This window comes from Ranitomeya imitator, chromosome 4 (genome assembly GCF_032444005.1).
Source record: "Ranitomeya imitator isolate aRanImi1 chromosome 4, aRanImi1.pri, whole genome shotgun sequence".
NCBI classification, from domain to species: Eukaryota; Metazoa; Chordata; class Amphibia; order Anura; family Dendrobatidae; genus Ranitomeya; species Ranitomeya imitator.
The window spans coordinates 721,171,007-721,312,939 of record NC_091285.1 but is presented as its reverse complement, the minus strand read 5'-3'; the positions used below and the strand labels follow the sequence as shown (position 1 = coordinate 721,312,939).

At 49.7% G+C, this 141,933-nt stretch overlaps 1 protein-coding gene across 3 annotated transcripts; it reads right to left on the bottom strand.

Annotated features, from left to right (window-relative positions):
• Positions 1-37,082: 37,082 nt before the first annotated feature.
• On the bottom strand, positions 37,083-138,427 carry CHRNB1 (cholinergic receptor nicotinic beta 1 subunit). Of its 3 annotated transcripts, XM_069767591.1 has the most exons (11): positions 138,348-138,427; positions 102,469-102,608; positions 60,923-60,967; positions 60,578-60,687; positions 60,381-60,489; positions 60,135-60,282; positions 59,868-60,059; positions 56,428-56,651; positions 56,169-56,332; positions 44,420-44,567; positions 37,083-37,434 (listed from the first exon to the last, which is right to left on the bottom strand). In XM_069767591.1, the coding sequence occupies exons 1-11, from the start codon at positions 138,403-138,405 to the stop codon at positions 37,294-37,296; spliced, it is 1,479 nt and encodes a 492-aa protein (XP_069623692.1). In that variant the 5' UTR covers positions 138,406-138,427; the 3' UTR covers positions 37,083-37,293. The 3 variants fall into 3 exon arrangements, with proteins under 3 accessions (XP_069623692.1, XP_069623693.1, XP_069623694.1); XM_069767592.1 differs by lacking the exon at positions 102,469-102,608 and having other exon boundaries at positions 138,348-138,423; XM_069767593.1 differs by lacking the exons at positions 102,469-102,608; positions 138,348-138,427 and adding an exon at positions 99,628-99,723.
• Positions 138,428-141,933: the final 3,506 nt, after the last annotated feature.

The window sequence follows — 141,933 nt, the reverse complement described above, 5'->3', positions numbered from 1 at the left end:
CGGGATCTCATGGGCAATCCGTAACAACTCACCCCGGAATTGCTGCGGGACGACCAGCTGTCTTTCCCTCAACCACTCCTTTTGTGATTCTCCGAGTACTGTCTCCCGGTATAACCTTCCTCGTTCCCAGAACACCCTCTCCTTATCAGTCTCGGAGGTGGGCGTCTCGGCGAGTTGTCTCAAACTCTCTAGGCTCGCATCTGTGCGCAGAGCGGCCTGAAACTCCTGGCCAGGGGAAGCCAGAAGCGATGTCAGGGTCCCTTCCCCACGGGAACCCTCTTGGACCTGCTCTGGGTCCACCTCTGGTTCAGTCACACTGATGACTGAGGAGGGTCCGGAAGGCCGACAGTTATCTGCGTTCAGGGCACTCTGACTGCGGGTGACAGCAGCTACGTAGGCTGTCTCCCCGGGGGTTTCTACAGGCCCATCAGCCGGCGCTGCTATGGGCTCTACCTCCCCATCCACCCCCAACACTCCAGGGGCAGTGCTACTTATGGGCCAGTTACCTTCCTCGGTGGCACTGGTCACTTTCATGGCGTCACCTTCCTCACGGTTCCCATGCATCTCCCCATTTCCTGTAGCACCGACACTTGCCCCTGTTAGGGGTTCCTCAGCCGTCTCACTCCGCAGAGCGACGTGGCTGGGCACGCCTGTACCTATGGACACATTAACCTTCACAGAAAAATCATTATCAGGTTCAGTTGGCACAGGTACAACATTTTCACCATCAATCCTAGGGAAAAAATGGTTATTAGATGCATCATTACAAGATAAAGCATGGTCAGGTAACACATGCGATTTCCCATCATTATCCTCATCATCAGCATCAGGGTTAACGTTACCCTCATTAGTAGATTGGGGAGGGGTGTCAGGGACATAGTATGCAACCATCCTCCCCAAATCAGTCCCCAACAAAACATCCGTGGGCAAATTATCAGACAGCCCCACTTCCTTCACCCCGCTCCCGGCACCCCAATCAATATAAACCCGGGCCATCGGTAAGGGACAGCTGATGCCCCCAATCCCAGTGACAGTTAGGGTTTTCCCCGGAATGATTTCTTCAGGGGCCGCCAGTTCGGGTCGGATGAGGGTTCGTTCAGCCCCGGTGTCCTTGAGACCTGTAGCAACATGGCCTCCCACCGTGACGTGCTGTACGTTGTCACACACCCAACCACACCACCCACCAAAAGAACCGCTGCATTAGGCCCTGGGGCCTTGGCTGGGAGGTTCTTCTGCTTGTCTGGACAGTGGATACTGATATGATCAGGCCGCCTGCAGTGGAAACACAGGCGAGGGTCGGTGGTAGGTCTGGTGTTGTTGGCCACAGGGCGAGGACCTCTAGTGTGTTGGCTGGCAGGGGTACTGGCGTTGGTTGCAGGCTTACCCCCTCTCCAGCTGGTGGTGACTGGCTTCCGCACTTCCGATCTACGGTTGGCCTCATAGGCATCGGCAATCTGCGCTGCTTTCGTGACGTCTTTGGGTTCTCTGTCCATCACGAAGTGTCGCACCTCAGCTGGGCAAAGATGTAAGAACTGGTCTTTGATCATCAGGTCTCGCAGCTGTGCAAAGGTGGTCACTGACAGTCCTTGGGTCCACTGGTCAAAGTGGGTCCCCAGTCCATGCACCACATCACTGTAACTGTCATGTGGGCCACGTTGGAGGGTCCGGAACTTTCTATGGTACGCCTCGGGTGTAAGCTGGTACTTTGCTATCAGGGCCTGCTTGATGGCCTCATAGTCTCCATCTTGTTCTTGAGGGAGGACAGCAAACGCCTCCAGAGCTTTGCCTCTCAGCCCTGGTGTCAGGTATAGTGCCCATTGGTCTGTAGGCAGCCGGTACTGCCTGCAGGCTTTCTCAAAGGCCCGCAGGAACGTGTCCAATCTCCATCCTTTTCCATCACAGGAAAGTGCTTGGGCCAGGGCTTCGGTGTCTGAGCGCTGCTGGACTGGGACAACCCCTGCATTTGCAGTTGGGCTAACTGCAGCTGGTACTCCCGCTCCGCTTGCCGCTCGGCTCGCTGGGCCTGGGCCTCTCGCTCGGCTCGCTCATGGTATTGCTGAATCAGCTGCCGACGTCCCTCATGGTTGTCAGTGGGGAATTCTTTCACGGCCGCCTGCAGGTGGGGGTCCAATTCGCCCTGGTTGCTAGTCGGGCCCGTATTCAATGGTTGGACCTTTGCTGCAGCACCATGTTCGCTTGTGCTGGTTTCTGCGGCCACTGGGCTCTTGAGAGTTGTCTAGAGCAGCTTCCCATTGCACCAGGTCTGCGACCAGTTGGGCTTTGTTTTTGCCTGCAAAGTCCATGTGCTGTGACTTGCATAAGGCAATAAGGGTGTCTCTGGTCTGCGGCTCATAATAGGTTTCTCCCAGCCCAACCATGGTTGCCAAATAAAAGATAGGACAGAAAAACAAAGAGAAGGGTAGGGGATAATTACCAGTACACACAATTGTCTCAGAACTAATAAACACTGAGTTTGTTCTCCAAACTTATTTGCGCAGAGTCCTCGCAAGAACTTTGCAAGTTTTTAGTGAGAGGAATGATTGCTCAAACCAAATCACTAATGATCTAATATATCCCACCACCTTGCCACCAATTTGTCACGATTCACACCGTGACCGTCACCCCTGTGTCACGGGTCGGGGTGACTTTAGGCCAACAGACGGCTATCACATGTGCAGGGGGCTATCTTAGTTATCCCTCCACTCCACAATGTGATGAAAAAAACACACACAAGGCTATTGACCTCTTAGTTTACAGCAGGGGCTTATTTTAGGTATCCCACTGCTCTTCAATATACCACGAACTGCAGGGATTTATGTATATCCCGCTTACAGTTCCACTTAAGACTTGCAGCTCTCTGGCGCCCCCCCTTACTCTCAGGTCAGATGAGGTACTGCACCTGGGGTAATTAGTCGCCAGAAAGGCTGCCTGCTATGTTCTGGCTATCAGGCACGCTGCAGCAACGCGATAAACTACTCCCACTCAGGCAGGAACAATAATTATCCACGCCGCAGTCGCTACAACGACACCCAACTACCCAGTACAAATCGTATGTTGCCACCAGCTTCGATTAAACGGGTCCGAAGCTAACCCAAAAACAGTAGCGTAATTCCCTTCAGGAGACTTAGGGTACGTTTTAGAGCAGGAAGAACGAAAACTTGTAATTTTATATATTTTACTCCGAAATTAAGGCAGTGTTATAAAAAGATGTTACAATATGAGACAATTGAAATATGTACAAGATAATTATAAAATAAACAGGGATTAAATAAGAAAAGGGTACAACTCACATGTTCTCAGTTCCCAAAAGTCCGAATGCATGAGGTCTGGCAGTGAGGGCTCCTCTGGTAAGGTTCAGACTCAGACTCCAGGCTGGGTTAAGTGTGTGGCTTATATACTTCAACCTAGTGACCTCATAAAAGGGGTTGAGTTACTATCGCCCTCCCTTTTCCTCAGCTGTGAGTTTTCTCCAACCATTCTTATGATTGTCATATTTTCGCTGGAGAGTCTGGCAGAGTCATAACACACCCCTCATCCATCTTGTCTTAAGATTTGCTCTCTATAGATACTAAATTCGGGCTAGTAGTTACACTCCGCTCCAGAGAAATCTGTATTTTGTTACTTGGTGGAATTAGAGGCTAGTGCTTATAGGGGCCGATACATCCGTCGATGGAGATTCAAAATATATCCTTATAATTTTTCTAGCCCCACTCAGTGGCCCAATATCTTACTATAACAGAACAAAGAGCCGCATGTCTTATCAGACCAGTTACAACTGGAGGGTGCTTTGGACTGCCACAGCGTGATAGACCTTCCTGGCTCGGGGGGGAGGGTAGAGCATTGAAAGAAAGCTCCATTCACACATTCCAGCAACACATAAAGGAGAGAAGGGAGAAGAGAGGAGGGATTTTACGCTACCATGTGTTTTTCTGCACCATGGTTAGAAGTGCAAAACTCCCTCAGCTAACAGGCAGAGAAACTACTACTGATATTATACATTTTCCTCACAACAGAAGAGGATTCTTTATATACACTGCCATTCTAAAGTTTAGGGTCACCCAGACAATTTTGTGTTTTCCATGATAACTCATACTTTTATTAATCTAATAAGTTGCCAAATGAATGTCAAATCTAGTCCAGACATTGACAAGGTTCAAAAAAAAAGATTTTTCTTTGAAATAATAATTTTCTCCTTCAAGCTTTGCTTTCATCAAAGAATGCTCCTTTGCAGAAATTCCAGCATAGTAGACCTTTGGCATTCTAGCAGTTAATTTGCTGAGGTCATCTGGAGAAATGCTTCCAGAAGCCCCTTCCACAAGTTGTTTTACCTTGATGGGCACTTTTTGCACCATACGGTCAAGCTGCTCCCACAACAGCTCAATGGTGCTGAGATCTGGTGACTGCGCTGGCCGCTCCATTACAGATGGATACCAGCTGCCGGCTTCTTCCCTAAATAGTTCTGGCATAATTTGGAGGTGACTTTGGGTCATTGTCCTGTTGTAGGATGAAATTGGCTCCAACCAAGCGCTGTCCACAGGGTATGGCATGGCGCTGCACAATGTAGTGATAGCCTTCCTTATTCAAAATCCCTTTTACCTTGTACAAATCTCCCACTTTACCAGCACAGAAGCAACCCCAGACCATCCCATTACCTCCACCATGCTAGACAGATGGCGTCGGGCACTCTTCGGGCATCTTTTCAGTTCTGCATCTCACAAATGTTCTTCTGTGTGATCCAAACACCTCCCACTTGTATTCGTCTGGCCATAACACTTTCTTCCAATCTTCCTCTGCCCAATGTCTGTGTTCTTTTGCCCATATTCATCTTTTCCTTTTATTAGCCAGTCTCAAATATGGCTTTTTCTTGGCCACTCTGCCCTGAAGGCCAGCATCCCGGAGTCGCCTCTTCCGTGTAGACGTTGACACTGGTGTTTTGCGTGTACTATTTAATGAAGCTGCCAGTTGAGGACCTGTGAGGCGTCGATATGTCAAACTACAGACTAATGTACTTGTTTGGTTGTGCAGCGCGGCCTCCCACTTCTCTTTCTACTCTGGTTAGAGCCTGTTTGTGCTCTCCTCTGAAGGGAGTAGTACACACCGTTGTAGGAAATCTTCAGTTTCTTGCCAATTTCTCGCATGGAATAGCCTTCATTTCTAAGAACAAGAATAGACTGTCGACTTTCACATGAAAGTTCTTTTCTTCTGGCCATTTTGATAATTTAATGGAACCAACAAATGTAACGCTCCAGATTCTCAACTAGCTCAAAGGAAGGTCAGGTTTATAGGTTCTCTAATCAGCCAAACTGTTTTCAGATGTGTTGACATACTTGCACAAGGGTTTTCAAGGGTATTCTAACCATCCATTAGCCTTCTTACACAGTAAGAAAATACAAATTACCATAAGAACACTGGAGTGATGGTTGTTAGAAATGGGCCTTGTGGTGAAATATGTGTATATATATCTATATGTGTGTAGGGACATATGTCTAGGGTTATATGTGTGACTAGTGATAATGTAACCTGTGATAACTGTGATAATGTAATCTGTCCTGAAGGCAAGTCGCACCTAGGTGTTAATAGGTACTTCCTTGGGACTAGTAGAAATTGTGTCTCCATATCTCACCAGGAGGTCTAGCTAGGGCCAAGAAGAAAAGTAACATTTGTCACCTCCTAGGTCATAGAGGGGAGATGCTAATTGCGGCCTGAGGGTATCTATTCCTGAGAACCTTTTCACAAGAGAGAATAATATATTCATTGCGGGCGCGGCCGTGGCCCAATCAGGCAGCAGTTATGATATTGACCTGAGGGGCCGGTCTAGAAACCTGACCTCCAGACCAAAGTTATAAATTTAGGCTGCAGACAGAGAATTGTGTTCACATGATGGGGGCAGCCTGAGAAGCTGGTGTGATCCAATCTACAAATCTACATCGTCCTACCCTCGGAGCAGAAAGCAACTGCCAGTTAGATAATTTCTGTAAGTTCTCCTGTTTATTTTGATACTGTTTGCATAAGTTGTATGTCTTTTTATTATCATATTTTATACCTTTTTTCTTATTGTAAGCATTGAGTTTTTTGTTATTAAAGTATAAAACTTTAACAAGTTGAATCTTGAATGTTCTAAAAGAATCCATAGCCTAAGTTGTGTGAGCCTTATGAGTGATAGGCATATTTTTATTAGTATTATTATTATTTTCCGGGACTCATCGCCCATGTATTCGATGAGTGGTGGCAGCGTGTATGAGCGGGTGTGTGGCCTGGGTCGGTGTGTGATTTATGCTCCCATTACAGCATAGGACAGAGGTTGAATGCTGGACTGAGAGTGGGGAGATAGATTAACCCTTGCAGGCACAAGCCCAAGTCACGTGTGAGAGCAGGCACGTGACGAATAAGTGACACCACGGAGTAGGGAGCCGTAACAGGCCTCTATACACCTATGAAAATAGTGTATTACAAACCAGACGTTTGCAGCTAGAATAGTCATTTACCACATTAACAATGTAGAGAGTGTATTTCTGAATCATTTGTTTGCTTCATTGGAAAAAAACTGCTTTTCTTTCAAAAATAAGACAATTTCCAAGTGACCCTAAACTTTGGAACGTAGTGTATACACCCCGGTATAGTCACTGCCAGCTCTGCATTAACAATAGGAAAGTGCTGACACCACCAAGAGTTTTATCACCGATTGGACCCCTGTTACAGGCAGCTTATGGCTTCAAGGGTGCGGTTTACAGAGCAAGAGCAACAGAGTGATTACATTTATATAATAATAATCTTTATTTTTATATAGCGCTAACATATTCCGCAGCGCTTTACAGGTTGCACACATCATATTTTATTCAGAAAGATAGGCAGTGTTAATAAAGATATACAAGATGATACACAGTGGAAACAAACTGCGATATGTATATGCATAAAGAAAAGAAAGTCAGAGGAACAGCGCAGATCTGGAGGAGGGGGGCGCTCCGATTAGGAAATGGTGCAGTCCTTACTGCGCGCTGTATCTCCCAGCACTGATCATGGGATCTAGGCCAGAACCCACTTTTACCTGGTACCAGCCGCTCCCACCGACCTCCTCTGGTGACCTCGATGCGGACCGGTCAATGACATGCGGCTCAAGTACCAAAATGATGAGATCCCCGATCTTAAGGATATCTGTCTCCCTCGAGATCCCAGACGGGAAACATTAACACCATATTTCCTGTCGTCATTTTAGCTTTCTATTCAGACCACACATGAATATGATAGATCCATCATTCGGGGAGATATCGCCTCCTTTGTGCTGCGAGCTAACAAAACTTTTCTGATTTTACCCACATATGAGTATCTGCTCTCAGATCAAGGTTAAATCCGTGAGTTGGGTCAAACTCAGATTTTATAGCTACGGCATGGAAAATAGTGTACTTTCATTGTCATGTGACATTTCAGATATGCAGCTGTGTCGTCTGCCTTCAGACCGGGATTCACACTTCTATAGTAATGAGAATGTAGTCACAGTTCCTTTCCAACAATTGTCAGATACATGTTAATTTCTCTCTGTGTGCACTCCATGTCTGCTGTCCATCAGATAACCTGCTTCACTTACCTGTTGGCAGCGATGAGTGCAGGCAGTGATCTACAGTTAGGGCCAGAAATATTTGGACAGTGACACAATTTTCGCGAGTTGGGCTCTGCATGCCACCACATTGGATTTGAAATGAAACCTCTACAACAGAATTCAAGTGCAGATTGTAACGTTTAATTTGAAGGGTTGAACAAAAATATCTGATAGAAAATGTAGGAATTGTACACATTTCTTTATAAACACTCCACATTTTAGGAGGTCAAAAGTAATTGGACAAATAAACATAACCCAAACAAAATATATTTTCAATATTTTGTTGCAAATCCTTTGGAGGCAATCACTGCCTTAAGTCTGGAACCCATGGACATCACCAAACGCTGGGTTTCCTCCTTCTTAATGCTTTGCCAGGCCTTTACAGCCGCAGCCTTCAGGTCTTGCTTGTTTGTGGGTCTTTCCGTCTTAAGTCTGGATTTGAGCAAGTGAAATGCATGCTCAATTGGGTTTAGATCTGGAGATTGACTTGGCCATTGCAGAATGTGCCACTTTTTGGCACTCATGAACTCCTGGGTAGCTTTGGCTGTATGCTTGGGGTCATTGTCCATCTGTACTATGAAGCGCCGTCCAATCAACTTTGCAGCATTTGGCTGAATCTGGGCTGAAAGTATATCCCGGTCCACTTCAGAATTCATCCGGCTACTCTTGTCTGCTCTTATGTCATCAATAAACACAAGTGACCCAGTGCCATTGAAAGCCATGCATGCCCATGCCATCACGTTGCCTCCACCATGTTTTACAGAGGATGTGGTGTGCCTTGGATCATGTGCCGTTCCCTTTCTTCTCCCCATCATTCTGGTACAGGTTGATCTTTGTCTCATCTGTCCATAGAATACTTTTCCAGAACTGAGCTGGCTTCTTGAGGTGTTTTTCTGTCTATTTTTGGTATTGATGAATGGTTTGCATCTAGATGTGAACCCTTTGTATTTACTGTCATGGAGTCTTCTCTTTACTGTTGACTTAGAGACAGATACACCTACTTCACTGAGAGTGTTCTGGACTTCAGTTGATGTTGTGAACGGGTTCTTCTTCACCAAATTAAGTATGCGGCGATCATCCACCACTGTTGTCATCCGTGGACGCCCAGGCCTTTTTGAGTTCCCAAGCTCACCAGTCAATTCCTTTTTTCTCAGAATGTACCCAACTGTTGATTTTGCTACTCCAAGCATGTCTGCTATCTCTCTGATGGATTTTTTTCTTTTTTTTCAGCCTCAGGATGTTCTGCTTCACCTCAATTGAGAGTTCCTTTGACCGCATGTTGTCTGCTCACAGCAACAGCTTCCAAATGCAAAACCACACACCTGGAATCCACCCCTGACCTTTTAACTACTTCACTGATTACAGGTTAACGAGGGAGACGCCTTCAGAGTTAATTGCAGCCCTTAGAGTCCATTGTCCAATTACTTTTGGTCCCTTGAAAAAGAGGACGCTATGCATTACAGAGCTATGATTCCTAAACCCTTTCTCCGATTTGGATGTGGAAACTATCATATTGCAGCTGGGAGTGTGCACTTTCAGCCCATATTATATATATAATTGTATTTCTGAACATGTTTTTGTAAACAGCTAAAATAACAAAACTTGTGTCACTGTCCAAATATTTCTGGCCCTAACTGTAACTCCCCAGCCTCTGATCCACACCATTACACCTCCCAAAGTTTAATAAACAGAAAGGACAAACCATGTAGCTCACCTCACCCCTAGCCACACCACAAACCACACATTATTATTTATATAGCGCCATTAATTCCATGGTGCTGTACATGAGAAAAGGGGTTACGGACAGGGTTATAGGTAACGTTTACCGTAAACAAATTTACAGTGACAGACTGGTGCAGAGGGGAGAGGACCCTGTCCTTGTGGACTTACATTCTATGGGATAGTGGGGAAGAGACAGGAGGTCGGGGGTGCAGCAGCTCGTGTGGTTGGTGAGGCGGCAGCTCTGGCGGTTGGTGACGCGGAAGCTCTGGGGGTTGGTGAGACAGAAGCTCTGGCGGTTAGTGGCACTGAAGCTCTGGCGGCTGATGACGCGGAAGCTCTGGGGGTTGGTGAGACAGAAGCTCTGGCGGTTAGTGGCACTGAAGCTCTGGCGGCTGATGACGCGGAAGCTCTGGCGGTTGGTGACGCGGAAGCTCTGGCGGTTGGTGACACGGAAGCTCTGGCGGTTGGTGGCACGGAAGCTCGAGGTTGGTGACGCGGAAGCTCTGGCGGTGACGCGGCAGCTCTGGCGGTTGGTGACTCTGCAGCTCTGGCGGTTGGTGACACGGCAGAATGGTTATTGTAGGCTGTAGGCTTTCCTGAAGAGATGGGTTTTCAGGTTCCATCCGAAGGATCCGAGGGTGGTGGATAATCAGACGTGTTGAGCGTTAGAGTTCCAGAGGATGGGGGATATTCGGGAGAAATCTTGGAGGCGGTTGTGTGAGGAACGAATAAGTGTGAAGGAGAGTAGGAGGTCTTGGGAGGATCGAAGATTACGTGAGGGAAGATATTGGGAGATTGGGTCAGAGATATATGGAGGAGACAGGTTGTGGATGGCTTTGTAGATCAGTGTAAGGCTAGTTTCACACTAGGGTTTAGCCGGTCTGCGGAGGGATGCGGACTTCCTCTATGAAGCCCCGCCCACTGCTGCACCTCTTCATTCAGCTCCACCTATGGCTGCATGCGGCGTGCGCACCCTACCTTTAACATTGGGTAAGCAGGCCATGCCGCTGTATGCAGATGCCTCCACATGCGTCATTTTGACAGTGCGGCATCTGCATGAAATTGCAACTCGTTGTGTTCGGCGCAGGTTGTTGCACCATCAAAGCGATGCATGCTTAGGCATCCGCATACAGCGGCATGGCCTGCGTGCCCAATGTCAAAGATAGGGAGCGCATGTCGCATTCAGCCTTAGGCGGAGCTTAATGAAGAGGCCGGCAGTGGGCGTGGCTTCATGGAGGAAGTCTGTATCCCTCTGCAGCCCGGCTAAACGCTAGTGTGAAACTAGCCTTAGTAGTTTGAACTGGATTCGTTGGGGAATTGGGAGCCAGTGGAGGGATTTCCAGAGGGGAGAAGCAGGGGAGTAGCGAGGAGAGAGGTGGATTAGCCGGGCAGCAGAGTTGAGGACAGACTGGAGAGGTGCAAGGGAGTTAGCGGGGAGGCCACAGAGGAGGGTGTTGCAGTAATCGAGGCGGGAGATGATGAGGGCATGCACAAGAGTTTTGGTAGATTGTGGGCTGAGGAAGGGACGGATTCTGGCAATATTTTTGAGTTGGAGGCGACATGAGATGGCAAGAGTTTGGAAGTGCAGCTTGAACGACAGGGCAGAGTCGAGAGTTACCCCGAGGCAGCGGATTTCAGGTGCAGGAGAGAGTGTGATGCCATTTACCATAATAGATAGATCAGGTAGGGGGGATACGTGAGATGGGGGAAAGATGATGAGTTCGGTTTTGTCTACATTTTTAGGAAGCGAGAGTTGAAGAAGGAGGATATGGCTGACAGACACTCCGGGATTCTGGACCGAAGAGAGGTGACATCTGGGCCACAGAGGTAGATCTGAGTTTCGTCCGCATACAGGTGGTACTGGAAGCCATGGGACTTTGAGTTGTCCTAGGCCAAGGGTATAAATGGAAAAAAGTAGAGGCCCCAGGACAGAGCCTTGAGGGACTCCAACAGAGAGAGGGCTGGATGAGAAGGTAGTTTGGGAGTGGGAAACGCTAAATGTGCGGTCTGAAAGGTATGAGGCAATCCAGGACAGGGCAAGGCCTTTGATGCCAAGGGAAGAAATAATCGGTAGCAGTAGGCAGTGGTTGACTGTCGAAGGCAGAGAACAGGTCTAGAAGGAGGATGGAGAAATGTCTGTTAGCTTTGGCTGTAAGTCATTAGTAATTTTAGTCAGAGCAGTTTCGGTGGAGTGGTGGGGGCGGAAGCCAAATTGGAGGTTGTCAAGGAGAGAGTTAGATGAGAGGTGGGAGGAAAGTTGAGCATGGACATGCTGCTCAAGGAGTTTAGAAGCAAACGGGAGCAGTGATATGGGGCGATAGCTGGGCATAGCAGTTGGGTCAAGGTTAGATTTTTTGAGGATCAGTGTGATGGTGGCATGTTTGAAGGCAGAGGGGAAGGTACCAGAAGTTAGCGATAGGTTGAAGAGATGGATTAGGGCTGGAATGAGCGTGTTAGTGAGGTTGGGGAGCAGGTGGGAAGGGATGGGGTCAAGTGCACAGGTGGTGAGGTGTGATTTGGAAAGGAGGTAAGTTCTCCTTCAGTGATGTTGGAGAGGGAAGTTATTAGGGAAGGACAGAGGTCTGGTATATGGAGTGGTTGAGGTGGTGGAACAGTAAAGGTTTGTCTTGATTGATCGATCGTGTTTTTGAAGTAGGTGGCAAACTCCTCAGAAGAGATGAGGGGAGTTGAAGGTGGCCGTGGTGGATTGAGGAGAGAGTTAAATGTGCTGAACAGTTGTTTTGGGTTGTATGATAATGAAGATACAAGGTTAGTGAAATAGGTCTGTTTAGCAGGAGTGAGGGCTAGTTTGAAGGCAAGTGTAGCTTGTTTGAAAGCAGTGAAGTTGCCTGGCAGGCAGGTTTTTTTTTCCAACGACGCTCCATGACCCTGGATGCTTGGCGGCATTTTTTGGTGAGGTTGTTATGCCAGGGTTGCCTATTGATTTGTTGCACTTTGCCATGCATGAGAGGGGCGACTGAGTCTATGGCCGGTTTCACACGTCAGTGGCTCCGGTATGTGAGGTGACAGTTTCCTCACGTACCGGAGCCACTGACACACGTAGACGCATTAAAATCAATGCATCTGTGCAGATGTCATTGATTTTTTGCGGACCGTGTCTCCGTGTGCCAAAAACGGAGACATGTCAGTGTTCGTGGGAGCGCGTGTATTACACGGACCCATTAATGTCAATGGGTCCGTGTAAAACACGTACCGCACATGAACGTTGTCCGTGTGCAGTCCGTGTGCCGTGCAGGAGACAGCGCTCCCATAGGAGTGGAGCAGCATATTCATTACTGTAAATAAACGGCCCCACGTGACCGCATACAGTAGGAGGTGCGGCCAGGAGAGGAAGCAGCGACAGCCAACGAGGGAGCAGAGTGAGTATTTTCAGAACAGCGGGGGGGCGCACATGGGGTGGGGACATGGACCTTTATTTTATACACGAAAAACCACAAAAATGAATTATTCATATCTTCTCTGCAGCAAATGCTGCTGCACAGAAGATATGAATCGCGGTTTCAGCACGTTGTAGGGGACAGCGCTAAACTTTAGCGCTGTCTCCTGCATGCTCCGTTTGGTACCCAGTGGGCACACGTGTGCCACACTGATGTGCCACAGAAACGCAGGGGCACACGGACACAGATAATTCCAGTACCGATTTTTTTCCGGTACCGGAATTATCTGGACGTGTGGGACTGCCCTATAGCTGATGTGAGGGTGGTGTTATAGAAAGCGGTGGCGCTGTCCGTGTCGTGGAGTGAAGATATGGAGGACAGGGGTAGAAGAGAGTCTGTGAATGTCTAGGCGTGCAAGGTTTCTGCGAGGATGTGGTAGTGGCTGGACATAGGGGGCAGGTGAGGAGGACAAGGATGAGAAGGTGAGTAGATGGTGGTCAGATAGGGGGAAGCGAGAGGTTGTGAGATTAGTGTATGTCCGTCTGCGTGTGTGGCTGTGGAGGACCACTGTGTAAGGCTACTTTCACACACATCCGTCGGTATGGGGCCGTCGCAAACCGTAGGCCCGACGTACCGACGGACGTGCTAATTAGCACAACGTGGGCAGCGGATGCAGTTTTACAACGCATCCGTTGCCCATTATGAGTTGCGGGGAGAAGGGGGCGGAGTTCTGGCCACGCATGCGCGGTCTAAAATGGCGGACTCGACGCACAAAAAAAGTTACATGCAACTTTTTTTGTGCCGACGGTCCGCCAAAACCCTACGCATCCGTCACACGATGGATGCGATGTATGTGTCAGCTAATGCAAATCTATGGAGAAAAAAGGTATCCTGCGGGCAAATTTGCAGGATGCATTTTTTCTCCAAAATGACGCATTGCGACGTATGTTCAATGACGCTAATGTGAAAGTAGCCTAAGTCCAAAGGATGAGGTAAGGGCCAGGAGCTTGGAGGATGCTGGCTGGCAGGTGTCAGTAGGGATATTAAAGTCGCCCATGATGATGGTGGGGATGTCAGCAGAGAGAAAGTGAAGAAGCGAGGTGGAGAATTGGTCAATGAAGGCAGTGGCTGAGCCCGGTGGTCAGTATATGACAGCCATTTGGAGATTGGAGAGAGAGTAGATACGGACAGAGTGAACCTCGAAAGAAGTGAGGATAAGGGAGGGTGGGGGTTGGATAGGGTTGAAGGAGCAGTTTTTAGAAAGAAGGAAACCCACTCCTCCGCCATGTCTGTTGCCAGAGCGAGGAGTGTGGGTAAAGTGGAGGCAACCGTAACTCAGTGCAGCAGGGGAAGCCAGATCAGGAGGGGTCAGCCAGGTCTCAGTGAGGGCCAGGAAGGAAAGGTTGCGGCAAGTAAAGAGATTGTGGATCACGTGGAGCTTGTTGCAGACAGAGCGGGCATTCCAGAGTGCCCCAGAGAGAGTAAGCAGGAGGGTGGGGGTCAGTGCCACAGGTTTTAAGTGTAAGGGCTTGCGGTAGTTTCTCATAGTGGGAGCAGGATAGGGATGAGGATTAGTGGGATGTAGGGGGCGGGGGGGGGGGGAGGGGGCAGGATTGGGGGATTGTTATGACCTGGTGGTTAAGAGCACCCGGAATGACCTGATAATTAAAACCTCATACAGGACAAGCTCTGGGATGTGGGAGCTCTGCTGACCGCAAGCCCTAATCCTATCACACACACTAGAAATAGCCGTGGAGCGCTCCTGACCAGACCTAGGCGCCTCGTCACAGCCTAAGAACTATCTAGCCCTAGAGATAGAAAATAAAGCCTACCTTGCCTCAGAGAAATTCCCCAAAGGTAAAGGAAGCCCCCCACATATATTGACTGTGAGTAAAGATGAAAGACACAAACGCAGAAATGAAACAGGTTTCAGCAAAGGGAGGCCAGACTTACTAAATAGACAGAGGATAGGAAAGGTAACTTTGCGATCAGCACAAAAACCTACAAAAGACCACGCAGAGTGTGCAAACAAGACCTCCGCACCGACTCACGGTGCGGAGGGGCCACTCTGCATCCCAGAGCTTCCAGCTAGCAAGACAAAATCATGAAAACCAGCTGGACAAGAAAATAAGACTATAAGGAACTTTGCTTCTGCAGGAGAAGGCAGGTCACTTGTTGTGAATTCTGTGGCTGAATTCACTCCTGTGGTCACAAGTGGTACTGCAGCTTCTGAGCTTCCTCCCTCAGGTGTTCTGGTGAGCTCGTTGGCTGCTTTGTTATTTAACTCCACCTGATTCTGTCTTCCTTGCTCCTTGTCAATGTTCCAGTGTTGGACCTGAGCTTCTGGATCTTTCCTGTGGCCTGCTGCTCTGCTTAGATAAGTGTTTCTTTGCTTTTGTTGCTACTTTTTCTGTCCAGCTTGTCTATTCGTTTTTGCTGGAAGCTCTGAGACGCAAAGGGTGCACCGCCGTGCCGTTAGTTCGGCACGGTGGGTCTTTTTGCCCCCTTTGCGTGGTTTTTTGCTTTAGGGTTTTTTGTAGACTGCAAAGTTCTCTTTGCTATCCTCGCTCTATCTAGAATATCAGGCCTCACTTTGCTGAATCTATTTCATCCCTACGTTTGTCTTTTCATCTTGCTAACAGTCATTATATGTGGGGGGCTGCCTTTTCCTTTGGGGTATTTCTCTGAGGCAAGTCAGGCTTGTTTTTCTATCTTCAGGCTAGTCAGCTCCTCAGGCTGTGCCGAGTTGCATAGGTAGTGACAGGCGCAATCCACAGCTGCCTTTAGTTGTGTTTAGGATAGGTTCAGGGATTGCGGTCTACAGAGATTCCACGTCTCAGAGCTCGTTCTATTGTTTTTGGGTTATTATCAAATAACTGTATGTGCTCTGATTGCTGGCACACTGTGTCACTGGATTGCCTACATAACAGTACAAGGAGCCTACCTAATGATTCTCAATAGAGGGAAAAAAGAAGTTCTGACATGATTTTTTTTTCTCAGCTCTGTGTTCAGTCTTTTTTTTCCCCTAGACATTTGGGTGTTTCAGGACACAGGTGTGGACATGGATATTCAGGGTCTGTGCTCTTCAATGGATAATCTCGTTACAAATGTACAAAGGATTCAAGATACTATTGATCAGAAATCTATGTTAGAACCAAGAATTCCTATTCCTGATTTGTTTTTTGGTGATAGAACTAAGTTTCTTAATTTCAAAAATAATTGTAAGCTATTTCTGGCCTTGAAACCTCATTCTTCTGGTAATCCTATTCAACAGGTTTTGATTATTATTTTTTTTTGCGCGGCGACCCTCAGGACTGGGCATTTTCTCTTGCGCCAGGAGACCCTGCATTGAGTAATGTAAATGCTTTTTTCCTGGCGCTCGGATTGCTTTACGATGAGCCTAATTCAGTGGATCAGGCTGAGAAAAATTTGCTGGCTTTGTGCCAGGGTCAGGATGATATAGAAGTATATTGTCAGAAATTTAGGAAGTGGTCAGTACTCACTCTGTGGAATGAATCTGCGCTGGCAGCTTTGTTCAGAAAGGGTCTCTCTGAGGCTCTTAAGGATGTCATGGTGGGTTTTCCTATGCCTGCTGGTTTGAATGAGTCTATGTCTTTGGCCATTCAGATCGGTCGACGCTTGCGCGAGCGTAAATCTGTGCACCATTTGGCGGTATTGTCTAAGATTAAACCTGAGCCTATGCAGTGCGATAGGACTATGACCAGAGTTGAACGGCAAGAACACAGACGTCTGAATGGTCTGTGTTTCTACTGTGGTGATTCCACTCATGCTATTTCTGATTGTCCTAAGTGCACTAAGCGGTTCGCTAGGTCTGCCGTCATTGGTACTGTACAATCCAAATTCCTTCTGTCCATTACCTTGATATGCTCTTTGTCATCTTATTCTGTCATGGCGTTTGTGGATTCAGGCACTGCCCTGAATCTGATGGATTTGGATTATGCTAAACGTTGTGGGTTTTTCTTGGAGCCTTTGCGGTGTCCTATTCCGTTGAGAGGAATTGATGCTACACCTTTGGCCAAGAATAAGCCTCAGTACTGGGCCCAGCTGACCATGTGCATGGCTCCTGCACATCAGGAAGTTATTCGCTTTCTGGTGCTACATAATCTGCATGATGTGGTCGTGTTGGGGTTGCCATGGCTGCAAACCCATAATCCAGTATTGGATTGGAACTCTATGTCGGTATCCAGCTGGGGTTGTCAGGGGGTACATGGTGATGTTCCATTTTTGTCGATTTCGTCATCCACCCCTTCTGAGGTCCCAGAGTTCTTGTCTGATTATCAGGATGTATTTGAAGAGCCCAAGTCCGATGCTCTACCTCCGCATAGGGATTGTGATTGTGCTATCAATTTGATTCCTGGTAGTAAATTCCCTAAAGGTCGATTATTTAATTTATCCGTGCCTGAACACTCCGCTATGCGCAGTTATGTGAAGGAATCCCTGGAGAAGGGACATATTCGCCCATCGTCATCACCACTGGGAGCAGGGTTCTTTTTTGTAGCCAAGAAGGATGGTTCGCTGAGACCGTGTATTGATTACCGCCTTCTTAATAAGATCACTGTTAAATTTCAGTATCCCTTGCCATTGTTATCTGACTTGTTTGCTCGGATTAAGGGGGCTAGTTGGTTCACTAAGATAGATCTTCGTGGTGCGTATAATCTGGTGAGAATCAGGCAGGGAGATGAATGGAAAACTGCATTCAATACGCCCGAGGGTCATTTTGAGTATCTGGTGATGCCGTTCGGACTTGCCAATGCTCCATCTGTGTTTCAGTCTTTTATGCATGACATCTTCCGTGAGTATCTGGATAAATTCCTGATTGTTTACTTGGATGACATTTTGATCTTCTCAGATGATTGGGACTCTCATGTGAAGCAGGTCAGAATGGTTTTCCAGGTCCTGCGTACTAATTCTTTGTTTGTGAAGGGATCAAAGTGTCTCTTCGGTGTGCAGAAAGTTTCATTTTTGGGGTTCATCTTTTCCCCTTCTACTATCGAGATGGATCCGGTTAAGGTCCAAGCTGTTATGTTTGCTAATGACAGGTGTTATGAAGGCAATCCAGAAACACAGTGTGCTTAGCGATCAGAGCGCACACAGTGATCTGACAAATACCCAAAAATACAAGAACGAGCTCTGAGACGTGGAAACTCTGTAGACTGCACACCTGATCCTATCCTAAACACAACTAAAAGCGGCTGTGGATTGCGCCTAACAACTACCTAGGCAACTCGGCACAGCCTAAGAAACTAGCTAGCCTGAAGATAGAAAAATAGGCCTGACTTGCCCCAGAGAAATTCCCCAAAGGAAAAGGCAGCCCCCCACATATAATGACTGTGAGTAAGATGAAAAGACAAAACGTAGGGATGAAATAGATTCAGCAAAGTGGGGCCCGATATTCTAGGACAGAGCGAGGACAGTAAAGCGAACTTTGCAGTCTACAAAAAACCCTAAAGCAAAACCACGCAAAGGGGGCAAAAAAAAACCCACCGTGCCGAACTAACGGCACGCGGTACACCCTTTGCGTCTCAGAGCTTCCAGCAAAACAAAAGACAAGCTGGACAGAAAAAAAGCAACAAAAAAGCAAAAAGCACTTAGCTATACAGAGCAGCAGGTCACAGGAACAATCAGGAGAAGCTCAGATCCAACACTGAAACATTGACAAGGAGCAAGGATAGCAGCATCAGGCGGAGTTAAGTAATGAAGCAGTTAACGAGCTCACCAGAACACCTGAGGGAGGAAGCTCAGAAGCTGCAGTACCACTTGTGACCACAGGAGTGAATTCAGCCACAGAATTCACAACAGTACCCCCCCCTTGAGGAGGGGTCACCGAACCCTCACCAGAGCCCCCAGGCCGACCAGGATGAGCCGCATGAAAGGCACGAACAAGATCGGAAGCATGAACATCAGAGGCAAAAACCCAGGAATTATCTTCCTGAGCATAACCCTTCCATTTAACCAGATACTGGAGTTTCCGTCTAGAAACACGAGAATCCAAAATCTTCTCCACAATATACTCCAATTCCCCCTCCACCAAAACCGGGGCAGGAGGCTCAACAGATGGAACCATAGGTGCCACGTATCTCCGCAACAACGACCTATGGAATACATTATGTATGGAAAAGGAGTCTGGGAGGGTCAAACGAAAAGACACAGGATTGAGAACCTCAGAAATCCTATACGGACCAATAAAACGAGGTTTAAATTTAGGAGAGGAAAGCTTCATAGGAATATGACGAGAAGATAACCAAACCAGATCCCCAACACGAAGTCGGGGACCCACACGGCGTCTGCGATTAGCGAAAAGTTGAGCTTTCTCCTGGGACAAGATCAAATTGTCCACTACCTGAGTCCAGATCTGCTGCAACCTATCCACCACAGAATCCACACCAGGACAGTCCGAAGACTCAACCTGTCCTGAACAGAAACGAGGATGGAACCCAGAATTGCAAAAAAATGGAGAAACCAAGGTAGCCGAGCTGGCCCGATTATTAAGGGCGAACTCAGCCAACGGCAAAAAGGACACCCAATCATCCTGGTCTGCAGAAACAAAACATCTCAGATATGTTTCCAAGGTCTGATTGGTTCGTTCGGTCTGGCCATTAGTCTGAGGATGGAAAGCCGAGGAAAAGGATAGGTCAATGCCCATCCTACCACACAAGGCTCGCCAAAACCTTGAAACAAACTGGGAACCTCTGTCAGAAACAATATTCTCAGGAATGCCATGCAACCGAACCACATGCTGAAAGAACAAAGGTACCAAATCAGAGGAGGAAGGCAATTTAGCCAAGGGCACCAGATGGACCATTTTAGAAAAGCGATCACAGACCACCCAAATGACTGACATCTTTTGAGAAACGGGAAGGTCAGAAATGAAATCCATCGAAATATGTGTCCAAGGCCTCTTTGGGACCGGCAAGGGCAAACGCAACCCACTGGCACGAGAACAGCAGGGCTTAGCCCTAGCACAAATCCCACAGGACTGCACAAAAGTACGTACATCCCGTGACAGAGATGGCCACCAGAAGGATCTAGCCACTAACTCTCTGGTACCAAAGATTCCAGGATGACCAGCCAACACCGAACAATGAAGTTCAGAGATAAGTTTATTAGTCCACCTATCAGGGACGAACAGTTTCTCTGCTGGACAACGATCAGGTTTATTCGCCTGAAATTTTTGCAGCAACCGCCGCAAATCAGGGGAGATGGCAGACACAATGACTCCTTCCTTGAGGATACCCGCTGGCTCAGATAAACCCGGAGAGTCGGGCACAAAACTCCTAGACAGAGCATCCACCTTCACATTTTTAGAGCCCGGAAGGTACGAAATCACAAAGTCGAAGCGGGCAAAAAATAACGACCAACGGGCCTGTCTAGGATTCAAGCGCTTGGCAGACTCGAGATAAGTCAAGTTCTTATGATCAGTCAATACCACCACGCGATGCTTAGCTCCTTCAAGCCAATGACGCCACTCCTCGAATGCCCACTTCATGGCCAGCAACTCTCGATTGCCCACATCATAATTACGCTCAGCGGGCGAAAACTTCCTGGAAAAGAAAGCACATGGTTTCATCACTGAGCAATCAGAACCTCTCTGTGACAAAACCGCCCCTGCTCCAATCTCAGAAGCATCAACCTCGACCTGGAACGGAAGAGAAACATCTGGCTGACACAACACAGGGGCAGAACAAAAACGACGCTTCAACTCCTGAAAAGCTTCCACAGCAGCAGAAGACCAATTAACCAAATCAGCACCCTTCTTGGTCAAATCGGTCAATGGTTTGGCAATGCTAGAAAAATTACAGATGAAGCGACGATAAAAATTAGCAAAGCCCAGGAACTTTTGCAGACTTTTCAGAGATGTCGGCTGAATCCAATCCTGGATGGCTTGGACCTTAACTGGATCCATCTCGATAGTAGAAGGGGTAAAGATGAACCCCAAAAATTAAACTTTCTGCACACCGAAGAGACACTTTGATCCCTTCACAAACAAAGAGTTAGCACGCAGGACCTGAAAAACCATTCTGACCTGCTTCACATGAGACTCCCAATCATCTGAGAAGATCAAAATGTCATCCAAGTAAACAATCAGGAATTTATCCAGATACTCACGGAAGATGTCATGCATAAAAGACTGAAACACAGATGGAGCATTGGCAAGTCCGAACGGCATCACTAGATACTCAAAATGACCCTCGGGCGTATTGAATGCAGTTTTCCATTCATCTCCTTGCCTGATTCTCACCAGATTATACGCACCACGAAGATCTATCTTAGTGAACCAACTAGCCCCCTTAATCCGAGCAAACAAGTCAGATAACAATGGCAAGGGATACTGAAATTTAACAGTGATCTTATTAAGAAGGCGGTAATCAATTCACGGTCTCAGCGAACCATCCTTCTTGGCTACAAAGAAGAACCCTGCTCCCAGTGGTGATGACGATGGGCGAATATGTCCCTTCTCCAGGGATTCCTTCACATAACTGCGCATAGCGGCGTGTTCGGGCACGGATAAATTAAATAATCGACCTTTAGGGAATTTACTACCAGGAATCAAATTGATAGCACAATCACAATCCCTATGCGGAGGTAGAGCATCGGACTTGGGCTCTTCAAATACATCCTGATAATCAGACAAGAACTCTGGGACCTCAGAAGGGGTGGATGACGAAATCGACAAAAATGGAACATCACCATGTACCCCCTGACAACCCCAGCTGGATACCGACATGGAATTCCAATCCAATACTGGATTATGGGTTTGTAGCCATGGCAACCCCAACACGACCACATCATGCAGATTATGCAACACCAGAAAGCGAATAACTTCCTGATGTGCAGGAGCCATGCACATGGTCAGCTGGGCCCAGTACTGAGGTTTATTCTTGGCCAAAGGTGTAGCATCAATTCCTCTCAATGGAATAGGACACCGCAAAGGCTCCAAGAAAAACCCACAACGTTTAGCATAATCCAAATCCATCAGATTCAGGGCAGCGCCTGAATCCACAAACGCCATGACAGAAAACGACGACAAAGAGCATATCAAGGAAATGGACAGAAGGAATTTGGACTGTACAGTACCAATGACGGCAGACCTAGCGGACTGCTTAGTGCGCTTAGGACAATCAGAAATAGCATGAGTGGAATCACCACAGTAGAAACACAGACCATTCAGACGTCTGTATTCCTGCCGTTCAACTCTAGTCATAGTCCTATCGCACTGCATAGGCTCAGGTTTAACCTCAGGCAGTACCGCCAAATGGTGCACAGATTTACGCTCGCGCAAGCGTCGACCGATCTGAATGGCCAAAGACAAAGACTCATTCAAACCAGCAGGCATAGGAAATCCCACCATGACATCCTTAAGAGCCTCAGAGAGACCCTTTCTGAACAAAGCTGCCAGCGCAGATTCATTCCACTGAGTGAGTACTGACCATTTCCTAAATTTCTGACAATATACTTCTATATCATCCTGACCCTGGCACAAAGCCAGCAAATTTTTCTCAGCCTGATCCACTGAATTAGGCTCATCGTACAGCAATCCGAGCGCCAGGAAAAACGCATCGACACTACTCAATGCAGGGTCTCCTGGCGCAAGAGAAAATGCCCAGTCTTGAGGGTCGCCGCGCAAAAAAGAAATAATAATCAAAACCTGTTGAATAGGATTACCAGAAGAATGAGGTTTCAAGGCCAGAAATAGCTTACAATTATTTTTGAACCTTAGAAACTTAGTTCTATCTCCAAAAAACAAATCAGGAATAGGAATTCTTGGTTCTAACATAGATTTCTGATCAATAGTATCTTGAATTTTTTGTACATTTATAACGAGATTATCCATTGAAGAGCATAGACCCTGAATATCCATGTCCACACCTGTGTCCAGAATCACCCAAATGTCTAGGGGGAAAAAAAAAATGAACACAGAGCAGGAAAAAAAAAAAATGATGTCAGAACTTTTTCTTTCCCTCTATTGAGAATCATTAGTTTGGCTCCTTGTACTGTTATGTTTGCTAATGACAGGTGTTATGAAGGCAATCCAGAAACACAGTGTGCTTAGCGATCAGAGCGCACACAGTGATCTGACAAATACCCAAAAATACAAGAACGAGCTCTGAGACGTGGAAACTCTGTAGACTGCACACCTGATCCTATCCTAAACACAACTAAAAGCGGCTGTGGATTGCGCCTAACAACTACCTAGGCAACTCGGCACAGCCTAAGAAACTAGCTAGCCTGAAGATAGAAAAATAGGCCTGACTTGCCCCAGAGAAATTCCCCAAAGGAAAAGGCAGCCCCCCACATATAATGACTGTGAGTAAGATGAAAAGACAAAACGTAGGGATGAAATAGATTCAGCAAAGTGGGGCCCGATATTCTAGGACAGAGCGAGGACAGTAAAGCGAACTTTGCAGTCTACAAAAAACCCTAAAGCAAAACCACGCAAAGGGGGCAAAAAAAACCCCACCGTGCCGAACTAATGGCACGCGGTACACCCTTTGCGTCTCAGAGCTTCCAGCAAAACAAAAGACAAGCTGGACAGAAAAAAAGCAACAAAAAAGCACTTAGCTATACAGAGCAGCAGGTCACAGGAACAATCAGGAGAAGCTCAGATCCAACACTGAAACATTGACAAGGAGCAAGGATAGCAGCATCAGGCGGAGTTAAGTAATGAAGCAGTTAACGAGCTCACCAGAACACCTGAGGGAGGAAGCTCAGAAGCTGCAGTACCACTTGTGACCACAGGAGTGAATTCAGCCACAGAATTCACAACACCAAGCCATCCAGGATTGGACTCAGCCGACATCTCTGAAAAGTCTGCAAAAATTCCTGGGCTTTGCTAATTTTTATCGTCGCTTCATCTGTAATTTTTCTAGCATTGCCAAACCATTGACCGATTTGACCAAGAAGGGTGCTGATTTGGTTAATTGGTCTTCTGCTGCTGTGGAAGCTTTTCAGGAGTTGAAGCATCGTTTTTGTTCTGCCCCTGTGTTGTGTCAACCAGATGTTTCTCTTCCGTTCCAGGTCGAGGTTGATGCTTCTGAGATTGGAGCAGGGGCGGTTTTGTCACAGAGAGGTTCTGGTTGCTCAGTGTTGAAACCATGTGCTTTCTTTTCCAGGAAGTTTTCGGCTGCTGAGCGTAATTATAATGTGGGCAACCGAGAGTTGCTGGCCATGAAGTGGGCATTCGAGGAATGGCGTCATTGGCTTGAAGGAGCTAAGCATCGCGTGGTGGTATTGACTGACCATAAGAACCTTACTTATCTCGAGTCTGCCAAGCGCTTGAATCCTAGACAGGCCCGTTGGTCGTTATTTTTTGCCCGCTTCGATTTTGTGATTTCGTACCTTCCGGGCTCTAAAAATGTGAAGGCGGATGCTCTGTCTAGGAGTTTTGTGCCCGACTCTCCGGGTTCATCTGAGCCAGCGGGTATCCTCAAGGAAGGAGTCATTGTGTCTGCCATCTCCCCTGATTTGCGGCGAGTGTTGCAAAAATTTCAGGCGAATAAACCTGATCGTTGTCCGGCGGAGAAACTGTTCGTCCCTGATAGGTGGACTACTAAAGTTATCTCTGAACTTCATTGTTCGGTGTTGGCTGGTCATCCTGGAATATTTGGTACCAGAGAGTTAGTGGCTAGATCCTTCTGGTGGCCATCTCTGTCACGGGATGTACGTACTTTTGTGCAGTCCTGTGGGATTTGTGCTAGGGCTAAGCCCTGCTGTTCACGTGCCAGTGGGTTGCTTTTGCCCTTGCCGGTCCCAAAGAGGCCTTGGACACATATTTCGATGGATTTCATTTCTGACCTTCCCGTTTCTCAGAAGATGTCAGTCATTTGGGTGGTCTGTGATCGCTTTTCTAAAATGGTCCATCTGGTGCCCTTGGTTAAATTGCCTTCCTCCTCTGATTTGGTGCCTTTGTTCTTCCAGCATGTGGTTCGTTTGCATGGCATTCCCGAGAATATTGTTTCTGACAGAGGTTCCCAGTTTGTTTCGAGGTTTTGGCGAGCCTTTTGTGGCAGGATGGGCATTGACCTGTCTTTTTCCTCGGCTTTCCATCCTCAGACTAATGGCCAGACCGAACGAACCAATCAGACCTTGGAAACATATCTGAGATGTTTTGTTTCTGCAGACCAGGATAATTGGGTGTCCTTTTTGCCGTTGGCTGAGTTCGCCCTTAATAATCGGGCCAGCTCGGCTACCTTGGTCTCTCCATTTTTCTGCAATTCTGGGTTCCATCCTCGTTTCTTTTCAGGACAGGTTGAGTCTTCGGACTGTCCTGGTGTGGATTCTGTGGTGGACAGGTTGCAGCAGATCTGGACTCAGGTAGTGGACAATTTGGCCTTGTCCCAGGAGAAGGCTCAACTTTTCGCTAATCGCAGACGCCGTATGGGTCCCCGACTTCATGTTGGGGATCTGGTTTGGTTATCTTCTCGTCATATTCCTATGAAGGTTTCCTCTCCTAAATTTAAACCTCGTTTTATTGGTCCGTATAGGATTTCTGAGATTCTCAATCCTGTGTCTTTTCGTCTGACCCTCCCAGACTCCTTTTCCATATATAATGTATTCCATAGGTCGTTGTTGCGGAGATACGTGGCACCTATGGTTCCATCTGTTGAACCTCCTGCCCCGGTTTTGGTGGAGGGGGAATTGGAGTATATTGTGGAGAAAATTTTGGATTCTCGTGTTTCTAGACGGAAACTCCAGTATCTGGTTAAATGGAAGGGTTATGCTCAGGAAGATAATTCCTGGGTTTTTGCCTCTGATGTCCATGCTCCAGATCTTGTTCGTGCCTTTCATGTGGCTCATCCTGGTCGGCCTGGGGGCTCTGGTGAGGGTTCGGTGACCCCTCCTCAAGGGGGGGGTACTGTTGTGAATTCTGTGGCTGAATTCACTCCTGTGGTCACAAGTGGTACTGCAGCTTCTGAGCTTCCTCCCTCAGGTGTTCTGGTGAGCTCGTTGGCTGCTTTGTTATTTAACTCCACCTGATTCTGTCTTCCTTGCTCCTTGTCAATGTTCCAGTGTTGGACCTGAGCTTCTGGATCTTTCCTGTGGCCTGCTGCTCTGCTTAGATAAGTGTTTCTTTGCTTTTGTTGCTACTTTTTCTGTCCAGCTTGTCTATTCGTTTTTGCTGGAAGCTCTGAGACGCAAAGGGTGCACCGCCGTGCCGTTAGTTCGGCACGGTGGGTCTTTTTGCCCCCTTTGCGTGGTTTTTTGCTTTAGGGTTTTTTGTAGACTGCAAAGTTCTCTTTGCTATCCTCGCTCTATCTAGAATATCAGGCCTCACTTTGCTGAATCTATTTCATCCCTACGTTTGTCTTTTCATCTTGCTAACAGTCATTATATGGGGGGCTGCCTTTTCCTTTGGGGTATTTCTCTGAGGCAAGTCAGGCTTGTTTTTCTATCTTCAGGCTAGTCAGCTCCTCAGGCTGTGCCGAGTTGCATAGGTAGTGACAGGCGCAATCCACAGCTGCCTTTAGTTGTGTTTAGGATAGGTTCAGGTATTGCGGTCTACAGAGATTCCACGTCTCAGAGCTCGTTCTATTGTTTTTGGGTTATTATCAAATAACTGTATGTGCTCTGATTGCTGGCACACTGTGTCACTGGATTGCCTACATAACAGTCACCAGAGAGATCCAGGAGCGAACTGAACGAATGCAAAAAACATAGACAGCTGGCATGGAGTAACGATCTGAGAGGAGTTAAATAGACCAGTCAACCAAAGGATAAACCACGTCACCTGTGTAAGGAACCTCAGAAGCAGCAGCTTAACTCATAGCCACCAGAGGGAGCCCATAGACAGAACTCGCTGAAGTACCATTCACGACCACAGGAGGGAGTTCGACAACAGAATTCACAACAGGGGATATGTCGCCAGCGGTGAGAATAAAAAGAGAGAGGGAAAGCAGGTGGGTGAAGGAGAGCAATTGGCTTATATTTTAGTAGGTGAGGTCTGAAGTTAAAGAGCAGGTCTGCGGATGAAGCGAGGTGGGGGGTGGAAGAGATATTTATTTGGTTTGAGGGTGCAGGGGTTTGGGGTTAGCGAAGGAGAGTGAGGATTAGTGGAGCAAAAACAGTGAGGGCAAATAAGAGCATGGTTAAAGAGCAGGGGAAGAAAAGAGAGGCAAGTGAAATTAGAAGACAGGGATTAGTCTTACCGTCTGGCCGATTTCTGGACTATTTCTGACGATACACTTAAAAAGATGTCACTTTAAATGATGTCATATCTTACTAAAGTCAGATCTGACCAGCTCCATGCAACATATACCATCCAAGAGTCCATGAAATAAAGCCAGGTGAGAGAGGGAGGAGGAAGGAGGTGGAGGACAGTTCACAGCAGGGGACAATTAGCAGATTACAGTTAATACAACATTTGACTACCATCAAAGATGAAGACAGAGGCAGGATAAGATCGAAAAATGGGGCTGTGAGGAGCACATACATGTCAATATGCATTCAGAAAATCACATCTGACTCAATCAGATATAACCTCCACATAATGACCTAATATTACCACATACAAGGGACAAATACCACCACACCATGGCCTTATCACATATTACCACTACATACTGACTGAAGAATACCACATACAGGGGACAAATAACACCACACCATGACCAGACCACATATTACTACTACATTCTGACTGAATAATACCACATACAGGGGACAAATACCACCACACCGTGACCAAACCAGATATTACAACCACATAGTTACCAAGTAATGCCACATACAGAGAACAAATACAGCCACATTGTGACCAGATCACATATCATTACATAGTGACTGAATAACACATAAAAGGGATAAATACCACCACACGGGGACCAGATCACATATTACCACCATAGTGAGTGAATACTACTACATACAAGGAACAAATACCACCACACCATGACCAGACCACAAATTACCACCACATAGGGACCAAATAATACAACATGCGGGGGATAAATACAGCGACACTATGATCTGACCACATATTGCCACCACATTGTTACCGAATAATAGCTCTGTGCTGTCTAGAATGGAAGCAGGTGGCTCGGTGGTGTCCACAGTGGATAATAGCGGTGACTCAGTGGTGTCTACTGTGGAGAACATTGGGGATGTGTACAGTGGAACTCAGCAGTGGCTCGGTGATGTGTACAGTGGAATACAGCAAGGGCTTGGTGATGTCTACAATGAAAGCATGGCGGTGGCGTCTACAGTGAAGGATGGGGGCTCAGGTGTCTACAGCTGAGCACGGTGGGGGCTCGATGATGTTTATAGTGGACCACAGCGGGGGCTCTGATGTTTACAATGGAGCATGGCAGGAGCTTGGTAAAGTCTACTGTGAAGCATGGTGTGGTCTCAGTAATGTCTACAGTGAAGCATGGTGGTGGCTCGGTGATGTCTACAGTGAGCCATTGTGGTGGCTTGGTGATGTGTAAAGTGAAGCATGGTGGGAGCTCGTGATATCTACAGTGAAGCATGGCAATGGCTTGGTGATGTCTACAGTGAAGCATGGCAATGGCTTGGTGATGTCTACAGTGAAGCATGGCAATGGCTTGGTGATGTCTACAGTGATACATGGCAGTGGCTTGGTGATCTCCACAGTGAAGGATGGCGGGGCTGAGTGATTTTTACAATGCAGCTCTAGGGATGGAGAATTGCAGTGTGTGGAAGCAAAGATACATTCTACAGTGACTTGCGAAAGTATTCACTCCTGTCCTGTTTGGGCATTTTTCGTGTTTTACTTCCTCACAACCTACATCAGTTCATGTAAACGTGCCTACAACTGTGAACATTTGGTTTTCCTGTTATGAAGCAAACAATAGGACAAAATAACTGTAAACTCCAGTGTGTATAACTATTCACTGCCCTAAAGTCAGTACTTTGTAGAGCCTCATTTTGCTGCAGTTATAGCTGCAAGTCACTTTGGGTCAGTCTCTGTGTGCTTTCCACATCTGACCACTTAGATTTTGCCCATTCCTCAAGGCAAAACTTCTCCAGCTCCTTCAGGTTAGATGGTTTCCTCTGGCGAACAGCGATCTTCACATCTGACTACAATTTCTTCATTGGATTAAGGTGTGGGCTTTCTCTAGGCCACTCCAGAACATTTACATGTTTCCCCTTAAACCACTCGAGTGTTGCTTTACCAGAATGGCAGGTTTTGTTGAGGTACCATGTTCTTTCCATTTGAGGATAATAGATTTGATGGTGTTCCAGGGGATCATCAGAGATCGGGATTGTTACAGAACCCCCAGCACCAAGAATATGTTATGCAGTATATATTATGTATAATAGGTTCCATGTGAAATGCATCAGTCCACAGGCTGCGCCCCTGGGCAGAGGGGACACGATATTCCCCTTTTGTCCTCCCCCACCTTTCTAATTCCCACAGTAAATAGCAGGCTCCGGCCCCCTGCGGCTATTGTAATGTATGTCTGGCCTGCTTTTTCTATTGGCCTGCCCTGTGTATCTGTGTTATATATTCTGTGTGCTGTAAATAAAGTGTGTTCTTTTAGACTGGAAATACGTGGAGTAGCAGTCAGGTTTTATATGCTCTCACGTAATCAAGGAATTCCAGCCAGCGTCCTTCATTCAGAATCCAGCAAAAAGCAGAGTGGACCTCCTGAAACACAGGGTGGTACTGAAAGAGGTACCCCAGCTTGGTAGACCCCGTTACACTGGTGGCAGACAGCGGGATACCCCTTCTACAGGAGGAAAGGAATGAATGGAAGACAACTACCAGAAGTTAAAGAGGACTACATTAAAAGATCTGGTGGAAGCCCGAGGATTAATCGCCAGCAACAAAACAAAAGCGGATTTGATAGCAGCCATCATGGAACATGACAGTGCAGCGTGAAGGAGACTGAATTCCAGAGGGAGGTAAAGAACAGACTGGCGTTCTGTGGCCCAAACCCTGCAGTAGAGATCATACGAGAGGTGATGGCTGATGTGCGTACTGATCTGAAGGAAAAGATGGCCGTTCAGACCAGGATAGAGCTAGCCAAGATGGAGATGGCAGAGCGGACCAAAGTGGAGCTGGCCAAGATGCAGATGGGAGAGAGGAGAGTCAGTGAGCAGGGGGAGCTCTGGCTTCCGCCCAGGTACCTTCAACAGTAAGCCACAAAAAGATCCAGTATAATGCCTTCCGACAGTTGGGGGAGGCAGAGGAAGACATTGATGGCTTTCTGCAGGACTTTGAGCGGCAGTGTGCCCTTCATCAAGTGAAGCCGGAGGAACGGGTTCAGATTCTGGCCAGCAAGCTGACAGGCCGGGCAGCGGATGCCTATCGCACGGTACGTGATGAGAACTGTATGAACTATGAGCGGATCAAAGAAGTGATCTTGGCCCGGTATGCGCTGACACCAGAGGCATACTGCCAAAAGTTCCGCGGACTTATAAAACGAGTAACCGATACCCACGCTGAATGGGCCTGTAAATTATGGCGGTCACTGCTACAGTGGGTACAAGGGAGCCAAGCAACCACTAAGGAGGACGTCCTCCAGCTCTTGTTAGAACAATTCTTTAATGGACTAAACCCCGAGACACAGGAATGGCTTCGGGACAGGCGGCCAACGACTCTTGAGGAAGCCGCTCGTCTGGCCGATGAACATCATGACGCCAGGAGGCCTCAGTTGTCCAGATCAAAGATGGTCACTAGGGGTCCACCCATGGACCTGGAGGGCCCCAAACCACCGAAGATTGTAGGGGGACCAGCTAGAAACCCGGCCTACCACAGTTCCCCTGGGGCGCGATGCCACACCTGCCGTCAGCTGGGCCACCTGCAAAGACAATGTCCCAACCGGACTCTGCATACCCAATGGCCAAAGGCGGGAACAGCTACCTTCCGCCGCGCCGCTGCACACTGCTACCAAGGCAAAGCTGACCCGGCATTGGGGGCTACAACTAACCAAGGGGTGGAAGACATGGAGGAAGTGCTGCATGAAGTAGACCCCGTGCAGGCAGCCCGGGCAGATAATCGACAACAGCATCGACAGGTCGTGTGGGTTAATGGAAAACGCATGCAGGGACTAAGAGATTCCGGAGCAACTTTGACCCTTGTGAAGCCTCATCTCGTCCGGGACCAAGAGAAGACGGACCGAACAGTGGCAGTCCGTGTATCAGGGGGAGCCATACATCGACTGTCCACTGCCAGGATTCACCTGAACTGGGGAGTTGGGGATGGCCTTGTTGAGGTCGGCTTGATGGAGGATTTGCCTGCAGACGTTTTGCTGGGAAATGACTTGGGGCCCATGTTGTCTGCCTTCTCGGTTGCCCCTCTGGCTGAGACATATCCTGTGACCACCCGGAGACAAGCTCGAGCTGCGGAGGCGGAATCACACTCAGAGGAGGCCCAGTTAAGAGATCCCAGCCATACACGTATTCCCATGGCCAGACACATTTCTTGGGCCACCCCAGATGAATTTAAGAGGGAGTTACTTGAGGATCCTTAATTGGAGGGATATCGTGGGAAGGCACAGGAGGGGAGAGGGGTACCGGAAGGGGAACAGTTTATATGGAAGCAAGGACTCCTCTACCAGATCACAGAGCAGCACCACACAGGGACGAGCCCCACTATAAAACGACATCTGGTAGTTCCCAAGAAGTATAGGCAGGAGTTACTGCGAATCTCTCATGACATACCCTTGGCTGGGCACTTCGGCGTCAGTCGCACCAGGCTGTTATGACCTGGTGGTGAGGACAATAATGGACCTGGTGGTTAAGAGCACATGGAATGACCTGATAGTTACTAATAATACAGGACAAGCTCTGAGACGTGGGAACTCTGCTGACCGCAATCCCTAATCCTATCACACACACTAGAAATAGCCGTGGAGCGCTCCTGACGCTCCCTAGGCGCCTCGTCACAGCCTAAGGAACTAGCTAGCCCTAAAGATAGAGAAATAAAGCCTACCTTGCCTCAGAGAAATTCCCCAAAGGAACAGGCAGCCCCCCACATATAATGACTGTGAGTTAAGATGAAAATTACAAACACAGAGATGAAATAGATTTAGCAAAGTGAGGCCCGACTTACTGAACAGACAGAGGATAGGAAAGGTAACTTTGCGGTCAGCACAAAAAACTACAAAAAGACCACGCAGAGGGCGCAAAAAGACCCTCCACACCGACTCACGGTGCGGAGGCGCTCCCTCTGCGTCCCAGAGCTTCCAGCAAGCAAGACAAAAATCAAAATAGCAAGCTGGACAGAAAAAATAGCAAACAGAGAAAAACAAGCAGGAACTTAGCTTCTGCTGGGAAGACAGGTCACAAGAACGATCCAGGAGCGAACTAGACCAATACTGGAACATTGACAGGTGGCATGGAGCAATGATCTAGGTGGAGTTAAATAGAGCAGCCAGCTAACGAATTAACCTCGTCACCTGTGGAAGGAACCTCAGAAGCCGCAGCCCCACTGACAACCACCAGAGGAAGCCCATGGACAGAACCAGCCGAAGTACCATTCATGACCACAGGAGGGAGCTTAACAACAGAATTCACAACACCAGGCATCGTCTGACACAAAACTTCTTTTGGCCGGGGGTAACCTATGATGTTCGTCAATACTGCCAGACCTGTGACAGTCGCCAGCGCATTGGAAGAGGGGAGATCGATGCACGGCCAAATTACGCCCCCTCCCCATTGTGGAGGAACCATTTAGCCGAGTAGCGGTCGATCTGATAGGACCGTTAGCCAAACCCAGTCCGTCAGGGAAAAGGTATATATTGACAGTGGTAGATTATGCCACACGGTATCCAGAGGCGGTTGCGTTACCTAACATACTGGCAGAGATGGTGGCGGCTGCCCTGCTCCAGGTTTTCTCACGGGTTGGATTTCCCCGGGAGATCTCAGACCAGGGTACCCAGTTTACAGCAGAGGTGACCAACCAACTGTGGAAGCTGTGCGGCGTAAAGTCCATTAGAAGCGCCCCGTACCATCTGCAAACCAATGGGTTGTGTGAACGCTTTAACGGGATGTTAAAACAACTCATTGGGACTTTTACCAGGACCTACAGGGACTGGGAGAAATTCTTGCCTCACCTCCTGTTTGCCTATCGAGAGGTGCCCCAAGAATCCACGGGGTTCTCCCCATTCGAACTGGTATACGGGAGACGGGTAAGGGGACCCCTAGACTTAGTGCTAGAACACTGGGAAGGGGAGGGCATCATAGAAGGGGTACCTATTGTACCCTATGTGCTGGAATTCCGGGACCGCCTACAGGAGCTGACCGAGGCTGTACGTGGGAACATGCAGGCGGCCCAGCGGCGCCAGCGCGTATGGTACGATCGGAGGGCCAGAGAGCGCACCTTGGAAATAGGGCAGAAGGTCCTGGTGTTAGAGCCCACTAGGCAGAACAAGTTCCAAGCTGCTTGGCAGGGGCCCTACCAGGTAGTGCGGAAAATAGCCGACACCACCTATAATGTCGCCGATTGTGACGACCCCAGGGTTATCCGCAGGTTCCACGTGAATATGCTGAAGCCCTATCGGGAGCACCCTGAAGAGGTAGTGGCCATCTGTGCACCTGAAGCAGAGGATTTAGCCGGACTTCCCTTGCCTGATGTCTTAGGGGAGAGGACTCAGTCTAAAACATGGGACTAGGTACACTGGGGTGAAGACTTAGGTCCCCGGGAGAGACAGCAGGCGGAGGAGTTGTTGAGGCAGCGACAGAGGATGTTTTCAGGGAAACCCGGGTACACTCACCTGGCACAACACAAGGTTGAGACCCAGGATCAGACCCCCCTGCGACAACCCCCCTTCCGCGTCCCTGAGTCTGTACGAGAAGGGATGCGACAAGAGATACAAGAGATGTTGCGTTTAGGGGTCATTGAAGAGTCAGATAGTCCCTGGGCATCCCCCGTAGTGTTAGTGCCCAAGAAGGATGGGACTACACGGTTTTGTATAGACTATCGTAAGCTCAATGAGAAAACAGTGACGGATGCGTATCCCGTTATGATGCGGTGGTCTAGGAGCAACATGGAACGAGCTCTGAAGGAAGTGGTAACTGTACTGACCGCAGTCCCTAAGCTCAACACAACACTAGAAGTAGCCGTGGAATGCTCCTAACTCTCCCTAGGCATCTCGTCACAGCCTAAGAGCTAACTACCCCTAAAGACAGAAGCAGGAAAACTATCTTGCCTCAGAGAAAATCCCCAAAGGATAGATTAGCCCCCCACAAATAATGACTGTGAGTGGAGAGGGAAAAGACATACACAGAATGAAACCAGGATGAGCACAGGAGGCCAGTCTAGCTTGATAGATAGGACAGGATGGAATACTGTGCGGTCAGTATAAAACACTACAAAAATCCACGCAGAGTTTACTAAAAATCTCCACACCTGACTAAAGGTGTGGAGGGTAAATCTGCTTCCCAGAGCTTCCAGCAAGACAGAATTAATTCATACTGATAAGCTGGACAAACATAGAAAGCACTGAACGGATAAGTCCACAATCTGTGAACAGAACAGAGCAAGTAAGAACTTAGCTTTGCTGAACTGGTCAGGAAAACAGGGAAATCCAAAGACATGTGAATCCAACCAGAAACCATTTACAAGTGGCACTAGCTGAAGGAACAGCCAGACCTAAATAGCCGAGCAGAAGAGAAGATAAGTGGAGGCAGCTGATGACAGCTAACTCCAAGGAGCAGCCATACCACTTGAAACCACAAGAGGGAGCCCAAGAGCAGAACTCACAAAAGTGCCACTTACAACCACCGAAGGGAGCCCAAGAGTGGAATTCACAACAGTATCCCATGCCGCGTGTGGATGACTTGTTAGACCGGCTGGCAGGGGCAAAGTATTTGGCCGCCATCGATCTATGCAAAGGCTACTGGCAGATTCCCCTTAGTCCTGATGCTATTCCCAAGTCGGCATTTGTCACCCCGTTCGGCTTATTCCAGTTTCGAGTTATGCCATTCGGGATGAAGAATGCCCCGGCGACCTTCCAAAGGCTGGCTGACTGGCTTCTGGATGGTCTCCAGGACTATGCGTGTGCCTACCTGGATGACATAGCCATCTACAGCGCGACATGGGAAGAGCATCTAAATCACCTAGAGACAGTATTAGACAGGATCCACAAGGCCGGAATCACCCTGAACCCAAACAAGTGTCACGTGGGCAAAGCAGAGGTTCAGTATTTAGGGCATTGGGTGGGAAGTGGGAAACAGCGACCAGAACCAGCCAAGATTGAGGCCATAGCCAAATGGCCCACCCCACGCACTAAAACCCAGGTCATGGCGTTTCTAGGGACAGCGGGGTATTACAGGAAATTCGTTCCCAATTACAGCAGCGTGGCCAAGCCCCTCACTGATCTGACCCGTAAGAACCAACCCCGCCAGGTAACCTGGACCCCAGAGTGTGAGGAAGCCTTCCGCCAGCTAAAGGATGCCCTTACCAATACCCCTGTATTGGCCGCACCCGATCCAACTAAACGTTTCCTGGATCACACAGACGCTTCTATGTTTGGATTGGGGGCAGTACTGAGCCAAGTCGGGCCGGACGGCCAAGAACACCCGGTAGCTTACCTGAGTCGGAAACTACTGCCCCGTGAAGTAAGCTATGCGGCCATCGAGAAGGAGTGCCTGGCAATAGTATGGGCACTCAAAAAGTTACAACCATATTTGTATGGATGACAGTTTTCCCTCCTAACGGACCATAATCCCCTAGTCTGGCTTAATCGGGTCTCCGGAGACAACGCCAGATTACTGCGGTGGAGTTTAGCCCTACATCCTCTGGACTTCACCATCAACTACAGACCCGGCAAACAAAACGGTAATGCCGATGGACTAAGTCGACAAACGGAACTTGTACCAACCCCATAAACTTCGGTCATCCCCAAACCGATCCGTTAAGGATCAGACTGTGTATGCCGATCGCGTCGCTGAAAAGGGGAGCCGTATATGCAGTATATATTATGTATAATAGGTTCCATGTGAAATGCATCAGTCCACAGGCTGCGCCCCTGGGCAGAGAGGACAAGATATTCTCCTTCTGACCTCCCCCACCTTTGTAATTCCCACAGTAAATGCCAGCAGGCTCCGGCCCCCTGCGGCTATTGTAATGTATGTCTGGCCTGCTTTTTCTATTGGTCTGCCCTGTGTATCTGTGTTATATATTCTGTGTGCTGTAAATAAAGTGTGTTCTTTTAGACTGGAAATACGTGGAGTAGCAGTCAGCTTTTATATGCTCTCACGTAATCAAGGAATTCCAGCCAGCATCCTTCATTCAGAATCCAGCAAAAGCAGAGTGGACCTCCTGAAACACGGGGTGGTACTGAAAGAGGTACCCCAGCTTGGTAGACCAGTTACAGGGAATTTTTTTTTTTTTTATATAACCCAACTATGATCTCCTTGGTCTTCATGGTGTTGTTTGGAGATCTCCTTGGTCTTCATGGTGTTTGGTTAGTGGTGCCTCTCGTTAATGGTGTTGCAGCCTCTGTGGCCTTTCAGAAAGGGTAAAGCATTAATACTGACAGACATGTGAATAATTTCACAAGCCACAGTACCAAGTATCAGGAAATCCTAGGAGAACATCTTGTCTTCTGTGAGGAGCTAAATTTTGGCCACCAACAGACGTTCCATCAAGACAGTGATCCCAGCACTTCACAGTCCATGGAATCTAGGTGTCTGAAATCCTCACAGATTCTGGAGAGGCAGTTATAGTCACCTGAGCCAAAATCCATAGAAAGTCCTTGGTGAAGATGTGGCTGCATCAATATTCAGCACATAAGATCCATTGCACATGAGGACTGGACTAATATTCCTCAGAAACATTGGTAAAAGGTGGTGTCTGCAGCAGGTCATCACAGCCAGAAGGGCAGCTGGTCACACAAACCAGAGGGGCAGCAGGTCACACCAGCCAAAGGGGCAGCTGGTCACATCAGCTAGTGGGGCAGCTGGTCACACCAGCCGGAGGGGCAGCAGGTCACACCAGCCAGAGGGGCAGCTGGTCACATCAGCTAGTGGGGCAGCTGGTCATAACAGCCAGAGGGGCAGCTGGTCACATCAGCTAGTGGGGCAGCTGGTCATAACAGCCAGAGGGGCAACTGGTCACATCAGCTAGTGGGGCAGCTGGTCATAACAGCCAGAGGGGCAGCAGGTCACACCAGCCGGAGGGGCAGCTGGTCACATCAGCTAGTGGGGCAGCTGGTCATAACAGCCAGAGGGGCAGCAGGTCACACCAGCTGGAGGGGCATCTGGTCACATCAGCTAGTGGGGCAGCTGGTCATAACAGCCAGAGGGACAGCAGGTCACACCAGCCAGACATGCTGTACTAAGTGCTAAAGATGCAGGTCATGAATTAGGGAATGTTTTATTGCAGTAGTGTATACTGTGGGATATTCTACATATAGAGAATTAAACTTCATCACAGGATCTGAAAAATGAGAAAAATTCTTTATTAAATTAACAAGACCAGCCGAGACCCCAACAGAGTCATGTTTTATCTGACCGTTGTGTGACGTGGGTGGTACATGTCTGGACAGTGATGCTAACAACATGAGAGCTATGGTGATGTTCGTGCTCCCTGTGACGTAGAGGACACCATTAGAACTTGGCTCACAGGCTCCAAAATGCGGAAATACAAAATCAGGGGAAAGGCACGTCTGGTGGGAGATTAAAGCTGGCGTCCAGGAAGATGGCCAGAGTCCCCAGAGTGGTGAAAATGATGAAAGTCCAGAGAAAGAGGCGGTCGACCACCATCGCAACGTACTGCCAGTCCTCCTTCAGCTGCCGCAGGAAAGAGAGAGGAATCAGCAGTAACTTATACTCCTGGCAGAGCTCAGTCTACAGGTATATAATACTACACTGCTCAAAAGAATAAAGGGAACACTTAAACAACAGAATATAACTCCAAGTAAATCAAACTTCTGTGAAATCAAACTGTCCACTTAGGAAGCAACACTGTTTGACAATCAATTTCACATGCTGTTGTGCAAATGGAATAGACAACAGATGAAAATTATTGGCAATTCTCAAGACACCCTCAATAAAGTAGTGGTTCTGCAGGTGGGGACCACAGACCACCTCTCAGTACCAATGCTTTCTGGCTGATGTTTTGGTCACTTTTGAATGTTGGTTGTGCTTTCACACTCGTGGTAGCATGAGACGGACTCCACAACCCACACAAGTGGCTCAGGTAGTGCAGCTCATCCAGGATGGCACATCAATGTGAGCTGTGGCAAGAATGTCTGCTGTGTCTGTCAGCGTAGTGTCCAGAGGCTGGAGGTGCTACCAGGAGACAGGCCAGTACACCAGGAGACATGGAGGGGGCCGTAGGAGGACAACAACCCAGCAGCAGGACCGTTACAGTCGCCTTTGTGCAAGAAGGAACAGGAGGAGCACTGCGAGAGATCTGCAAAATGACCTCCAGCAGGCCACAAATGTGCATGTGCCTGCACAAACAGAAACCGACTCCATGAGGGTGGTCTGAGTGCCCGACGTCCACAGATGGGGGTTGTGCTCACAGCCCAACACCATGCAGGACGCTTGGCATTTGCCACAGAACACCAGGATTGGCAAATTCACCACTGGCACCCTGTGCTCTTCACAGATGAAAGCAGGTTCACACTGAGCACATGTGACAGACGTGACAGAGTCTGGAGACGCCGTGGAGAGTGATCTGCTGCCTGCAACATCCTTCAGCATGACCGGTTTGGCAGTGGGTCAGTAATGGTGTGGGGGGTCAGTAATGGTGTGGGGTGGCATTTCTTTGGAGGGCCGCACAGCCCTCCATGTGCTCGCCAGAGGTAGCCTGACTGCCATTAGGTACCGAGATGAGATCCTCAGACTCCTTGTGAGACCATATGCTGGTGCGGTTGGCCCTGGGTTCCTCCTAATGCAGGACAATGCCAGACCTCATGTGGCTGGAGTGTGTCAGCAGTTCCTGCAAGATGAAGGCATTGAAGCTATGGACTGGCCACCCGTTCCCCAGACCTGAATCCGATTGAACACATCTGGGACATCATGTCTCATTCCATCCATCAACGTCACGTTACACCACAGACTGTTCAGGAGTTGGCGGATGCTTTAGTCCAGGTCTGGGAGGAGATCCCCCAGGAGACCATCCGCCGCCTCATCAGGTGCATGCCCAGGCGTTGTAGAGAGGTTATACAGGCACGTGGAGGCCACACACACTACTGAGCATCATTTCCTTGTCATGAGGCATTTCCACTGAAGTTGGATCAGCCTGTAATTTGATTTTCCACTTTGATTTTGAGTATCATTCCAACTCCAGACCTCCGTGAGATATTCATTTATATTTGCATTGATAATTGTTATGTTTTATTGTTCTGAACACATTCCACTATGAAATGAATAAAAATTTCCAACTGGAAAAATTCATTCAGAGATATGTAGGATGTGGGATTTTAGTGTTCCCTTTATTTTTTTGAGCAGTGTATTATTACTCCTGAAGGAGCTAAATCTATAGTGCTATAATACTATTATTGCTCCTGGAGGATCTCAGTCTATAGGGCTATAATACTATTATTACTCCTGAAGGAGCTCAGTCTATAGGGCTATAATACTATTATTACTCCTGGCAGAGCACAGTCTATAGGGCTATAATACTATTATTACTCCTGGGTGATCTCAGTCTATAGGGCTATAATACTATTATTACTCCCGGAGGAGCTCAGTCTATAGGGCTATAATACTATTATTACTCCTGGCAGAACACAGTCTATAGGGCTATAATACTATTATTACTCCTGGAGGAGCTCAGTCTTTAGGGCTATAATACTATTATTACTCCGGGAGGAGCTCAGTCTATAGGGCTATAATACTATTATTACTCCTGGAGGAGCTCAGTCTATAGGGCTATAATACTATTATTACTCCTGGCAGAGCACAGTCTATAGGGCTATAATACTATTATTACTCCTGGCAGAGCACAGTCTATAGGGCTATAACACTATTATTACTCCTGGCAGAGCACAGTCTAAAGGGCTATAATACTATTATTACTCCTGGAGGAGCTCAGTCTTTAGGGCTATAATACTATTATTACTCCGGGAGGAGCTCAGTCTATAGGGCTATAATACTATTATTACTCCTGGAGGAGCTCAGTCTATAGGGCTATAATACTATTATTACTCCTGGCAGAGCACAGTCTATAGGGCTATAATACTATTATTACTCCTGGAGGAGCTCAGTCTATAGGGCTATAACACTATTATTACTCCTGGCAGAGCACAGTCTAAAGGGCTATAATACTATTATTACTCCTGGAGGAGCTCAGTCTATAGGGCTATAATACTATTATTACTCCGGGAGGAGCTCAGTCTATAGGGCTATAATACCATTATTACTCCTGGAGGAGCTCAGTCTATAGGGCTATAATACTATTATTACTCCTGGCAGAGCACAGTCTATAGGGCTATAATACTATTATTACTCCTGGAGGAGCTCAGTCTATAGGGCTATAACACTATTATTACTCCTGGCAGAGCACAGTCTAAAGGGCTATAATACTATTATTACTCCTGAAGGAGCTCAGTCTATAGGGCTATAATACTATTATTACTCCGGGAGGAGCTCAGTCTATAGGGCTATAATACCATTATTACTCCTGGAGGAGCTCAGTCTATAGGGCTATAATACTATTATTACTCCTGGCAGAGCACAGTCTATAGGGCTATAATACTATTATTACTTCTGAAGGAGCTCAGTCTATAGGGCTATAATACTATTATTACTCCTGGAGGAGCTCAGTCTATAGGGATATAATACTATTATTACTCCTGGAGGAGCTCAGTCTATAGGGCTATAATACTATTATTACTCCTGAAGGAGCTCAGTCTATAGGGCTATAATACTATTATTACTCCTGAAGGAGCTCAGTCTATAGGGCTATAATACTATTATTACTCCTGGCAGAGCACAGTCTATAGGGCTATAATACTATTATTACTCCTGACGGAGCTCAGTCTATAGGGCTATAATACTATTATTACTTCTGGAGGAGCTCAGTCTATAGGGCTATAATACTATTATTACTTCTGGAGGAGCTCAGTCTATAGGGCTATAATACTATTATTACTCCTGGCAGAGCACAGTCTAAAGGGCTATAATACTATTATTACTCCTGGCAGAGCACAGTCTATAGGGCTATAATACTATTATTACTCCTGGCAGAGCACAGTCTATAGGGCTATAATACTATTATTACTCCTGGCAGAGCACAGTCTATAGGGCTATAATTCTATTATTACTTCTGGAGGAGCTCAGTCTATAGGGCTATAATACTATTATTACTCCTGAAGGAGCTCAGTCTATAGGGTTATAATTCTTTTATTACTTCTGGAGGAGCTCAGTCTATAGGGCTATAATACTATTATTACTCCTGGCAGAGCACAGTCTATAGGGCTATAATACTATTATTACTCCTGACGGAGCTCAGTCTATAGGGCTATAATACTATTATTACTTCTGGAGGAGCTCAGTCTATAGGGCTATAATACTAATATTACTTCTGGAGGAGCTCAGTCTATAGGGCTATAATACTATTATTACTCCTGGAGGAGCTCAGTCTATAGGGCTATAATACTATTATTACTCCTGGCAGAGCACAGTCTAAAGGGCTATAATACTATTATTACTCCTGGCAGAGCACAGTCTATAGGGCTATAATACTATTATTACTCCTGGAGGAGCTCAGTCTATAGGGCTATAATACTATTATTACTCCGGGAGGAGCTCAGTCTATAGGGCTATAATACTATTATTACTCCTGGCAGAGCACAGTCTATAGGGCTATAATACTATTATTACTCCTGGAGGAGCTCAGTCTATAGGGCTATAATACTATTATTACTCCTGGCAGAGCACAGTCTAAAGGGCTATAATACTATTATTACTCCTGGCAGAGCACAGTCTATAGGGCTATAATACTATTATTACTCCTGGAGGAGCTCAGTCTATAGGGCTATAATACTATTATTACTCCTGGAGGAGCTCAGTCTATAGGGCTATAATACTATTATTACTCCTGGAGGAGCTCAGTCTATAGGGCTATAATACTATTATTACTCCTGGCAGAGCACAGTCTAAAGGGCTATAATACTATTATTACTCCTGGCAGAGCACAGTCTATAGGGCTATAATACTATTATTACTCCTGGAGGAGCTCAGTCTATAGGGCTATAATACTATTATTACTCCTGGAGGAGCTCAGTCTATAGGGCTATAATACTATCATTACTCCTGGAGGAGCTCAGTCTATAGGGCTATAATACTATTATTACTCCTGGCGGATTTTAGTCTATAGGGCTATAATACTATTATTACACCTGGAGGAGCTCAGTCTATAGGGCTATAATACTAATATTACTCCTGGAGGAGCTCAGTCTATAGGGCTATAATACTATTATTACTCCTGAAGGAGCTCAGTCTATAGGGCTATAATACTAATATTACTCCTGGCGGATTTTAGTCTATAGGGCTATAATACTATTATTACACCTGGAGGAGCTCAGTCTATAGGGCTATAATACTATTATTACTCCTGAAGGAGCTCAGTCTATAGGGCTATAATACTAATATTACTCCTGGCGGATTTTAGTCTATAGGGCTATAATACTATTATTACTCCTGGCGGATTTTAGTCTATAGGGCTATATTACTATTATTACTCCTGGAGGAGCTCAGTCTATAGGGCTATAATACTATTATTACTCCTGGCAGAGCTCAGTCTATAGGGCTATAATACTATTATTACTCCTGGAGGAGCTCAGTCTATAGGGCTATAATACTATTATTACTCCTGGCAGAGCTCAGTCTATAGGGCTATAATACTATTATTACTCCTGACGGATCTCAGTCTATAGGGCTATAATACTATTATTACTCCTGGCAGAGCTCAGTCTATAGGGCTATAATACTATTATTACTCCTGACGGATCTCAGTCTATAGGGCTATAATACTATTATTACTCCTGGAGGAGCTCAGTCTATAGGGCTATAATACTATTATTACTCCTGACGGATCTCAGTCTATAGGGCTATAATACTATTATTACTCCTGGCAGAGCTCAGTCTATAGGGCTATAATACTATTATTACTCCTGACGGATCTCAGTCTATAGGGCTATAATACTATTATTACTCCTGGCAGAGCTCAGTCTATAGGGCTATAATACTATTATTACTCCTGACGGATCTCAGTCTATAGGGCTATAATACTATTATTACTCCTGGCAGAGCTCAGTCTATAGGGCTATAATACTATTATTACTCCTGGAGGAGCTCAGTCTATAGGGCTATAATACTATTATTACTCCTGGAGGAGCTCAGTCTATAGGGCTATAATACTATTATTACTTCTGGAGGAGCTCAGTCTATAGGGCTATAATACTATTATTACTCCTGGCAGAGCTCAGTCTATAGGGCTATAATACTATTATTACTCCTGACGGATCTCAGTCTATAGGGCTATAATACTATTATTACTCCTGGCAGAGCTCAGTCTATAGGGCTATAATACTATTATTACTCCTGACGGATCTCAGTCTATAGGGCTATAATACTATTATTACTCCTGGCAGAGCTCAGTCTATAGGGCTATAATACTATTATTACTCCTGACGGATCTCAGTCTATAGGGCTATAATACTATTATTACTCCTGGCAGAGCTCAGTCTATAGGGCTATAATACTATTATTACTCCTGGAGGAGCTCAGTCTATAGGGCTATAATACTATTATTACTCCTGGAGGAGCTCAGTCTATAGGGCTATAATACTATTATTACTTCTGGAGGAGCTCAGTCTATAGGGCTATAATACTATTATTACTCCTGGCAGAGCTCAGTCTATAGGGCTATAATACTATTATTACTCCTGACGGATCTCAGTCTATAGGGCTATAATACTATTATTACTCCTGGCAGAGCTCAGTCTATAGGGCTATAATACTATTATTACTCCTGACGGATCTCAGTCTATAGGGCTATAATACTATTATTACTCCTGGCAGAGCTCAGTCTATAGGGCTATAATACTATTATTACTCCTGGAGGAGCTCAGTCTATAGGGCTATAATACTATTATTACTCCTGGCGGATTTTAGTCTATAGGGCTATAATACTATTATTACTCCTGGAGGAGCTCAGTCTATAGGGCTATAATACTATTATTACTCCTGACGGATCTCAGTCTATAGGGCTATAATACTATTATTACTCCTGGCAGAGCTCAGTCTATAGGGCTATAATACTATTATTACTCCTGGAGGAGCTCAGTCTATAGGGCTATAATACTATTATTACTCCTGACGGATCTCAGTCTATAGGGCTATAATACTATTATTACTCCTGGCAGAGCTCAGTCTATAGGGCTATAATACTATTATTACTCCTGGAGGAGCTCAGTCTATAGGGCTATAATACTATTATTACTCCTGACGGATCTCAGTCTATAGGGCTATAATACTATTATTACTCCTGGCAGAGCTCAGTCTATAGGGCTATAATACTATTATTACTCCTGGCAGAGCTCAGTCTATAGGGCTATAATACTATTATTACTCCTGACGGATCTCAGTCTATTGGGTTATAATATTATTATTACTCCTGGCGGATCTTAGTCTCTAGGTCTATAATATTAATACTTTGTTGTTCTCCATCCTCTTGCCCCATGGCTTCTCTTTTCTGGTTAGTAACTGGTGGTATTATGGTACAGTTGCCTTTAGTGCCCCCCACTTGCACGATACTCACAGCATCATAGTCCTCCTGCTCCTGCAGCTGCTGGGCGAGGTACCGGATGGCGCTGACCGCTGACTGTAGATCTGGAGGTAGAGTGAGACCCAGACTGGGACCATCCAGGAACCACTTCATGTCTCTGGAGAAGGCCTCCGCCTGGTACCTGAGTGGTCAGAGGACTCCAGAAATCAGTCCCTGTTAAACGAACCCACAGCAAGAGTGGGCAATGCTGGCCTCCGCAGTATGAGAGCCTGGAGTTCCCCACTTTTACCCTTCACGCCTGGTACACAGCCCCACACCTGGGGTGGTCACTGCGGGCCTCAACAGTAATGGAGCTTGGAGTCCCCCGCTATTATCCCCCATCACCCACGATCCGCGGCCTCATACATGTGGTGGGCACTAGAGATGAATGGACTTATTCGGAAAACGTTTGCCAATCTCAAATTTGGCACAAACTTTGCACATTCAGATTCGTGTTTGTGCTTTTTTCTTAAAATTCTGCAAATATCGGTCAAACTTTGGTAAATGACCAAGTTCATTAAGGGTTCTTTCAGATGCCAGTGTTTCTGGTAGCAGCACGGGCCGCAAAACGTCCCAAACACTGATCACTTACGGATTACATGCCTGTGTCATTAGTGTGACAAGTACTGGCGCCTGGGAATCAGCGGTACTGTACGCGCTGTTCCCCGGCACCGGGTGCTGAAGGCATCTCCCATCACTGTTCGTGCTCAAGCTGCAATCAGCGCTAGCAGGGGATAATGTTGAGTTATATTTAACTGTTAATGGGAGTATTCATCAGCCACCGCCTGCGCTATAAATAAAAAAATTGATATGGGTTCCCATGTATTTTTGATAACCAGCCAGGCAAAACTGACAGCTGCGGCCTGCAACCTCAGCAGTCAGCTTCAGTAAGGCTGGTAATCAAGAATAGATCACCACTCTGTATTTTTTTATTATTTACATAAATAATTTTAAAAAACAGCGTGGGGTCGACCCCAGTTTTGACAACCAGCCAAGCTAAAGCAGACAGCCGGGGGCTGGCATTTTGAGGCTGGTAAGGGGCCATGGCTATGGCACCCCTAGCCTAAATATAGTACTCGGCAGCCACCCATCTATTAGATGCTCCAATGCTGGTGCTTTGCCCGTCTCTTCCCACTTGCCTCGTGGCGATGGCAAATGGGGTTCATATTTGTGGGGTTGATGTCACCTTTGTATTACCCAGTGACATCAAGCCCATGGCTTAGCAATGGAGAGACATCTATAAGACACCTATCCATTACTAATCCTATAGCTAAATGGTAAAGACATAGCCAGAATAAAGTCCTTCACTTGAAAGAATGACGCAGACACCTTTAATGAATGAATCTAAATTAAAACATACTCACGTTATTGCCCATTCCTTTGAAGCCCTCGTCTCCTGTAATAAAATAAATATCCCTCATCTGTCTGTCACTCTGTCCCACGCCGTAATCCATATCTGGGGATAAACAATTTTCAACCTGGACAGTGCCAAGATGCGACCATCTAGGCTGAGAACCACTAGGGAAAGAGCTGCTGTGAGCACAGCATCAGTGACCAGAGTTGACGGCATCAATGTTACTGCCGGTCACCAAGGCTACGTTCCCAGATGCACCCCTCAACTGAGGTGACCAACACTGTGGTAAGATCAGCACTGCACCATGAGACTTTTTGATGGTGCTAGCAGGGATCTCACTGAGGTCACCGCAGTTCAGAACACAGCCTCAGTGACCGGCGGAAACCTTGATGACGTCACTTCTGGTCTCTGAGGATGCGCTTGCAGCAGCACATTCATGAGTTTTCGCATCTCTGTTATTAAGCTATGGGCTTGATGTCACCTTTGTATTGTGTTGACATCACAAATATGAACCCCACTTGCCACCGACACAGGGCAAGTGGGATGAGCCAGGCAAGGCACCAGGATTGGTGCATCTTGTGCTGTTCCATATACAGTGGGGCAAAAAAGTATTTAGTCAGTCAGCAATAGTGCAAGTTCCACCACTTAAAAAGATGAGAGGCGTCTGTAATTTACATCATAGGTAGACCTCAACTATGGGAGACAAACTGAGAAAAAAAAATCCAGAAAATCACATTGTCTGTTTTTTTAACATTTTATTTGCATATTATGGTGGAAAATAAGTATTTGGTCAGAAACAAAATTTCATCTCAATACTTTGTAATATATCCTTTGTTGGCAATGACAGAGGTCAAACGTTTTCTGTAAGTCTTCACAAGGTTGCCACACACTGTTGTTGGTATGTTGGCCCATTCCTCCATGCAGATCTCCTCTAGAGCAGTGATGTTTTTGGCTTTTCGCTTGGCAACACGGACTTTCAACTCCCTCCAAAGGTTTTCTATAGGGTTGAGATCTGGAGACTGGCTAGGCCACTCCAGGACCTTGAAATGCTTCTTACGAAGCCACTCCTTCGTTGCCCTGGCGGTGTGCTTTGGATCATTGTCATGTTGAAAGACCCAGCCACGTTTCATCTTCAATGCCCTTGCTGATGGAAGGAGATTTGCACTCAAAATCTCACGATACATGGCCCCATTCATTCTTTCATGTACCCGGATCAGTCGTCCTGGCCCCTTTGCAGAGAAACAGCCCCAAAGCATGAGGTTTCCACCACCATGCTTTACAGTAGGTATGGTGTTTGATGGATGCAACTCAGTATTCTTTTTCCTCCAAACACGACAAGTTGTGTTTCTACCAAACAGTTCCAGTTTGGTTTCATCAGACCATAGGACATTCTCCCAAAACTCCTCTGGATCATCCAAATGCTCTCTAGCAAACTTCAGACGGGCCCGGACATGTACTGGCTTAAGCAGTGGGACACGTCTGGCACTGCAGGATCTGAGTCCATGGTGGCGTAGTGTGTTATTTATGGTAGGCCTTGTTACATTGGTCCCAGCTCTCTGCAGTTCATTCACTAGGTCCCCATGCGTGGTCCTGGGATTTTTGCTCACCGTTCTTGTGATCATTCTGACCCCACGGGGTGGGATTTTGCGTGGAGCCCCAGATCGAGGGAGATTATCAGTGGTCTTGTATGTCTTCCATTTTCTAATTATTGCTCCCACTGTTGATTTCTTCACTCCAAGCTGGTTGGCTATTGCAGATTCAGTCTTCCCAGCCTGGCGCAGGGCTACAATTTTGTTTCTGGTGTCCTTTGACAGCTCTTTGGTCTTCACCATAGTGGAGTTTGGAGTCAGACTGTTTGAGGGTGTGCACAGGTGTCTTTTTATACTGATAACAAGTTTAAACAGGTGCCATTACTACAGGTAATGAGTGGAGGAAAGAGGAGACTCTTAAAGAAGAAGTTACAGGTCTGTGAGAGCCAGAAATCTTGATTGTTTGTTTCTGACCAAATACTTATTTTCCACCATAATATGCAAAAAAAATGATAAAAAAACAGACAATGTGATTTTCTGGATTTTTTTTTTCTCAGTTTGTCTCCCATAGTTGAGGTCTACCTATGATGTAAATTACAGACGCCTCTCATCTTTTTAAGTGGTGGAACTTGCACTATTGCTGACTGACTAAATACTTTTTTGCCCCACTGTATGTTGTTATATTTTACTCCTCTGCCACCCAATGGCCTTTTTCCGTATGGCAGCTTGTTATTCATTTATTCTTGAGGGCATGTCTTTACTTCCGGTTCAGGGGTCAAGTCTTCTCTTCCTCTGGCAGCCATTTCATGTTTAGTTTACTTACTGTTGTGAGAGGACACACTTGAACCGGGCTTAGGAAGGCATCAGTCTTTCGACCTTTTGTTGCTCACACTTGCAGTCATACTTGGTGCTACATCTTACTGTACCTTGTCTACACCTGCATTTCTGGAGAAAGTACTGTATTACCAGTTATCGACTGTATGTCCAGATTTCCAAATAAACAAGTCTGAATTACACAATCCCTGGAGTGCATCATCTCTCCGGACGCTGAGCAGCATTGGTCCTGTCTGCCTCAAGTGGAGGAAATTACTGAAGGTACGATTATCTCTCACAATCCTTATTAGTCAACGACACCTCCACTCGCCTCATGTGGGGACAGAACAGTCGAAAGACTGCCTTGAAGCCCGGCCAGAATCATCCTTATATCCCTATCCATGTGCCCACGCTCTGCCTGCTCACATACTTCAGCCCTGCTGTGCTAAGAAATCTCCTGCAGCATCGCCTCAGACTGCATTGTGCATAAAGACTCTCTGTGTATTATATCACATCGCTGCAGATTGTCGGAATGCAGAACCCCACAATTCTCCAAAAACACCTTGGGAATCTTATCAGAGGGTCGCAGCTAAGCTGCACCATGATTTCCAGCCCCCAATTCAAAGATTTAGTTTCTTAAAGAGACAGCGCACCTTAAATCAAAATGGCCGAAAAGGACCTTACGCGGTTCCCCAATGCTGAAACAGAGCAAATACAATCTGATATGGTCCATTATGAAGACCAGGAAGCAGAGCCTGCATCTGCAGCAGACCCTAGATGCACGACCAGTATGCTCCTTCAAGCCAACATTAAAGGTCCTCGAGAATTACCATTCCACAAGGGATGAGTTCAATGACAACCTGGATGACCTATGGGAATGAGTTGCCTCCCTCATGTCAAGCGTCCAATGCCACAAAGATGATGCAGTGAGTTTACAGGACACTATAAGACAGCTAGACATGGCTCACAGCAGATACAAGAGACTGTCCGCAAAGTACGCTGCCTTCCTAAAAGACTCTAAAATCGATGAAGTCCTATCAGAGTTAAGCAAGGCAGATTCCACGGACAGAGGAAGGGACGCCGCTGTGCAAGACGCCAAAGATGAAGTGGAGCTTCGTATCGCCCACCTGCAAGAAACTAGATCGCACAGGTCAGCCTCATCCAAACACTCTGTTCGGTCATACCAATCATCCTGCTCAAGAACTTCAGCCCCCAGTGACAGAATCCTAGAGGCCCGTTTAAACACAGAGCGATCCAAACTAAGACGTTCATACACAGAAAAGAAAGCAGAAGCAGAGGCAGAAGTCAAGAAAGTACAGGCATAAGCCAGGAAGGCAGAAGCAAAGAAAGCAGAAGCAGAGGCTCGAGCAAAGATTCTTCAAGCAGAAGCAGAGGCCCGAGCAAAGATTCTTGAAGCAGAGGCAAAAGCAGAAAGAGAGGCTCGAGCAAAGATTGTTCAAACAGAAATGGAGGAAGAAATCGCATTATCCGAAGTAAAAATACTCGAGCAAGCATTGAAGCATAACCTCGACCCGATTTGCCTGCCACCACAGGAAGAAGACGACCCAGCTGTTCATACCAGAGACTATGTGCAGAAACAGATGCCTGCAGCGCACACCTTCTCCAGCGACATTCAACCCAACATTGCGGAAACGTCCAAGTCAGCCCAACCTATGGTGCCAGTATCGCCCACAGCCCCTACAGAGACCCAAGACCAACGCCGTGATGTACCCCCTCAGGAGCAGTTATCACATCAAGATGACCGCAAGGCACACTCCAGCCCGCCTCCACAGTTCAAGCAGCAGTCATCGGAATCTCCAAAGGTTAAACCACAGCTCAACCCCGCAGCGACATCATTCTACCCGGGAACCATTCACCCTTCCACGCCACACAGCTTATACGCCCGAGGGGCACCACAAGCTACTACGGTAACAAGGAGTGAAGGATCAGACAAGTCCGAGCTTGCCAGGTTCATGGTCAGCAGGGAGCTAATCAGCACTAGCCTCTCAAAATTCGACGACTGTGCAGAGAACTACAGAGCCTGGAAAGCAACCTTCAAGGCCGCCATTGCTGATCTCAACCTATCCGTGGAGCAGGAGCTCGACCTCATAGTGAAATGGTTGGGTCCTGAATCCACAAATCGTATCAAGAGTCTTAGGACTGTCTATGTGGGGCAGGCTGAAGCAGGTCTCGCTGCGGCCTGGCAGAGACTCGAAAGAACCTACGGTAGCGCTGAAGTCATAGAAAAGTCCCTATTCAAGAGACTGCAGAATGTTCCAAGGATCAACCTTAAGGAAGCCCACAAGCTTCTGGACTTAAGTGACCTGCTTATGGAGCTGGAACTTGCTAAAAGAGACCCTCGTCTGTCTGGACTGTGCTACCTGGACACTGCCCCTGGGGTGAACCCAATCGTCTCAAAGCTGCCACATAGTCTGCAAGAGAAGTGGGCAGTGTGCGTCTCCAGGTATAAAAGGTCACATGACGTCACCTTTCCTCCGTTCATTCAGTTCTGCAAGTTCATTGACAAACAAGCCCAAATGAGGAATGACCCTAGCCTCGACTTCCTGGAGTCTAACACTGCAGCTCCAGCAACACCTTCATCAAGGTATGAAAGCATCACACATAGACGCAAGGACTCGAGGAACAGTGTAAGCGTCAGAAAGACTAACCTGCCATTTCCTGCAGTACCTGCCGACAAGCAGTACACTATTCCGTCGAGGGATGTTTTTCAATCGTGAGTGTCCCATCCACAAAAAAACCACACTCACTGAACAAACGTAGAGGCTTCAGGTCCAAAACCATGCAGGAGCGCAAGAAAATCCTCAGCGAACTTGGGGTATGTTTCAAGTGCTGCGCTTCATCAGAACACATGGCCAAGGACTGTAAACCTGCCATTAAGTGTGAAGAGTGTCACAGCGACAGACACCCATTATCCTTGCACCCAGCCTCAGCCACCAGCGATCCAGCAGTCACAGTTACCTCTAGTCCCGCTACAAGCCATGGCGGGGAGCCACAGAATCACGCCAAGTCCACCACAGCTGTTTCCTGCTCATGCTCAGAGGTATGTGGGGAGAATCAAAGTGCTAAATGCTGTGCCAGGATATGCCTAATCAGAATCTATCCAGAAGGGCAACGAGAGAAGGCAGTAAAAATGTATGCCATCATTGACGATCAGAGCAATCGATCCCTAGGTGGACCTAAGTTCTTTGAAGCCTTTAGAATCAAGGGACCAGCAACCCCCTACACTCTGAATACTTGCTTGGGGCGCATAGAGACTAGCGGCAGAAGAGCACTGTTATGACCGCACATACTCACCTGTCTTCTCCTATCCCTCGGCGCGCTCGCAACTCTGTTTCTCGCCGCTCTGCTTCTTTCTTCGCTGGGACGCGGCGTCTGGGTTCTTCGCGCATGCGCAGTCGCGTTTCCTGTGCCGCAGAGCCTCCTGGGAGGTTACGACCTGATGGCCCCGCCCCAACATGGCGGCGCCCATCAGGTATTTCTTCTCAGCGTCTTTCCAGGTAAGACGCCTTTGGTTTGTAGGTTTCTCTGAGCTTTGTTCAGCGTACCTATGCCCTAGGCTCCCCCGGTCTCTGTGCCATTCTCCTTGCTGGTTGTGCTTTGCCCGCTATGTGTTCCCGCTGTGTTTGTCCTTAGTTTCAGCTTTGCCGGCTTTGTGTCTCCGCCGTGTTTGTCCAGTGCTCCGGTCCTTTTTGTGTCTCCGCATTACCTGCCCTTTCTCTAGTCCCGTGTCTGTTTTCCCTTCCTGTTGGTATCCCTGTTCTTTAGCTCTTTCTTTTTGTTTTTTTTTTGCAGCCTCGTGGTTCCCTTGTTCCTCTCCAGTGATCCCATATATATCTTACTTCTCAAGTTCCCTATTGCTAGTCCTCTGTCTCCCTCTTTTATTTTTTGGTCACCCCTTTAGCTCTAGCTGTTGTGTCTCCATTCCCCCTTGGACCTGCTCCTAACGCTCCCTGTATAGGGGGTGGTTACATCTGGTCCACTCGTCCTCGGGGGCTCCAGAGTCATGACCCAGAGGGTCCACTTTCGGATTCTTCTCCAAATCCTTACAAGCACAAGGTTTCATCACTTCTCCCGTCAATGGAGATGTAGAAATACCCCTACCTACGCTAATCGAATGCGATCAAATACCAGACCAAAGAGATGAGATCCCTACCCCGGAAGCAGCTTTCCACCAACCACACTTAAGGCACCTAGCCAGCGTTATCCCACCTTTGGACACAGATGCTGAAATCCTACTTCTGCTCGGCAGAGATAATTTAAGGATACATAAGGTCCGCCAACAGTGTAATGGTCCTGACTACGCCCCCTACACCCAGAGACTTGACTTGGGGTGGGTAGTCATAGGAAATGTATGCTTGGACCAAACAGGAGTCCACTCCTTTAAGACGTACGTACGCCGAGACGGGCACACTACCTTCTGCAAACCATGTCCTCATCACTGTGAGGTGAAGGAAAAGCTTCCAGATCCTGTACAGCTGCCTGATGTTATCCCTTCTCCCTATGCAGACGACTTGGGAAGATCGGTGTTTCGTACCACTAAGGATGACAACAAAGTAGCCCCGTCTATGGAAGACAAGAAATTTGTCAGGATAATGGACAATGAGTTCCTTAAGGATGAGACCAATCACTGGGTTTTTCCCCTTAGCCTTCCGAGCTACCAGGGTAAGGCTCCCAAACAATCGTGAACAAGCCTTGTCCAGATTCAACTCTCACCAGCGCACACTAAGCAATAAACCGGAGATGAAAGAACACATCGTCACCTTCATGGGTAAAATATTCCATAACAACCATGCGGAGCCAGCGCCTCCCTTAAAGGAAAACGAGGAGTGCTGGTACCTACCCTCATTTGGAGTATATCACCCGAAAAAACCTAAGCAAATTAGAGTTGTCTTTGATTCAAGCGCCAAACATCAAGGCGTATCTTTCAATGATGTCCTCCTCACAGGTCCTAATCTGACAACCTAGTAGGAGTGTTGATGAGGTCCCGGAAAGAGCCCATTGCCATCACCGCCGACATCGAACAGATGTTCCACTGTTTCATAGTCAGAGAGGACCACAGGAATTTCCTCAGGTTCCTGTGGTACGAGGACAATGACCCCAGCAAAGAGATGGTGGAGTATCGCATGCGGGTGCACGTATTTGGGAACAGCCCTCCACCCGCAGTGGCAACATATGGCCTGCGGAGAACCGCATTAGGAGAGTGAGTATGGAACAGACGCCTGAGACTTTGTAGAGAAAGACTTCTACGTAGATGATGGACTAAAGTCTCTACCTACAGAAGAAGCGGCAATCGACCTACTTAAAAGGACCCAACATATGCTGTACCGAGCTAAGCTTAGACTGTACAAAATTGCTTCAAACTGCCTGGCTGTCATGAGAGCCTTTGAGTCAAGTGACCACGCACCTGGATTCAAGGACATAGACCTGCGACCAAACCGTCCGCCTGTGCAGAGAAGCTTAGGCCTGAGGTGGAACCTGTCAGCCGACACCTTCGGATTCCAAATCAACTGTGCAGACAAACCATTCACTAAACGTGGTGTCCTGTCAGTGGTAAATAGCTTATATGACCCACTGGGATTCTTGGCACGAATTAGCATACAAGGTAAATCCCTTCTGAGACAGCTTTCCGAAACTGTCAAGGATTGGGTTGCCCCACTCCCTCCTGATAAGGAATCGAAATGGGAAACCTGGAAGCAGTCTTTGTGTGCTTTGGATGAAATCCATATACCGAGATGCTACGCTGGAATCTCACTTGCTGCTAGCACTAGGACGGAACTCCATGTGTTCTCGGATGCATCCACGGAGGCCATTGCAGCTGTTGTATACCTGAAGGTAACGGGATCTGACAATCAAGATCACGTTGGTTTCGTTTTCGGCAAGGCTAAGTTGGCTCCCAAGCCTGACCACACTATTCCCAGACTGGAACTCTGTGGGGCTGTGCTTGCAGTAGAACTCGCAGACTTTATTCAGCATGAGCTGGACACTCACAAGATGATGTACAATACTACAGTGACAGTAAAGTTGTCTTAGGTTACATCTACAACCAAACAATGCGCTTCTACGTGTACGTCAGTAACTACATTGAGAGAATAAGAAGGTCTTCCAAACCTGAACAGTGGCACTATATCCCATCTGAACTTAATGCAGCCGACCATGCCATTAGACCTATGTCTATAAATTGTTTGGCTAATTCTTCTTGGCTTTCAGGTCCAAAGTTTCTGCTGGAACAGAAGGGAAGTAAATGTTTACAGGAAGTCTTCAGCATTCAGGATCCGGATGATGATCCAGAAGTCCGTTCCGAGGTCAGTGCTCTGGCCACGAACACTAAACCAACCTCCACCTTCGGTTGCCAGCGCTTCGAACGCTTTTCCAAATGGATGAAACTCGTCAAGACTATCGCAAGGTTAGTCCACATTGCGAGGTCTTATCACAATTCACATGGAGACAAAGACTATCATGGTTGGCACGTCTGCCAAAAACCACTCTCTACAGAGGACATTCCGGTAGGATAAGTTATGAACAGAACTCTGCAATAGTACATTTGCCCATTGGATTACAGTTGGGTCAGAGATAGTTTGGCCTAGTGTGGCTTCTCTGATCCGGAGATGGGTTTCCTTTGGATTATCTCAGGATCTGACTTAAATTAATATCTTATCTCGTTTAAAGTTGTTATGAAATTGCATGCATGTTTGGTTTCATTTTCTAGGTTGTTGGACATTATTTCAAGGACATTAATATAGTGAAATCCCTTACGGAATTTCAGACTGGGAGTGTGCTGTTCTATATATGTTGCTATATTTTACTCTGCTGCCACCCAATGGCCTTTTTCTGTATGGCAGCTTGTTATTCATTTATTCTTATGGGCATGTCTTTCACTTCCAGTTCAGGGGTCAAGTCTTCTCTTCCTCTGGCAGCCATTTCATTTTCAGTCTACTTTCTGTTGTGAGAGGACGCTCTTGAACTGGGCTTAGGAAGGCATCAGTTTTTCGACCTTTTGTTGCTCACACTTGCAGTCATACTTGGTGCTACATCTTACTGTACCTTGTCTACACCTGCATTTCTGGAGAAAGTACTGTATTACCAGTTATGCGCTGTATGTCTAGATTTCCAAATGAACAAGTCTGGATTGCACAATCCCTGGAGTGCATCATCTCTCCGGACGCTGAGCAGCATTGGTCCTGTCTGCCTCACGTGGAGGAAAATACTGAAGGTACGATTATCTCTCACAACCCTTATTAGTCAACGACACCTCCATTCGCCTCATGTGGGGACAGAACACATCTAATAGATGTGCCTTATCTCAGCGGCTGCAAGCTGCTATTTTTAGGTGGGGGGCAATATTCATGGACCCTTACCAGCCTGAGAATACCAGCCCCCAGCTGTCTGCTTTAGCTTGGCTGGTTGTCAAAAATGGTGGGGACCCCACGCCTGCTATTTTTTTTCATCATTTATTTAAATAATGAAAAAAAACAGCATTTCCGATCCCTCTATTCTTGATAACCAGCCCTGCTAATGCTGACAACTGAGGGTTTCTGCCCACAGCTGTCAGTTTTGCTTTGCTGGTTATGAAAAATAGAGAGGAACCCATGTAAATTTTTCTTTATTTTTAATGATTTATTTATAGAGCAATTGATGGGTAAATTGATGCCACTTTTCCTGGTATCTGCCCCTAATTTTAGCTGTTTTGGCAGCTTTTTGGCCCCCCGCAGGTGTTGTCTATGCGTTTGTTTTTGCCTCCCATTGAAGTCAGTGGGTTTTGGATATGTTCGACGAACCATTCTGCGAACAATGGCGCATTTGCCGATCCCAACCGAATCTTGAAAGGTTCACTCATCTCTACACGTCACCCTGAGTAAATGATCTCACACCCAGGGTGGGCACCGCTGACCTCTACAGTATGGGAGCCTGGAGTCCCCCTCTATTATCCATCACCCCCAGTACACCCGCTGGCCTCCCTGTTACCATCATCACCTCACTAAGGAGTAGATGTGTCATCGTATGCAGATGGCTGAGGCTCGTTACCTACCGTTCTGGTTTGGGGAAGATGAAGTCATTTTCAGGCCTCCGTATAAAGTACTCGTCTGCGTGTCGTGGAGCAGCAACTGTCCGTACTGGTGGAAGGGTCACTACGGGTGGCTCAGGCTTAGGACGACTGATCCCGAGATATCGGGGCAGAAGTAGGATGAAGATCTTAACATAGAAGGGCAACATTAACACAAGTTGAGCTCTTCTCCCCGATACACTGCCTCACACATGTGGAGCACCACGCACGCAGCACACCATACCTGCCGCACCCACTGGGGCATATGGTGGGTGTTAGGGGAGCGGTGGTGCAGATTCAGGACCACCACACTCAGGATGACAGAGAAGGTGACGAGGATCATAGCGAACATCAGGTAGTTGACGATGATGGGAACGGCCAACGAGGTCTCCGGGACCTTATCGGCCAAAAGCAGCAGGAAGACGGTGAGGGTGAGGAGGGCGAAGATGGAGAGGGTCATCTTCTCACCTGGAGGGACACGGAATAGGAAGGACGACCAGAGGGTAAACCATGGAACAACAGCATATACAGCGTCCTACTACACCGCTGTCTGTATATACTGTCCTACTATACTGCTGTCTGTATACACTGTAGTACTACACTGCTGCCTGTATATATCGTCCTACTACACCGCTGCCTGTATATACCGTCCTACTACACCGCTGCCTGTATATACTGCAGTACTACACCGCTGCCTGTATATACCGTCCTACTACACCGCTGTCTGTATATACCGTCCTACTACACCGCTGTCTGTATACACTGCAGTACTACATCGCTGTCTGTATATACCGTCCTACTACACCGCTGCCTGTATACACTGCAGTACTACACCACTGACTTTATATACCGTCCTACTACACAGCTGTCTGTATATACCGTCCAACTACACCGCTGTCTGTATACACTGCAGTACTACATCGCTGTCTGTATATACCGTCCTACTACACCGCTGCCTGTATACACTGCAGTACTACACTGCTGCCTGTATATACCGTCCTACTACATCGCTGTCTGTATATACCGTCCTACTACACCGCGGTCTGTATACACTGCAGTACTACACCACTGACTTTATATACCGTCCTACTACACAGCTGTCTGTATATACCGTCCAACTACACCGCTGTCTGTATACACTGCAGTACTACATCGCTGTCTGTATATACCGTCCTACTACACCGCTGCCTGTATACACTGTAGTACTACACTGCTGCCTGTATATACCATCCTACTACATCGCTGTCTGTATATACCGTCCTACTACACCGCGGTCTGTATACACTGCAGTACTACACCACTGACTTTATATACCGTCCTACTACACAGCTGTCTGTATATACCGTCCTACTACACCGCTGTCTGTATACACTGCAGTACTACATCGCTGTCTGTATATACCATCCTACTACACCGCTGCCTGTATACACTGCAGTACTACACCACTGACTTTATATACCGTCCTACTACACAGCTGTCTGTATATACCGTCCTACTACACCGCTGTCTGTATACACTGCAGTACTACATCGCTGTCTGTATATACCATCCTACTACACCGCTGCCTGTATACACTGCAGTACTACACCACTGACTTTATATACCATCCTACTACACAGCTGTCTGTATATACTGTCCTACTACATCGCTGTCTGTATATACCGTCCTACTACACCGCTGTCTGTATATACTGTCCTACTACATCGCTGTCTGTATATACCGTCCTACTACACCGCTGTCTGTATATACTGTCCTACTACACCGCTGTCTGTATATACTGTCCTACTACATCGCTGTCTGTATATACCGTCCTACTACACCGCTGTCTGTATATACTGTCCTACTACACCGCAGTCTGTATATACCGTCCTACTACACCGCTGTCTGTATATACTGTCCTACTACATCGCTGTCTGTATATACCGTCCTACTACACCGCTGTCTGTATATACTGTCCTACTACATCGCTGTCTGTATATACCGTCCTACTACACCGCTGTCTGTATATACTGTCCTACTACATCGCTGTCTGTATATACCGTCCTACTACACCGCTGTCTGTATATACTGTCCTACTACATCGCTGTCTGTATATACCGTCCTACTACACCGCGGTCTGTATACACTGCAGTACTACATCGCTGTCTGTATATACCGTCCTACTACACCGCGGTCTGTATATACCGTCCTACTACACCGCGGTCTGTATATACCGTCCTACTACACCGCGGTCTGTATACACTGCAGTACTACACCACTGACTTTATATACCGTCCTACTACACAGCTGTCTGTATATACAGTATTACTACATCGCTGTCTGTATATACCGTCCTACTACACCGCGGTCTGTATACACTGCAGTACTACACCACTGACTTTATATACCGTCCTACTACACAGCTGTCTGTATATACCGTCCTACTACACCGCTGTCTGTATACACTGCAGTACTACATCGCTGTCTGTATATACCGTCCTACTAAACCGCTGTCCGTATATACCATCCTACTACATCGCTGCCTGTATATACCGTCCTACTACATCGCTGCCTGTATATACCGTCCTACTACATCGCTGCCTGTATATACCGTCCTACTACATCGCTGCCTGTATATACCGTCCTACTACATCGCTGCCTGTATATACCGTCCTACTACATCGCTGCCTGTATATACCGTCCTACTACATCGCTGTCTGTATATACCGTCCTACTACACCGCTGCCTGTATATACCGTCCTACTACATCGCTGCCTGTATATACCGTCCTACTACATCGCTGCCTGTATATACCGTCCTACTACATCGCTGCCTGTATATACCGTCCTACTACATCGCTGCCTGTATATACCGTCCTACTACATCGCTGCCTGTATATACCGTCCTACTACATCGCTGCCTGTATATACCGTCCTACTACATCGCTGTCTGTATATACCGTCCTACTACATCGCTGCCTGTATATACCGTCCTACTACATCGCTGCCTGTATATAATGTCCTATTACACCGTAGTCTGTATATACTGTCCTACTACATCGCTGCCTGTATATACCGTCCTACTACATCGCTGTCTGTATATACCGTCCTACTACATCGCTGCCTGTATATAATGTCCTATTACACCGCAGTCTGTATATACTGTCCTACTACATCGCTGCCTGTATATACCGTCCTACTACATCGCTGTCTGTATATACCGTCCTACTACATCGCTGCCTGTATATAATGTCCTATTACACCGCAGTCTGTATATACCGTCCTACTACATCGCTGTCTGTATATACCGTCCTACTACATCGCTGTCTGTATATACCGTCCTACTACACCGCTGTCTGTATATACTGTCCTACTACATCGCTGTCTGTATATACCGTCCTACTACATCGCTGCCTGTATATAATGTCCTATTACACCGCAGTCTGTATATACCGTCCTACTACATCGTTGTCTGTATACTCCGTCCTACTACACCACTGTCTGTATATACCGCACTACTTTTCTGTTGTCTGTATATATCGCCCTACTACACCACTGTCTATATACCCTGCGTTTCTACACCACTGTCTATATACACCACTACACCGCTACGTCTTCATCACCCCACTTTCCAGCCTGAATAGCCCTCCTCTACGCCGCTGCCTACGGTGGAGATATGAGCCCATCAGTCAGGACAGTTTGTTACCTGCGTCCGGGGGCAGATAAAACACAAAGATGGCGAGGATGGTAATGAGGACACACGGGACAATGATGTTGACGATGTAGAACAAGGGTTTGCGGCGAATCACCAGGTAGAAGGTGATATCTTCATAGGTCGGGTCTGTGGGGAGAGTGTTTTTCCGGGAAGATCGATGGCGAATCTCCCATTGACCATTCTCTGAAAGTATATGAGTCTTATCAGCCACGGTCTATGCAGCAATGGGACCCGCACACACCATGAACATGTCCTCACCCGTGAAGGTGTTTGGAAAGATGACCACTTGTGTTATTTCCTTTCCTTGGGAATCTCGGGGATGCTCTAGCGTGATTTCATCCGCTCCATAAGTTTGAGACCGGAACACCATGCTGCAGTTCTGCCAGTCAAAGGGAAAGTACTTCACCTAGACAAGAAGGATGTAGAGGACCATGGAGAAGGTCAGCGACCATGGGTGGAGGCCTGAGAAGCCAATATGGCAGAAGGATGCAGATGTCTCCTCACCTCAATGCTGCAGCTGCTGTGATACAGGGATGGCGGGTGCCACGTCACATTGCCCTTCCAGTTAATCAGGACTTCCACCGCTAATGCAATGTCAAACTCGCCGTCATTGCTGCCAAAATGAAGAAAGACGAGGTGATGGTGCGAACCCGGGGCCGCAGGAGCGCCATCACTGCAACTTGCCTCATCAACATACTCACTTGTTCATGAGCACGATATCTGGCTTCCAAACCTGATCAGAAGGGATCCGCAGGGTCTCGATACCACTGTATTGTTTGGGGTCCCAGGTGAGTCTAAGATCATTCCAAGCCTGCACAAAGCAGAAAATCACATCCAACACTGAAGAGAAGCAGCATGGTGGCTCCAGATCCATGTGAAGAGTGCAACGTTTGATGGAACCCCATGTTTCCTGAGTGGGGTTCCCTAGACAGGTAGCATAACCTCGTTTATGTATTTGTGGTGTCATCAACCCAATGCTAGGAAGGTACAACCCCTAAAATGGTAAATATGTAGAAAGGAGACCTCCTCCGCGGACCACCACTTACCAGATTCATGAAGCCCTTAGTCGTCAGCTCTTCATCCTTTTCGTTCTACAGGAGACAAAGGAAACATAAGTCAAGCGACATTTCCTGTATACTGTTATCTCTCTCATAGACCTGTCTGTGGATACGATACAAGGTCCATCGTGTCCCCATACAATGGTCTTGAGAAGATAAGGGCTGAAAACTGTGCATGAGGAGGAGCGGGTAGGCTCTACGGAGGTATGAGCGGACGACACAGCGGCAGCTCTTCCTGGGAAATTCTGGGGCAGAGCAATAGGGATAATAAGGCACCATCTAGCGACAGCTCTTACTGGGGCAGTAGGAATGGTGATAGCATGGCGCCCTCTAGCGACAGGTCTTCCTAGGGCAGAAGAATGGGGATAACATGGCGTCCTCTAGCGGAAGGTCTTACTGGGGCAGTAGAATGGGGATAACATGGCGCCCTCTAGCGGCAGCTATTACTGGGACAGAAGAATTGGGGATAGCATGGTGCCCTCTAGCGGCAGCTCTTCCTGGGGCAGTAGAATGAGGAAAACATGGCGCCCTCTAGCGGCAGCTCTTACTGGGGCAGTAGAATGGGGATAACATGGCGCCCTCTGGCGGCAGCTCTTACTGGGGCAGTAGAATGAGGATAACATGGCGTCCTCTAGCGACAGCTCTTACTGGGACACTAGAATGAGGAAAACATGGCGCCCTCTAGCGGCAGCTCTTACTGGGGCAGTAGAATGAGGATAACATGGCGCCCTCTAGCGACAGCTCTTACTGGGGCAGTAGAATGTGGATAACATGGCGCCCTCTAGCGGAAGCTCTTACTGGGGCAGTAGAATGAGGAAAACATGGCGCCCTCTAGCGGCAGCTCTTACTGGGGCAGTAGAATGAGGAAAACATGGCGCCCTCTAGCGGCAGCTCTTACTGGGGCACTAGAATGAGGAAAACATGGCGCCCTCTAGCGACAGCTCTTACTGGGGCAGTAGAATGAGGAAAACATGGCGCCCTCTAGCGACAGCTCTTACTGGGGCAGTAGAATGAGGAAAACATGGCGCCCTCTAGCGGCAGCTCTTACTGGGGCACTAGAATGAGGATAACATGGCGCCCTCTAGCGACAGCTCTTACTGGGGCAGTAGAATGAGGATAACATGGTGCCCTCTAGCGACAGCTCTTACTGGGGCAGTAGAATGAGGAAAACATGGCGCCCTCTAGCGACAGCTCTTACTGGGGCAGTGGAATGAGGATAACATGGTGCCCTCTAGCGGCAGCTCTTACTGTGGCAGAAGAATTGGGATAACATGGCGCACTCTAGCGGCAGCTCCTACTGGGGCAGTAGAATGGGGATAACATGGCGCCCTCTAGCGGCAGCTCTTACAGGGGCAGTAGAATGAGGATAACATGGCACCCTCTAGCGGCAGCTCTTCGTGGGGCAGTAGAATGAGGAAAACATGGCGCCCTCTAGCGGAAGCTCTTACTGGGGCAGTAGAATGGGGATAACATGGTGCCCTCTAGCGGCAGCTCTTCTTGGGGCAGTAGAATGGGGATAACATGGCGCCCTCTAGCGGCAGCTCTTCCTGGGGCAGTAGAATGGGGATAACATGGCGCCCTCTAGAGGCAGCTCTTCCTGGGGCAGTAGAATGATGATAGCATGGCGCCCTCTAGCGGAAGCTCTTACTGGGGTAGTAGAATGAGGATAACGTGGCGCCCTCTAGCGGCAGCTCTTCCTGGGGCAGTAGAATGAGGATAACATGGCACCCTCTAGCGGCAGCTCTTCTTGGGGCAGTAGAATGGGGATAACATGGCGCCCTCTAGAGGCAGCTCTTCCTGGGGCAGTAGAATGGGGATAACATGGTGCACTCCAGCGGCAGCTCTTCCTGGGCAGTAGAATGAGGATAGCATGGCGCCCTCTAGCGGAAGCTCTTACTGGGGTAGTAGAATGAGGATAACGTGGCGCCCTCTAGCGGCAGCTCTTCCTGGGGCAGTAGAATGAGGATAACATGGCGCCCTCTAGCGGAAGCTCTTACTGGGGCAGTAGAATGAGGATAACATGGCACCCTCTAGCGGCAGCTCTTCCTGGGGCAGTAGAATGGGGATAACATGGCGCCCTCTAGAGGCAGCTCTTCCTGGGGCAGTAGAATGAGGATAGGATGGCGCCCTCTAGCGGAAGCTCTTACTGGGGCAGTAGAATGGGGATAACATGGCGCCCTCTAGAGGCAGCTCTTCCTGGGGCAGTAGAATGGGGATAACATGGTGCACTCCAGCGGCAGCTCTTCCTGGGGCAGTAGAATGGGGATAACATGGCGCCCTCTAGCGGAAGCTCTTACTGGGGCAGTAGAATGGGGATAACATGGTGCCCTCTAGCGGCAGCTCTTCCTGGGGCAGTAGAATGAGGATAACATGGCGCCCTCTAGCGGAAGCTCTTACTGGGGCAGTAGAATGAGGATAACATGGCACCCTCTAGCGGCAGCTCTTCCTGGGGCAATAGAATGGGGATAACATGGCGCCCTCTAGAGGCAGCTCATCCTGGGGCAGTAGAATGGGGATAACATGGTGCACTCCAGCGGCAGCTCTTCCTGGGCAGTAGAATGAGGATAGCATGGCGCCCTCTAGCGGAAGCTCTTACTGGGGCAGTAGAATGAGGATAACGTGGCGCCCTCTAGCGGAATCTCTTACTGGGGCAGTAGAATGGGGATAACACGGCGCCCTCTAGCGGCAGCTCTTCCTGGGGCAGTAGAATGGGGATAACATGGTGCACTCTAGCGGAAGCTCTTACTGGGGCAGTAGAATGAGGAAAACATGGCGCCCTCTAGCGGAAGCTCTTACTGGGGCAGTAGAATGAGGATAACATGGCGCCCTCTAGCGGCAGCTCTTCCTGGGGCAGTAGAATGAGGATAGGATGGCGCCCTCTAGCGGAAGCTCTTACTGGGGCAGTAGAATGAGGATAACATGGCGCCCTCTAGCGGCAGCTCTTACTGGGGCAGTAGAATGGGGATAACATGGTTCCCTCTAGCGGCAGCTCTTACTGGGGCAGTAGAATGGGGATAAAATGGCGCCCTCTAGCGGCAGCTCTTACTGGTGTAGTAGAATGGGGATAACATGGCGCCCTTTTTAGCGGCATATCTTCCTGGGGCAGTAGAATGAGGATAACATGGCGCCCTCTAGCGGAAGCTCTTACTGGGGCAGTAGAATGAGGATAACATGGCGCCCTCTAGCGGCAGTTCTTACAGGGGCAGTAGAATGGGGATAACATGGCGCCCTCTAGCGGCAGTTCTTACTGGGGCAGTAGAATGGGGATAACATGGCGCCCTCTAGCGGCAGTTCTTACTGGGGCAGTAGAATGGGGATAACATGGCGCCCTCTAGCGGCAGTTCTTTCTGGGGCAGTAGAATGGGGATAACATGGTGCCCTCTAGCGGCAGCTCTTCCTGGGGCAGTAGAATGGGGATAACATGGCGCCCTCTAGCGGCAGCTCTTCCTGGGGCAGTAGAATGGGGATAACATGGCACCCTCTAGTGGCAGCTCTTACTGGGGCAGTAGAATGGGGATAACATGGCGCCCTCTAGCGGAAGCTCTTCCTGGGGCAGTAGAATGAGGAAAACATGGCGCCCTCTAGCGGAAGCTCTTACTGGGGCAGTAGAATGAGGATAACACGGCGCCCTCTAGCGGCAGCTCTTACTGGGGCAGTAGAATGAGGAAAACATGGCGCCCTCTAGCGGAAGCTCTTACTGGGGCAGAAGAATGAGGATAACATGGCACCCTCTAGCGGCAGCTCTTCCTGGGGCAGTAGAATGGGGATAACATGGCACCCTCTAGCGGAAGCTCTTACTGGGGTAGTAGAATGAGGATAACGTGGCGCCCTATAGCGGCAGCTCTTCCTGGGGCAGTAGAATGAGGATAACATGGCGCCCTCTAGCGGAAGCTCTTCCTGGGGCAGTAGAATGAGGATAGCATGGCGCCCTCTAGCGGAAGCTCTTACTGGGGTAGTAGAATGAGGATAACGTGGCGCCCTATAGCGGCAGCTCTTCCTGGGGCAGTAGAATGAGGATAACATGGCGCCCTCTAGCGGAAGCTCTTACTGGGGCAGTAGAATGAGGATAGCATGGCACCCTCTAGCGGCAGCTCTTCCTGGGGCAGTAGAATGGGGATAACATGGCGCCCTCTAGAGGCAGCTCTTCCTGGGGTAGTAGAATGAGGATAACGTGGCGCCCTCTAGCGGCAGCTCTTCCTGGGGCAGTAGAATGGGGATAACATGGCGCCCTCTAGCGGCAGCTCTTCCTGGGCAGTAGAATGAGGATAGCATGGCGCCCTCTAGCGGAAGCTCTTACTGGGGCAGTAGAATGAGGATAACGTGGCGCCCTCTAGCGGAAGCTCTTACTGGGGCAGTAGAATGAGGATAACATGGTGCCCTCTAGCGGAAGCTCTTACTGGGGCAGTAGAATGAGGAAAACATGGCGCCCTCTAGCGGAAGCACTTACTGGGGCAGAAGAATGAGGATAACATGGCACCCTCTAGCGGCAGCTCTTCCTGGGGCAGTAGAATGAGGATAGCATGGCGCCCTCTAGCGGCAGCTCTTACTGGGGCAGTAGAATGGGGATAACATGGCGCCCTCTAGCGGCAGCTCTTACTGGGGCAGTAGAATGGGGATAACATGGCGCCCTCTAGCGGCAGCTCTTACTGGGGCAGTAGAATGAGGATAACATGGCGCCCTCTAGCGGCAGCTCTTACTGGGGCAGTAGAATGGGGATAACATGGCGCCCTCTAGCGGAAGCTCTTCCTGGGGCAGTAGAATGGGGATAACATGGCGCCCTCTAGCGGCAGCTCTTACTGAGGCAGTAGAATGAGGATAACATGGCGCCCTCTAGCGGCAGCTCTTACTGAGGCAGTAGAATGAGGATAACATGGCGCCCTCTAGCGGCAGCTCTTACTGGGGCAGTAGAATGGGGATAACATGGCGCCCTCTAGCGGCAGCTCTTACTGGGGCAGTAGAATGGGGATAACATGGCGCCCTCTAGCGGCAGCTCTTACTCAGGCAGTAGAATGAGGATAACATGGCGCCCTCTAGCGGCAGCTCTTAATGGGGCAGTAGAATGGGGATAACATGGCGCCCTCTAGCGGCAGCTCTTACTGGGGCAGTAGAATGAGGATAACATGGCGCCCTCTAGCGGCAGCTCTTACTGGGGCAGTAGAATGGGGATAACATGGCGCCCTCTAGCGGAAGCTCTTCCTGGGGCAGTAGAATGGGGATAACATGGCGCCCTCTAGTGACAGCTCTTACTGGGGCAGTAGAATGGGGATAACATGGTGCCCTCTAGCGGAAGCTCTTACTGGGGCAGTATAATGAGGATAACATGGCGCCCTCTAGCGGAAGCTCTTACTGGGGCAGTAGAATGAGGATAACATGGCGCCCTCTAGCGGAAGCTCTTACTGGGGCAGTAGAATGAGGATAACATGGTGCCCTCTAGCGGCAGCTCTTACTGTGGCAGTAGAATGAGGATAACATGGCGCCCTCTAGCGGCAGCTCTTATTGGGGCAGTAGAATGAGGATAACATGGTGCCCTCTAGCGGAAGCTCTTACTGGGGCAGTATAATGAGGATAACATGGCGCCCTCTAGCGGCAGCTCTTACTGTGGCAGTAGAATTGGGATAACATGGCGCCCTCTAGTGGCAGCTCCTACTGGGGCAGTAGAATGGGGATAACATGGCGCCCTCTAGCGGCAGTTCTTACTGGGGCAGTAGAATGAGGATAACATGGCGCCCTCTAGCGGCAGCTGATACAGGGGCAGTAGAATGAGGATAACATGGCGCCCTCTAGCGGCAGCTCTTACTGGGGCAGTAGAATGAGAATAACATGGCGCCCTCTAGCGGCAGCTGTTACAGGGGCAGTAGAATGGGGATAACATGGCGCCCTCTAGCGGCAGCTCTTCGTGGGGCAGTAGAATGAGGAAAACATGGTGCCCTCTAGCGGAAGCTCTTACTGGGGCAGTAGAATGAGGATAACATGGCACCCTCTAGCGGCAGCTCTTCCTGGGGCAGTAGAATGGGGATAACAGGGCGCCCTCTAGAGGCAGCTCTTCCTGGGGCAGTAGAATGAGGATAGCATGGCGCCCTCTAGCGGCAGCTCTTCCTGGGGCAGTAGAATGGGGATAACATGGCGCCCTCTAGCGGCAGCTCTTCCTGGGCAGTAGAATGAGGATAACATGGCGCCCTCTAGCGGAAGCTCTTACTGGGGCAGTAGAATGAGGATAACATGGCACCCTCTAGCGGCAGCTCTTCCTGGGGCAGTAGAATGGGGATAACATGGCGCCCTCTAGAGGCAGCTCTTCCTGGGGCAGTAGAATGAGGATAACATGGCGCCCTCTAGCGGAAGCTCTTACTGGGGCAGTAGAATGGGGATAACATGGTGCACTCTAGCGGCAGCTCTTCCTGGGCAGTAGAATGAGGATAGCATGGCGCCCTCTAGCGGAAGCTCTTACTGGGGCAGTAGAATGAGGATAACGTGGTGCCCTCTAGCGGAAGCTCTTACTGGGGCAGTAGAATGAGGATAACGTGGCGCCCTCTAGCGGAAGCTCTTACTGGGGCAGTAGAATGAGGATAACATGGCGCCCTCTAGCGGCAGCTCTTATTGGGGCAGTAGAATGAGGATAACATGGCGCCCTCTAGCGGAAGCTCTTACTGGGGCAGTAGAATGAGGATAACATGGCGCCCTCTAGCGGCAGCTCTTACTGGTGTAGTAGAATGAGGATAACATGGCGCCCTCTAGCGGAAGCTCTTACTGGTGTAGTAGAATGAGGATAACATGGTGCCCTCTAGCGGCAGCTCTTCCTGGGGCAGTAGAATGAGGATAGGATGGCGCCCTCTAGCGGAAGCTCTTACTGAGGCAGTAGAATGGGGATAACATGGCACCCTCTAGCGGCAGTTCTTACTGGGGCAGTAGAATGAGGATAACATGGCACCCTCTAGCGGCAGTTCTTACTGGGGCAGTAGAATGAGGATAACATGGCACCCTCTAGCGGCAGCTCTTCGTGGGGCAGTAGAATGAGGAAAACATGGCGCCCTCTAGAGGCAGCTCTTCCTGGGGCAGTAGAATGAGGATAGCATGGCGCCCTCTAGCGGAAGCTCTTACTGGGGCAGTAGAATGAGGATAACGTGGCGCCCTCTAGCGGCAGCTCTTCCTGGGGCAGTAGAATGGGGATAACATGGCGCCCTCTAGAGGCAGCTCTTCCTGGGGCAGTAGAATGAGGATAGCATGGCGCCCTCTAGCGGAAGCTCTTACTGGGGTAGTAGAATGAGGATAACGTGGCGCCCTCTAGCGGCAGCTCTTCCTGGGGCAGTAGAATGGGGATAACATGGCGCCCTCTAGCGGAAGCTCTTACTGGGGCAGTAGAATGAGGATAACATGGCACCCTCTAGCGGCAGCTCTTCCTGGGGCAGTAGAATGGGGATAACATGGCGCCCTCTAGAGGCAGCTCTTCCTGGGGCAGTAGAATGAGGATAGCATGGCGCCCTCTAGCGGAAGCTCTTACTGGGGTAGTAGAATGAGGATAACGTGGCGCCCTCTAGCGGCAGCTCTTCCTGGGGCAGTAGAATGGGGATAACATGGCGCCCTCTAGCGGCAGCTCTTCCTGGGGCAGTAGAATGAGGATAACATGGCGCCCTCTAGCGGAAGCTCTTACTGGGGCAGTAGAATGGGGATAACATGGTGCACTCTAGCGGCAGCTCCTACTGGGGCAGTAGAATGGGGATAACATGGCGCCCTCTAGCGGCAGTTCTTACTGGGGCAGTAGAATGAGGATAACATGGTGCCCTCTAGCGGCATCTCTTACTGGGGCAGTAGAATGAGGATAACATGGCGCCCTCTAGCGGCAGCTCTTATTGGGGCAGTAGAATGGGGATAACATTGCGCTCTCTAGCGGAAGCTCTTCCTGGGGCAGTAGAATGGGGATAACATGGCGCCCTCTAGTGGCAGCTCTTACTGGTGTAGTAGAATGGGGATAACATGGCGCCCTCTAGCGGCATATCTTCCTGGGGCAGTAGAATGAGGAAAACATGGCGCCCTCTAGCGGAAGCTCTTACTGGGGCAGTAGAATGAGGATAACATGGCGCCCTCTAGCGGAAGCTCTTCCTGGGGCAGTAGAATGGGGATAACATGGCGTCCTCTAGCGGCAGTTCTTACTGGGGCAGTAGAATGGGGATAACATGGCGCCCTCTAGCGGCAGCTCTTCCTGGGGCAGTAGAATGGGGATAACATGGCGCCCTTTAGCGGCAGCTCTTCCTGGGGCAGTAGAATGGGGATAACATGGCACCCTCTAGTGGCAGCTCTTACTGGGGCAATAGAATGGGGATAACAAGGCGCCCTCTAGTGGAAGCTCATCCTGGGGCAGTAGAATGAGGATAACACGGCGCCCTCTAGCGGCAGCTCTTCCTGGGGCAGTAGAATGGGGATAGAATGGTGCCATCTAGCGGCAGCTCTTCCTGGGGCAGTAGAATGGGGATAACATGGCGCCCTCTAGCGGCAGCTCTTACTGGGGCAGTAGAATGGGGATAACATGGCGCCCTCTAGTGGCAGCTCTTACTGGGGCAGTAGAATTGGGATAACATGGCGTCCTCTAGCGGCAGTTCTTACTGGGGCAGCAGAATGGGGATAACATGGTGCCCTCTAGCAGCAGCTCTTACTGGGGCAGCAGAAAGGGGATAACATGGCGCCCTCTAGCGGCAGCTTTTACTGGGGCAGTAGAATGGGGATAACATGGCGCCCTCTAGCGGCAGCTCTTACTGGAGCAGCAGAATGGGGATAACATGGCGACCTCTAGCGGCAGCTCTTACTGGGGCAGTAGAATGGGGTAAACATGACGCCCTCTAGCGGCAGCTCTTCCTGGGGCAGTAGAATGGGGATAACATGGCGCCCTCTAGCGGCAGCTCTTCCTGGGGCAGTAGAATGGGGATAACATGGCGCCCTCTAGCGGAAGCTCTTCCTGGGACAGTAGAATGAGGATAACATGGCGCCCTCTGGCGACAGCTCTTACTGGGGCAGTAGAATGGGGATAATATGGCGCCCTCTAGCGGAAGTTCTTCCTGGGGCAGTAGAATGGGGATAACATGGCGCCCTCTAGCAGCAGCTCTTACTGGTGTAATAGAATGGGGATAACATGGCACCCTCTAGCGGCAGCTCTTCCTGGGGCAGTAGAATGGAAACATCATGGCGCCCTCTAGCGGAAGCTCTTACTGGGGCAGTAGAATGAGGATATCATGGCGCCCTCTAGCGGAAGCTCTTACTGGGGCAGTAGAATGAGGAAAACATGGCGCACACTGGCGGCAGCTCTTATTGGGGCAGTAGAATGGGGATAACATGGCACCCTCTAGCGGAAGCTCTTCCTGGGGCAGTAGAATGGGGATAACATGGCGCCCTCTAGCGGCAGCTCTTACTGGGGCAGTAGAATGGGGATAACATGGCGCCCTCTAGCGGAAGCTCTTCCTGGGGCAGTAGAATGGGGATAACATGGCGCCCTCTAGCGGCAGCTCTTACTGGGACAGAAGAATGAGGATAACATGGCGCCCTCTAGCGGCAGCTGTTACTGGGGCAGTAGAATGGGGATAACATGGCGCCCTCTAGCGGCAGCTCTTATTGGGGCAGTAGAATGAGGATAACATGGCGCCCTCCAGCGGAAGCTCTTACTGGGGCAGTAGAATGTGAGGATAACATGGCGCCCTCTAGCGGAAGCTCTTACTGGGGCAGTAGAATGGGGATAACATGGCGCCCTCTAGCGGAAGCTCTTCCTGGGGCAGTAGAATGGGGATAACATGGCGCCCTCTAGCGGCAGCTCTTACTGGGACAGAAGAATGAGGATAACATGGCGCCCTCTAGCGGCAGCTGTTACTGGGGCAGTAGAATGGGGATAACATGGCGCCCTCTAGCGGCAGCTCTTATTGGGGCAGTAGAATGAGGATAACATGGCGCCCTCCAGCGGAACCTCTTACTGGGGCAGTAGAATGTGAGGATAACATGGCGCCCTCTAGCGGAAGCTCTTACTGGGGCAGTAGAATGGGGATAACATGGTGCCCTCTAGTGTCAACTCTCTTCCTGGGGCAGTAGAAAGAGGATAACATGGCGCCCTCTAGCGGAAGCTCTTACTGGGGCTGTAGAATGTGAGGATAACATGGCGCCCTCTAGCGGAAGCTCTTACTGGGGCAGTAGAATGGGGATAACATGGCGCCCTCTAGTGGCAACTCTCTTACTGGGGCAGTATAATGGGGATAACATGGCGCCCTCTAGTGGAAGCTCTTCCTGGGGCAGTAGAATGGGGATAACATGGCGCCCTCTAGCGGCAGCTCTTACTGGGGCAGTAGAATGAGGATAACAATGCGCCCTCTAGCGGCAGCTCTTACTGGGGCAGTAGAATGGGGATAACATGGCGCCCTCTAGCGGCAGCTCTTATTGGGGCAGTAGAATGAGGATAACATGGCGCCCTCTAGCGGAAGCTGTTACTGGGGCAGTAGAATGTGAGGATAACATGGCGCCCTCTAGCGGAAGCTCTTACTGGGGCAGTAGAATTGGGATAACATGGGGCCATCTAGCGGCAGCTCTTCCTGGGGAAATAGAATGAGGATAACATGGCGCCCTCTAGCGGAAGCTCTTACTGGGGCAGTAGAATGAGGATAACACGGCGCCCTCTAGCGGCAGCTCTTCCTGGGGCAGTAGAATGAGGATAGCATGGCGCCCTCTAGCGGAAGCTCTTACTGGGGCAGTAGAATGGGGATAACATGGCGCCCTCTAGTGTCAACTCTTCCTGGGGCAGTTGTTATGACCTCATGGTCAGGACAATAATGGACCTGGTGGTTAAGAGCACACGGAATGACCTGATAGTTACTGATAATATAGGACGAGCTCTGGGACGTGGGAACTCTGCTGACCGCAATCCCTAATCCTATCAACCACACTACAAAATAGCCGTGGATTGCTCCTAACGCTCCCTATGCAACTCGGCACAGCCTAAGGAACTAGCTAGCCCTAAAGATAGAAAAATAAAGCCTACCTTGCCTCAGAGAAATTCCCCAAAGGAAAAGGCAGCCCCCCACATATAATGACTGTGAGTAAAGATGAAAATACAAACACAGAGATGAAATAGATTAAGCAAAGTGAGGCCCGACTTACTTAACAGACCGAGGATAGGAAAGGTTACTTTGCGGTCAGCACAAAAACCTACAAAAAGACCACGCAGAGGGCGCAAAAAGACCCTCCGCACCGATTCACGGTGCGGAGGCGCTCCCTCTGCGTCCCAGAGCTTCCAGCAAGCAAGACAACAAAATAAATAGCAAGCTGGACCGAAAAATAGCAAACCAAAGAAATACAAGCTGGAACTTAGCTTCTGATGGGAAGACAGGTCACAAGAACTATCCAGGAGTGAACTAGACCAATACTGGAACATTGACAGGTGGCCTGGAGCAAAGATCTAAGTGGAGTTAAATAGAGCAGCAGCTAACGAATTAACCTCGTCACCTGTGAAAGGAAACTCAGAAACACCCACCAGAGGAAGTCCATGGACAGAACCAGCCGAAGTACCATTCATGACCACAGGAGGGAGCCCGACAACAGAATTCACAACAGTACCCCCCCCCCCCCTTGAAGAGGGGTCACCGAACCCTCACCAGAGCCCCCAGGCCGACCAGGATGAGCCAAATGAAAGGCACGAACCAGATCGGCAGCATGAACATCAGAGGCAAAAACCCAGGAATTATCTTCCTGACCATAACCCTTCCACTTGACCAGGTACTGGAGTTTCCGTCTCGAAACACGAGAATCCAAAATCTTCTCCACCACATACTCCAACTCCCCCTCAACTAACACCGGGGCAGGAGGATCAACGGATGGAACCACAGGCGCCACGTATCTCCGCAATAACGACCTATGGAACACATTATGGATGGCAAAAGAAGCAGGAAGGGCCAAACGAAATGACACAGGATTGATAACCTCAGAAATCTTATACGGACCAATGAAACGAGGCTTAAACTTAGGAGAGGAAACCTTCATAGGAACATAACGAGACGACAACCAAACCAAATCCCCAACACGAAGTCGGGGACCCACACAGCGCCGGCGGTTAGCGAAACGTTGAGCCTTCTCCTGGGACAATGTCAAATTGTCCACCACATGAGTCCAAATCCGCCACAACCTATCCACCACAGTATCTACACCAGGACAGTCTGAAGACTCAAACTGCCCTGAAGAGAAACGAGGATGGAAACCAGAATTGCAGAAAAACGGCGAAACCAAAGTAGCCGAGCTGGCCCGATTAATAAGGGCGAACTCAGCCAATGGCAAAAAAGACACCCAATCATCCTGATCAGCAGAAACAAAGCATCTCAGATATGTTTCCAAAGTTTGATTAGTTCGTTCGGTTTGGCCATTTGTCTGAGGATGGAAAGCCGAGGAAAAAGACAAATCAATGCCCATCCTAGCACAAAAGGACCGCCAAAACCTCGAAACAAACTGGGAACCTCTGTCAGAAACGATGTTCTCCGGGATACCATGTAAACGAACCACATGCTGGAAAAATAATGGCACCAAATCAGATGAGGAAGGCAATTTAGACAAAGGTACCAAATGGACCATCTTAGAAAAGCGATCACAAACCACCCAAATGACCGACATCTTTTGAGAGACGGGGAGATCCGAAATAAAATCCATAGAAATATGCGTCCAGGGCCTCTTCGGGACTGGCAAGGGCAAAAGCAACCCACTGGCACGAGAACAGCAGGGCTTAGCCCGAGCACAAGTCCCACAGGACTGCACCAATAACGCACATCCCGCGACAAAGACGGCCACCAGAAGGATCTAGCCACCAAATCTCTGGTACCAAAGATTCCAGGATGCCCAGCCAACACTGAACAATGAATCTCAGAGATAACTCTACTAGTCCATTTATCAGGGACAAACAGTTTCTCCGCTGGGCAACGGTCAGGTCTATCAGCCTGAAATTTTTGCAGCACCCGCCGCAAATCAGGGGAGATGGCAGACAAAATTACCCCCTCTTTCAGAATACCCGCCGGCTCAGGAACACCCGGAGAGTCAGGCACAAAACTCCTTGACAGGGCAGCAGCCTTCACATTCTTAGAGCCTGGAAGGTACGAAACCACAAAATCAAAACGGGAGAAAAATAACGACCATCGAGCCTGTCTCGGATTCAACCGTTTGGCAGACTCAAGATAAGTCAAATTCTTGTGATCTGTCAAGACCACCACGCGATGCTTGGCTCCTTCCAGCCAATGACGCCACTCCTCGAATGCCCACTTCATGGCCAACAATTCACGATTACCAACATCATAGTTACGCTCAGCAGGCGAAAACTTTCTAGAAAAGAAAGCACATGGCTTCATCACCGAGCCATCAGAACTTCTTTGCAACAAAACTGCCCCTGCTCCAATCTCAGAAGCATCAACCTCAACCTGAAACGGAAGCGAAACATCTGGCTGGCACAACACAGGGGCAGAAGAAAAACAACGCTTCAACTCCTGAAAAGCCTCTACAGCCGCAGAAGACCAATTGACCACATCAGCACCCTTCTTGGTCAAATCAGTCAACGGTTTAGCAACAGTAGAAAAATTAGCGATGAAGCGCCGATAAAAATTAGCAAAGCCCAGGAACTTTTGCAGGCTTTTCACAGATGTCGGCTGAGTCCAATCGTAAATGGCCTGGACTTTAACAGGGTCCATCTCGATAGTAGAAGGGGAAAAAATTAACCCCAAAAATGAAACCTTCTGAACTCCAAAGAGACACTTTGACCCCTTCACAAACAAAGAATTCGCACGAAGGACCTGGAACACCATTCTGACCTGCTTCACATGAGACTCCCAATCATCCGAAAAGACCAAAATATCATCCAAATACACAATCAGGAATTTATCCAGGTACTCTCGGAAGATGTCATGCATAAAGGACTGAAATACTGATGGAGCATTGGAAAGCCCGAATGGCATAACCAGGTACTCAAAATGGCCCTCGGGCGTATTAAATGCTGTTTTCCATTCATCGCCTTGTTTAATACGCACAAGATTATACGCCCCTCGAAGATCTATCTTGGTGAACCAACTAGCCCCTTTAATACGAGCAAACAAATCAGACAGCAACGGCAAAGGATATTGAAATTTGACTGTAATTTTATTAAGAAGGCGGTAATCAATACAAGGTCTCAAAGAACCATCCTTCTTGGCCACAAAAAAGAACCCTGCTCCTAACGGTGATGACGACGACGAGCGAATATGGCCTTTCTCCAAGGATTCCTTTATATAACTCCGCATAGCGGCGTGTTCTGGCACAGATAAATTGAACAATCGGCCCTTAGGAAACTTACTACCAGGAATCAAATTAATTGCACAATCGCAATCCCTATGAGGAGGTAGGGCACTGGCTTTGGGCTCATCAAATACATCCCGATAATCCGACAAAAACTCTGGAACTTCAGAAGGAGTGGAAGACGAAATAGACAAAAATGGAACATCACCATGTACCCCCTGGCAACCCCAGCTGGACACAGACATAGATTTCCAGTCCAATACTGGATTATGGACCTGTAGCCATGGCAACCCCAAAACGACCACATCATGCAGATTATACAACACCAGAAAGCGAATATCCTCCTGATGTGCAGGAGCCATGCACATGGTCAATTGGGTCCAGTACTGAGGCTTATTCTTGGCCAAAGGCGTAGCATCAATTCCTCTCAATGGAATAGGATACTGCTAGGGCTCCAAGAAAAAACCACAGCGCCTAGCATACTCCAAGTCCATCAAATTCAGGGCAGCACCTGAATCCACAAATGCCATAACAGAATAGGATGACAAAGAGCAAATCAGAGTAACAGACAATAGAAATTTAGACTGTACCGTACCAATGGTAGCAGACCTAGCGAACCGCTTAGTGTGCTTAGGACAATCGGAGATAGCATGAGTGGAATCACCACAGTAGAAACACAGCCCATTCAGACGTCTGTGTTCTTGCCGTTCAGCTCTGGTCAATGTCCTATCACATTGCATAGGCTCAGGCCCATGCTCAGATAGTACCGCCAAATGGTGCACAGCTTTACGCTAACGCAAGCGTCGATCGATCTGAATGGCCAAAGACATAGACTCATTCAGACCAGCAGGCATGGGAAACCCCACCATGACATCCTTAAGGGCTTCAGAGAGACCCTTTCTGAAGATGGCTGCCAGGGCACATTCATTCCACTGAGTGAGCACAGACCACTTTCTAAACTTCTGACAATATACCTCTATCTCATCCTGACCCTGACACAGAGCCAGCAAGATTTTCTCTGCCTGATCCACTGAATTAGGTTCGTCATAAAGCAATCCAAGCGCCAGGAAAAACGCATCCACATCACGCAATGCCGGATCTCCTGGCGCAAGGGAAAATGCCCAGTCTTGAGGGTCCCCACGTAACAAAGAAATAATGATCTTTACTTGTTGAACAGGGTCACCTGAGGAGCGAGGTTTCAAGGCAAGAAACAAATTACAATTATTTTTGAAATTCAAGAACTTAGATCTATCACCAAAAAACAAATCAGGAATAGGAATCCTAGGCTCTGACATCGGATTCTGAACCACAAAATCTTGAATGTTTTGTATCCTTGTAGTGAGATTATCCATCCAAGAGGACAGACCTTGAATGTCCATGTTTACACCAGTGTCCTGAACCACCCAGGGGTAAAGGGGAAAATTGAGACAAAACACACTGCAAAGAAAAAAAAATGGTCTCAGAACTTCTCTTATCCCTCTATTGAGATGCATTAGTACTTTGGGCCACCTGTACTGTTATGACCTGGTGGTCAGGACAATAATGGACCTGGTGGTTAAGAGCACACGGAATGACCTGATAGTTACTGATAATAAAGGACGAGCTCTGGGACGTGGGAACTCTGCTGACCGCAATCCCTAAACCTATCAAACACACTAGAAATAGCCGTGGATTGCGCCTAACGCTCCCTATGCAACTCGGCACAGCCTAAGAAACTAGCTAGCCCTGAAGATAGAAAAAAAAACCTACCTTGCCTCAGAGAAATTCCCCAAAGGAAAAGGCAGCCCCCCACATATAATGACTGTGAGTAAAAATGAAAATACAAACACAGAGATGAAATAGATTTAGCAAAGTGAGGCCCGACTTACTGAACAGACCGAGGATAGGAAAGGTTACTTTGCGGTCAGCACAAAAACCTACAAAAAGACCACGCAGAGGGCGCAAAAATACCCTCTGCACCGACTCACGGTGCGGAGGCGCTCCCTCTGCGTCCCAGAGCTTCCAGCAAGCAAGACAACAAAATAAATAGCAAGCTGGACAGAAAAATAGCAAACCAAAGAAATACAAGCTGGAACTTAGCTTCTGATGGGAAGACAGGTCACAAGAACGATCCAGGAGTGAACTAGACCAATACTGGAACATTGACAGGTGGCCTGGAGCAAAGATCTAAGTGGAGTTAAATAGAGCAGCAGCTAACGAATTAACCTCGTCACCTGTGAAAGGAAACTCAGAAACACCCACCAGAGGAAGTCCATGGACAGAACCAGCCGAAGTACCATTCATGACCACAGGAGGGAGCCCGACAACAGAATTCACAACAGGCAGTAGAATGAGGACAACATGGCGCCCTCTAGCGCAAGCTCTTACTGGGGCAGTAGAATTGGGATAACATGGCGCCCTCTAGCGGCAGCTCTTCCTGGGGAAGTAGAATGGGGATAACATGACACCCTCTAGCGGCAGCTCTTACTGGTGTAGTAGAATGGGGATAACATGGCGCCCTCTAGCGGCAGCTCTTATTGGGGCAGTAGAATGAGGATAACATGGCGCCCTCTAGCGGAAGCTCTTACTGGGGCAGTAGAATGAGGATAACATGGCGCCCTCTAGCGGAAGCTCTTACTGGGGCAGTAGAATGGGGATAACATGGCGCACTCTAGTGGCAACTCTTCCTGGGGCAGTAGAATGAGGATAACATGGCGCCCTCTAGCGGAAGCTCTTACTGGGGCAGTAGAATTGGGATAACATGGCGCCCTCTAGCGGAAGCTCTTACTGGGGCAGTAGAATGGGGATAACATGGCGCCCTCTAGTGGCAATTCTTCCTGGGGCAGTAGAATGAGGACAACATGGTGCCCTCTAGCGGCAGCTCTTACTGGGGCAATAGAATGGGGATAACATGGCGCCCTCTAGCGGAAGCTCTTACTGGGGCAGTAGAATGGGGATAACATGACGTCCTCTAGCGGCAGCTCTTACTGGTGTAGTAGAATGAGGATAACATGGTGCTCTCTAGCGGCAGCTCTTACTGGGGCAGTAGAATGGGGATAACATGACGCCCTCTAGCGGCAGCTCTTACTGGTGTAGTAGAATGAGGATAACATGGCGCCCTCTAGCTGCAGCTCTTACTGGTGTAGTAGAATGAGGATAACATGGCGCCCTCTAGCGGAAGCTCTTACTGGTGTAGTAGAATGGGGATAACATGGCGCCCTCTAGCGGCAGCTCTTACTGGGGCAGTAGAATGGGGATAACATGGTGCCCTCTAGCGGCAGCTCTTACTGGGGCCATAGAATGAGGATAACATGGCGCACTCTAGCGGAAGCTCTTACTGGGGCAATAGAATGGGGATAACATGGCGCCCTCTAGTGGCAGCTCTTACTGGGGCCATAGAATGAGGATAACATGGCGCCCTCTAGAGGAAGCTCTTACTGGTGTAGTAGAATGGGGATAACATGGCGCCCTCTAGCGGCAGCTCTTACTGGGGCCATGGAATGAGGATAACATGGCGCCTTCTAGTGGCAGCTCTTACTGGGGCAATAGAATGGGGATAACATGGCGCCCTCTAGTGACAGCTCTTACTGGGGCAATAGAATGGGGATAACATGGCGCCCTCTAGCGGCAGCTCTTTCTGGGGCAGTAGAATGAGGATAACATGGCGCCCTCTAGCAGAAGCTCTTCCTGGGGCAGTAGAATGGGGATAATTTTGCGCCCTCTAGCGGAAGCTCTTCCTGGGGCAGTAGAATGGGGATAACATGGCGCCCTCTAGTGGCAGCTCTTACTGGGGCAGTAGAATGAGGATAACATGGCGCCCTCTAGCTGCAGCTCTTACTGGGAAGTAGAATGGGGATAACATGGCGCCCTCTAGCGGCAGCTCTTCCTGGGGCAGTAGAATGGGGATAACATGGCGCCCTCTAGCGGAATCTCTTACTGGGGCAGTAGAATGTGGATAACATGGCGCCCTCTAGTGACAGCTCTTACTGGGGCAGTAGAATGGGGATAACATGGCGCCCTCTAGTGGCAGCTCTTACTGGGGAAATAGAATGAGGATAACATGGCGCCCTCTAGCGGAAGCTCTTACTGGTGTAGTAGAATGGGGATAACATGGCGCCTTCTAGCGGAAGCTCTTACTGGGGCAGTAGAATGGGGATAACATGGCGCCCTCTAGTGACCGCTCTTACTGGGGCAGTAGAATGGGGATAACATGGCGCCCTCTAGTGGCAGCTCTTACTGGGGAAATAAAATGAGGATAACATGGCGCCCTCTAGCGGAAGCTCTTACTGGTGTAGTAGAATGGGGATAACATGGCGCCCTCTAGCGGAAGCTCTTACTGGGGCAGTAGAATGGGGATAACATGGCGCCCTCTAGTGGCAGCTCTTACTGGGGCCATAGAAAGAGGATAACATGGCGCCTTCTAGTGGCAGCTCTTACTGGGGCAATAGAATGGGGATAACATGGCGCCCTCTAGTGACAGCTCTTACTGGGGCAATAGAATGGGGATAACATGGCGCCCTCTAGTGACAGCTCTTACTGGGGCAATTGAATGGGGATAACATGGCGCCCTCTAGCGCAAGCTCTTACTGGGGCAGTAGAATTGGGATAACATGGCGCCCTCTAGCGGAAGCTCTTACTGGGGCAGTAGAATGAGGATGACATGGCGCCCTCTAGTGGCAATTCTTCCTGGGGCAGTAGAATGAGGACAACATGGTGCCCTCTAGCGGCAGCTCTTACTGGGGCAGTAGAATGAGGACAACATGGTGCCCTCTAGCGGCAGCTCTTACTGGGGCAGTAGAATGAGGACAACATGGTGCCCTCTAGCGGAAGCTCTTACTGGTGTAGTAGAATGGGGATAACATGGCGCCCTCTAGCGGCAGCTCTTACTGGGGCCATAGAATGAGGATAACATGGCGCCCTCTAGCGGAAGCTCTTACTGGGGCCATAGAATGAGGATAACATGGCGCCCTCTAGAGGAAGCTCTTACTGGTGTAGTAGAATGGGGATAACATGGCGCCCTCTAGCGGCAGCTCTTATTGGGGCAGTAGAATGAGGATAACATGGCGCCCTCTAGCGGAAGCTCTTACTGGGGCAGTAGAATGAGGATAACATGGCGCCCTCTAGCGGAAGCTCTTACTGGGGCAGTAGAATGGGGATAACATGGCGCACTCTAGTGGCAACTCTTCCTGGGGCAGTAGAATGAGGATAACATGGCGCCCTCTAGCGGAAGCTCTTACTGGGGCAGTAGAATTGGGATAACATGGCGCCCTCTAGCGGAAGCTCTTACTGGGGCAGTAGAATGGGGATAACATGGCGCCCTCTAGTGGCAATTCTTCCTGGGGCAGTAGAATGAGGACAACATGGTGCCCTCTAGCGGCAGCTCTTACTGGGGCAATAGAATGGGGATAACATGGCGCCCTCTAGCGGAAGCTCTTACTGGGGCAGTAGAATGGGGATAACATGGCGCACTCTAGTGGCAACTCTTCCTGGGGCAGTAGAATGAGGATAACATGGCGCCCTCTAGCGGAAGCTCTTACTGGGGCAGTAGAATTGGGATAACATGGCGCCCTCTAGCGGAAGCTCTTACTGGGGCAGTAGAATGGGGATAACATGGCGCCCTCTAGTGGCAATTCTTCCTGGGGCAGTAGAATGAGGACAACATGGTGCCCTCTAGCGGCAGCTCTTACTGGGGCAATAGAATGGGGATAACATGGCGCCCTCTAGCGGAAGCTCTTACTGGTGTAGTAGAATGAGGATAACATGGCGCCCTCTAGCTGCAGCTCTTACTGGTGTAGTAGAATGAGGATAACATGGTGCTCTCTAGCGGCAGCTCTTACTGGGGCAGTAGAATGGGGATAACATGACGCCCTCTAGCGGCAGCTCTTACTGGTGTAGTAGAATGAGGATAACATGGCGCCCTCTAGCTGCAGCTCTTACTGGTGTAGTAGAATGAGGATAACATGGCGCCCTCTAGTGGCAATTCTTCCTGGGGCAGTAGAATGAGGACAACATGGTGCCCTCTAGCGGCAGCTCTTACTGGGGCAGTAGAATGGGGATAACATGGCGCCCTCTAGCGGAAGCTCTTACTGGTGTAGTAGAATGGGGATAACATGGCGCCCTCTAGCGGCAGCTCTTACTGGGGCCATAGAATGAGGATAACATGGTGCCCTCTAGAGGAAGCTCTTACTGGTGTAGTAGAATGGGGATAACATGGCGCCCTCTAGCGGCAGCTCTTACTGGGGCCATGGAATGAGGATAACATGGCGCACTCTAGCGGAAGCTCTTACTGGGGCAATAGAATGAGGATAACATGGTGCCCTCTAGAGGAAGCTCTTACTGGTGTAGTAGAATGGGGATAACATGGCGCCCTCTAGCGGCAGCTCTTACTGGGGCCATAGAATGAGGATAACATGGCGCACTCTAGCGGAAGCTCTTACTGGGGCAATAGAGTGAGGATAACATGGCGCCCTCTAGAGGAAGCTCTTACTGGTGTAGTAGAATGGGGATAACATGGCGCCCTCTAGCGGCAGCTCTTACTGGGGCCATGGAATGAGGATAACATGGCGCCTTCTAGTGGCAGCTCTTACTGGGGCAATAGAATGGGGATAACATGGCGCCCTCTAGTGACAGCTCTTACTGGGGCAATAGAATGGGGATAACATGGCGCCCTCTAGCGGCAGCTCTTTCTGGGGCAGTAGAATGAGGATAACATGGCGCCCTCTAGCAGAAGCTCTTCCTGGGGCAGTAGAATGGGGATAATTTTGCGCCCTCTAGCGGAAGCTCTTCCTGGGGCAGTAGAATGGGGATAACATGGCGCCCTCTAGTGGCAGCTCTTACTGGGGCAGTAGAATGAGGATAACATGACGCCCTCTAGCTGCAGCTCTTACTGGGAAGTAGAATGGGGATAACATGGCGCCCTCTAGCGGCAGCTCTTCCTGGGGCAGTAGAATGGGGATAACATGGCGCCCTCTAGCGGAATCTCTTACTGGGGCAGTAGAATGTGGATAACATGGCGCCCTCTAGTGACAGCTCTTACTGGGGCAGTAGAATGGGGATAACATGGCGCCCTCTAGTGGCAGCTCTTACTGGGGAAATAGAATGAGGATAACATGGCGCCCTCTAGCGGAAGCTCTTACTGGTGTAGTAGAATGGGGATAACATGGCGCCTTCTAGCGGAAGCTCTTACTGGGGCAGTAGAATGGGGATAACATGGCGCCCTCTAGTGGCAGCTCTTACTGGGGAAATAAAATGAGGATAACATGGCGCCCTCTAGCGGAAGCTCTTACTGGTGTAGTAGAATGGGGATAACATGGCGCCCTCTAGCGGAAGCTCTTACTGGGGCAGTAGAATGGGGATGACATGGCGCCCTCTAGTGGCAGCTCTTACTGGGGCCATAGAAAGAGGATAACATGGCGCCTTCTAGTGGCAGCTCTTACTGGGGCAATAGAATGGGGATAACATGGCGCCCTCTAGTGACAGCTCTTACTGGGGCAATAGAATGGGGATAACATGGCGCCCTCCAGTGACAGCTCTTACTGGGGCAATTGAATGGGGATAACATGGCGCCCTCTAGCGCAAGCTCTTACTGGGGCAGTAGAATTGGGATAACATGGCGCCCTCTAGCGGAAGCTCTTACTGGGGCAGTAGAATGAGGATGACATGGCGCCCTCTAGTGGCAATTCTTCCTGGGGCAGTAGAATGAGGACAACATGGTGCCCTCTAGTGGCAGCTCTTACTGGTGTAGTAGAATGAGGATAACATGGCGCCCTCTAGCGGCAGCTCTTACTGGGGCCATGGAATGAGGATAACATGGCGCCTTCTAGTGGCAGCTCTTACTGGGGAAATAGAATGGGGATAACATGGCGCCCTCTAGTGACAGCTCTTACTGGGGCAATAGAATGAGGATAACATGGCGCCCTCTAGTGACACCTCTTACTGGGGCAATAGAATGGGGATAACATGGCGCCCTCTAGCGGCAGCTCTTCCTGGGGCAATAGAATGAGGATAACATGGCGCCCTCTAGCAGAAGCTCTTCCTGGGGCAGTAGAATGGGGATAACATGGCGCCCTCTAGCTGCAGCTCTTACTGGGAAGTAGAATGGGGATAACATGGCGCCCTCTAGCGGCAGCTCTTCCTGGGGCAGTAGAATGGGGATAACATGGCGCCCTCTAGCGGAATCTCTTACTGGGGCAGTAGAATGTGGATAACATGGCGCCCTCTAGTGACAGCTTTTACTGGGGCAGTAGAATGGGGATAACATGGCGCCCTCTAGCGGAAGCTCTTACTGGTAGAGTAGAATGAGGATGACATGCGCCCTCTAGCGGCAGCTCTTACTGGGGCAATAGAATGGAGATAACATGGCGCCCTCTAGCGGAAGCTCTTCCTGGGGCAGTAGAATGGGGATAACATGGCGCCCTCTAGTGACAGCTCTTACTGGGGCAGTAGAATGGGGATAACATGGCGACCTCTAGTGGCAGCTCTTACTGGGGCAGTAGAATGAGGATAACATGGCGACCTCTAGCGACAGCTCTTACTGGGGCAGTAGAATGGGGATAACATGGCGACCTCTAGCGACAGCTCTTACTGGGGCAATAGAATGGGGATAACATGGCGCCCTCTAGCGACAGCTCTTACTGGGGCAATAGAATGGGGATAACATGGCGCCCTCTAGCGGCAGCTCTTACTGGGGCAGTAGAATGGGGATAACATGGTGCACTCCAGCGACAGCTCTTACTGGGGCAATAGAATGGGGATAACATGGCGCCCTCTAGCGGAAGCTCTTCCTGGGGCAGTAGAATGGGGATAACATGGCGCCCTCTAGTGACAGCTCTTACTGGGGCAGTAGAATGGGGATAACATGGCGACCTCTAGTGGCAGCTCTTACTGGGGCAGTAGAATGAGGATAACATGGCGACCTCTAGCGACAGCTCTTACTGGGGCAGTAGAATGGGGATAACATGGCGACCTCTAGCGACAGCTCTTACTGGGGCAATAGAATGGGGATAACATGGCGCCCTCTAGCGGAAGCTCTTCCTGGGGCAGTAGAATGGGGATAACATGGCGCCCTCCAGCGACAGCTCTTACTGGGGCAATAGAATGGGGATAACATGGCGCCCTCTAGCGGAAGCTCTTCCTGGGGCAGTAGAATGGGGATAACATGGCGCCCTCTAGTGACAGCTCTTACTGGGGCAGTAGAATGGGGATAACATGGCGACCTCTAGTGGCATCTCTTACTGGGGCAGTAGAATGAGGATAACATGGCGACCTCTAGCGACAGCTCTTACTGGGGCAGTAGAATGGGGATAACATGGCGACCTCTAGCGACAGCTCTTACTGGGGCAATAGAATGGGGATAACATGGCGCCCTCTAGCGGAAGCTCTTCCTGGGGCAGTAGAATGGGGATAACATGGCGCCCTCTAGTGACAGCTCTTACTGGGGCAGTAGAATGAGGATAACATGGCGCCCTCTAGTGGCAGTTCTTACTGGGGCAGTAGAATGAGGATAACATGGCGACCTCTAGCGACAGCTCTTACTGGGGCAATAGAATGGGGATAACATGGCGACCTCTAGCGACAGCTCTTACTGGGGCAATAGAATGGGGATAACATGGCGCCCTCTAGCGGAAGCTCTTCCTGGGGCAGTAGAATGGGGATAACATGGCGCCCTCTAGTGACAGCTCTTACTGGGGCAGTAGAATGGGTATAACATGGCGACCTCTAGTGGCAGCTCTTACTGGGGCAGTAGAATGAGGATAACATGGCGCCCTCTAGCGGAAGCTCTTACTGGTGCAGTAGAATGGGGATAACATGGTGCCCTCTAGTGGCAGCTCTTACTGGGGCCATAGAATGAGGATAACATGGCGCCCTCTAGCGGAAGCTCTTACTGGTGCAGTAGAATGGGGATAACATGGCGCCCTCTAGTGGCAGCTCTTACTGGGGCCATAGAATGAGGATAACATGGCGACCTCTAGTGGCAGCTCTTACTGGGGCCATAGAATGAGGATAACATGGCGCCCTCTAGCGGAAGCTCTTACTGGTGCAGTAGAATGGGGATAACATGGTGCCCTCTAGTGGCAGCTCTTACTGGGGCCATAGAATGAGGATAACATGGCGACCTCTAGCGGAAGCTCTTACTGGGGCCATAGAATGAGGATAACATGGCGCCTTCTAGCGGCAGCTCTTACTGGGGAAGTAGAATGAGGATAACATGGCGCCCTCTAGTGGCAGCTCTTACTGGGGCAGTAGAGTGAGGATAACATGGCGCCCTCTAGCGGAAGCTCTTACCTGGGCAGTAGAAGGAGGATAACATGGTGCCCTCTAGCGGAAGCTCTTACTGGTGTAGTAGAATGGGGATAACATGGCGCCCTCTAGCGGAAGCTCTTACTGGGGCAGTAGAATGGGGATAACATGGCGCCCTCTAGTGGCAGCTCTTACTGGGGCCATAGAAAGAGGATAACATGGCGCCCTCTAGCGGCAGCTCTTACTGGGGCCATAGAATGAGGATAACATGGCGCCTTCTAGTGGCAGCTCTTACTGGGGCAATAGAATGGGGATAACATGGCGCCCTCTAGTGACAGCTCTTACTGGGGCAATAGAATGGGGATAACATGGCGCCCTCTAGCGGCAGCTCTTCCTGGGGCAGTAGAATAAGGATAACATGGCGCCCTCTAGCGGCAGCTCTTACTGGGGCCATAGAAAGAGGATAACATGGCGCCCTCTAGCGGCAGCTTTTACTGGGGCAGTAGAATGTGGATAACATGGCGCCCTCTAGCGGCAGCTCTTACTGGGGCAATAGAATGGGGATAACATGGCGCCCTCTAGCGGCAGCTCTTACTGGGGCAATAGAATGGGGATAACATGGCGCCCTCTAGCGGCAGCTCTTCCTGGGGCAGTAGAATGGGGATAACATGGCGCCCTCTAGCGGAAGCTCTTACTGGGGCAGTGGAATGGGGATAACATGGCGCCCTCTAGTGGCAGCTCTTACTGGGGCCATAGAAAGAGGATAACATGGCGCCTTCTAGTGGCAGCTCTTACTGGGGCAATAGAATGGGGATAACATGGCGCCCTCTAGTGACAGCTCTTACTGGGGCAATTGAATGGGGATAACATGGCGCCCTCTAGCGCAAGCTCTTACTGGGGCAGTAGAATTGGGATAACATGGCGCCCTCTAGCGGAAGCTCTTACTGGGGCAGTAGAATGGGGATAACATGGCGCCCTCTAGTGGCAATTCTTCCTGGGGCAGTAGAATGAGGACAACATGGTGCCCTCTAGCTGCAGCTCTTACTGGGGCAATAGAATGGGGATAACATGGCGCCCTCTAGCGGCAGCTCTTACTGGGGCAGTAGAATGGGCGGCACGGTGGCGCAGTGGTTAGCACTGCAGCCTTGCAGCGCTGGAGTCCTGGGTTCGAACCCCACCAAGGACAAGATCTGCAAAGAGTTTGTATGTTCTCTCCGTGTTTGCGTGGGTTTCCTCCGGGCACTCCGGTTTCCTCCCACATTCCAAAGACATACTGATAGGGAATTTAGATTGTGAGCCCCATCTGGGACAGCGATGATAATGTGTGCAAAAAATGTAAAGCGCTGCGGAATATGTTAGCGCTATATAAAAATAAAGATTATTATTATTATTATTATAGAATGGGGATAACATGGTGCCCTCTAGCGACAGCTCTTACTGGGGCAATAGAATGGGGATAACATGGCGACCTCTAGCGACAGCTCTTACTGGGGCAATAGAATGGGGATAACATGGCGCCCTCTAGCGGAAGCTCTTCCTGGGGCAGTAGAATGGGGATAACATGGCGCCCTCTAGTGACAGCTCTTACTGGGGCAGTAGAATGGGGATAACATGGCGCCCTCTAGTGGCAGCTCTTACTGGGGAAATAGAAGGAGGATAACATGGCGCCCTCTAGCGGAAGCTCTTACTGGTGCAGTAGAATGGGGATAACATGGCGCCCTCTAGTGGCAGCTCTTACTGGGGCCATAGAATGAGGATAACATGGCGCCCTCTAGCGGAAGCTCTTACTGGTGCAGTAGAATGGGGATAACATGGCGCCCTCTAGTGGCAGCTCTTACTGGGGCCATAGAATGAGGATAACATGGCGCCCTCTAGCGGAAGCTCTTACTGGTGTAGTAGAATGGGGATAACATGGTGCCCTCTAGTGGCAGCTCTTACTGGGGCCATAGAAAGAGGATAACATGGCGCCCTCTAGCGGCAGCTCTTACTGGGGCCATAGAATGAGGATAACATGGCGCCTTCTAGTGGCAGCTCTTACTGGGGCAATAGAATGGGGATAACATGGCGCCCTCTAGTGACAGCTCTTACTGGGGCAATAGAATGGGGATAACATGGCGCCCTCTAGCGGCAGCTCTTCCTGGGGCAGTAGAATGAGGATAACATGGCGCCCTCTAGCAGAAGCTCTTCCTGGGGCAGTAGAATGAGGATAACATGGCGCCCTCTAGCGGAATCTCTTACTGGGGCAGTAGAATGTGGATAACATGGCGCCCTCTAGTGGCAGCTCTTACTGGGGCAATAGAATGGGGATAACATGGCGCCCTCTAGCGGCAGCTCTTACTGGGGCAATAGAATGGGGATAACATGGCGCCCTCTAGCGGCAGCTCTTCCTGGGGCAGTAGAATGGGGATAACATGGCGCCCTCTAGCGGCAGCTCTTACTGGGGCAATAGAATGGGGATAACATGGCGCCCTCTAGCGGCAGCTCTTCCTGGGGCAGTAGAATGGGGATAACATGGCGCCCTCTAGTGACAGCTCTTACTGGGGCAGTAGAATGGGGATAACATGGCGCCCTCTAGCGGAAGCTCTTACTGGGGCAGTAGAATGGGGATAACATGGCGCCCTCTAGTGACAGCTCTTACTGGGGCAGTAGAATGGGGATAACATGGTGCCCTCTAGCGGCAGCTCTTCCTGGGGCAGTAGAATGGGGATAACATGGCGCCCTCTAGTGACAGCTCTTACTGGGGCAGTAGAATGGGGATAACATGGCGCCCTCTAGCGGAAGCTCTTACTGGGGCAGTAGAATGGGGATAACATGGCGCCCTCTAGTGACAGCTCTTACTGGGGCAGTAGAATGGGGATAACATGGCGACCTCTAGCGGAAGCTCTTACTGGGGCAGTAGAATGGGGATAACATGGCGCCCTCTAGTGACAGCTCTTACTGGGGCAGTAGAATGGGGATAACATGGCGACCTCTAGCGGAAGCTCTTACTGGGGCAGTAGAATGGGGATAACATGGCGCCCTCTAGTGACAGCTCTTACTGGGGCAGTAGAATGGGGATAACATGGCGCCCTCTAGCGGAAGCTCTTACTGGGGCAGTAGAATGGGGATAACATGGCGCCCTCTAGTGACAGCTCTTACTGGGGCAGTAGAATGGGGATAACATGGCGACCTCTAGCGGAAGCTCTTACTGGGAGAGTAGAATGAGGATGACATGGCGCCCTCTAGTGACAGCTCTTACTGGGGCAGTAGAATGGGGATAACATGGCGCCCTCTAGTGACAGCTCTTACTGGGGCAGTAGAATGGGGATAACATGGCGCCCTCTAGCGGAAGCTCTTACTGGGGCAGTAGAATGAGGATAAAATGGCGCCCTCTAGCGGAAGCTCTTACTGGGGCAGTAGAATGGGGATAACATCGTGCCCTCTAGTGGCAGCTCTTCCTGGGGCAGTAGAATGGGGATAACATGGCGCCCTCTAGCGGCAGCTCTTACTGGGGAAGTAGAATGAGGATAACATGGCGACCTCTAGCGGAAGCTCTTACTGGGGCAGTAGAATGAGGATAAAATGGCGCCCTCTAGCGGAAGCTCTTACTGGGGCAGTAGAATGGGGATAACATCGTGCCCTCTAGTGGCAGCTCTTCCTGGGGCAGTAGAATGGGGATAACATGGCGCCCTCTAGTGACAGCTCTTACTGGGGCAGTAGAATGGGGATAACATGGCGACCTCTAGCGGAAGCTCTTACTGGGAGAGTAGAATGAGGATGACATGTCGCCCTCTAGTGACAGCTCTTACTGGGGCAGTAGAATGGGGATAACATGGCGCCCTCTAGTGACAGCTCTTACTGGGGCAGTAGAATGGGGATAACATGGCGCCCTCTAGCGGAAGCTCTTACTGGGGCAGTAGAATGAGGATAAAATGGCGCCCTCTAGCGGAAGCTCTTACTGGGGCAGTAGAATGGGGATAACATCGTGCCCTCTAGTGGCAGCTCTTCCTGGGGCAGTAGAATGGGGATAACATGGCGCCCTCTAGTGGCAGCTCTTACTGGGGCAGTAGAGTGAGGATAACATGGCGCCCTCTAGCGGAAGCTCTTACCTGGGCAGTAGAATGGGGATAACATGGCGCCCTCTAGCGGAAGCTCTAACTGGGGCAGTAGAATGGGGATAACATGGCGCCCTCTAGCGGAAGCTCTAACTGGGGCAGTAGAATGGGGATAACATGGCGCCCTCTAGCGGCAGCTCTTACTGGGGCAGTAAAATGAGGATAACATGGCGCCCTCTAGCGGAAGCTCTTACTAGGGCAGTAGAATGAGGATAACATGGCGCCCTCTAGTGGCAGCTCTTACTGGGGCAGTAGAGTGAGGATAACATGGCGCCCTCTAGCGGCAGCTCTTACTGTGGCAGTAGAATGGGGATAACATGGCGCCCTCTAGCGGCAGCTCTTACTGAGGCAGTAGAATGAGGATAACATGGCGCCCTCTAGCGGCAGCTCTTACTGGGGCAGAAGACTGGGGATAACATGGTGCCCTCTAGTGGCAGCTCTTACTGGGACAGTACAATGGGGATAACATGGTGCCCTCTAGTGGCAGCTCTTACTGGGGCAGTAGAATGAGGATAACATGGCGCCCTCTAGTGGCAACTCTTACTGTGGCAGCAGAATGAGGATAACATGGCGCCCTCTAGCGGAAGCTCTTACTAGGGCAGTAGAATGAGGATAACATGGCGCCCTCTAGTGGCAGCTCTTACTGGGGCAGTAGAGTGAGGATAACATGGCGCCCTCTAGCGGCAGCTCTTACTGTGGCAGAAGAATGGGGATAACATGGTGCCCTCTAGCGGCAGATCTTACTGAGGCAGTAGAATGAGGATAACATGGCGCCCTCTAGCGGCAGCTCTTACTGGGGCAGAAGACTGGGGATAACATGGCGCCCTCTAGCGGCAGCTCTTACTGGGGCAGAAGACTGGGGATAACATGGCACCCTCTAGTGGCAGCTCTTACTGGGGCAGTAGAATGGGGATAACATGGTGCCCTCTAGTGGCAGCTCTTACTGGGGCAGAAGACTGGGGATAACATGGTGCCCTCTAGTGGCAGCTCTTACTGGGGCAGAAGACTGGGGATAACATGGTGCCCTCTAGCGGCAGCTCTTACTGGGGCAGTAGAATGAGGATAACATGGCGCCCTCTAGTGGCAACTCTTACAGTGGCAGCAGAATGAGGATAACATGGTGCCCTCTAGCGGCAGCTCTTACTGGGGCAGAAGACTGGGGATAACATGGTGCCCTCTAGTGGCAGCTCTTACTGGGGCAGTAGAATGGGGATAACATGGTGCCCTCTAGTGGCAGCTCTTACTGGGGCAGAAGACTGGGGATAACATGGTGCCCTCTAGTGGCAGCTCTTACTGTGGCAGCAGAATGAGGATAACATGGTGCCCTCTAGTGGCAGCTCTTACTGGGGCAGTAGAATGAGGATAACATGGCGCCCTCTAGTGGCAACTCTTGCAGTGGCAGCAGAATGAGGATAACATGGTGCCCTCTAGCGGCAGCTCTTACTGGGGCAGAAGACTGGGGATAACATGGTGCCCTCTAGTGGCAGCTCTTACTGGGGCAGTAGAATGGGGATAACATGGTGCCCTCTAGTGGCAGCTCTTACTGGGGCAGAAGACTGGGGATAACATGGTGCCCTCTAGTGGCAGCTCTTACTGGGGCAGTAGAATGAGGATAACATGGCGCCCTCTAGTGGCAACTCTTACAGTGGCAGCAGAATGAGGATAACATGGTGCCCTCTAGCGGCAGCTCTTACTGGGGCAGAAGACTGGGGATAACATGGTGCCCTCTAGTGGCAGCTCTTACTGGGGCAGTAGAATGGGGATAACATGGTGCCCTCTAGTGGCAGCTCTTACTGGGGCAGAAGACTGGGGATAACATGGTGCCCTCTAGTGGCAGCTCTTACTGGGGCAGTAGAATGAGGATAACATGGCGCCCTCTAGTGGCAGCTCTTACTGGGGCAGAAGACTGGGGATAACATGGTGCCCTCTAGCGGCAGCTCTTACTGGGGCAGTAGAATGAGGATAACATGGCGCCCTCTAGTGGCAGCTCTTACTGGGGCAGAAGACTGGGGATAACATGGTGCCCTCTAGCGGCAGCTCTTACTGGGGCAGTAGAATGAGGATAACATGGTGCCCTCTAGTGGCAGCTCTTACTGGGGCAGAAGACTGGGGATAACATGGGGCCCTCTAGCGGCAGTTCTTACAGGGGCAGTAGAATGGGGATAACATGGCGCCCTCTAGCGGCAGCTCTTACTGTGGCAGTAGAATGAGGATAACATGGCGCCCTCTAGCGGCAGCTCTTACCTGGGCAGTAGAATGGGGATAACATGGCGCCCTCTAGCGGCAGCTCTTACTGAGGCAGTAGAATGAGGATAAAATGGCGCCCTCTAGCGGCAGCTCTTACTGGGGCAGTAGAATGGGGATAACATGGCGCCCTCTAGCGGCAGCTCTTACTGGGGCAGTAGAATGGGGATAACATGGCGCCCTCTAGCGGCAGCTCTTACTGAGGCAGTAGAATGAGGATAACATGGCGCCCTCTAGCGGAAGCTCTTACTGAGGCAGTAGAATGAGGATAACATGGCGCCCTCTAGCGGCAGCTCTTACTGGGGCAGTAGAATGGGGATAACATGGCACCCTCTAGTGGCAGCTCTTACTGGGGCAGTAGAGTGAGGATAACATGGCGCCCTCTAGCGGAAGCTCTTACCTGGGCAGTAGAATGGGGATAACATGGCGCCCTCTAGCGGAAGCTCTAACTCGGGCAGTAGAATGGGGATAACATGGCGCCCTCTAGCGGAAGGTCTAACTGGGGCAGTAGAATGGGGATAACATGGCGCCCTCTAGCGGCAGCTCTTACTGGGGCAGTAGAATGAGGATAACATGGCGCCCTCTAGCGGAAGCTCTTACTAGGGCAGTAGAATAGGGATAACATGGCGCCCTCTAGCGGAAGCTCTAACTGGGGCAGTAGAATGGGGATAACATGGCGCCCTCTAGCGGCAGCTCTTACTGGGGCAGTAGAATGAGGATAACATGGCGCCCTCTATCGGAAGCTCTTACTAGGGCAGTAGAATAGGGATAACATGGCGCCCTCTAGCGGAAGCTCTAACTGGGGCAGTAGAATGGGAATAACATGGCGCCCTCTAGTGGCAGCTCTTACTTTGGCAGTAGAATGGGGATAACATGGCGCCCTCTAGCGGAAGCTCTAACTCGGGCAGTAGAATGGGGATAACATGGCGCCCTCTAGCGGCAGCTCTTACTGGGGCAGTAGAATGGGAATAACATGGCGCCCTCTAGCGGCAGCTCTTACTGGGGCAGTAGAATGGGGATAACATGGCGTCCTCTAGCGGCAGCTCTTACTGTGGCAGTAGAATGAGGATAACATGGCGTCCTCTAGCGGAAGCTCTAACTGGGGCAGTAGAATGGGGATAACATGGCGCCCTCTAGTGGAAGCTCTAACTCGGGCAGTAGAATGGGGATAACATGGCGCCCTCTAGCGGAAGGTCTAACTGGGGCAGTAGAATGGGGATAACATGGCGCCCTCTAGCGGCAGCTCTTACTGGGGCAGTAGAATGAGGATAACATGGCGCCCTCTAGCGGAAGCTCTTACTAGGGCAGTAGAATAGGGATAACATGGCGCCCTCTAGCGGAAGCTCTAACTGGGGCAGTAGAATGGGAATAACATGGCGCCCTCTAGTGGCAGCTCTTACTGGGGCAGTAGAATGGGGATAACATGGCGCCCTCTAGCGGCAGCTCTTACTGTGGCAGTAGAATGACGATAACATGGCGTCCTCTAGCGGCAGCTCTTACTAAGGCAGTAGAATGAGGATAACATGGCGTCCTCTAGCGGCAGCTCTTACTGGGGCAGTAGAATGAGGATAACATGGCGCCCTCTAGCGGCAGCTCTTACTGGGGCAGAAGACTGGGGATAATATGGTGCCCTCTAGCGGCAGCTCTTACTGGGGCAGTAGAATGGGGATAACATGGCGCCCTCGAGCGGCAGCTCTTACTGTGGCAGTAGAATGAGGATAACATGGCGCCCTCTAGTGGCAGTTCTTACTGGGGCAGTAGAATGAGGATAACATGGCGCCCTCTAGCGGAAGCTCTTACTGGGGCAGTAGAATGGGGATAACTTGGCGCCCTCTAGCGGCAGCTCTTACTGGGGCAGAAGACTGGGGATAACATGGTGCCCTCTAGTGGCAGCTCTTACTGGGGCAGTAGAATGGGGATAACATGGCGCCCTCTAGCGGCAGCTCTTACTGAGGCAGTAGAATGAGGATAACATTGCGCCCTCTAGCGGCAGCTCTTACTGAGGCAGTAGAATGGGGATAAGATGGCGCCCTCTAGCGGCAGTTCTTCCTGGGGCAGTAGAATGAGGATAACATGGCGCCCTCTAGCGGCAGCTCTTACTGGGGCAGTAGAATGAGGATAACATGGCGCCCTCTAGCGGCAGCTCTTACTGAGGCAGTAGAATGGGGATAACATGGCGCCCTCTAGCGGCAGCTCTTACTGGGGCAGAAGACTGGGGATAACATGGTGCCCTCTAGTGGCAGCTCTTACTGGGGCAGTAGAATGGGGATAACATGGCGCCCTCTAGCGGCAGCTCTTACTGGGGCAGTAGAATGAGGATAACATGGCGCCCTCTAGCGGCAGCTCTTACTGTGGCAGTAGAATGAGGATAACATGGCGCCCTCTAGCGGCAGCTCTTACTGGGGCAGTAGAATGGGGATAACATGGCGCCCTCTAGCGGCAGCTCTTACTGAGGCAGTAGAATGAGGATAACATGGCGCCCTCTAGCGGCAGCTCTTACCTGGGCAGTAGAATGGGGATAACATGGCGCCCTCTAGCGGCAGCTCTTACTGGGGCAGAAGACTGGGGATAACATGGCGCCCTCTAGCGGCAGCTCTTACTAGGGCAGTAGAATAGGGATAACATGGCGCCCTCTAGTGGCAGCTCTTACTGGGGCAGTAGAATGTGGATAACATGGCGCCCTCTAGCGGCAGCTCTTACTGTGGCAGTAGAATGAGGATAACATGGCGCCCTCTAGCGGCAGCTCATACTGGGGCAGTAGAATGGGGATAACATGGCGCCCTCTAGCGGCAGCTCTTACTGGGGCAGTAGAATGAGGATAATGTGGTGCCCTCTAGCGGCAGCTATTCCTGGGGCAGTAGAATGAGGAAAACATGGCGCCCTCCAGCGGCAGCTCTTACTGGGACAGTAGAATGAGGAAACATGGCGACCCCTCGCGGAAGCCCTTACTGGGGCAGTAGAATGAGGAAAACATGGCGACCCCTCGCGGAAGCCCTTACTGGGGCAGTAGAATGGGGATAACATGGTGCCCTCTAGCGGAAGCTCTTACTGGTGTAGTAGAATTGGGATAACATGGCGCCCTCTAGCGGAAGCCCTTACTGGGGCAGTAGAATGGGGATAACATGGTGCCCTCTAGCGGCAGCTCTTACTGGGGCAGTAGAATGAGGAAAACATGGCGACCTCTCGCGGAAGCCCTTACTGGGGCAGTAGAATGAGGAAACATGGCGCCCTCTAGCGGAAGCCCTTACTGGGGCAGTAGAATGGGGATAACATGGTGCCCTCTAGCGGCAGCTCTTCCTGGGGCAGTAGAATGGGGATAACATGGCGCCCTCTAGCGGAAGCTCTTACTGGGGCAGTAGAATGAGGATAACATGGCGCCCTCTAGCGGAAGCTCTTCCTGGGGCAGTAGAATGGGGATAACATGGCGCCCTCTAGCGGCAGCTCTTATTGGGGCAGTAGAATGAGGATAACATGGCGCCCTCTAGCTGCAGCTCTTCCTGGGGCAGTAGAATGGGGATAACATGGTGCCCTCTAGCGGCAGCTCTTCCTGAGGCAGTAGAATGAGGAAAACATGGCGACCTCTCGCGGAAGCCCTTACTGGGGCAGTAGAATGGGGATAACATGGTGCCCTCTAGCGGCAGCTCTTCCTGGGGCAGTAGAATGGGGATAACATGGCGCCCTCTAGCGGAAGCTCTTACTGGGGCAGTAGAATGAGGATAACATGGCGCCCTCTAGCGGCAGCTCTTCCTGGGGCAGTAGAATGGGGATAACATGACGTCCTCTAGCGGCAGCTCTTATTGCGGCAGTAGAATGAGGATAACATGGCGCCCTCTAGCTGCAGCTCTTCCTGGGGCAGTAGAATTAGGATAACATGGTGCCCTCTAGCTGCAGCTCTTCCTGGGGCAGTAGAATTAGGATAACATGGTGCCCTCTAGCGGAAGCTCTTACTGGGGCAGTAGAATGGGGATAACATGACGTCCTCTAGCGGCAGCTCTTATTGCGGCAGTAGAATGAGGATAACATGGCGCCCTCTAGCTGCAGCTCTTCCTGGGGCAGTAGAATGGGGATAACATGGCGCCCTCTAGCTGCAGCTCTTCCTGGGGCAGTAGAATTAGGATAACATGGTGCCCTCTAGCTGCAGCTCTTCCTGGGGCAGTAGAATTAGGATAACATGGCACCCTCTAGCGGAAGCTCTTACTGGGGCAGTAGAATAGGGATAACATGGCGCCCTCTAGCGGCAGCTCTTCCTGGGGCAGTAGAATGAGGAAAACATGGCGCCCTTTAGCCGCAGCTCTTCCTGGGGCAGTAGAATGGGGATAACATGGCGCCCTCTAGCGGAAGCTCTTACTGGGGCAGTAGAATGGGGATAACATGGCACCCTCTAGCGGCAGCTCTTGCTGGGGCAGTAGAATGGGGATAACATGGCGCCCTCTAGTGGAAGCTCTTACTGGGGCAGTAGAATGGGGATAACATGGTGCCCTCTAGCGGCAGCTCTTCTTGGGGCAGTAGAATGGGGATAACATGGCGCCCTCCAGCGGCAGCTCTTCCTGGGGCAGTAGAATGGGGATAACATGGCGCCCTCTAGCGGAAGCTCTTACTGGGGCAGTAGAATGGGGATAACATGGCGCCCTCTAGCGGCAGCTCTAACTGGGGCAGTAGAATGAGGATAACATGGCGCCCTCTGGTGACAGCTCTTACTGGGGCAGAAGAATGGGGATAACATGGCGCCCTCTGGTGACAGCTCTTACTGGGGCAGTAGAATGAGGATAACATGGCGCCCTCTAGTGGCAGCTCTTACTGAGGCAGTAGAATTAGGATAACATGGCGCACTCTAGCGGCAGCTCTTCCTGGGGTAGTAGAATGGGGATAACATGGCGCTCTCTAGCGGAAGCTCTTGCTGGGGCAGTAGAATGAGGATAACATGGCGCCCTCTAGCGGCAGCTCTTCCTGGGGTAGTAGAATGGGGATAACATGGCGCCCTCTAGCGGAAGCTCTTACTGGGGCAGTAGAATTAGGATAACATGGCGCACTCTAGTGGCAGCTCTAACTGAGGCAGTAGAATGAGGATAACATGGCGCCCTCTAGCGGCTGCTCTTCCTGGGGTAGTAGAATGGGGATAACATGGCGCCCTCTAGCGGAAGCTCTTACTGGGGCAGTAGAATGAGGATAACATGGCGCCCTCCAGCGGCAGCTCTTCCTGGGGCAGTAGAATGGGGATAATATGGCGCCCTCTAGTGGCAGCTCTTCCTGGGGCAGTAGAATGGGGATAGAATGGCGCCCTCTAGCGGCAGCTCTTACTGGGGCAGTAGAATGGGGATAACATGGCGCCCTCTAGCGGAAGCTCTTACTGGGGCAGTAGAATGAGGATAACATGGCGCCCTCTAGCGGCAGCTCTTACTGGGGCAGTAGAATGGGGATAATATGGCGCCCTCTAGCGGCAGCTCTTACTGGGGCAGTAGAATGGGGATAACATGGCGCCCTCTAGCGGCAGTTCTTACTGGGGCAGTAGAATGGGGATAATATGGCGCCCTCTAGTGGCAGCTCTTTCTGGGGCAGTAGAATGGGCATAGAATGGCGCCCTCTAGTGACAAATCTTCCTAGGGCAGTAGAATGGGGATAATATGGCGCCCTCTAGTGGCAGCTCTTACTGGGGCAGTAGAATGAGGATAACATGGCGCCCTCTAGCGGAAGCTCTTACTGGGACAGTAGAATGGGGATAACATGGCGCCCTCTAGCGGAAGCTCTTACTGGGGCAGTAGAATGGGAATAACATGGCGCCCTCTAGTGACAGCTCTTACTGGGGCAGTAGAATGGGGATAACATGGTGCCCTCTAGCGGAAGCTCTTACTGGGGCAGTAGAATGGGGATAATATGGCGCCCTCTAGCGGCAGCTCTTCCTGGGGCAGTAGAATGGGGATAACATGGTGCCCTCTAGTGGCAGCTCTTACTGGGGCAGTAGAATGGGGATAACATGGCGTCCTCTAGTGGCAGCTCTTACTGGGGCAGTAGAATGGGGATAACATGGCGTCCTCTAGTGGCAGCTCTTACTGGGGCAGTAGAATGGGGATAACATGGCGTCCTCTAGTGACAAATCTTCCTGGGGCAGTAGAATGGGGATAATATGGCGCCCTCTAGCGGAAGCTCTTACTGGGGCAGTAGAATGGGGATAACATGGCGCCCTCTAGCGGCAGCTCTTACTGGGGCAGTAGAATGGGGATAATATGGCACCCTCTAGTGGCAGCTCTTACTGGGGCAGTAGAATGGGGATAATATGGCGCCCTCTAGCGGAAGCTCTTACTGGGGCAGTAGAATGGGGATAACATGGCACCCTCTAGTGGCAGCTCTTACTGGGACAGTAGAATGGGGATAATATGGCGCCCTCTAGCGGAAGCTCTTACTGGGGCAGTAGAATGGGGATAACATGGCGCCCTCTAGCGGCAGCTCTTACTGGGGCAGTAGAATGGGGATAATATGGCACCCTCTAGTGGCAGCTCTTACTGGGGCAGTAGAATGGGGATAACATGGTGCCCTCTAGTGGCAGCTCTTACTGGGGCAGTAGAATGGGGATAACATGGCGTCCTCTAGTGGCAGCTCTTACTGGGGCAGTAGAATGGGGATAACATGGCGTCCTCTAGTGGCAGCTCTTACTGGGGCAGTAGAATGGGGATAACATGGCGTCCTCTAGTGACAAATCTTCCTGGGGCAGTAGAATGGGGATAATATGGCGTCCTCTAGTGGCAGCTCTTACTGGGGCAGTAGAATGGGGATAACATGGCATCCTCTAGTGGCAGCTCTTACTGGGGCAGTAGAATGGGGATAACATGGCGCCCTCTAGCGGATGCTCTTACTGGGGCAGTAGAATGGGGATAACATGGCGCCCTCTAGCGGAAGCTCTTACTGGGGCAGTAGAATGGGAATAACATGGCGCCCTCTAGAGGCAGCTCTTCCTGGGGCAGTAGAATGGGGATAATATGGCGCCCTCTAGAGGCAGCTCGTACTGGGACAGTAGAATGGGGATAATATGGCGCCCTCTAGCGGAAGCTCTTACTGGGGCAGTAGAATGGGGATAACATGGCGCCCTCTAGCGGCAGCTCTTACTGGGGCAGTAGAATGGGGATAATATGGCGGCCTCTAGTGGCAGCTCTTACTGGGGCAGTAGAATGGGCATAGAATGGTGCCCTCTAGTGACAACTCTTCCTGGGGCAGTAGAATGGGGATAACATGGCGCCCTCTAGCGGAACCTCTTACTGAGGCAGAATGGGGATAACATGGCGCCCTCTAGCGGAACCTCTTACTGGGGCAGTAGAATCAGGATAACATGGCGCCCTCTAGCGGAAGCTCTTACTGGGGCAGTAGAATCAGGATAATATGACGCCCTCTAGTGACAGCTCTCGCTGGGGCAGTAGAATGAGGATAACATGGCGACCTCTAGCGGCAGCTCTTACTGGGGCAGTAGAATGAGGATAACATGGCGCCCTCTAGTGACAGCTCTCGCTGGGGCAGTAGAATGAGGATAACATGGCGCCCTCTAGCGGATGCTCTTACCTGGGCAGTAGAATGGGGATAACATGGCGCCCTCTAGTGACAGCTCTCGCTGGGGCAGTAGAATCAGGATAACATGGCGACCTCTAGCGGCAGCTCTCGCTGGGGCAGAAGAATGAGGATAACATGGCGCCCTCTAGTGACAGCTCTCGCTGGGGCAGTAGAATGAGGATAACATGGCGCCCTCTAGCGGAAGCTCTTACCTGGGCAGTAGAATGAGGATAACATTTCGCCCTCTAGCAGAAGCCCTTCTGGGGCAGTAGAATTGGGATAATACAGGTAGATCAGGTGCAACATAGACTAAAATCATACATCAACTGTAAAACCACTCACGTCATTTATGCCTTAATATGCTCATGTCCCTGCATTTATGTAGGTCAGACCTCGCAGGAGTTACGCCGGAGAATGCAGGGTCATTTCTCTACTATTAACATGGCGGCCGCTGACAGCCGGAAGGGTAAGACGCTTACCACAGTGGCCTCCCACTACCTACTTCACCATGGTGGTAGCTATGCCAACACTAAGATAATTGGCCTGGAACATGTTAAGGGCTCTGGGAGGGGTGGTTCCCTACACAAGCGGCTCTTACAAGTGGAGTCTCGGTGGATCTATCTGCTTAACTCTATAGCGCCTCAGGGCATTAATGAGGATCTCCTTTTTACTGGTTTTCTGGGCTTGTTAATTCCTGTATGACTTTCTAAATCGGACTCCCTCTTGCTTGATCCATTAGTGACGGATGATTCTCTGACTGGATTCTGCGGTTGGATGGCTATTCGAGAAGGTCTCCCTCAAAGTTTCGCTTCTATGGTTGGATGTACTGGATACTTCATATATTTCTGGAATGGATAACATCGGGACCTGTGACGTATTTTTGTGGAATGGGATGGAATGGCGGGGATTTTCCCCTTCTCCCAATGGATCTTCATCATTGTGAACTATTTTGGGGACACTAGTGGTATCTTATGGACTATAAGCTCTATGGAGGGTTGGCTACTTCTATCGTGGATGGCAGGCTATGTTATATTGGCATTCTTGTATTATATTTTTTGTTAGTATTGTGTTTTTTGTATTATGGCATTTGTGTATAGTTAAAAGGGGTTTAGTTTGAGTTATGTGATTTGGGATATTTGGGAAGTGTTTTTTGTTTTTTTCATATTTATTTTTATTTCTTTTTATTTATTTTTTTTTTCATTTTCATTTGGGTGTTTAATTTTCAGATTGTATGTAATTATTGTTTTAATCATATGTTTTTCTTCCAGTATTAGGGGTCTTGGTTTGGCCAGATTTTTTCCTGTTTTCCTCTTTTTTCTTTTCTTACGTAGTCGCCATATGCCACGATATGCCTCTGTAGGCGATTCTCCTTCTTTTTCTCCCTGCTCCGATGCGGACCGCCGGCTATAGTTCCGGCGCGTGCGCACTGGAACAGTATGGGCAGAGACGTCTGCCCTTTTTCGGCATCCCCTATCGTGTGCGCAAGCGCGATTACATCGTTCCTTTGACCTTCCTCCATGCTTGTTCCGGTCTCTTCATTTCCGGGTCAGAGGCGGCCACACACCGGTGCGCGCTTACGGCCGTTCTATTCAAGATATAAGGACGGAGGTTTTACTTGGTAAGTTATCACCCCTGACGAAGCGGTCGTTGTAACAGCGATACGCGTTGGGTTCTCCCATCCTTTGGTCCTGATCCACGCATTGGTTGCCGGAGTTACCCTCCTTATTATAGGTGCTTCTTTTGGGTACTCTATGCACGCTGCTGGGGTTAATTGCTTTGTGGGTAGCCTTACTAGGGGCAATGGCCATGTTCTATCCACCCTTCAGTAGGGACGGATCTTGCTATCTCTTATACTTTTGCCCATGTGTTGGCTCTATCATTAGGCTTGTGGCCGTGCCTTGGATTTCCCCACTGGGATGGAATAACAGGTTTTGTATATACTTGCATTGATCAATCCCAGCCGTGCCTCTATATTTGTGTATTTGTGTTAGGCACCATGCGCTATCTATACCATTTATGAGATATTATTTTGGACAGGCCTCATGGGGGAGTTGTTTTGTGTATTTTTAACTGTTTTTAATCACTTTTGTTACCAATAAAGCTGTCTTTTGTTTCATATACCTTATTGGTGGTGTGCAGATTATATTGTGGCTTCTTTTCCTTTTGTTTCGAATCGGGATAATATGGCGCCCTCTAGTGACAGCTCTCTCTGGGGCAGTAGAATGGGGGTAATATGGCGCCCTCTAGTGACAGCTCTCTCTGGGGCAGTAGAATGGGGGTAATATGGCGCCCTCTAGTGACAGCTCTCTCTGGGGCAGTAGAATGGGGGTAATATGGCGCCCTCTAGTGACAGCTCTCTCTGGGGCAGTAGAATGGGGGTAATATGGCGCCCTCTACTGACGGCTCTCTCTGGGGCAGTAGAATCGGGATAATATGGCGCCCTCTAGTGACGGCTCTCTCTGGGGCAGTAGAATGGGGGTAATATGGCGCCCTCTACTGACGGCTCTCTCTGGGGCAGTAGAATGGGGGTAATATGGCGCCCTCTACTGACGGCTCTCTCTGGGGCAGTAGAATCGGGATAATATGGCGCCCTCTACTGACGGCTCTCTCTGGGGCAGTAGAATGGGGGTAGTATGGCGCCCTCTACTGACGGCTCTCTCTGGGGCAGTAGAATCGGGATAATATGGCGCCCTCTACTGACGGCTCTCTCCGGGGCAGTAGAATCGGGATAATATGGCGCCCTCTACTGACGGCTCTCTCTGGGGCAGTAGAATGGGGATAATATGGCGCCCTCTACTGACGGCTCTCTCCGGGGCAGTAGAATCGGGATAATATGGCGCCCTCTACTGACGGCTCTCTCCGGGGCAGTAGAATGGGGGTAATATGGCGCCCTCTACTGACGGCTCTCTCCGGGGCAGTAGAATGGGGATAATATGGCGCCCTCTACTGACGGCTCTCTCTGGGGCAGTAGAATGGGGATAATATGGCGCCCTCTACTGACGGCTCTCTCCGGGGCAGTGCTATGGGGATAATATGGCGCCCTCTACTGACGGCTCTCTCTGGGGCAGTGCTATGGGGAGAGCATGGTGGCCCCTAGCAGCAGCTCTGTCTGGGGCAGCATTATTGGGTTATCACGGTAACCGCTCTTTCCTGGGTATTTCGGCATGCAATCTATCTTCTTACCAGGCTGATGAGCTGGGACAAGACCATCCCAACCTGGACGGTCACCTTCTCCTGGGGGTCCCTCGTAGGTCGAACATCAGCATTGTAACCTTCAAATAATTTGTCTCTCAGCGATCCCTCACTATTAGCAGCTCTCACCCCTGTCAATAAGAGATGTGTCACATGATCAGGTCATGCTGGGAGTTGTAGTATTTCATGTACATAGCAGAAGATAATTGCATTTTACTCATTCGTGGGGTTGGATCATGTTGGGGGTAGTAGTGCTCTCTATCTAGTGTGCAATAGAATTTTATTAGAGATACTGCAGAGACTAAACTGAAAGGGATCAAAGATGGAGGGAGAAACACAATCAATACTACAAGGGACTGCGAATATCAGCCAACATGGCGAGCTACAGAGAGAAAGACCACCGGGTACCACCAGTGTGAGCGATGAGATAGTGTAAGAAAGACCACTGGGAACCACCAGTGTGAGCGATCAGATACTATAAGAAAGACCACCGGGTACCACCAGTGTGAGCGATCAGATAGTGTAAGAAAGACCACCGGGTACCACCAGTGTGAGCGATCAGATACTATAAGAAAGACCACCGGGTACCACCAGTGTGAGCGATGAGATACTATAAGAAAGACCACCGGGTACCACCAGTGTGAGCGATGAGATACTATAAGAAAGACCACCGGGCACCACCAGTGTGAGCGATGAGATACTATAAGAAAGACCACCGGGTACCACCAGTGTGAGCGATCAGATACTATAAGAAAGACCACCGGGCACCACCAGTGTGAGCGATCAGATAGTGTAAGAAAGACCACCGGGCACCACCAGTGTGAGCGATCAGATAGTGTAAGAAAGACCACCGGGTACCACCAGTGTGAGCGATGAGATACTATAAGAAAGACCACCGGGCACCACCAGTGTGAGCGATCAGATACTATAAGAAAGACCACCGGGTACCACCAGTTTGAGCGATCAGATACTATAAGAAAGACCACCGGGTACCACCAGTGTGAGCGATGAGATACTATAAGAAAGACCACCGGGTACCACCAGTGTGAGCGATCAGATAGTGTAAGAAAGACCACCGGGTACCACCAGTGTGAGCGATCAGATAGTGTAAGAAAGACCACCGGGTACCACCAGTGTGAGCGATCAGATACTATAAGAAAGACCACCGGGCACCACCAGTGTGAGCGATGAGATACTATAAGAAAGACCACCGGGTACCACCAGTGTGAGCGATGAGATACTATAAGAAAGACCACCGGGTACCACCAGTGTGAGCGATGAGATACTATAAGAAAGACCACAGGGTACCACCAGTGTGAGCGATGAGATACTATAAGAAAGACCACCGGGTACCACCAGTGTGAGCGATGAGATACTATAAGAAAGACCACCGGGTACCACCAGTGTGAGCGATGAGATACTATAAGAAAGACCACCGGGTACCACCAGTGTGAGCGATGAGATACTATAAGAAAGACCACAGGGTACCACCAGTGTGAGCGATCAGATAGTGTAAGAAAGACCACCGGGTACCACCAGTGTGAGCGATCAGATAGTGTAAGAAAGACCACCGGGTACCACCAGTGTGAGCGATCAGATAGTGTAAGAAAGACCACCGGGTACCACCAGTGTGAGCGATCAGATACTATAAGAAAGACCACCGGGCACCACCAGTGTGAGCGATGAGATACTATAAGAAAGACCACCGGGTACCACCAGTGTGAGCGATGAGATACTATAAGAAAGACCACCGGGTACCACCAGTGTGAGCGATGAGATACTATAAGAAAGACCACAGGGTACCACCAGTGTGAGCGATGAGATACTATAAGAAAGACCACCGGGTACCACCAGTGTGAGCGATGAGATACTATAAGAAAGACCACCGGGTACCACCAGTGTGAGCGATGAGATACTATAAGAAAGACCACCGGGTACCACCAGTGTGAGCGATGAGATACTGTAAGAAAGACCACCGGGTACCACCAGTGTGAGCGATCAGATAGTGTAAGAAAGACCACCGGGTACCACCAGTGTGAGCGATCAGATAGTGTAAGAAAGACCACCGGGTACCACCAGTGTGAGCGATCAGATAGTGTAAGAAAGACCACCGGGTACCACCAGTGTGAGCGATGAGATACTATAAGAAAGACCACCGGGCACCACCAGTGTGAGCGATCAGATACTATAAGAAAGACCACCGGGCACCACCAGTGTGAGCGATCAGATACTATAAGAAAGACCACCGGGCACCACCAGTGTGAGCGATGAGATACTATAAGAAAGACAACTGGGAACCACCAGTGTGAGCAATCAGATACTATAAGAAAGACCACCGGGTACCACCAGTGTGAGCGATCAGATACTATAAGAAAGACAACTGGGAACCACCAGTGTGAGCGATGAGATACTATAAGAAAGACCACCGGGTACCACCAGTGTGAGCGATGAGATACTATAAGAAAGACCACCGGGTACCACCAGTGTGAGCGATGAGATACTATAAGAAAGACCACCGGGTACCACCAGTGTGAGCGATCAGATACTATAAGAAAGACCACCGGGTACCACCAGTGTGAGCGATGAGATACTATAAGAAAGACCACTGGGTACCACCAGTGTGAGCGATCAGATAGTGTAAGAAAGACCACCGGGTACCACCAGTGTGAGCGATCAGATACTATAAGAAAGACCACCGGGTACCACCAGTGTGAGCGATCAGATAGTGTAAGAAAGACCACCGGGTACCACCAGTGTGAGCGATGAGATACTATAAGAAAGACCACCGGGCACCACCAGTGTGAGCGATCAGATACTATAAGAAAGACCACCGGGTACCACCAGTGTGAGCGATCAGATACTATAAGAAAGACCACCGGGCACCACCAGTGTGAGCGATGAGATACTATAAGAAAGACCACCGGGCACCACCAGTGTGAGCGATCAGATAGTGTAAGAAAGACCACCGGGTACCACCAGTGTGAGCGATCAGATACTATAAGAAAGACCACCGGGTACCACCAGTGTGAGCGATCAGATAGTGTAAGAAAGACCACCGGGTACCACCAGTGTGAGCGATGAGATACTATAAGAAAGACCACCGGGCACCACCAGTGTGAGCGATCAGATACTATAAGAAAGACCACCGGGTACCACCAGTGTGAGCGATCAGATACTATAAGAAAGACCACCGGGCACCACCAGTGTGAGCGATCAGATAGTGTAAGAAAGACCACCGGGTACCACCAGTGTGAGCGATCAGATACTATAAGAAAGACCACCGGGTACCACCAGTGTGAGCGATCAGATAGTGTAAGAAAGACCACCGGGCACCACCAGTGTGAGCGATGAGATACTATAAGAAAGACCACCGGGTACCACCAGTGTGAGCGATCAGATAGTGTAAGAAAGACCACCGGGTACCACCAGTGTGAGCGATCAGATACTATAAGAAAGACCACCGGGCACCACCAGTGTGAGCGATCAGATACTATAAGAAAGACCACCGGGTACCACCAGTGTGAGCGATCAGATACTATAAGAAAGACCACCGGGCACCACCAGTGTGAGCGATGAGATACTATAAGAAAGACCACCGGGTACCACCAGTGTGAGCGATCAGATAGTGTAAGAAAGACCACCGGGCACCACCAGTGTGAGCGATCAGATAGTGTAAGAAAGACCACCGGGCACCACCAGTGTGAGCGATCAGATAGTGTAAGAAAGACCACCGGGTACCACCAGTGTGAGCGATCAGATACTATAAGAAAGACCACCGGGTACCACCAGTGTGAGCGATGAGATACTATAAGAAAGACCACCGGGTACCACCAGTGTGAGCGATCAGATACTATAAGAAAGACCACCGGGCACCACCAGTGTGAGCGATGAGATACTATAAGAAAGACCACCGGGCACCACCAGTGTGAGCGATCAGATAGTGTAAGAAAGACCACCGGGTACCACCAGTGTGAGCGATCAGATACTATAAGAAAGACCACCGGGTACCACCAGTGTGAGCGATCAGATAGTGTAAGAAAGACCACCGGGTACCACCAGTGTGAGCGATGAGATACTATAAGAAAGACCACCGGGCACCACCAGTGTGAGCGATCAGATACTATAAGAAAGACCACCGGGTACCACCAGTGTGAGCGATCAGATACTATAAGAAAGACCACCGGGCACCACCAGTGTGAGCGATCAGATAGTGTAAGAAAGACCACCGGGTACCACCAGTGTGAGCGATCAGATACTATAAGAAAGACCACCGGGTACCACCAGTGTGAGCGATCAGATAGTGTAAGAAAGACCACCGGGCACCACCAGTGTGAGCGATGAGATACTATAAGAAAGACCACCGGGTACCACCAGTGTGAGCGATCAGATAGTGTAAGAAAGACCACCGGGTACCACCAGTGTGAGCGATGAGATACTATAAGAAAGACCACCGGGCACCACCAGTGTGAGCGATCAGATACTATAAGAAAGACCACCGGGTACCACCAGTGTGAGCGATCAGATACTATAAGAAAGACCACCGGGCACCACCAGTGTGAGCGATGAGATACTATAAGAAAGACCACCGGGTACCACCAGTGTGAGCGATCAGATAGTGTAAGAAAGACCACCGGGCACCACCAGTGTGAGCGATCAGATACTATAAGAAAGACCACCGGGTACCACCAGTGTGAGCGATGAGATACTATAAGAAAGACCACCGGGTACCACCAGTGTGAGCGATCAGATACTATAAGAAAGACCACCGGGCACCACCAGTGTGAGCGATCAGATACTATAAGAAAGACCACCGGGTACCACCAGTGTGAGCGATCAGATAGTGTAAGAAAGACCACCGGGTACCACCAGTGTGAGCGATCAGATACTATAAGAAAGACCACCGGGTACCACCAGTGTGAGCGATCAGATAGTGTAAGAAAGACCACCGGGTACCATCAGTGTGAGCGATCAGATAGTGTAAGAAAGACCACCGGGTACCACCAGTTTGAGCGATCAGATACTATAAGAAAGACCACCGGGCACCACCAGTGTGAGCGATGAGATACTATAAGAAAGACCACCGGGCACCACCAGTGTGAGCGATCAGATACTATAAGAAAGACCACCGGGTACCACCAGTGTGAGCGATCAGATACTATAAGAAAGACCACCGGGTACCACCAGTGTGAGCGATGAGATACTATAAGAAAGACCACCAGGCACCACCAGTGTGAGCGATCAGATACTATAAGAAAGACCACCGGGTACCACCAGTATGAGCGATCAGATAGTGTAAGAAAGACCACCGGGCACCACCAGTGTGAGCGATCAGATACTATAAGAAAGACCACCGGGTACCACCAGTGTGAGCGATCAGATAGTGTAAGAAAGACCACCGGGTACCACCAGTGTGAGCGATCAGATACTATAAGAAAGACCACCGGGTACCACCAGTGTGAGCGATCAGATAGTGTAAGAAAGACCACCGGGCACCACCAGTGTGAGCGATCAGATACTATAAGAAAGACCACCGGGTACCACCAGTGTGAGCGATCAGATAGTGTAAGAAAGACCACCGGGTACCACCAGTGTGAGCGATGAGATACTATAAGAAAGATCACCGGGTACCACCAGTGTGAGCGATGAGATACTATAAGAAAGATCACCGGGTACCACCAGTGTGAGCGATGAGATACTATAAGAAAGACCACCGGGTACCACCAGTGTGAGCGATCAGATAGTGTAAGAAAGACCACCGGGTACCACCAGTGTGAGCGATGAGATACTATAAGAAAGACCACCGGGTACCACCAGTGTGAGCGATCAGATACTATAAGAAAGACCACCGGGCACCACCAGTGTGAGCGATGAGATACTATAAGAAAGACCACCGGGTACCACCAGTGTGAGCGATCAGATAGTGTAAGAAAGACCACCGGGTACCACCAGTGTGAGCGATGAGATACTATAAGAAAGACCACCGGGTACCACCAGTGTGAGCAATCAGATACTATAAGAAAGACCACCGGGTACCACCAGTGTGAGCGATCAGATAGTGTAAGAAAGACCACCGGGTACCACCAGTGTGAGCGATCAGATACTATAAGAAAGACCACCGGGTACCACCAGTGTGAGCGATCAGATAGTGTAAGAAAGATCACCGGGTACCACCAGTGTGAGCGATGAGATACTATAAGAAAGACCACCGGGTACCACCAGTGTGAGCGATCAGATACTATAAGAAAGACCACCGGGTACCACCAGTGTGAGCGATCAGATACTATAAGAAAGACCACCGGGTACCACCAGTGTGAGCGATCAGATACTATAAGAAAGACCACCGGGTACCACCAGTGTGAGCAATCAGATACTATAAGAAAGACCACCGGGTACCACCAGTGTGAGCGATCAGATACTATAAGAAAGACCACCGGGTACCACCAGTGTGAGCGATGAGATACTATAAGAAAGACCACAGGGTACCACCAGTGTGAGCGATGAGATACTATAAGAAAGACCACCGGGTACCACCAGTGTGAGCGATCAGATAGTGTAAGAAAGACCACCGGGTACCACCAGTGTGAGCGATCAGATACTATAAGAAAGACCACCGGGTACCACCAGTGTGAGCGATCAGATAGTGTAAGAAAGATCACCGGGTACCACCAGTGTGAGCGATGAGATACTATAAGAAAGACCACCGGGTACCACCAGTGTGAGCGATGAGATACTATAAGAAAGACCACCGGGCACCACCAGTGTGAGCGATCAGATACTATAAGAAAGACCACCGGGTACCACCAGTGTGAGCGATCAGATACTATAAGAAAGACCACCGGGTACCACCAGTGTGAGCGATCAGATAGTGTAAGAAAGACCACCGGGCACCACCAGTGTGAGCGATCAGATACTATAAGAAAGACCACCGGGTACCACCAGTGTGAGCGATCAGATACTATAAGAAAGACCACCGGGTACCACCAGTGTGAGCGATGAGATACTATAAGAAAGACCACCGGGTACCAGCAGTGTGAGCGATCAGATACTATAAGAAAGACCACCGGGTACCACCAGTGTGAGCGATCAGATACTATAAGAAAGACCACCGGGTACCACCAGTGTGAGCGATCAGATACTATAAGAAAGACCACCGGGTACCACCAGTGTGAGCGATGAGATACTATAAGAAAGACCACCGGGTACCACCAGTGTGAGCGATCAGATACTATAAGAAAGACCACCGGGTACCACCAGTGTGAGCGATCAGATAGTGTAAGAAAGACCACCGGGTACCACCAGTGTGAGCGATCAGATACTATAAGAAAGACCACCGGGTACCACCAGTGTGAGCGATCAGATACTATAAGAAAGATCACCGGGTACCACCAGTGTGAGCGATCAGATACTATAAGAAAGATCACCGGGTACCACCAGTGTGAGCGATCAGATACTATAAGAAAGACCACCGGGTACCACCAGTGTGAGCGATCAGATAGTGTAAGAAAGACCACAGGGTACCACCAGTGTGAGCGATGAGATAGTGTAAGAAAGACCACCGGGTACCACCAGTGTGAGCGATCAGACACTATAAGAAAGACAACTGGGAACCACCAGTGTGAGCGATCAGATACTATAAGAAAGACCACCGGGTACCACCAGTGTGAGCGATGAGATACTATAAGAAAGACCACCGGGTACCACCAGTGTGAGCGATGAGATACTATAAGAAAGACCACCGGAAACCACCAGTGTGAGCGATCAGACACTATAAGAAAGATCACCGGGTACCACCAGTGTGAGCGATCAGATACTATAAGAAAGACCACCGGGTACCACCAGTGTGAGCGATCAGATAGTGTAAGAAAGACCACCGGGTACCACCAGTGTGAGCGATCAGATACTATAAGAAAGACCACCGGGTACCACCAGTGTGAGCGATCAGATAGTGTAAGAAAGACCACCGGGTACCACCAGTGTGAGCGATCAGATAGTGTAAGAAAGACCACCGGGTACCACCAGTGTGAGCGATCAGATAGTGTAAGAAAGACCACCGGGTACCACCAGTGTGAGCGATGAGATACTATAAGAAAGACCACCGGGTACCACCAGTGTGAGCGATCAGATACTATAAGAAAGACCACCAGGTACCACCAGTGTGAGCGATCAGATAGTGTAAGAAAGACCACCGGGCACCACCAGTGTGAGCGATGAGATACTATAAGAAAGACCACCGGGTACCACCAGTGTGAGCGATGAGATACTATAAGAAAGACCACCGGGTACCACCAGTGTGAGCGATCAGATACTATAAGAAAGACCACCGGGTACCACCAGTGTGAGCGATGAGATACTATAAGAAAGACCACCGGGCACCACCAGTGTGAGCGATCAGATAGTGTAAGAAAGACCACCGGGTACCACCAGTGTGAGCGATGAGATACTATAAGAAAGACCACCGGGTACCACCAGTGTGAGCGATCAGATACTATAAGAAAGACCACCGGGTACCACCAGTGTGAGCGATGAGATACTATAAGAAAGACCACCGGGTACCACCAGTGTGAGCGATGAGATACTATAAGAAAGACCACCGGGCACCACCAGTGTGAGTGATCAGATACTATAAGAAAGACCACCGGGTACCACCAGTGTGAGCGATGAGATACTATAAGAAAGACCACCGGGTACCACCAGTGTGAGCGATCAGATACTATAAGAAAGACCACCGGGTACCACCAGTGTGAGCGATGAGATACTATAAGAAAGACCACCGGGCACCACCAGTGTGAGTGATCAGATACTATAAGAAAGACCACCGGGCACCACCAGTGTGAGCGATCAGATACTATAAGAAAGACCACCGGGCACCACCAGTGTGAGTGATCAGATACTATAAGAAAGACCACCGGGTACCACCAGTGTGAGCGATGAGATACTATAAGAAAGACCACCGGGCACCACCAGTGTGAGCGATCAGATACTATAAGAAAGACCACCGGGTACCACCAGTGTGAGCGATGAGATACTATAAGAAAGACCACCGGGTACCACCAGTGTGAGCGATCAGATAGTATAAGAAAGACCACCGGGTACCACCAGTGTGAGCGATGAGATACTATAAGAAAGACCACCGGGCACCACCAGTGTGAGCGATGAGATACTATAAGAAAGACCACCGGGTACCACCAGTGTGAGCGATCAGATACTATAAGAAAGACCACCGGGTACCACCAGTGTGAGCGATCAGATACTATAAGAAAGACCACCGGGTACCACCAGTGTGAGTGATCAGATAGTGTAAGAAAGACCACCGGGTACCACCAGTGTGAGCGATGAGATACTATAAGAAAGACCACCGGGTACCACCAGTGTGAGCGATGAGATACTATAAGAAAGACCACCGGGCACCACCAGTGTGAGTGATCAGATACTATAAGAAAGACCACCGGGCACCACCAGTGTGAGCGATCAGATACTATAAGAAAGACCACCGGGCACCACCAGTGTGAGCGATCAGATAGTGTAAGAAAGACCACCGGGTACCACCAGTGTGAGCGATGAGATACTATAAGAAAGACCACCGGGTACCACCAGTGTGAGCGATCAGATACTATAAGAAAGACCACCGGGTACCACCAGTGTGAGCGATGAGATACTATAAGAAAGACCACCGGGTACCACCAGTGTGAGCGATGAGATACTATAAGAAAGACCACCGGGTACCACCAGTGTGAGCGATGAGATACTATAAGAAAGACCACCGGGTACCACCAGTGTGAGCGATCAGATACTATAAGAAAGACCACCGGGTACCACCAGTGTGAGCGATCAGATACTATAAGAAAGACCACCGGGCACCACCAGTGTGAGTGATCAGATAGTGTAAGAAAGACCACCGGGTACCACCAGTGTGAGCGATGAGATACTATAAGAAAGACCACCGGGTACCACCAGTGTGAGCGATCAGATACTATAAGAAAGACCACCGGGTACCACCAGTGTGAGCGATGAGATACTATAAGAAAGACCACCGGGCACCACCAGTGTGAGCGATCAGATACTATAAGAAAGACCACCGGGCACCACCAGTGTGAGCGATCAGATAGTGTAAGAAAGACCACCGGGTACCACCAGTGTGAGCGATGAGATACTATAAGAAAGACCACCGGGTACCACCAGTGTGAGCGATCAGATACTATAAGAAAGACCACCGGGTACCACCAGTGTGAGCGATGAGATACTATAAGAAAGACCACCGGGTACCACCAGTGTGAGCGATGAGATACTATAAGAAAGACCACCGGGTACCACCAGTGTGAGCGATCAGATACTATAAGAAAGACCACCGGGTACCACCAGTGTGAGTGATCAGATACTATAAGAAAGACCACCGGGCACCACCAGTGTGAGCGATGAGATACTATAAGAAAGACCACCGGGTACCACCAGTGTGAGCGATCAGATACTATAAGAAAGACCACCGGGCACCACCAGTGTGAGCGATCAGATAGTGTAAGAAAGACCACCGGGTACCACCAGTGTGAGCGATGAGATACTATAAGAAAGACCACCGGGTACCACCAGTGTGAGTGATCAGATACTATAAGAAAGACCACCGGGCACCACCAGTGTGAGCGATGAGATACTATAAGAAAGACCACCGGGTACCACCAGTGTGAGCGATGAGATACTATAAGAAAGACCACCGGGTACCACCAGTGTGAGCGATCAGATAGTATAAGAAAGACCACCGGGTACCACCAGTGTGAGCGATCAGATACTATAAGAAAGACCACCGGGTACCACCAGTGTGAGCGATCAGATACTATAAGAAAGACCACCGGGTACCACCAGTGTGAGCGATCAGATAGTGTAAGAAAGACCACCGGGTACCACCAGTGTGAGCGATCAGATACTATAAGAAAGACCACCGGGTACCACCAGTGTGAGCGATCAGATACTATAAGAAAGACCACCGGGCACCACCAGTGTGAGCGATGAGATACTATAAGAAAGACCACCGGGCACCACCAGTGTGAGCGATGAGATAGTGTAAGAAAGACCACCGGGTACCACCAGTGTGAGCGATCAGATACTATAAGAAAGACCACCGGGCACCACCAGTGTGAGCGATCAGATAGTGTAAGAAAGACCACCGGGTACCACCAGTTTGAGCGATCAGATACTATAAGAAAGACCACCGGGCACCACCAGTGTGAGCGATCAGATAGTGTAAGAAAGACCACCGGGTACCACCAGTGTGAGCGATCAGATACTATAAGAAAGACCACCGGGCACCACCAGTGTGAGCGATCAGATACTATAAGAAAGACCACCGGGCACCACCAGTGTGAGCGATGAGATACTATAAGAAAGACCACCGGGTACCACCAGTGTGAGCGATCAGATACTATAAGAAAGACCACCGGGCACCACCAGTGTGAGCGATCAGATAGTGTAAGAAAGACCACCGGGCACCACCAGTGTGAGTGATCAGATACTATAAGAAAGACCACCGGGCACCACCAGTGTGAGCGATGAGATACTATAAGAAAGACCACCGGGCACCACCAGTGTGAGCGATGAGATAGTGTAAGAAAGACCACCGGGCACCACCAGTGTGAGCGATGAGATACTATAAGAAAGACCACTGGGTACCACCAGTGTGAGCGATCAGATACTATAAGAAAGACCACCGGGTACCACCAGTGTGAGCGATGAGATACTATAAGAAAGACCACCGGGCACCACCAGTGTGAGCGATGAGATAGTGTAAGAAAGACCACCGGGTACCACCAGTGTGAGCGATGAGATACTATAAGAAAGACCACCGGGTACCACCAGTGTGAGCGATCAGATACTATAAGAAAGACCACCGGGTACCACCAGTGTGAGCGATCAGATACTATAAGAAAGACCACCGGGTACCACCAGTTTGAGCGATCAGATACTATAAGAAAGACGACCGGGAACCACCAGTGTGAGCGATGAGATACTATAAGAAAGACCACCGGGTACCACCAGTGTGAGCGATGAGATAGTGTAAGAAAGACCACTGGGTACCACCAGTTTGAGCGATCAGATACTATAAGAAAGACCACCGGGTACCACCAGTGTGAGCGATCAGATACTATAAGAAAGACCACCGGGCACCACCAGTGTGAGCGATCAGATAGTGTAAGAAAGACCACTGGGTACCACCAGTGTGAGCGATGAGATACTATAAGAAAGACCACCGGGTACCACCAGTTTGAGCGATCAGATACTATAAGAAAGACCACCGGGTACCACCAGTGTGAGCGATCAGATAGTGTAAGAAAGACCACCGGGTACCACCAGTGTGAGCGATCAGATAGTGTAAGAAAGACCACCGGGTACCACCGGTGTGAGCGATGAGATACTATAAGAAAGACCACCGGGTACCACCAGTGTGAGCGATCAAATAGTGTAAGAAAGACCACCGGGTACCACCAGTGTGAGCGATCAGATACTATAAGAAAGACCACCGGGTACCACCAGTGTGAGTGATCAGATACTATAAGAAAGACCACCGGGTACCACCAGTGTGAGCGATGAGATACTATAAGAAAGACCACCGGGTACCACCAGTGTGAGCGATGAGATACTATAAGAAAGACCACCGGGTACCACCAGTTTGAGCGATCAGATACTATAAGAAAGACCACCGGGTACCACCAGTGTGAGTGATCAGATACTATAAGAAAGACCACCGGGTACCACCAGTGTGAGCGATGAGATACTATAAGAAAGACCACCGGGTACCACCAGTGTGAGCGATGAGATACTATAAGAAAGACCACAGGGTACCACCAGTGTGAGCGATGAGATACTATAAGAAAGATCACCGGGTACCACCAGTGTGAGCGATGAGATACTATAAGAAAGACCACCGGGCACCACCAGTGTGAGCGATGAGATAGTGTAAGAAAGACCACCGGGCACCACCAGTGTGAGCGATGAGATACTATAAGAAAGACCACCGGGCACCACCAGTGTGAGCGATGAGATAGTGTAAGAAAGACCACCGGGTACCACCAGTGTGAGCGATGAGATACTATAAGAAAGACCACCGGGTACCACCAGTGTGAGCGATCAGATACTATAAGAAAGACCACCGGGCACCACCAGTGTGAGCGATGAGATAGTGTAAGAAAGACCACCGGGTACCACCAGTGTGAGCGATGAGATAGTGTAAGAAAGACCACCGGGTACCACCAGTGTGAGCGATGAGATACTATAAGAAAGACCACCGGGTACCACCAGTGTGAGCGATCAGATACTATAAGAAAGACCACCGGGTACCACCAGTGTGAGCGATCAGATACTATAAGAAAGACCACCGGGCACCACCAGTGTGAGCGATGAGATAGTGTAAGAAAGACCACCGGGTACCACCAGTGTGAGCGATCAGATACTATAAGAAAGACCACCGGGCACCACCAGTGTGAGCGATGAGATAGTGTAAGAAAGACCACCGGGTACCACCAGTGTGAGCGATCAGATACTATAAGAAAGACCACCGGGTACCACCAGTGTGAGCGATCAGATACTATAAGAAAGACCACCGGGTACCACCAGTGTGAGCGATCAGATACTATAAGAAAGACCACCGGGTAGCACCAGTGTGAGCGATCAGATAGTGTAAGAAAGACCACTGGGTACCACCAGTGTGAGCGATGAGATACTATAAGAAAGACCACCGGGTACCACCAGTTTGAGCGATCAGATACTATAAGAAAGACCACCGGGTACCACCAGTGTGAGCGATCAGATACTATAAGAAAGACCACCGGGCACCACCAGTGTGAGCGATCAGATAGTGTAAGAAAGACCACTGGGTACCACCAGTGTGAGCGATGAGATACTATAAGAAAGACCACCGGGTACCACCAGTGTGAGCGATGAGATACTATAAGAATGACCACCGGGTACCACCAGTTTGAGCGATCAGATACTATAAGAAAGACCACCGGGTACCACCAGTGTGAGCGATCAGATACTATAAGAAAGACCACCGGGTACCACCAGTGTGAGCGATGAGATACTATAAGAAAGACCACCGGGTACCACCAGTGTGAGCGATCAAATAGTGTAAGAAAGACCACCGGGTACCACCAGTGTGAGCGATCAGATAGTGTAAGAAAGACCACCGAGTACCACCGGTGTGAGCGATGAGATACTATAAGAAAGACCACCGGGCACCACCAGTGTGAGCGATGAGATACTATAAGAAAGACCACCGGGTACCACCAGTGTGAGCGATCAGATACTGTAAGAAAGACCACCGGGTACCACCAGTGTGAGCGATCAGATAGTGTAAGAAAGACCACCGGGCACCACCAGTGTGAGCGATGAGATACTATAAGAAAGACCACCGGGTACCACCAGTGTGAGCGATCAGATACTATAAGAAAGACCACCGGGTACCACCAGTGTGAGCGATCAGATACTATAAGAAAGACAACTGGGAACCACCAGTGTGAGCGATCAGATAGTGTAAGAAAGACCACCGGGCACCACCAGTGTGAGCGATCAGATACTATAAGAAAGACCACCGGGTACCACCAGTGTGAGCGATGAGATACTATAAGAAAGACCACCGGGTACCACCAGTGTGAGCGATCAGATACTATAAGAAAGACCACCGGGTACCACCAGTGTGAGCGATCAGATAGTGTAAGAAAGACCACCAGGTACCACCAGTGTGAGCGATCAGATAGTGTAAGAAAGACCACCAGGTACCACCAGTGTGAGCGATCAGATAGTGTAAGAAAGACCACCGGGTACCACCGGTGTGAGCGATGAGATAGTGTAAGAAAGACCACCGGGCACCACCAGTGTGAGCGATGAGATACTATAAGAAAGACAACTGGGAACCACCAGTGTGAGCGATCAGATAGTGTAAGAAAGACCACCGGGCACCACCAGTGTGAGCGATCAGATACTATAAGAAAGACCACCGGGTACCACCAGTGTGAGCGATGAGATACTATAAGAAAGACCACCGGGTACCACCAGTGTGAGCGATGAGATACTATAAGAAAGACAACTGGGAACCACCAGTGTGAGCGATCAGATACTATAAGAAAGTCCACCGGGTACCACCAGTGTGAGCAATCAGATACTATAAGAAAGATCACCGGGTACCACCAGTGTGAGCGATCAGATAGTGTAAGAAAGACCACCGGGTACCACCAGTGTGAGCGATCAGATACTATAAGAAAGACCACCGGGTACCACCAGTGTGAGCGATGAGATACTATAAGAAAGACCACTGGGTACCACCAGTATGAGCGATCAGATACTATAAGAAAGACCACCGGGTACCACCAGTGTGAGCGATCAGATACTATAAGAAAGACCACCGGGTACCACCAGTGTGAGCGATGAGATACTATAAGAAAGACCACTGGGTACCACCAGTGTGAGCGATCAGATACTATACGTCACGGATCGGGGTGCCTTTAGGCCAACAGATGGCTATCACACGTGCAGAGGGGCTTATCTTAGTTATCCCTCCACTGCTACAATGTGATGAAAAAACACACACAGGGCTATTGACTTCTTAGTTTACAGCAGGGTCTTATTTTAGGCATCCCACTGCTCTTCAATATACCACAAACTGCAGGGATCTATAATATAACGCTGGGAGCGTCACTCTGTCCGAAGCCTCTATAGACTGCGCAAGCGCAAGCGCCGGCGCAGCCTGGGCCTCACAGAGCGACGCTCCCTGGAGATCGCGGTATGCGTAAGCACTGAACGCATACCGCGATCTCCACCGGAGAGTCAGGGACCGCCAGGAGGGAGGGTAAGTATACTCACCTTTCCCGGTTCCAGCGCTGCTTGCGGCTCCGTCTCCCGGCTCCTCTGCTCCCGGCTCCGGAGGGCGCGGACTGCGCAGGCGCCGATTCCTGCTGCCGGAATCGGCGCCTGCGCAGTCCGCGCTTTCCGGCGCCATTTTCTTGAAGACACACTCCGGCTCCACTGCAGGTGTGTCTTCAAGAAAATGGCGCCGGAAAGCGCGGACTGCGCAGGCGCCGATTCCTGCTGCCGGAATCGGCGCCTGCGCAGTCCCCGCTTTTTGGCACCATTTTCTTGAAGACACACCTGCAGTGGAGCCGGACGATAGGTGAGTATGGTATTTTTTTTTTTTTTATATGGCAGCAGCATTCGGGGGCATACACACTGGAGCGGGGGGCATATAATACAATGGTGGCGCAGGATGGGAGCAGCACATGACAGAACGGGCGCAGGATGGCAGCAGCACATGACAGAACGGGCGCAGGATGGCCGCAGCACATGACAGAACGGGCGCAGGATGGCAGCAGCACATGACAGAACGGGCGCAGGATGGCAGCAGCACATGACAGAACGGGCTCAGGATGGCCGCAGCACATGACAGAACGGGCGCAGGATGGCCGCAGCACATGACAGAACGGGCGCAGGATGGCCGCAGCACATGACAGAACGGGCGCAGGATGGCCGCAGCACATGACAGAACGGGCGCAGGATGGCAGCAGCACATGACAGAACGGGCGCAGGATGGCCGCAACACATGACAGAACGGGCGCAGGATGGCAGCAGCACATGTCAGAACGGGCGCAGGATGGCCGCAGCACATGACAGAACGGGCGCAGGATGGCAGCAGCACATGACAGAACGGGCGCAGGATGGCCGCAGCACATGACAGAACGGGCGCAGGATGGCAGCAGCACATGACAGAACGGGCGAAGGATGGCAGCAGCACATGACAGAACGGGCGAAGGATGGCAGCAGCACATGACAGAACGGGCGCAGGATGGCAGCAGCACATGACAGAACGGGCGCAGGATGGCAGCAGCACATGACAGAACGGGCGCAGGATGGGAGCAGCACATGACAGAACGGGCGCAGGATGGCAGCAGCACATGACAGAACGGGCGCAGGATGGCAGCAGCACATGACAGAACGGGCGCAGGATGGCAGCAGCACATGATAGAACGGGCGCAGGATGGCAGCAGCACATGACAGAACGGGCGCAGGATGGCAGCAGCACATGACAGAACGGGCGCAGGATGGCAGCAGCACATGACAGAACGGGCGCAGGATGGCAGCAGCACATGACAGAACGGGCGCAGGATGGCAGCAGCAAATGACAGAACGGGGACGCAGGATGGGAGCAGCAAATGACAGAACGGGCGCAGGATGGCAGCAGCACATGACAGGATGGGAGCAGCAAATGACAGAATGGAGGCGCAGGATGGGAGCAGCACATGACAGAACGGGGGCGCAGGATGGGAGCAGCACATGACAGAACGGGGGCGCAGGATGGGAGCAGCACATGACAGGATGGGGGCGCAGGATGGAGCAGCACATACCAGGATGGAGACCATATACCAATATAAATGCTCGCCACCCGGGCGTAGAACGGGTTCAATAGCTAGTTTATAATATAACGCTGGGAGCGTCACTCTGTCCGAAGCCTTTATAGACTGCGCAGGCGCAAGCGCCGGCGCAGTCTGGGCCTCACAGAGTGACGCTCCTGGGAGATCGCGGTGTGCGTTCACACTGAACGCACACCGCGATCTCCAACAGAGAAGCAGGGACCGCCAGGAGGGTGAGTATCGGCTATATTCACCTGTCCCCGTTCCACCGCTGAGCGCCGCCATCTTCCCGGTCTTCGGTCTGTGGCCTTCAGTTCAGAGGGCGCGATGACGCGCTTAATGCGCGCCGGCGCCGCCCTCTGACTGAACAGTCACAGCCAGGAGACCGGGAAGATGGCGGCGCTCAGCGCTGGAACGGGACAGACAGGTGAGAATAGGAAGTGCTGGGGGGGGCCTGAGCTGGCGGCGATACCGGCACCTGACCCCCACAGCGCGCCGGTGTCCCCGCCTGCTCAGGCCCCCCAGCACTCGGCGCCGAGCGGGTCAGAGGCAGTATGGGGACGCAGGATGGAGCAGCACATAAGGATGGGGACGCAGGATGGAGCAGCACATAAGGATGGGGACGCAGGATGGAGCAGCACATAAGGATGGGGACGCAGGATGGGAGCAGCGCATGACAGGATGGGGACGCAGGATGGAGCAGCGCATGACAGGATGGGGACGCAGGATGGAGCAGCGCATGACAGGATGGGGACGCAGGATGGGAGCAGCACATGACAGAATGGGGACGCAGGATGGGAGCAGCACATGACAGGATGGGGACGCAGGATGGGAGCAGCACATAAGGATGGGGACGCAGGATGGAGCAGCACATAAGGATGGGGACGCAGGATGGAGCAGCACATAAGGATGGGGACGCAGGATGGAGTAGCACATAAGGATGGGGACGCAGGATGGAGCAGCACATAAGGATGGGGACGCAGGATGGGAGCAGCACATAAGGATGGGGACGCAGGATGGGAGCAGCACATAACAGGATGGGGACGCAGGATGGAGCAGCACATGAAAGGATGGGGACGCAGGATGGAGCAGCACATAAGGATGGGGACGCAGGATGGAGCAGCACATAAGGATGGGGACGCAAGATGGAGCAGCACATAAGGATGGGGACGCAGGATGGGAGCAGCACATGAAAGGATGGGGACGCAGGATGGAGCAGCACATAAGGATGGGGACGCAGGATGGAGCAGCACATAAGGATGGGGACGCAGGATGGGAGCAGCGCATGACAGGATGGGGACGCAGGATGGAGCAGCGCATGACAGGATGGGGATGCAGGATGGAGCAGCGCATGACAGGATGGGGACGCAGGATGGGAGCAGCACGACAGAATGGAGGCGCAGGTTGGAGCAGCACATGACAGGATGGGGACGCAGGATGGAGCAGCGCATGACAGGATGGGGACGCAGGATGGAGCAGCGCATGACAGGATGGGGACGCAGGATGGAGCAGCACATGACAGGATGGGGACGCAGGATGGAGCAGCACATGACAGGATGGGGACGCAGGATGGGAGCAGCGCATCACAGGATGGGAGCAGCGCATCACAGGATGGGGACGCAGGATGGGAGCAGCGCATGACAGGATGGGGACGCAGGATGGAGCAGCACATGACAGGATGGGGACGCAGGATGGAGCAGCGCATGACAGGATGGGGACGCAGGATGGAGCAGCACATGACAGGATGGAGACCATATACCAATATAAATGCTCGCCACCCGGGCGTAGAACGGGTTCAATAGCTAGTTTATGTATATCCCGCTTTACAGTTCCGCTTGAAAACTTGCAGCTCTCTGGCGCCCCTTCACTCTCAGGTCAGACTAGGTACTGCACCTAGGGTAATAAGTCGCCACAAAGGCTGCCTGCTATCTACTGGCTATTGGGCACACTGCAGGGAGGCGATATAACTACTCCCACTCAGGCAGGAACAATAATTATCAACGCCGCCGTCGCTACAACGACTCCAAAATACCCAGAACACGGTATGCTGCCACCAGCTTCGTTTAAACAGGTCCAAAGCTAACCCAAAACAGTAGCGTAATTCCCTTCAGAAGACTTAGGGTACGTTTTAGGGCAGGAAGAACGAAAACTAGTAATTTCTATATTTTACTCCGAAAGAAGGCAGTGTTTATAAAAAGGCATATAAAGATGTTACAATATGAGACAATTGAAATATGTACAAAGGTAATTATAAAAATAACAGGGATTAAATAAGAAAGGTAAAACTCACATGTTCTCAGTTCATGTCAGGCAACTCCATGCTAGTAGGCGGAACCCCAAATATCCCAGTGCATCAGGAGGTCTGGATAGAAACAGCTCCTTAAGTAAAAACTCTGCTGAATCCAGGCTGGGTTAAGTGTAAAGACTTTTAAACTCCAGCCTTGTGACATCACTAAAGGGATTGAGTTAAGATCGCCCTCCTCTTTCCTCAGCTGTACAGTTTTCTCCAACCATTCTTATGATTGTCATATCTTCGCTGGAGAATCTGGCAGAGTCATAACACACCCCTCATCCATCTTGTATTAAGATTTGCTCTCTATAGATACTAATTTCGGGCTAGCTGGGACACTCAGTTCCAGAGAAATCCGTACTTTTTTACCTGTTGGAATTAGAGGCTAGCGTTTACAGTGGCTGATAGATCCGCCGATGGACTTTAGCAATATGTACTTATTATTTTCCAAGCCCAAATCGGTGGCCCAGAATCTTACAAGATTAGGACAAGGAGCCTCATGTTTTAAAAGAGAGATCAGACCAGTTTCAGCTGGTGGGAGATTTGTGCCACAACAAGCGCAATAAACATTTCTGGCTTGGGGGCAGGGCAGAGCATTGAGAAGAAAAGCTTCACTCACACATAGAAGCAAAGCGAGAAGGGGGGGGGGGGCGTTAGCCCACAGCAAAGCTATGAAATCATATTACATTTCATACAATATCGTGACAATAAGAAAGACCACCGGGTACCACCAGTGTGAGCAATCAGATACTATAAGAAAGACCACCGGGTACCACCAGTGTGTGCAATCAGATACTATAAGAAAGATCACTGGGTACCACCAGTGTGAGTGATCAGATAATGTAAGAAAGACCACCGGGTACCACCGGTGTGAGCGATCAGAAACTATAAGAAAGACCACCGGGTACCACCGGTGTGAGAAATCAGATAGTATAAGAAAGACCACCGGTGTGAGCGATCAGATACTATAAGAAAGACCACCGGGTACCACCGGTGTGAGTGATCAGATACTATAAGAAAGACCACCGGTGTGAGCGATCAGATACTATAAGAAAGACCACAGGGTAACGCTCGCACCGAGACTGGTTGGTGCGGGCGTCTGGGGGTGTGGCCCCACTGGACCACAGACCAAACTTTCCTGGAAGGGGCGTATGTTATGATGCGGTGGTTTAGGAGCAACATGGAACGAGCTCTGAAGGAAGTGGTAACTGTACTGACCGCAGTCCCTAAGCTCAACACAACACTAGAAGTAGCCGTGGAATGCTCCTAACTCTCCCTAGGCACCTCATCCCCGCCTAAGAGCTAACTACCCCTAAAGATAGAAGCAGGAAAACTATCTTGCCTCAGAGAAAATCCCCAAAGGATAGATTATCCCCCCACAAATAATGACTGTGAGTGGAGAGGGAAAAGACATACACAGAATGAAACCAGGATGAGCACAGGAGGCCAGTCTAACTTGATAGATAGGACAGGATGGAATACTGTGCGGTCAGTATAAAAACACTACAAAAATCCACGCAGAGTTTACTAAAAATCTCCACACCTGACTAAAGGTGTGGAGGGTAAATCTGCTTCCCAGAGCTTCCAGCAAGAGAGAATTAATTCATACTGATAACGCTGGACAAACATAGAAGCACAGAACGGATAAGTCCACAAACTGTGAACAGAAAAGAGCAAGCAAAAACTTAGCTTTGCAGAACTGGTCAGGATAACAGGGAACTCCAAAGAGATGTGAATCCAACCAGGAACCATTTACAAGTGGCACTAGCTGAAGGACAAAACCAGGCATAAATAGCCGAGCAGAAAAGACGATCAGTGGAAGCAGCTGAAGACAGCTAACTCCAAGGAGCAGCCATACCACTAGAAACCACAAGAGGGAGCCCAAGAGCAGAACTCACAAAAGTGCCACTTACAACCACCAAAGGGAGCCCAAGAGCGGAATTCACAACAGTACCCCCCACCTTGAGGAGGGGTCACCGAACCCTCACCAGAGCCCCCAGGCCGATCAGGATGAGCCAAGTGAAAAACACGAACCAAATTGGTGGCATGGACATCGGAGGCAACAACCCAAGAATTATCCTCCTGACCATAACCCTTCCACTTGACAAGATACTGAAGCCTCCGCCTCGAAAAACGAGAATCCAAAATCTTCTCAACCTCATATTCCAACTCTCCCTCAACCAACACCGGGGCAGGAGGGTCAACCGAGCGAACAACGGGGACCACATATCTCCACAACAAAGATCTATGGAAAACATTATGAATGGCAAAAGAGGCTGGAAGAGCCAAACGAAAAGACACCGGATTAATAATTTCAGAAATTTTATAAGGACCAATAAACCGAGGCTTAAACTTAGGGGACGAAACCTTCATAGGAACATGACGAGAAGACAACCAAACCAAATCCCCCACACGAAGCCGGGGACCAACACACCGACGGCGGTTAGCAAAACGTTGAGCCCTTTCCTGAGACAACGTCAAATTGTCCACCACATGAGTCCAAATCTGCTGCAGCCTGTCCACCACAGAGTCAACACCAGGACAATCAGAAGGCTCAACCTGCCCAGAAGAAAAGCGAGGATGAAAACCAAAATTACAAAAGAAAGGTGAAACCAAAGTAGCCGAACTAGCCCGATTATTAAGGGCAAACTCAGCCAACGGCAAGAAAGACACCCAATCATCCTGAACAGCAGACACAAAGCATCTCAAATAGGTCTCTAAGGTCTGATTAGTTCGCTCAGTTTGGTCATTAGTCTGAGGATGAAACGCTGAAGAAAAAGACAAATCAATGCCCATCCTAGCACAAAAGGCCCGCCAAAATCTAGAGACAAACTGAGAACCTCTGTCAGACACAATATTCTCCGGAATGCCATGCAAACGAACCACATGCTGAAAAAACAATGGAACCAGATCTGAGGAGGAAGGCAACTTAGGCAAAGGTACCAGATGGACTATTTTAGAGAACCGGTCATAAACAACCCAGATAACAGACATCTTCTGGGAAACAGGAAGATCCGAAATAAAATCCATGGAAATATGCGTCCAGGGCCTCTCAGGGACCGGCAAAGGCAAAAGCAACCCACTAGCGTGGGAACAGTAAGGCTTGGCCCGGGCGCAAGTCCCACAGGACTGCACAAAAGCACGCACATCGCACGACAAGGAAGGCCACCAAAAGGACCTAGCAACCAAATCTCTGGTACCACAAATCCCCGGATGACCAACCAACACTGAACAATGAACCTCAGAAATCACCTTACTCGTCCATCTATCAGGAACAAACAGCTTCCCCACAGGACAGCGGTCAGGCCTATCAGCCTGAAATTCCTGAAGCACCCGCCGCAAATCAGGGGAGATGGCAGAAAGAATCACCCCTTCCTTAAGAATGCCAACCGGCTCAAGGACTCCAGGAGAATCAGGTGAAAAACTCCTAGAGAGGGCATCAGCCTTAACATTCTTAGATCCCAGAAGATATGAGACCACAAAATCAAAATGGGAGAAAAACAGGGACCATCGAGCCTGTCTAGGATTCAGCGGCTTGGCCGACTCGAGGTAAACCAGAGTCTTATGATCAGTCAAGACCACAACGCGGTGCTTAGCTCCCTCAAGCCAATGTCGCCACTCCTCAAACGCCCACTTCATAGCCAACAACTCCCGATTGCCGACATCATAATTGCGTTCCGCAGGCGAAAACTTTCTGGAAAAAAAGGCACACGGTTTCATCAAAGAACCATCAGACTCCCTCTGAGACAAAACGGCCCCTGCCCCAATCTCAGAAGCGTCGACCTCAACCTGAAAAGGAAGAGAAACATCCGGCTGACGCAACACAGGGGCAGAAGTATCGGCGTTTAAGCTCCTGAAAGGCCTCAACAGCCGCAGAGGACCAATTCGTCACATCAGCTCCTTTCTTCGTCAAATCAGTAAGGGGCTTAACCACACTGGAAAAGTTGGCAATGAAACGGCGATAGAAATTAGCAAAGCCCAAAAATTTTTGAAGGCCCTTCACAGATGTGGGTTGAATCCAGTCATGAATAGCTTGAACCTTAACAGGATCCATTTCTATAGACGAGGGAGAAAAAATAAAACCCAAAAAAGAGACCTTCTGAACTCTGAATAGGCACTTAGACCCCTTCACAAACAAAGCATTATCACGAAGGATCTGGAACACCATCCTGACCTGCTTCACATGAGACTCCCAATCATCGGAAAAAATCAAAATATCATCCAAATATATGACCATGAATTTATCAAGATAATTGCGGAAAATATCATGCATGAAAGACTGGAACACAGATGGAGCATTAGAGAGCCCGAAAGGCATCACCAGGTATTCAAAATGGCCTTTGGGCGTATTAAATGCAGTTTGCCATTCATCACCCTGTTTAATACGAACAAGATTATATGCCCCTCGGAGGTCAATCTTAGTAAACCAACTAGCCCCCTTAATCTGAGCAAACAAATCAGTAAGCAGAGGCAAGGGGTATTGGAATTTAACCGTGATCTTATTAAGAAGACGATAATCAATACAGGGTCTCAAGGAGCCATCCTTCTTAGCAACAAAAAAGAAACCCGCTCCCAATGGTGACGAAGAGGGCCGAATATGCCCCTTCTCCAAAGACTCCTTAACATAACTCCGCATGGCGGCATGCTCTGGCACAGACAGATTGAAAAGTCGGCCCTTAGGGAACTTACAACCTGGAATCAAGTTAATAGCACAATCACAGTCCCTGTGCGGAGGAAGGGAACTGGACTTGGGCTCATCAAATACATCCTGGAAATCCGACAAAAACTCAGGGACCTCAGAAGAGGGGGAAGAGGAAATTGACATCAAAGGAACGTCACTATGTACCCCTTGACAACCCCAACTAGTCACCGACATAGTTTTCCAATCCAGCACTGGATTATGTTCCTGTAACCATGGAAAACCCAGTACAACAACATCATGCAGGTTATGCAACTCCAGAAAACGGCAATCTTCCTGATGTGCTGGGGCCGTGTACATAGTCATCTGTGTCCAGTACTGAGGTTTATCCTTGGCCAAGGGTGTAGCATCAATACCCCTCAAAGGAATAGGGCTCTGCAAAGGCTGCAAGGAAAAACCACAGCGCCTGGCGAATTCTAAGTCCATTAAGTTCAGGGCAGCGCCTGAATCCACAAATGCCATGACAGAAAAGGACGACAATGAGCAAATCAGGGTCACAGATAAGAGAAATTTAGGCTGTATAGTACTAATGGTAACAGACCTAGCGACCCTCTTAATACGCTTAGGGCAATCAGAGATAACATGAGCAGAATCACCACAGTAAAAACACAGCCTATTCTGACATCTGAATTCCTGCCGTTCTGTTCTAGTCAAAATCCTATCACATTGCATAGGCTCAGGACTATGCTCAGAGGACACTGCCATATGGTGCACAGCTTTGCGCTCGCGCAGATGCCGATCAATCTGAATGGCTAGAGACATAGACTCGCTCAAACTGGCAGGCGTAGGAAAGCCCACCATAACATCTTTAAGGGTTTCAGAAAGACCTTTTCTGAAAATAGCAGCCAGAGCCTCCTCATTCCATTTAGTGAGCACAGACCATTTTCTAAATTTCTGGCAGTATAATTCTGCCGCTTCCTGACCTTGACACAAGGCCAACAGGGTTTTTTCTGCATGATCCACAGAATTAGGTTCGTCATACAATAATCCGGGCGCTTGAAAAAATGCATCTACGTTCATTAATGCCGGATCCCCTGTTTCAAGAGAAAAGGCCCAGTCTTGAGGGTCACCACGCAGCAAGGATATGATGATCTTTACTTGCTGAATGGGATCACCTGAAGAACGGGGTCTCAAAGCAAAAAACAATTTGCAGTTATTTTTAAAGTTCAAAAACTTGGATCTGTCCCCAAAAAACAAATCAGGAGTAGGAATTCTAGGCTCTAAAGCCGAAGTCTGAACAACATAGTCCTGGATACTCTGTACTCTTGCAGCAAGTTGATCCACACGAGAAAACAAACCCTGAACATCCATGCCAGAGCATATATCCTGAACCACCCAGATATCAAGAGGAGAAAAAAGACAAACCAGAGCACAGAAAAAAAAATGGTTCAGAACTTTCTTTTCCTTCTTTTGAGATGCATTTAATTCATTTTTGGCCACTTGTACTGTTATGATGCGGTGGTTTAGGAGCAACATGGAACGAGCTCTGAAGGAAGTGGTAACTGTACTGACCGCAGTCCCTAAGCTCAACACAACACTAGAAGTAGCCGTGGAATGCTCCTAACTCTCCCTAGGCATCTCGTCACAGCCTAAGAGCTAACTACCCCTAAAGACAGAAGCAGGAAAACTATCTTGCCTCAGAGAAAATCCCCAAAGGATAGATTATCCCCCCACAAATAATGACTGTGAGTGGAGAGGGAAAAGACATACACAGAATGAAACCAGGATGAGCACAGGAGGCCAGTCTAACTTGATAGATAGGACAGGATGGAATACTGTGCGGTCAGTATAAAAACACTACAAAAATCCACGCAGAGTTTACTAAAAATCTCCACACCTGACTAAAGGTGTGGAGGGTAAATCTGCTTCCCAGAGCTTCCAGCAAGAGAGAATTAATTCATACTGATAACGCTGGACAAACATAGAAGCACAGAACGGATAAGTCCACAAACTGTGAACAGAAAAGAGCAAGCAAAAACTTAGCTTTGCAGAACTGGTCAGGATAACAGGGAACTCCAAAGAGATGTGAATCCAACCAGGAACCATTTACAAGTGGCACTAGCTGAAGGACAAAGCCAGGCATAAATAGCCGAGCAGAAAAGACGATCAGTGGAAGCAGCTGAAGACAGCTAACTCCAAGGAGCAGCCATACCACTAGAAACCACAAGAGGGAGCCCAAGAGCAGAACTCACAAAAGTGCCACTTACAATCACCGGAGGGAGCCCAAGAGCGGAATTCACAACAGGCGTAACTAAGTAGCTTCCTAGGTGTTCGCTGGAGCCTCTGATGGTGAGGTCAGACTTGTGCAATAGGAAGCTACCAGGTGCCACTCCAGGGTGGAGTCTGACTGTGGTTGCTGATCCCACCGGGGACGAGACACAGGCAGGCAGGGAGGCACGACTGTGACACTGGCTGACGGATGGGTACGGCAGAGGCCCAGACGGGTAGACTGGCTTGACGGAGATACAAGCAGACAGGCAGGCATGGCTGGCAGACAAGCGGGCACGGCTGGCACTCAGACAGGTGGGCATGATTGGCACTCAGGCAGACAGGCGGGCACGACTGGCACTCAGGCAGTCAGGCGGGCACGGCTGGCACTCAGGCAGACAGGCGGGCACGGCTGGCACTCAGGCAGACAGGGGGGCACTCAGGCAGACAGGGTTGATACTCTGGTAGAAACTGGTATAGAGGCGGGTGTATGAAAACAGGTAAGAACCTGTTCAGACTGGGGAGTATATGGAAACAGGTAGAGACCTGTACGGCAAGTTGCTGAACAGAGGTAGAGCAAGAGCAGATGCAAAGCAGAACCACAGGAGGCGGAATAAGAGCAGGAAGGAGACGGAGCAAAGAGCAGAGAAGGAGAAGGCGGAGCTAAGAGCAGAGAAGAAGAAGGCAGAGCTAAGAGCAGAGAAGGAGAAGGCGGAGCTAAGAGCAGAGAAGGCGAAGGAGAAGGCAGAGCTAAGAGCGGAGAAGGAGAAGGCGGAGCTAAGAGCGGAGAAGCAGAAGGCGGAGCTAAGAGCAGAGAAGAAGGCAGAGCTAAGAGCAGAGAAGGAGAAGGCGGAGCTAAGAGCAGAGAAGGAGAAGGCGGGGCTAAGAGCAGAGAAGGAAAGGCAGAGCTAAGAGCAGAGAAGGAGAAGGCGGAGCTAAGAGCAGAGAAGGAGAAGGCAGAGCTAAGAGCAGAGAAGGAGAAGGCAGAGCTAAGAGCAGAGAAGGAGAAGGCGGAGCTAAGAGCAGAGAAGGAGAAGGCGGGGCTAAGAGCAGAGAAGGAGAAGGCAGAGCTAAGAGCAGAGAAGGAGAAGGCGGAGCAAAGAGTAGAGAGAGAGAAGGCGGAGCTAAGAGAAGAGAAGGAGAAGGCAGAGCTAAGAGCGGAGAAGGAGAAGGCGGAGCTAAGAGCGGAGAAGGAAAAGGCAGAGCTAAGAGCAGAGAAGAAGAAGGCAGAGAGAAGGCGGAGCTAAGAGCAGAGAAGAAGGCGGAGCTAAGAGCACAGAAGGAGAAGGCAGAGCTAAGAGCAGAGAAGGAGAAGGCAGAGCTAAGAGCAGAGAAGGAGAAGGCAGAGCTAAGAGCAGAGAAGGAGAAGGCAGAGAGAAGGCGGAGCTAAGAGCAGAGAAGAAGGCGGAGCTAAGAGCACAGAAGGAGAAGGCAGAGCTAAGAGCAGAGAAGGAGAAGGCGGAGCTAAGAGCAGAGAAGGAGAAGGCAGAGCTAAGAGCAGAGAAGGAGAAGGCAGAGCTAAGAGCAGAGAAGGAGAAGGCGGAGCTAAGAGCAGAGAAGGAGAAGGCGGAGCTAAGAGCAGAGAAGGAGAAGGCGGGGCTAAGAGCAGAGAAGGAGAAGGCAGAGCAAAGAGTAGAGAGAGAAGGCGGAGCTAAGAGCAGAGAAGGAGAAGGCAGAGCTAAGAGTAGAGAAGGAGAAGGCAGAGCTAAGAGCAGAGAAGGAGAAGGCGGAGCTAAGAGCAGAGAAGGAGAAGGCGGAGCTAAGAGCAGAGAAGGAGAAGGCAGAGCTAAGAGCAGAGAAGGAGAAGGCGGAGCTAAGAGTAGAGAAGAAGAAGGCAGAGCTAAGAGCAGAGAAGGAGAAGGCGGAGCTAAGAGCAGAGAAGGAGAAGGCAGAGCTAAGAGCGGAGAAGGCGGAGCTAAGAGCGGAGAAGGAGAAGGCGGAGCTAAGAGTAGAGAAGGAGAAGGCAGAGCTAAGAGCAGAGAAGAAGGCGGAGCTAAGAGCAGAGAAGGAGAAGGCAGAGCTAAGAGCGGAGAAGGAGAAGGTGGAGCTAAGAGCTGAGAAGGAGAAGGCAGAGCTAAGAGCAGAGAAGGAGAAGGCGGAGCTAAGAGCAGGAAGGAGAAGGCGGAGCTAAGAGCAGGAAGGAGAAGGCAGAGCTAAGAGCAGAGAAGGAGAAGGCAGAGCTAAGAGCAGAGAAGGCGGAGCTAAGAGCAGAGAAGGAGAAGGCGGAGCTAAGAGCGGAGAAGGAGAAGGTGGAGCTAAGAGCTGAGAAGGAGAAGGCAGAGCTAAGAGCAGAGAAGGAGAAGGCGGAGCTAAGAGCAGGAAGGAGAAGGCAGAGCTAAGAGCAGAGAAGGAGAAGGCAGAGCTAAGAGCAGAGAAGGAGAAGGCAGAGCTAAGAGCAGAGAAGGAGAAGGCGGAGCTAAGAGCAGAGAAGGAGAAGGCGGGGCTAAGAGCAGAGAAGGAGAAGGCAGAGCTAAGAGCAGAGAAGGAGAAGGCGGAGCAAAGAGTAGAGAGAGAGAAGGCGGAGCTAAGAGAAGAGAAGGAGAAGGCAGAGCTAAGAGCGGAGAAGGAGAAGGCGGAGCTAAGAGCGGAGAAGGAAAAGGCAGAGCTAAGAGCAGAGAAGAAGAAGGCAGAGAGAAGGCGGAGCTAAGAGCAGAGAAGAAGGCGGAGCTAAGAGCACAGAAGGAGAAGGCAGAGCTAAGAGCAGAGAAGGAGAAGGCAGAGCTAAGAGCAGAGAAGGAGAAGGCAGAGCTAAGAGCAGAGAAGGAGAAGGCAGAGAGAAGGCGGAGCTAAGAGCAGAGAAGAAGGCGGAGCTAAGAGCACAGAAGGAGAAGGCAGAGCTAAGAGCAGAGAAGGAGAAGGCGGAGCTAAGAGCAGAGAAGGAGAAGGCAGAGCTAAGAGCAGAGAAGGAGAAGGCAGAGCTAAGAGCAGAGAAGGAGAAGGCGGAGCTAAGAGCAGAGAAGGAGAAGGCGGAGCTAAGAGCAGAGAAGGAGAAGGCGGGGCTAAGAGCAGAGAAGGAGAAGGCAGAGCAAAGAGTAGAGAGAGAAGGCGGAGCTAAGAGCAGAGAAGGAGAAGGCAGAGCTAAGAGTAGAGAAGGAGAAGGCAGAGCTAAGAGCAGAGAAGGAGAAGGCGGAGCTAAGAGCAGAGAAGGAGAAGGCGGAGCTAAGAGCAGAGAAGGAGAAGGCAGAGCTAAGAGCAGAGAAGGAGAAGGCGGAGCTAAGAGTAGAGAAGAAGAAGGCAGAGCTAAGAGCAGAGAAGGAGAAGGCGGAGCTAAGAGCAGAGAAGGAGAAGGCAGAGCTAAGAGCGGAGAAGGCGGAGCTAAGAGCGGAGAAGGAGAAGGCGGAGCTAAGAGTAGAGAAGGAGAAGGCAGAGCTAAGAGCAGAGAAGAAGGCGGAGCTAAGAGCAGAGAAGGAGAAGGCAGAGCTAAGAGCGGAGAAGGAGAAGGTGGAGCTAAGAGCTGAGAAGGAGAAGGCAGAGCTAAGAGCAGAGAAGGAGAAGGCGGAGCTAAGAGCAGGAAGGAGAAGGCGGAGCTAAGAGCAGGAAGGAGAAGGCAGAGCTAAGAGCAGAGAAGGAGAAGGCAGAGCTAAGAGCAGAGAAGGCGGAGCTAAGAGCAGAGAAGGAGAAGGCGGAGCTAAGAGCGGAGAAGGAGAAGGTGGAGCTAAGAGCTGAGAAGGAGAAGGCAGAGCTAAGAGCAGAGAAGGAGAAGGCGGAGCTAAGAGCAGGAAGGAGAAGGCAGAGCTAAGAGCAGAGAAGGAGAAGGCAGAGCTAAGAGCAGAGAAGGAGAAGGCAGAGCTAAGAGCAGAGAAGGCGGAGCTAAGAGCAGAGAAGGAGAAGGCAGAGCTAAGAGCGGAGAAGGAGAAGGTGGAGCTAAGAGCTGAGAAGGAGAAGGCAGAGCTAAGAGCAGGAAGGAGAAGGCGGAGCTAAGAGCAGGAAGGAGAAGGCAGAGCTAAGAGCAGAGAAGGAGAAGGCAGAGCTAAGAGCAGAGAAGGCGGAGCTAAGAGCAGAGAAGGAGAAGGCGGGGCTAAGAGCAGGAAGGAGAAGGCAGAGCTAAGAGCAGAGAAGGAGAAGGCAGAGCTAAGAGCAGAGAAGGCGGAGCTAAGAGCAGAGAAGGAGAAGGCGGAGCTAAGAGCAGGAAGGAGAAGGCAGAGCTAAGAGCAGAGAAGGAGAAGGCAGAGCTAAGAGCAGAGAAGGCGGAGCTAAGAGCAGAGAAGGAGAAGGCAGAGCTAAGAGCGGAGAAGGAGAAGACAGAGCTAAGAGGAGAATGAAAGGTTACTGGCAAATCCTTCTCTCTCAAAGTGCAAAGGAGAAGGCAGCCTTTTCTACACCTGACACTTGGTTCCAGTATACCAGAATTCTGTGCAGGCTGCAAGGAGCCCCAGATACCTACCGGAGGGCCATGGACCGTATCTTAGTCCCACCCAAAAAGTATGCTGCAGCTTACCTCTATGGTATTGTGATATTTAGCCTGGATTGGGTAAGTCATCTGCAGAAGGTCTAGGCTGTACTGGATGTGCTGAGAAGGGGGGACTTACCATAAACCTCAGAAGTGCACCATGGGTAAAGAGAAAGAAAAATACTTGGGCTGCTCAGTTGGAAAAGGCGAAATAAAGTTGCAAGCAGAAAAGGGAGAGGTAATCCAAAATTGTCCGCAACCGGTCTCCAAGAAACAAGTTTGGGCATTTCTGAGAATGGTGGGATACGATCGGTGGTTTACCCCAAATTTCGTCACGATCGACGCCCCTCTGATTGGCCTTTAAGGGCACGAAGACGTTGGTGGTCAAATGGTCTCTTGAAGCAGAGCTGAAGATCGAAGAGGTGAAACTCAGAGCTACAGGACTTCAACTTTCATGTGTAACACCGGCCTGGGACGCTGCATGGTAGTGAAGATGCCCTGTCTAGACTTTCCTGTTCGGTGACTGAAGGTCCCAAAAACCCCGGCTTTGGGCAGAGGGGGCAGTTATGTGGCTAAGTCACTGGCAAAGTACTGGGGGGAGGTATGTTTCACTAAGGGTGTAAACTTCAGTGGTAGCAACTTAGGAAAATGCTTCAGCAACCGAAATGCAGCAGCCATGTTTACGGCTAGGTTAATTGAACAGCATAGTAACATAGTAACATAGTTAGTAAGGCCGAAAAAAGACATTTGTCCATCCAGTTCAGCCTATATTCCATTATAATAAATACCCAGATCTACGTCCTTCTACAGAACCTAATAATTGTATGATACAATATTGTTCTGCTCCAGGAAGACATCCAGGCCTCTCTTGAACCCCTCGACTGAGTTCGCCATCACCACCTCCTCAGGCAAGCAATTCCAGATTCTCACTGCCCTAACAGTAAAGAATCCTCTTCTATGTTGGTGGAAAAACCTTCTCTCCTCCAGACGCAAAGAATGCCCCCTTGTGCCCGTCACCTTCCTTGGTATAAACAGATCCTCAGCGAGATATTTGTATTGTCCCCTTATATACTTATACATGGTTATTAGATCGCCCCTCAGTCGTCTTTTTTCTAGACTAAATAATCCTAATTTCGCTAATCTATCTGGGTATTGTAGTTCTCCCATCCCCTTTATTAATTTTGTTGCCCTCCTTTGTACTCTCTCTAGTTCCATTATATCCTTCCTGAGCACCGGTGCCCAAAACTGGACACAGTACTCCATGTGCGGTCTAACTAGGGATTTGTACAGAGGCAGTATAATGCTCTCATCATGTGTATCCAGACCTCTTTTAATGCACCCCATGATCCTGTTTGCCTTGGCAGCGGTAGAGTGTGAGTAGTCCAGGGGATAAATATTCAGCCTTCTAGTGCATTCAGTGTGGGGTGGGCCTGGAGGTGCAAGCCTCTGGAGCTATGGTTTAATTCTAAGGAAAGCTGAACCTTTTGATGTTTGTTACTGAAGCAGGTGAATTCCCGTAACGACTGTGTCATATGTTATGTTTTTGTTTTTGCCAACATTGCACTGGTTTATGCAGTACTCTTAATAAACTAGTAGAAGATTTAAAGAGACAGTGTTCCTTTATGTGCAGCCAAGTGAGCCGATCTACCATAGTTGATGGAGAGTGCAGGCCAGATCCCTAGGAAGCAAGTGTGACAGCTGTGGACAAATTGTAACGTGCATTTTCCTAGCGATAGAACTGCGGGAGGGCTTGATTTTTTTGTGGCGAGCTGACGGTTTTATTGATACCACTGTGGGTACTTACAAACTTTTTCTTCTTTATTGCGCTTTTTAGGGAGGTGGCACTTTGCTTTTTTCTTCTAATTTCGGCGTTCACCACACGGGTTTATTAATTTAATATTTTGTTACATCGGACACCACAGTTGAAAATGTCATTTTTAATTTTTTTTTTTTAAAGGAGAAAACCGAGGCAGGTTCACATTATTATATTATTTGTGTCTTCATTTGCCTTGTTATAAATGCAGTCCTGGTGACATCATGTCTGTATCACATGAGACCGCTGCAACCAATCACTAAGTTCAGTCCTCTTGCAGGTTTATTCAACACAAGCTGTTGATCTCAGTGACTTTCGGCAGCCTGTAAAAAAAGACCGGCACAGCGGCAGAGAGAGTGGATGATGGAGCAGAGGAAGGTGAAGGAAGCTAATTTTATGATTTATATCACAGGTACGCAGATGAGGTACAGAAGATTGAAAAGGGAAACCCCTTGTAGGATGTTTTCCTCTGGGTCCATGGGACACTGCGACATTCAAAGCAGCAGCATCACTTGGCCTTTGAGTAGGGAGGACCACTGAAGAGACGGCCCTAGGCCATAGAAGAGTGCAGAAGAAACTACCTGAGAGGAGCGCTGAGGAGACAGCCCTAGGCCATGGAGGAGTGCTGAAGAAACTACCCGAGAGGAGCACCGAGTAGATGGCCCTAGGCCATAGAGAAGTGCTGAAGAAACTACCTGAGAGGAGTGCTGAGGAGACAACCCTAGGCCAAAGAGGAGTGCTGTAGAAACTACCTGAAAGGAGCGTTGAGGAGACGGCCCTAGGCCATAGAGTGGTGAAGAAACTACCTGAGAGGAGCGCTGAGGAGACAGCCTGAGGGCAAAGAGGAGTGCTGAAGAGACTGAGAGGAGCACCAAGGAGACAGCCTGAGGGCAAAGAGGAGTGTTGAAGAGACGGCCTGAGAGGAGCACCGAAGAGATGGCCTGAGGGCAAAGAGGCATGCTGAAGAGCCTGAGAGGAGCACTGAGGAAACAGAGGTCAAAGAGGAGTGCTGAAGAGACTGCCTGAGAGGAGCGCTGAGGAGATGGACCAAGGTCAAAGAGGAGTGCTGAAGAGACTGCCTGAGAGTAGCACCGAAGAGACGGACCGAGGTCAGAGGAGTGCTGAAGAGACTGCCTGAGAGGAGCACCAAGGAGACGGACTGAGGTCAAAGAGGAATGCTGAAGAGACTGCCTGAGAGGAGCACTGAGGAGATGGACCGAGGTCAGAGGACTGCTGAAGAGACTGCCTGAGAGGAGCACCAAGAAGATGGACCGAGGTCAGAGGATTGCTGAAGAGACTGCCTGAGAGGAGCACCAAGGAGACGGATCAAGGTCAATGAGGAATGCTGAAGAAACTGCCTGAGAGGAGCACCGAGGAGACGGATCGAGGTCAATGAGGAATGCTGAAGAGACTGCCTGAGAGGAGCACCAAGGAGATGGACGGAGGTCAGAGGATTGCTAAAGAGACTGCCTGAGAGGAGCACCAAGGAGATGGACCGAGGGTAGGGAGGAATATCGAGGACACAGCCCAGAGGGTAGAGGGGAGTGTTGAGGAGATTTCCCAAGTATAGGGAAAAATGCAGGCGGCTTCAGGGTAGGGAGGAGCATTGAGAACATTGCCTGAGAGCAGAGAGGAGCACCTAGTGGACGCCGTGAGAGAAGTACTGAGAAAATGCCCCGAATGCAGAGAGGAGTTGGGAGAGTTAGGAGGTATGCTGCAGGAGTGGTATAATCAGAGGGGTGTGAGATACTGGGTGGGAGTGGTGTAACCTGAAGGGTGTGGTGTAACCAGGGGGTGGGATACTGGGTAGGAGTAGTGTAGCGAGAGACATGTGATGTAACCAGGTGGTGGACTGGGAGGGGGTGTGGTGTAACCAGAGGGATGTGGCGTAACCAGAGGGGTGTAATATACTAGGAGGGGGAGTGGTATACCAGAAGGGGAGTGGCAAAAAGGGACAGACAATATATAAAAGAAACTCGGCACTCAACTTAATCACAAACAAACTTTTATGTAGTCCAAGTTGTAGTAAATAAAAAACGTTTCAGTCTCTCCGACCTTCATCAGTTACAAGTTTTTAGATGGTATCACCGACGACAAGCAGTGGATACCGCTTCTGAAGTGGACACGCGATCCCATAAGGAAAAAGATTTTAACCAAATTCCAGATATCTATGTAACTTCCATTGGAATACCTACCTACCTCCATGTTCGGATAACATGCACTTCTATAGGGATACCAGTATTCATGTGATACCATCTAAAAAACTTGTAGCTCATGAAAGTCGGAGACACCGAAACGTTTTTTATTTACTACAATTTGGACTACATACAAGTTAATTTGTGATAAAGTTGAGTGCCGAGTTTCTTCTATATCCTACTCTATGGTGTAGGACCCTACTCTGGCACCCATTTCGGTCGTCCTCACGGTGTTCTCTACATAAGCCAGACAATGGCGCCCAGCAACTTTTGGCGCAGGTTCCTTAAGCAGTCTTGTTTTTAGACTCACCTCCATAATGGGGGGTCCCATGTGTTTACCAAAATCAGCTAGAAAAAAGTCCAGGTCACCGTAGTAGACATCCTTAGGTGTTCGGAGCAGGGAGAACGCTGTGTCAAAGCGTGGGGCAATCAAAACATGAGAAATCCAGCTCAACGAACTTGTGACCAAACTCCTTCTTTATTCAGGTGCTCAGCAGAGGATAAAACAACATCAGCGTTGACAGTTACATGATATGCGACATCGACACGTTTCAGGTGACTACGCACCCTTAATCCTTTATCTTCATGGTGAATAAAGGAGGAGTTTGTTCACAAGTTCGTAGAGCTGAATTTCTCATGTTTTGATTACCAAAATCAGCCCCATAACCAGCCGATAATACTGGGGGCCACGGTATTCAACCCCATACACAGCCGGTAATACTGAGGGCCTCGTTATCACCTCTGAGCTGTAACGGCTGCCTGTAATGTCACTGATATGTAGTGGATGATGACACAGGTTGGGAGTCTTCGAACCAGGGCTGATAGTGTTCTATGTGTAGAGTGTATCATATTCTAGCCATGCCATGCTGGGAGTTGTAGTACATTTCTTACCTTGCAGGACTGTGGCGGTCAGCAGTATAGTGGTGAGCAGTCTCCACGTCTCCTCCATGTCGACTCTTCTGATCAGGGCGTTCTCTGGCAGCAGCTGCCGGATGTATCGGTGACAGACGTGACAGGGGGTCTGGTCTTGTCATCCAGAAATCCTCCGACAGCTGTCACATGAGCCCCCGCTCCTCCGCCAGGCATTCCTCCCCTCACATATTTACTGTCCTGTCCATGAAGACCCAGATAATCGCACCATATACTTTAATTATGGGACCCTACTCCTCATCATCGAGAAGAAGTGGAGGATGATGGCGACCACTGGACAGAGACGTCACTGATGTCTACATGATAGAAGAATGGGCACAACCTTTTCACGTCCTCTGGATTATATCCTGCCAGAGTCTGAGCCTCGTTCAGAAATCCCGGCACCTCCAGCCTCGGCTCTCAATGAGGTTATTAATGATCATCTGAGGAAGGTTCTGTGGCTGAATCATCAGGATCCGCTGCCGGCAGCTCCTGTGTAATCACCGACCAATGCCCTCTCCAATGGAGAGAAGTCTGGAGATGCTGCTGGCAGTTCCTGTTTATTGACCAATGAAGTCCTCGATGGAGACAAGTCCGGAGGCACTTGAGCCACAGGAGCACATTTAGGCCACACAGGGAGCTAACAGTAGGATGAGGAACATGCAGTCTGGAAGTGTTGTGTGGAAGAACAGGTCCAAGGACACCGCTTGACGCTACCTACAGTGGGTGCAGAAAGTATTGAGACCCCTTTCAATTTTTCACTCTTTGTTTCATTGCAGCCATTTGGTAAATTCCAAAAAGTTTATTTTTTCTCGTTAATGTACACTCTGCACCCCATTTTGACTGAAAGAAAACAGAAATGTAGAAATGTTTGCAAATTTAATAAAAAAGAAAAACTGAACTATCCCATGGTCATAAGTCTTCAGCCCCTTTGCTCAAACACTCATATGTAAGTCACAGGCTGTCCATTTCCTTGTGATCCTCCTTGAGATGGTTCTACTCCTTCATTGGAGTCCAGCTGTGTGTAATTAAACTGATAGGACTTGATTTGGAGCGGCGCACACCTGTCTATATAAGACCTCACAGCTCACGGTGCATGTCAGACCAAAGGAGAATCATGAGGTCAAAGGAACTGGCCAAGGAGCTCAGAGACAGAATTGTGGCAAGGCACAGATCTGGCCAAGGTTACAACAGAATGTCTGCAGTACTCAAGGTTCCTAAGAGCACAGTGGCCTCCATAATCCTTAAATGGAAGAAGTTTGGGACCACCAGAAGTCTTTTTAGACCTGGCCATCCAGCCAAACTGAGCAATTGTGGGAGAAGAGCCTTGGTGAGAGAGGTAAAGAAGAACCCCAAGATCACTGTGGCTGAGCTCCAGAGATGCAGAAGGAAGATGGGAGAAAGGTCCACAAAGTCATCTATCACTGCAGCCCTGCACCAGTCGGGCCTTTATGGCAGAGTGGCCCAACAGAAGCCTCTCCTCAGTGCAAGACATATGAAAGCCCGCATAGAGTTTACTAAAAAACACATGAAAGATTCCCAGACTATGAGAAATAAGATTCTCTGGTCTAATGAGATGAAGATCGACCTTTTTGGTGATAATTCTAAGCGGTATGTGTGGAGAAAACCAGGCACTGCTCATCACCTGCCCAATACAATCCCCACAGTGAAACATGGTGGTGGCAGCATCATGCTATGGGGGTGTCTTTCAGCTGCAGGGACAGGACTGGTTGCGATTGAAGGAAACATGAATGCAGCCAAGTACAGAGATATCCTGGATGAAAACTTCTTCCAGAGTGCTCTGGACCTCAGACTTGGCCGAAGGCTCACCTTCCAACAAGACAATGACCCTAAGCACACAGCTAAAATAACAAAGGAGTGGCTTCAGAACAACTCTGTGACCATTCCTGACTGGCCCCGCCAGAGCCCTGACCTAAACCCAACTGAGCATTTCTGGAGAGACCTGAAAATGGCGTCCACCAACGTTCACCATCCAACCTGACGGAACTGGAGAGGATCTGCAAGGAAGAATGGCCGAGGATCCCCAAATCCAGGAGTTAAAACTTGTTGTATCATTCCCAAGAAGACTCATGGCTGTACTAGCTCAAAAGGGGCTTCTACCCAATACTGAGCAAAGGATCTGAAGACTTATGACCATGTGATGGTTCAGTTTTTCTTTTTTTTTTATAAATTTGCAAAAATTTGTTCATTTCTGGTTTTTTTTTCAGTCAAGATGGGGTGCAGAGTGTACAGTAATGAGAAAAAAAATGAACTTTTTGGAATTTACCAAATGGCTGTAATGAAACAAGCAGTGAAACATTTAAAGGGGTCTGAATACTTTCCGTACCCACTGTATGTGGTTTCCATACCAATTTCGACTAGCAAAGCAAAATTGGAATTCATCGCTGAGGAATATTGACCTCCACTCCAGCTACCATTGCCGTGGTTATCTGCATCATGATCACCTTTGACAGCGGAGAAGTCACTCCAGGGGTCACCAGTACCCAGACATCTGGCTCGTCGCCTATTGCCGACCTGATGGCTCCTGATGGATTATGTGACAAGTCATGCTCGGTGTGACACATCTAGTTTTACCTGCAGTACAGAAGGGATCACTAACAGCCATTCTTCTAATCTGACAGTACCATGTAGGCAACGCCATGAAGAGGCCATCTTGAGGGAACATCCCACTGTTCCTAGGCTGAGGATTATGGTGTAGGATAGGAGCATTTACAGCAGCTGGACCCCTCTGGATTTCATCCAGGGGCACTAACAGCTTGATGTTGCAGTGATTTGGAGAAATATCCATCGTACTGGTCGCATGGCCAGAGTGTCCCAACAATACCAGAGTGTGGGTGCTGGTGCCTCTGTAAGCAGCCTGTGGGGCCGCGGGACTGCGGGGACTCTAGCACATGGCTCAGATTCCACACTAGACAATCCAGATGATGTAATGAGGTTGTGCCCATCTTCCAACATGTACAGATCAGTGACGTCTCCGTCCTGTGATCTCCATCATTCACCCCATCTCCTGCACGGTGTGGTAATTTCAGTGTGGAGGAGTGGATAGATCACATGGCCACCAGAAACCTCAGATGGCCACATAATATAGTGCTCAGCCCAACACAACACTTCGTTCTTCACAGTGTCTTGGATTTTAGACTTGTACAAGTGATTATTGTTACAGAACTCCCAGCACCAAGAATATGTTATGCAATATATATTATGTATAATTGGTTCCATGTGAAATGCATCAGTCCACAGGCTGCGCCCCTGGTCAGAGGGGACAAGATATTCTCCTTCTGACCTCCCCCACCTTTGTAATTCCCACAGTAAATATCAGCAGGCTCCGCCCCCCTGCGGCTATTGTAATGTATGTCTGGCCTGCTTTTTCTATTGGCCTGCCCTGTGTATCTGTGTTATATATTCTGTGTGCTGTGAATAAAGTGGGTTCTTTTAGACTGGAAATACGTGGAGTAGCAGTCAGCTTTTATATGCTCTCACGTAATCAAGGAATTCCAGCCAGCGTCCTTCATTCAGAATCCAGCAAAAGCAGAGTGGACCTCCTGAA

What these genes read in the sequence shown, in the direction of transcription:
- CHRNB1 (XM_069767591.1), bottom strand. Translation starts at nt 138,405, where the DNA reads ATGGAGGAGACGTGGAGACTGCTCACCACTATACTGCTGACCGCCACA. An exon ending in TGTCCCAGCTCATCAGCCTG is followed by an intron (nt 60,968 to 102,468) that starts GTAAGAAGATAG and finishes TGTCTCCTGTAG; the next exon opens with AACGAAAAGGATGAAGAGCT. An exon ending in CTTTCCAAACACCTTCACGG is followed by an intron (nt 60,060 to 60,134) that starts GTGAGGACATGT and finishes ATATACTTTCAG; the next exon opens with AGAATGGTCAATGGGAGATT.